This window comes from Aquarana catesbeiana, linkage group LG03, assembly GCF_042186555.1.
Source record: "Aquarana catesbeiana isolate 2022-GZ linkage group LG03, ASM4218655v1, whole genome shotgun sequence".
Classification (NCBI taxonomy): Eukaryota; Metazoa; Chordata; class Amphibia; order Anura; family Ranidae; genus Aquarana; species Aquarana catesbeiana.
The window spans coordinates 619,350,803-619,494,981 of NC_133326.1; the positions used below are offsets into that span (position 1 = coordinate 619,350,803).

Below are 144,179 nucleotides of genomic sequence, written 5' to 3' on the forward strand. Positions count from 1 at the left end.
TCGTCAGGAGCAGGAGAATTTTTTTAAAGTTGTTTTTGGCAGTAGGTTATGGTAATAGGAAGAAAAATGCTAAATTAACTGCTTGCCACCCAACATCATGGACTTTAAGCGGTGATATCTTCTTTTAGAGCCGGCGATTCCCTTAACCATAAGAATGATAACGGCTGTTCAGCTGCTTGATCGTTCTTACAGGCAGTGGGAGGGGACCACCCCCTCCCACCGCCCTCCAGTGCTTCTACCAGCTCGCCCTTGCCATCGGCAAACTGGAGAAGGAACCGACTGGCCCCAGATGTTGACCATAGAGATTTCTGGTGGCCCAGATGGTCTCCGAGTCTTTATGATTGTTCGGAGGCCGGGTGCAATGTTTTTATGATGTCATGCCAGGCCTCTGCATTTAAAAAAATGTCACAGTCTCGACTGGGAAGCCAGAATCTTTTTTTTTTACGATTTTATTTTAGGCTTCCCAGCCTAGAGGTGAGATCTGGGGACTTATTGACCCCAGATCTCACTGTAAAGAGGACCTGTCAAGCACTATTCCTATTAGGCCTCATGTACACTGATGCTGCTAAACGGATGTTTAGGAGCAGTTGGGCATTTTTTTCAACTGCTCCTGAACTCTCCTCTATGTTATCTTATCAGTACATGTACACAGGGTCGTTTACAGTCGTTTCTAGGCAGTTGAGTTTAGAGGCTTTTTTTGGAATGCAAAAAAAAAAATGGGTTAAGAAGCTGAGTTTAGAGGCATTTCAAGCAACAAACGCTGCTAAACGCAGTAACTCACGTTTAGCCGCATTTCGTTTACAGGCGTTTTTCATTTTTGGCTATTTTGGAAAAAAAAAAAAAAGTTTTTTTTTTTTTCTTTAAAACCCTTCTAAAAACGCAAACACTGCAAAACGCAGCAGGTAAACGTGGCAAAATGGAGGTTTTAAATGTGGGTTACTATCTGTCAAGTTAAATCGTTCAGGAGAGGTTGTAAAAATGTCCCGTGTACATGAAGCCTTACAAGGGATGTTTACATTCCTTGTAAAAGGAATAAAACTTATCAAAAAAAAAAAAAAAAGTAAAAAAGCGTCAATAGAAAAGTAAAATTAACAATAAAAAAAATAAAAATAAAATTTAAAGCACCCCTGTCCCCACGTGCTCGCTCGCAGAAGCGAGTGCATACGCAAGTCGCGCCCACATATGTAAACGTAAGGTACCGCCGCAAATGTTAGAGCGAGAGCAATAATTCTAGCACTGGACCCCCTCTAACTCAAAACATGTAACCTGTAAAAAAAATTTAAAGCGTCGCCTATGGGGATTTTTGAGTACTGAAGTTTGGCGCCATTCTACGAGCGTGTGCAATTTTGAAGGGTGACATGTTAGGCATCTATTTACTTGGTGTAACATCATCTTTCACATTATACAAAAAAAAATTGGGCTAGCATGAAAGTTTTTTATTTAAAAAAAAAAATGCATTTGAAAATTGCTGCGCAAATACCGTGTGAGATAAAAGGTTTCAACAACCGCCATCTTATTCTCTAGGGTGTCTGCTAAAAAAAACATATATAATGTTCAATGTTCTGTATAATTTTCTAGCAAAAAAAAATGATGATTTTTACATGTAGGAGAGAAATGTCAGAATTGGCCTGGGTAGCAAGTGGTTACATTTTATTTTATTCCAGTTTTCACTTGAAAAAACAGTAGATATCCATTACCATTTACCACCAAGTAAAAGTCCAATTTGTCCTGGAGAAAAAAAACAAGGTATAATTCACCCGGATACACTAAGTAGTTGCAATAATATGTACAGTTTTACAAACACATTTCAAAGTTGCAACACTGTGTTCAGACATAAAATTTGTTCATATGAAGTAAAACCTGGCGACAATATCATAATTTAAGTAGTAAACAATAAGCACATACTGCAAACATAAAAACACTTTCTTTTTAGGCTTCATGTACACAGGACGTTTTTACAGCCTCTCCTGAACTATTTAACTTGCTGCGTTTACATGCCGCGTTTGCGTTTAGAAGCGCTTAGCAGCAGCAGCAATCATGAGGCCTAAGGAGAGATTGAACCGAGAAAAAAAGAAAAAGCACAGTTTTGCGTTGAAAAAAGTCTGACTCTTTCCAAATATGCAGCGGCTGAAAAAAGCATACATGTGAAAGTGTCCCATAAGAAACCATGTTAAATGAACTGTAGTGCGTTTCTGCAAAAAACACATAGGTGTGAACCAGGCCTAAGATGTTTAGTAGCAGCAGCTTGCTTTTTTTTGTATCACCGGTCATAATGGGGTTAAAAAAAACTAAAATTAGCCCTTTATAGTACAAAATGAGCAGATAATTGCTACTAAAAGGGGGTTCATTTATACTGTGAAACAGTGAAAGCAATAATATATATTACTTATATCATATATAGAATATTAAATACACCCAGAAGTAGGATAAATGGGCATTTTAACTAGGAGTCAGAAGCTATATGAAAGAGGGGAGATCTAAATCTTTTTATATTAAATTATTTTAAAAGATGAGACTTTTTTTCACGGATATGATTTTAAATATATTGCACAATACTGGTAAAAGTTTACTTTAACCACTTGCCACCCAGGCCAATTCTGACATTTCTCTCCTACATGTAAAAATCATTTTTTTTTGCTAGAAAATTACATAGAACCCCCAAACATTATATATTTTTTTTAGCAAAGACCCTAGAGAATACAATGGCGTCTGTTGCAACTTTTTATCTCGCACGGTATTTGCACAGCAATTTTTTTTTTTTTTAACGCTTTTTTTTGGAAAAAAACTGTTTTGTAAACATCCCTTGTAATAGGAATATGGCATGATCGGTCCTCTTTACAGTGAGACCCCACATCTCTCCTCTAGGCTGGGAAGCCTGAAATTAAAAAAAAAAATTTAAAAATAACGATCTCGGCTTCCCAGCCAAAGCTGCGCCGTTTGTTGGAATTCAGAGGCCATACTATTGCGCGCGGCCTCCAAGCAATCATAGATACTCTCTATGCTAAACATCCGGGGCCGGCGGATCCTGACTCCGACTCACTGATGGAAGCGGCGAGTCGGTAGAAGCACCGGAGGTGAGGAGAGCCGATTACCGGCATCTCCATGTTTACATGTGACCGGCTGTGATTGGACACAGCCGATCACATGGTTAAAGACCCGCGGACGTGGCTCTTTACACAGATCGGGGTCGGGCTGTGTCCTAGCAACACAGCGCAGCCACGATCGCCGCGCTGGGCGCCCCTCGCAGGCACGCATGAGCGGCCGTTCTGGGCCGCCGCCCCAGAACAAGAGCTGCACCGCCCCGTCGTCATTTGACAGTGGGCGGGCGGCAACAAGTTAAAGTGTTTTTTTTTTTTAAAACAAACATGTTATAAGTACCTGCTCTGAGTAATGGTTTTGCACAGAGCAGCCCCAATACTCCTTTTCTGGGGTCCCCCACCAATGCTTCTGGCTCCTCCTGCCTTCAAAGTGCCCCAATAGCAAGCAGCAACGCTTACAGTAATATAGAACGCCCATATAGCAAGGCAAAAAAAACCAAAAACTTCTGCCTACCTTAAGAACCACTCACTTCCTGCCCAAGACTACATGTCCCATGAGGCATTGCTCCTCACACTTTCACAAGTTCTCAGGCACTTACTGACATGTATGGATGGTGTATTGAGCTGTATGTGTGATGCACTGTATTTACTGATATGTAAACAAATAACGCATTCTGTATGCAGGCCAACTAATCGGCTGACCAACTAATCAATTATGAAAATAGTTGACAACTATTTTCATAATCAATTAGTTGTCGAATAATTAATTAGTAGTTGTTTCAGCCCTAATAGGTTTATACATTTTCACTCTTTTACTGTTCCAGCAGTGCAATTATACTAGTCAATTTGACAGTAAATCTCCCATTATCACTTTTTCTTTCTGTAAGGAGCTTAGCCTATACTTCCACATTAATACTACAGGGCCTGTAATACACTGCAATAAACGGACGTCTCAGTATACACACCTGCAGGTGACGCCACCCATAATGCATCATCACTCAATTTAGCAAATTTGTTTAGGTGCTCAAACACAGGATGGGCAGGACTGACATCCGTATGAGACACTTCGGAGATCATACAGAACTCAACAACAGGTGCATTTGACCTGCAGTAGACTTACTTCTGACCTGCTTCAAGCTTCTTTTGTATTTGGATAGCAGCAGCTCTGATGCAAACACAATTCTGTCAACATTTGGTCTAAAAACTAAATGCTAAATATTATAACAAGTCCAATTATGGCTGAGGTTCCAGGTCCCATCACCCTGAACTTCATTTCTGCAATAAATAGACTCACAGGAATTTACTGAAAATCTCTGGCAGACTACAAGGACAAAGCTCGCTCGAACAGCAGGGGACTTCAAAGACGTCAGATTAATCAAGTAAAGTCACAAAAGGTAGACAATATTTTTTTTTACACTTTTACACAGAACTCATCGCCTCCACTGAAGTGCTTTTTCTTTTAGAAAAAATAGAAAATATATGTAGATTTATTTTCATACCTTTGTAGGAAAAAAGAAAAAAAAAAAAAAGAAATACAGGTCCTGAGAAATAAACATAATGCCATCTTTTTTTTGGGATAAACTTGCCAATAATGATTGCTCCGGGTTCCAGTGCCTTTGTAAATGTTTAGGCCATCTTCCATTCATGGCTTGTTGGTTCAGAGTGTACTGACAGGTCACATTTTTATAAACATACCAACTTACATGTTGTACAGTCCTTTCACACAATAGTCTGGAACAGTCTGAGTTTTTCAAAAGGATCTAGACTGAACCACAATATAGGTCTGTGTGTGGGCAGATGTAAAGGGACACACACACCTGTTTACATTCTAATCAGTTTATGTCCACAGAAAGAAGAAAAAAAAAAAAAAAAAAAAAAAAAAAAAAAAAAGGATCTGCGTCCTTTTCCACTTCGGTGGATATAAACAGATGAGGTTCATTTACACCCATTTTTATGCAAGAAACAAATTTTATACTTTTGCCACCAATGACTGTTTTCTGCAACAACTACAAAAAATGGACATAGAGAAACAGATTAAGGCCTCATGCACACTGCTGCTGTTAAACTCACGGTTTTGTGAGTTTTTATTTTTAACTGCCCTTAAACTCCCCTCTATGTTATCCTATGTGGCCATGCACACATGGACATTTTTTAACAGTTAATAAGGGAGTTTATGGGCTGTTGTCCCAACGCCCTAAAATCGAGTTCAAGAGCAGTTATTCTGACCACAAAGAAAAGCTCATAAACACACAAACTCTAGGCACATTTAGCACTTCAGCGTTTATTTAATTAGTTCAATGGTCAGAATAAATTAAAGTCTGGCAATGAAATAAACAAACTCCCAAATGCTAATAAACTCGGCTAGACTGTTTTGAAAAAAATGCAGCTTAGGCGAGTTTATTACACTGATTATCTCCTGTCAGGATAAACAGCATTTACAAGAAACCAGTGTGCATGAACCCCTAAACTAAACTGAATCAGTATTCATCAGTTTTTACTTAGCATAAAAATAGGATTTTTATAACAGCTTACCTGTAAAATCCTTTTCTTGGAGTACATCATGGGACACAGAGCCATAGTAATAACTATATGGGTTATAGGCCACCTTTAGGTGAATGGACACTGGTATAACCAAAAAGGAAACAGGAAGTGTCCCTCCCTATATAACCCCTCCAATCCCGAGAGTATCTCAGTTTTTGTAGCAAAGCAATATATATACATATCCCAATAAGAGGGGAGGGACCTCTGTGTCCCATGATGTACTCCAAGAAAAGGATTTTACAGGTAAGCGGTTATAAAAATCCTTTTTTCTTTATCGTACATCACGGGACACTGAGCCATAGTAATAACTATATGGGATGTCCCAAAGCAATGCCACCTGAGGGGAGGGAGACACAAAGCAAATAGCCACCGCCAGGCGTGAGGACCTATACTGCTGCCTACAGCACACTGCACCCGAAGGCGGTGTCCTCCTGCCATCTTACATCCATTTGATAGAATCTTCTGAATCTATGTACTGACGACCAAGTAGCGGCCTTGCAAACCTGAGCCACAGAGGCTTGGTGATGCACTGCCCAGGTAGAGTGCACTTTAATCTTGAAGGGAGGAACCCTTCTTTTCAGGCCATAAGCCTGACTAATCACTTGACAAATCCACTTAGCAACAGTAGATTTCGATGCTGCCTGACCCTTTCTAGGGCCTTCCGGCAACACAAACAAAACATCAGTTTTCCGTATCTGAGCAGTCGCTTTCAGATACTGTAGGCTTTAATTGCTCTCACTACATCGAGAGAATGCAATACATTTTTCTTCTGCGGAACAAGGTTCTGGGAAAAAGGAAGGTATGGAAACATCTTGATTCAGATGAAAACCAGACACTACCTTAAGCAAAAAGGTTGGGTGCGGACGCAGCACAACCTTATCCTTGTGAATGGTTAGCTGTAGCTCTTTACAGGAGAAAGCAGCCAATTCTGATACTCTTCTTGCAGAGGTTATCACAACTAGGAATACCAACTTCCTTGTCAAAAGGAGCAAAGGAATATTCCGTATAGGTTCAAAGGGTTGTCTTTGCAACACTGACAAAACCAGATTCAAATCCCATGGGCACAAGGGTATTCTAACTGGCGGAGTTATCCCTTGTATGAATACCCAGACTAAAGAGTGCGAAGCAAGCGGCCTTTGGAAAAACACTGCCAAGGCCGAAATTTGACCCTTGATTGTATTCAATGCCAGCTTCATTTCTACTCCTAATTGTAGAAAGGCCAGAATTCTTCCTATGACATACCTACGAGGATGCCAACCCTTGGTTTCACACCAAGTGACGTAGGCCTTCCAGACCCTGTAATAAATGGTCCTGGAGGCCGGCTTTCTGGCATCAATCATGGTGGTTACTACCGAACCTGAAAGCCGCCAATTTTTTAGAATGTGGGCTTCAATAGCCACACCATTAAATTTAGCGTTTGTAAGGCAGGATGGAATACCAGTCCCTGTGACAGCAGGTCCAGACAAGTTGGAAGAGTCAAAGACTCCCCTACTACCATTCTCACAATCCCTGCACACCAGGGTCTTCTGGGCCATGCCAGGGCCACTAGGATTACCGGCTTCCCTTCTTCCCTGATCCTGTGAAGCAGCCGTGGTAGCAGCTGAACTGAAGGAAATGCAAAAATCAGTGAAAACTGATTCCATGGGATCACTAACACATCTACTCCGAGTGCTTGTTCTTGCCACAAAGTTGTCCAGCTTCTTGTTGAACCTGGACGGCAATAGATCTACGTCTGGTGTACCCCATCTTTGGCATATGGCCAAAAAGACATCGGGATGTAGAGACCATTCTCGTGGCAACAACTGTCAATGGTTCAGAAAATCTGCCTGCCAATTTTCCACTCCTGGAATGTAAACTGCAGATAGGCAAGGAACATGTTTCCCTGCCCAAGACAGAATATGGTCCACCTCCCTTTGGGCAGCGTGGCTTCTGGTGCCTCCTTAGTGATAGATATAGGCCACTATTGTGGCATTGTTAGATTGTATCCTGACAGGAGCATTCCGCAACATGGACGTCCAGGCTATTAGAGCCAGACGAACAGCCTGAATCTCTAGGATATTGATGGGCAAGGTCTTCTCGGACTCTGACCACTTCCCTTGAACCGGGTCTCTTCTAGAACTGCTCCCCAGCCCCATAGGCTGGCATCCGCAGTTACTACTTTCCAGGAAACTGGAATAAAGTATTCCCCCTTCTGTAAATTCCTGGTTGTCAACCACCAGTTGAGACTCTGGCGTACTTTTGGAGCCAGATTCATTGGATAATCCAAGGCTTGGATCTGTTTGTTCCAAGCAGACAGAATACTGTGTTGTAAAAGTCTTGAATCGAACTGGGCATAGGGAACTGCTTCGAAAGAAGCTACCATCTTCCCTAGTAATCTCATGCAAAGGCGAATGAAAGGACCTTTTTTGTTTTGACTGCCTGGACCAGCTATTTTAGAGCGTTGACCTTTGCCTGAGGCAAGAACACCCTTTCCTGGGTTGTGTCTATGACCAGGCCCAAATACTGCAGCCTTCTTACCGGCTGTAAGAATGATTTCTCTAGATTGTGAATTCAACACAGGTGTCTCAGATAACTGACTGTTCTGGACACCCCTTGATTTACCCTGCTATTGAATGATCTACCAGTAGCAGGTCGACTAGGTATGCTATTACTGCTGTACCCTGGCCCCTTAGTCTTGCTAGTACTGGGGCTAACACTTTTGTAAACAGTCAGGGAGCAGTGGCTAACCTGAAAGGCAAGGCCACAAACTGAAAGTGACGCTGCTCTACCGCAAACCGCAGAAACTTCTGGTGAGCAGGAAATATTGGCACATGTAGATACGCATTATTGATATCTATGGATACTAGAACCTCTCCTCCCCATAGGGTGTCAACAACTGACCGAATCTACTCATTTCGAAAGGAGCAGATGTTTAGGAAGAGATTCAGATTCCCGAGATATAGAATGACATCTCCATTTGGTTTTGGTACCATAAAGAGATTTGAATAAAACCCCAAGTCCCTCTCTTCTGAGGGAACCTCTATTATCACTGCCTGATACAGTAACTGGTCCAGTGCCAGAAACAAGGACTTTATTTACTGGGTCCTTGGGAACGTTTGATCTTATAAAACGCGATGGTAGAAACTCTTGGAACTCTAGTTTGTAGCCTAGGGCTACTACAGAGAACCCCCCTTTTCTTGGATTTCCTCTTGCCAAGTTTCTGAAAACCACCGCAGTCTTCCCCCCACTCAATCAAGCGGGGGCGCCCCTTCACAAGGAAGCCTTGGGATTCTGTTTTTGGACTTCTGACAGGTCCTTTTGTAGCCCTGTGTCTGGATACGAGGCTTATCCTTTTCCCCCGACGTAGAGACCGTCGAGACTGCCTGGAGGCTGTTGCCCCAGACATCTAAGGAGAAGGTTACAACCTTTCTCCATGAAATGGAAACCCAGCCAAGAGCTTCTTGCATGGTAACTCGGCTGACTAGCTGTTTAGCTACAGAATCCTGCGCATATGTATCAACATGAGCGCAAAGCGAGACGCCTGATGGATAAAATCCTTGATAGCATCCACTGCAAAGTATAGGGCCCTAGATAGCTCAGCTAAACTTAGGGCCTCTTCAGTTTGAGCAGGAACTTTTTTTTTCCTAAAAACCTGCTTGAATTCATCCCAAAGGGATTGACAGATGCCCATTGCTGCCACTGCAGGTTGTACTACCGCACCAGCTACAGCAAATGAGGCCTTAAGTAGAGATTCCAACTTCTTATCACTAAATACTTTTACACTGTCCACTTGGACACTTTAAACTCCTGTTCACAGAGGAGATCTACTAAAAACTGCTTATTTGGGTGATCCCAATCAGCATAAATCAGTTGCTCCAGTAACGAGTGCATAGGGTAAGCATGAGAACCCTGTGGGGGTTTTAGCAAAACCAAAGAGGAGAAGGAAACCTCACCCACCTCTGCAGGAGGCAACTTATATCCAGAATGAACCAAGTCTGTAAGGGATTGGATTAGCAATTTCTGCGAACGGAGGATTCAGCATCTGAAGAACCTAAGAGGAGTCATTCTCTCAAAGATACCCCAATATCATCTGCCCATTGTTGCTCCAATACTGGAAGGTCAAGGGCAGGAGAAGGGGTGTCTGCTGCATTTTCTCACCTCCTGGGAGGAAGACGCCAACATCTCGGCTACTTTCCCTTCCAAACCAGCCATAGCCAAATCGTCCTTAGCGACATATGCAGAGGCTTGGACGTTGGAGGTAGCCGCCATGCCTGTGAGACCAAATGGCTCAGATTCGCCAGATGCTCCAGGTCTTTCACGAGAGGATGGAACTGCGGACGTGTGACTAAGAGCCTCAGGCTCTGACCGCAGAGACTTTGCACTCCCTCCTGATGAATTACCCCTCCTGGGGGAAGACATAGTCCTAAGCACAAAAAAGCGCAGAAATACTAAACAAAATGCATCAAATGCTGAGCTTTAGTCTAGCAATTACATAACATGCTGCTATAAATGCTCAGTCTCAATGCTGAGTAAAACGCGCCCCTTAAAAATGCCTTCATCCACACACCCATACAGCTTACATACCACTTGCTCTGTGTCCCTCTGTCAGCCAGACACTTCCAGAGTGTAAAGCTTTTAAGCAGTGAGCCTTTTGCTCCACGTGCACACCGGCGGCGTTTAAGCCACGCCCCGTGTACTTTGAAAAAGAAAAAAAAAAGGATCCCTTTCCCCCACTCTGCACGGAGATAGCCGTCCCTGTAGTGAGGGCGGATCGAGGGGGGGTCTTCAGCAGGGGGAACCTGACCTCTCTGATGGTGGATGGTCCCCCCAAACCCCTGCTGATGGCTGACAGAGCAGGAGAAACAGCAATGCTGCCGCAGGAAGCCTTTGTTGACACTTGAGCACATCACGGGAAGCATGGAATGCTGGAAGCCAGGTATTTAGCTTTTACACCCTCTAGTGGCAAAACACAGGCAAGGCATCGCATGCTCACACCAGAAAGATCAAGTGAGAATATATATATATACACACACACACACACACACACACACACATATATACATATACATATATATATATATATATATATATATATATATATATATATATATATATATATATATATACACACACACACACACATACACAAACACACACATTCCCTGTCTTTCTGACTTACCTGATTTCCAGCAGAACTGCTGGAAATTATCACAGACAGATCCAGCCTTCACCCATCACAGCAGGCCGTGTCATGCCAGACCTTCAAGGACTGTGTCCCCTTTCACGGGTCCACTCCCTTGGACCTGTACAGCACCACTGCCGGAAAATTCTTCGGCTGTATTAACATGACCAAAGTGCCAGATCTCAGGGACCAGCTCTCAAAAGAGAAGCATTACAGGCAAAAACTTTGTTTCTTCTTGTACGAGGCCCGGATACCATCCATTTGGCTTTCAAGCACTTTAGATGGATCCGTTTGCACAGCCCCTTGATCCCGTCAGGGATTACTTAGCGAAGCTCTCTTAGCACTTCAACCGTGACCAACACCTTAGACACTGGCGAAAAAACTGAGATACCTCCGGTATAGGAGGGGTTATATAGGGAGAGGCACTTCCCGTTTCCTTTTTGGTTATACCAGCGTCCACTAACCTAAAGGTGGCCTATAACCCATATAGTTATTACGTTGGCTCGGTGTCCCGTGATGTACGATAAAGAAATGTGATTGAACTGATGAGGTTGTGTTGAAAGGCCCCTCACATTTTAAGTCCCCATGCACACTGGTCGTTTAGCCCCAGTGTATGGGGCTCTGGCATTTAGATGTGGACAGAAAGCACAGATGTCCTGTCCAAACACAATGCAGAGAGCCGGTCAAACTTTATAAACGACTTATGGCAGTGCAGGTATTTGTTCCTGGGTACATATTGCCTATCCAGCTGCAGCATCTGCCTGGCTCTCAGTTTGACAGGCTGCCGGCAGGGGGCTGACCAGTAAACCTGTGCCCTCCACCCACAGCTTAAACGTCAAAGTCCTATGCACCGGGTTTAAATGTCCAGCATGGGGCCTAAGGTGTAAAAGAAGACATACACCAGTAAACATGGAAGGTAACCTGTGCTGAGAAAGATACATGGGCTGTCCGTGCGGAAAACCGACTGAAAATGCTAGTCTGGCCATCATGCAGATCCAAAAGCCTTTGCAACTTCCAGTCTACAAGCCTGGAACAAAGATGAAGCCAGTGACAACACTCCTGACCAGCATAATCGATTTGAGAGATTAGCTATGGCAGTACAGAGAATATCATCATCCCACTCAGACAGGCCTAGGTCGTTGCCAACATGCCAATTTTTTGGAACCATATACATTTGTGCTCATACGTTTACATACCCTGGCAGAATTTATGATTTCTTGGCCATTTTTCAGAGAATATGAATGATAAACTTTTTTCACTCATGGTTAGTGTATGGCTGAAGCCATTTATCATCAATCAACTTTACTCTTTAAATCATAAGGACAACAGAAGCTACCCAAATGACCCTGATCAAAAGTTTACATACCCCAGTTCCTAATACCGTGTATTGCCCCCTTTAACATCATTGACAGCTTTCAGTCTTTTGTGGCATTTGTGGATGAGGCCCTTTATCTTCTCAGATGGTAAAGCTGCCCATTCCTCTTGGCAGCCTCCAGTTCCTGTAAATTCTTGGGCTGTCTTACATGAACTGCACGTTTGAGATCTACCCAGAGTGGCTGAAAGATATTGAGGTCAGGAGACTGAGATGGCCACTCCAGAACCTTCACTTTATTCTGCTGTAGCCAATGACAGGTCGACTTGGCCTTGTGTTTTGGATCATTATGTTGGAATGTCCAAGTATGTCCCATGCGCAGCCTCCTGGCTAATGAATGCAAATGTTCCTCCAGTATTTTTTTTAAAACATACTGCATTCATCTTGCCATCAATTTTGACCAAATGTCCTGTTTCTTTGTAGCTCACACATCCGCAAAACAACAGCGATCCACCTCCGTGTTTCACAGTAGGAATGGTGTACCTTTCATCATAGGTGGACTCCTCTCCAAATGTAGCGTTTATGGTTGTGGCCAAAAAGCTAAATTTTGGTCTCATCATTCCAAATGACTTTGTGCCAGAAGGTTTGAGGTTTGTCTCTGTGCCATTTGGCGTATTGTAAGCGGGATACTTTGTGGTATTTGCGTAGTAATGGCTTTCTACTGGCGACTCGACCATGCATCCCATCTTTCTTCAAGTACCTCCTTATTGTGAATCTTGAAACAGCCACACCACGTTTTCAGAGAGTCTGTATTTTACCTGAAGTTATTTGTGTGGTTTTTTTGGCATCCCGAACAATTTTTGCTGGCAGTTGTGGCTGAAATTTTAGTTAGTCTACCTGATCCTGGTTTGGTTTAAACAGAACCCCTCATTTTCCACTTCTTGATTAGAGTTTGAACACTGCTGATTGGGCATTGTCAATTCCTTGGATATCTTTTTATATCCCTTTCCTGTTTTATACAGTTCAACTATCTTCCCGCAGATCCTTTGACAATTCTTTTGCTTTCCCCCGTGACTCAGAATCCAGAAACGTCAGTGCAGCACTGGATGAAAGATGCAAGGGTCTGTCAGGAGTCCAGAAACTCATTGACCCTTTATACACACACACACACACACCAATTACAAGCAAACAAATCACAGGTGATGATAGTTACCTTTAATAGCCATTCAAACCCCTTTGTGTCAACTTGTGTGCATGTTATCAGGCCAAAATCACCAGGGTATGTAAACTTTTGATTAGGGTCATTTGGGTAGTTTCTGTTGTCATTATGATTTAAAAAGAGTAAACACAGTTGACTGATGATAAATTACTTCAGCCAAACACCAACTATGAAAACTATGAAAGTAAGTTTTTGTTTTATCATTCATATTCTCTGAAAAAATGACCAAGAAATCATAAATTCTGCCAGGGTATGTAAAGTTATGAGCACAACTGTAGAGACGGTATCCCCCAATATACATAAGGGAACTTTTAAGGCATCTAGTATACAGAATATGATAAGTTTTATTTAACACTGTCTAAACAATTGGTGCATACAACACCATGTACCAGTAATCATATTCTGTATACTAGTTGCCTTAAAAGTCCCCTTGTGTATATTGTGGGTTACCTTCCCTATATTATGTCAGTACAGGTTTCCTTTAAAGCTGAACTCCAGTAGTGCACACATAAATCCATGCATGCTTTACATGTTATTCAAATTGCAAGATGAGCAGTGTGACTCATTTCTTAGAACAAGGGTTTGTATTTTACTAGTAAAGCCTTTTCAAAGGTTAAGAAGTTGTTTTACTTTTTTGTATTAACAGAGTCGGGGGAATGCCCTGAGAAAAAAAAAGCTGAGCTCCACATAAACTGCTACAAAACAAAATAAATTAGAATTTGTATACATTAGCCATTTTACCTGCCAAAAGATTTGCCGTCTCCCTTAGTAAGGATGCCGGCACCTGCACCCGGAGCCGAGGGTTGGGTTGGCTTCGGGTGCCGACATTGCAGGCTCCCTGGACAGGTAAGTGTCCTTATATTTAAAGTCAGCAGCTACAGTATTTGTAGCTGCCGACTTAATTTTTCCCCAGGCAAAACTCCGCTTTAAGTCCAGTAGTGACATATAGCAAGGTTCCTAATTTAGCCTTGTCTAAACATTATTTTGGCACCTCCCTGCTCCTGCTCCAGCAGTGTTTTTAATGCATGACTGCCCTGATGTTTTTTTTTCCTGCCTGGCAACTAGCTTTAAATATATCTATTCTTCATCTGCCTGGTGAACTCCAGGCAGATATAAAAGACACAAATTAATGCAGCTCTTTATAAATGAATACATCGTTAAATTTATGTTTAATAAAATAGTTTAAAGCTACATTCACCTTACACCCATATTTAGGTTGTAACGCGCAACAACCTCCAAGTCTCCTCCCCGATCCGCTACCCCTGTGGGGGGGTACCTGTTCCACGCCCACTAACATTTTATAAACGGCGAGGCTGTGTGGGTATCTGTGTATGAAGAGACTTCCACTGCGGCAGATGGCCTGTAGTTCTCAATAAACTGCGAGGGCGCTCATGTGATGAGTGCCAATGTAGTCCATTGACACTTCAAGCTTTGTAATGGTCTGCCTGTACAGAGGTATGGGCAGGAAGGCTGGAGGTAGTGTCTGCAGTAGCCTGACACTCCAGCTGCGATCTGCTGATCACTGGCGCAATGCTCTCCAGGTTCCTTTGAAAAAAATAAATGCACTTTTTTCCTGCAAAAACAGGCGATTATCTTTTTTTTTTTTAAAGGTGAACTTGGCCTTTAAGTACCTGAATTGGACTTGTGGCCTCCTTCAGTTTTGTACAGTAGAGCTCTTTACTTGGATAGGAAGATGCAGCACAGAAAGTCAATTGACTGTTCATTTCAGACTGACAGAGAGATGAGCCCAGCTGTCTGCTTCTTTTCTTTCATGGTCTAGTCATAGACAGGGGATGGGATAAGTCATGTGTTACTGAATCGCAGAAGAGAAAAACAGGTCTCTTGCCCTACCAGACAGGTCTAGGCTGTGTGAACTTACACATCTCAGGACCAGATGAAAACATATACAAATCCTTTGGGAGGTAAAACAGCTCCTGTATATAATTTATTTAATCTTTGTATTTAGCTGTGTGTATGAAGTTCAGCTTAAAGATCTGGCGATTTAAAAGCTCTATACCAATACCAAGTACTTCTACTCTCTGGCACACTCTGTACCATGTGCACATCAGATTTCCCCATTCAAGGCACAGGGAATATCTCATGACAACACTACAAACATTTGAGTGCATGGAGCTGGACTTTCAATAATAATAGAAAACAAAGAAAATTTACATGTCCATCCCCTAAACCTCTTCCACCTAACACCTACATACCTTCACATACTCCTAGCAGCCGTATGTAAAACCACATTGGGTATTCACAGCATTCATAAATAATGAAAACACATTGCAACAAATTTCCAAAATGTCTCAACATAATTTATTTTTTTTACGTTAAAATGTACAGTTTTTTTTTCTGAAAGCACTTACTAGAAAGGAGGAGAGGGGTCTGGGAAATGGGGTGAAAGTCTTATTACATACAAACCAGACGGGGGCAAGTAGAACCCCACAGCGTCAAGAAAAGGCCGGAGGAAATAAAATTAAAAAAATAAAAATAAAATACAATACAATTACAATATGAGCTGAGAGGATAAAACCATTATTTAAACCCTAGAAATGTACGGAAGGAAGGAGATGTCAGTTTGTATAAGCATCTTCGGGACTCTTTACTGCCTGTCTTTAAGGAGTCAAGTGTCAGAAAACAGCTGGTGGTCTGGGGAACCTTCTCATAGCCCACCTAAAGCTACTGAAGACACTTATGTGGCCACAGACAGATTTTGATATCTACCTAGGACAACGCACCTCCATAGAGCGATAAGCAGGATAGAGACTTTGGATCTCTTTTACCATGAGTGCATTTACTGGATGCATTTCATTAAAATTCACCCATGTTTAAAAGAGATGATAATTATCTGCCCTGTTTGGGGTTCCTTGCAACAGGGTATCCAAGAGCTGGAAACACCTTTAAGCACCCATATCCAGCTGACAATCAACTGTTCCATCTAGGAGGAATCTTCTTAAACCGTTCTGTGACAGAACTAGTCATCTATATAAATGGCGAAGGCTACAGTTTCATGGAGTCAAATGCATGTACATTGTACTTGTTATTAAAAACTGGTAACACCACCATTTCCATGTGAAGAATTAACAGCAAGCAAAATAACTGCTCTCCCCAATGCTGGCCATATACATCTGTGCAAGCTATGTGAAAACAGATGACTCCTGAAACCTACCAAAGTTGGCAATGACACCGGATGTCTTCCAGCAAACTGGAATAATTTAACATAATCCAGAGAGAATACAGCACATAAAAAGAAAATACTGCAAGTCATAAAATAGATATTAGAGAAAATTTGGAGTCAATCTGGGCTATTTAAACTTGTCTATGCTGTTTATTTGGCAACAGACAAATTGCATTTGCACACTTTCCCTTCTTTACATGGAAAGTTTACAATAGCAATTGTGTAGTTCTTATAAATTCTGCAAATAAGACAATTTTACATACTTCGGAACAGACACTTGCTGTTTGCAACTGCAAACCTCTCAGCAGCTCAAATTATTATTAGGGCCTGTGTCAATGGGCTTTTGTTTTCTGCAGAATTGCTTCTCTTCCCATACACGTCTATGGGAATACAAAAGCAGCTTAAACAGGTCAACTGCACCTGCAATGAATTCTGAATGACCTCAGAAGTATGTCATGCTGATGTCAAAAAACACACTGAATTTGCGCGCTGAAGCCTGTTGACACAGGTCCTTACAAAATAATGTAATACTTTACATGGCTAGCTTTCGTGAAAGCTGAACTACACAAGAACATCTAATCTGTGTTCTGAAAAGTTTTTTTTTTTTCTTTACAGGATGGGGATCTGTTTTGCAAGTGCCATGAATTGTTCTGTATACAGCAAGACTCTTGTCACAAATTGAGATCTTCTCAGAAATGTAGTTGTTGCAAGCCCTGAACAGATCAGGGTATTGCAGACAATCATATCTTAATAATGGGTGGCAATATCTCTCGACCATGCTATCATAACTCCTATCTGGACAGCTGATGGCCAATTTTACAAAGATCACATGGTTTTCACATAGGCAAAGAACAAGACACTGAAAAGTACTGGAAGCATTCTATGCATTTTCAACTAAATATGGGCCAGACATTGCCGGTCTTTGTCGCTGCTCTGCTATATAACAGAAAGAGGAAAGAAAAGACGGCATTCGCTTAACGTCATATGATGGGAGCAAGGGGCCATTGAGACAATGTGTATGGCGAGGCACTGCTCTTGTGAAGATCTGCCCAGCTGCTGTCATTATCTACATCTACCTCATAGGGCACACAGATTGGCAGGCACACATTATTGCTATGGCAAGGCATCAGCACACTACAGAATATTATTTCCCTTTAATGCTAAACTGGAAAGGAGTCATGAAGACACAAGCCAACCCATCTGAAGAGCAAAAACAGGCCAGGGAGAAAGTGACAATATATAATATATACATAGGGACTCTAAAATATTTAAGAGTAAAACACATTTAAAAGTACTAAAAATATAGATGCAGTTAGTTTGCACTCTTGATGAGTGACTATATAAGACAGTAGTTATAAAATGCCCATCCCTGCACATGGGGGGGGGGGGTTATACACAATGAAATGGGTCTGTTCTTTGCCCAGCGAACTATACCTATTGATCTCTGGCATTGTTCATGGAACCATCATCCCCAAAAGACTCCAAGCAGGGGTTCCAGTGGAAGAATTTATTGTAAAGGCATTCATATAACCATCAATCTGATGACATATACAAACTGTTCCTAGGTACCCCCCTTCCATCTGTGGCAATAAGTGCTTATTATTAGGATGAAAGAAAGGTCAAGTCAGCGCACATGGACAAAGCAGAGGAGCATTAAGTTTAGGGAGGAGTCCCGTGTGTATAATATATTTGCAAAGACCACAAACCACAATTAAAATGTGAATGTAGCGTGAGTGCTTCCAACAATGTGGTCATTTCCTTAAGCTATATACTCAGCAGAAGGCAACAATGCTGTGGTAGAACTCAAAGTCCCAGCATGCCTTGCCAGACAGATGCTTGTAGTTCTGGTCGCTGGAGTGCTAAATGTAAACTTACAATTGCTGTACCACAGCCTTCAAAAACCATCACTAAATGCGGGTCCAAGACCACTACTGAAAACACTTAGTTTTTAAAAAAATCTGTCATGTGACTAGGAATAATTTAATGCTCTTCTGCTCCCAACGTGAGCACTTAAGTGTTGTTCTCCCTTCCAACCACATCCTAGAGATTGAAAACGATGAGCAAAATAAACAGCGGACGCACGGTTAAAGTACACAGTCACCAAGGCTCTATTAGAAGCCTATGGCGGAATAAGGCTACAGGGTTACAATTTTTTTTGTCTTTCTTAAAAGTTTTTTTTCTTTTAAACTTGATTTCTAAAAACAAGAATTGTCTTTTTTTCCTATGACCGTGCGACTTTTACCGTTAACCGTTTGTATCTGCCATTTTTGTGTGTTTTTTTCATTCTGTATACCAAAGAAAAAAAAAAGCATGGAAAAGGATTTAAAAAAAAAATCCGCCGACACTTTTATATAAACTGGAGAGTGAGAGAGAGTAAGAGGATGAAAGAAAGAAAAGAGAAAAAAAAAAAAAAGGAGAGAGAAAAATACCTTTCTACAGAAGAGAAAATAACAGGATAACCCCACAAAAGTATATTTTTGCAAGGGAAATAAAATAACAATAAAAAACATAATATTAAATCTACAGCAAAGGGATATAAGGTAGAGGGGACACAAGTCCTGTCAGTATAAAAGGCCGTATTTATAGTCTGCAAGAGAACATGAGGGGCAGGTGAGCAACTTGCACAGGTTGCACTAGGGCCCCCCTCATCTCCTCATATAAGGGGAGTTGAGAGTTTGTTTGGGGACTGCAGGGGAATTCATATAGGAGTGGTGAGGAGGTGGTGTGTACATCATATTTCCATGGGGATTCGGCTGCATAGGTTGCTGGGTATAGGCCTGGGCACCCATCATGCCCATGCCAACCTGCATGGGGTATTGTGTTGTCTGGTTCATATAGGCTGCGTTGCTATGATAGGAGCTGTTGACCATAGGCTGGGACATGCGGTACCCTCCCATGGCATTGAGTGGGTTCATGGTGTTGACATTGTATGGTCCGGTGGGCATAAGATTGACACCCATGTTCATGCTTCGCTGGACGGTAAGTGCCCTGGTTGAAGGCTGCATACCTGGCGTGCTGCGCCCGTACAACTGTTGCTGGTGAGGGGATGGAGGAGCGGGCAATGGTGCAGATTTGGAGCGGATTGAAATATGCCCCTTGACAGGCATTTGACTCTGAATACGCTGGCTGTGGGGAATGCCAAGGTTGCCCGTTGACATGTTGCACTGGAGTAGGTTCATGGAAGGAGGTGGGGTCATGGTGGCTTGTGCTTGGGATGCCCCTGCCAGTGGATGAGAAGAAGTAAGCTGGGACAGGCCTGGGTTAGAAAGGGACACACTGTTTGCATAGGAGGTGACGGCCTGAGCATGGCTGTAAGGCATAGGATGAGTGTCCATGATAGTGTTGGTAAGCTGCTGCAACTTTGCCAGGCTAAAAGTGGCTGAGGGCTGAGAATAGCCACCAGCCCCAAAATCCCCTGGGTAGATGCTGAGATTGCTGCCATTATTCTGGTCTGGGATCTCCATGATCATTGGTGATGGGCCAAAGCTGTTGTTCATACTGCACTGTGACATTGGGGGCTGCTGTTGTGGGGGAGGTTGAGGCTGCTGAGGGGGCATCGGAGGTGGTGGTGGAGGGGGTGGTGGCTGGTTGTTGCTAGGAGGGCGTTCTGAGGCACAATTCTGTGGTGACTTAATGCTACAAGCTTGTGTTGTTTGCAGCATGTTTGCCATTCCAGCCATTTGTTGGCTCACAACACACCCATTCTGTGCCATGCTAGCAGAAGAGGGCAGCCCCCCAGCTCCACTAGCATTTCCACCACTGGCATATGAACAGCTGCTTTGGGAGGATATGCTGCCACCTCCCATGCTGGAGTCATAACTGCTGGGATTTTCATAGTTTTCAGTCGTGCTTTCAATACTGCCCAAATCACTGAACCCACTATCCACAACCTGTTGTGAATGGTCCGACACGGAGGGCACATCCATCATTGGGCTGGTTGTTTCCAGGTTCTGCATAGATGGAGCAGACAGAGATCCCGCATCAGGGCTGATTTGTGGATAAGCCCCAGTTCCATTACTTTCCAGTGCTGGAGGCACGCTGGGACTGCTTGCTGAGCGCACCGACTGACTGGGGTGAGAATGAACTGAAGATATTGGACTATCATGGGCAGAGGGATGGCATTCATCTGACAAGCCCAACTGTGGGTCCTCCTCCGCTTGTGTAAAACTCTGCAATGTCTGACAGGCTGTCAAGGTCTCATCCTCACAATCCCCATATGTGCCATCATCACGCTCGCTGCCTTCTTCCTGTGTTAATGATTGCACTGCCTGCACAGTCTCCAAGTCTAACTCAGTGTGGGGGATTTCCTCCTCAGCATCATCCTCCTCTTCTTCCTCCTCCTCCTCCTCCTCTTCTTCCTCTTTGGGGTCCTCGTCTACCTTTTCTTGACTCTCCTCTTCCTCTTCTAGACATGAGGGTTGATCAGGCACCTCTGTTGCCTCTTGCTCCTGCTCCCCTTCTGCTTTCTCCTCCTCTTCACTGCTGCTACCAATGCAAGGCTCCTGTGGTTCTGGCTTCTCAGGAACAGGGCCCTGTTCTGTTTCTTCTCCTTCGTCAGCTTCCTTTGCACCTTCATCTTCATCATCTGCATCATGATCTTCTTGGTGATTGGATGCAGGTGCTGTAATTTCCTTTTCCTCCAGCACTTTTTCTTCCTCCTCCTCCTCCTCTTCTTCTGGTTCTTGTTCTTCGGCGACAGGTTGTGGCTTTTCTACAGGCTCCCTTTGCTGTTCTGGAGACTCTGAATGATGTTCTGCTTCCCGGGAGGAACCATCACTACTACTGCTACTACTGCTGCTGCTTTCAGAAGGGGATGCTGGTTGCACAGCAGTGATGACAGTCTCGGGCTCCTCTTCATCATTTGTTTTCTCTACCACCGTTTGTGTCTCTTCCTCCTCTTGTTCCTTTGTCTCAGGGACTTTGTCCTCTACAGGAGGCTCTTCCGCTCGATCGCGTATCCTTGGTTTACGCCCTGGCCGGGCAGGAGGGGGATGCTGTGTAGGTTCTGGGGCAGGAGGTGGTGGATCCCGGTTAAGCTTGAAGCCCGGTTTACGTCCAGGTCGTTTCTTCCAGTGAAGAGGTTTTCTGCTCTTCCCTTTAGGCCAACCTTTCTTCTTTACAGGTGGAGGAGCAGGGGTCTCGGATAGGGCCGGTTTATCTTCTGGAGGGTGCAGATTTGCCACAGGTGGCTGCACTGATGCTGCTGCAATGAAAAAACAAAATTTGAATCAATGTTATGTGTGGCTTTAATGCAAAGCTAAACAAATAAATGTAGTATTCAGGATGTAGTCTGAGCAATCTTGGAGACAAGCCAGGGAATACGTTTCTATTAGCAATAATTCAAAAGGCAAAAATAAAAACCCCCTAATACACATGGGACACACTGGTTGCATAGCTTCTAGGATTTAACCAACTCCCAACAATGTGAACATGAATGGAATGCATACATATGTGGTTCACAATATGAACTGTGCTATAGTCTCACCTTGCAGTTTCTCACTGATTGATCTCCTTTTGCCCAAGGGGCGGTTGCGCCTCAGAAGAGTGTGTGGGGTGAGGTAGGGGAAGTAGCCTGGAGGGAATGGGCCGCCTCTGTCATTTCCCTCCTCTTCTGGCTCCAGTCTTGGCATTGGACGTTCAGAGTCAGAATCATCAAATGGCTCATCTAACACCTGGGTAGTCTCAGATATGGTTTCTGTCACTACGCTGCTGTTGTGGTGGTGCTTACGCCGCCGCACACGCCGTCTTTTATGTGGTCCGGGCTTCTAGAAAAAGAGAAGGCAAGAGTCAAAAACACCACCATATGGAATATCATGGATACTTCCGAGTGTAGTAAAAGAACATTTTTTCCTTTTAGAGTGTGGATTTCACCAAGCTAGAGGGGGAAATCTTCAGAATTGGGGAAAAACAAAAAAACTGACTGACTAATCCAGAAGCAGTTTTAGAGGACAAGTGTACGTTACATACACTTCCATTTCAGACAGGTAACTTTCTGGCATCAACTGTTTCAAGCATTCTTGCCCATCGCTGCTGCAGAGATATTTTAAAAATGTACGCAGAGTCCACCTTAGAAGACTTCAAGAAAAGATTGCATCGAATCTGGCTAGAGTGGGGTAAGGCAAGTATAACACTTGAAAGATATGCTGGGGAGGGTACCCAAGTCTAAAAAAAGAATAAAGCTATAAGTACAAAATTAATTTAAAGGAGTTGGAGCTTTTAATGTGTTGTATATAAATCAAAAGATCATCATTGGTAAATCTAAGCAGTGATTAAAAGGGAATTGGATTTATTTTATATACAGTGGGAAATTAAAAAAATGTACAAGCCTATTTCTATTGCGCATGCTCCCAGCAAAGAACAGTGATGCCAAATAAACACATATCTAGCTGCAGGGTGGTAAAACCCACTGATAAGCTGACAAACTTGCATGTACGGCATGTGGGAAGACGCAAGTAGCGAATACGACATTTTTGCCGCCCAAATCATTGGTTTACACCGGGCAAAATTTCAAATAATCTGTTTTGGTTACTCAGTGGGTTTGCTTTACTAAAATTAAAACTTAAAGTGGAAGTTTAGCCAAAAAAAAAAAAATATCGCTGTACTTATCCATTTTGCAGCCACTCCGGTCCAGTCCCGAGCTGAGCTGTCAGTGGTGGCTTCAGTGTGTAGGAGTGTGAGGGAGAGAGAGCTGACAACAGAGGCACCATTGTAAGTCTACGGGTAAAGTCACTTTCCAGCCATTGTCAGCTGCCTCTCTGCACACAGCAGGGGCTACTGGAGACTGGACCAGATCGACTGCAGAAAAGGTATGTATAGCGATTTTTTCTTTACAGGGTTTGATAGATTAGGTTTAAAATGTGACGGAGAGTAGATTTAGCATTAGATACGTTTTGGCTGATCTTCCACTTTAAAGTAAATGTAAAGTCTTTTTTTTTTCCTATAAAAAAAAAAAAAAAAAAAAACATGTTATACTTACCTGCTCTGTTGCAGTGGTTTTGCAGAGCAGCCTGGTTCCTCCTCTTTTCGGGTCCCTCTTCTGTGCTCCTGGTCCGAAAATAAGACCTAGCGTGATAGTCGGTGATGGCTGCAATATAAGCCCTACCCCCCAAATAAGCCCTACCCTGTTTCCCCGAAAATATGCCCTACAAGGACTTTAACTAGGGCTTATTTTGGGGGGGGGGGGGGGGGGCTTATATTGCAGCCATCACCGACAATCATGCTAGGTCTTATTTTCGGGGAAACAGGGTATGGGGGGCACCTGAGACGAGTAACAGCTCCATGTGTCCATTCAGACACAGAGCCCCGACCTGGACACGCCCCATTTCTCCCCTGACTGATTGAAAGCAGCGGGAGCCAATGGTGCCGCTGCTGTTCCTCAGTCAATCAGGAGGGAGAATCTTGGACAGATGAGACACTTGTGTATAACGCTGGACAGGGAGGGACCTCAGGTAAGTATTAGGGGGGCTGCTGCACACAGAAGGCTTTTTATCTTAATGCATAGAATGCATTAAGATAAAAAACCTTCTGACTTTACAATCCCTTTAATAATACTTTGCATTATTGTTTTTCCATAGCATGCAGAAGAGTACATTGAGCTGAGAACTAAAGACAATGCACAGAATGTTAAATCACTCTTACATAACTACCCACATAAGCAGCAAGCCTTCAGTAAAGTCACCAGTGACATCTGCAGGCTTGAAGCAGGATAGCCCATACTAGGAATCATTTATGAAAATGGGATGAATGAAAACGGTGGCTTCTGCCACAGCAACCAGAGCTCAACCAACAGATTTTCTTTTGAGGCCCCATGCACGCACACAAAAAAAAAAAAAAAAAAAAAAAAAACGTGGCTCCTAGAGGAATGTATCGTTTTGCCTGCAGAGGCAACTAATGTTATCCTGTATGTCCATACACATTAGGTAGTCTAGAGTAATTTTTAAGCTCAGCGTTTAGAGGCAGAAAAAAACAGTTAAGTTTTGCATTTTTAAAAGGAAATGCTAAACGCTCCAAAACACTCAAAATTTGCATTTTTTTTCTGCCAAGAGCACTTGTATTTTTTTTTAAGCTAGTGTGCATACAGCCTAAAAATCATAAACTCAAACCACATGTGTCTTTGTAAGCAGCATCATTTTTGGGACCAAGATTTATTTGAACCCTTCATGTGGTTTCATAATGAAAACGCTAGCTGCCTGGTTGGCTTTAAAGGAGTTGTAAAGGCAGAAGGTTTTTTTATCTTCATGCATTCTATGCGTCCAATGATACTGAATGATACAATTGTCACCCTAGGACAGGAAGTTAGTTAACGGCAGGTGAAATTAAAGATTGGTGCAAAAAAAAGACTAGTGCAGCCACCACACCTAAGGTAAGGTAAGCTGCAACAATGTCAGGTTTTGTTCTTGGACTTAGATATGCTTGAATACATTTATTTTTAAGACAAGCATGAAATGTCCTCAAATTTGGCTTATTGGGTTCTTCCAATCATAACACAACAGAGTTCAGATTTGGGGAAAGAAAATCAGCACAAGGAACCAGTTAGTTGTCCTGCATTGCCTATATGCCAACAAGGAAAAAGCGGATAGGAGGAGAAAGCAGAGTGACTAAGATGACAATCATTCTGCTACTTATCCTTCTACTATCCAGTCACAGGTTGTAGGATAAACAAGACCTGGAAGGCTGGGTTTACAGTACTACTACAATCCTTAACCGCTCTGGCAGCTGTCTGTTGCCGGCTGCAGTTGGGGGAAGTGTGGTGTGCGATACAGTGCATCGAACGGCTCCTTTTTTCTTTTTGCACAAACTTTACTTGAAGTGTACAAAACACACACTTCATTCAGGGCACTGTAAAACAGTGTGATGTGATGAAATGCAGCATGTCTGCATTTTGTTGCAGTGTGAATGGGACACATAAGAAACAATTGTTTCCTGGGTGTCCTTGTGGTGACAGACATTTAATAATGCAGTAAAATGTCTGTCAGCACACCATAAGTGTTTAACTGCAGCAACGGAAAATCAGGTCTCCTGCCCTGTCAGAAAGAGCTGTGCTGTGCTGTGTGACAGAGCTCGGTAAATGTCAGGCAAATACAAATCCTTTGGAAGGCAAAGCAGCTCTATATATACATTTCATCTGTGTATTTAGCCGTTAGCCTGAACCTCAGTTTTACTTTATAGCACCACTACACTATCAATAGGTGTTCTTATTTTATTGATATAGGAAAGTAGTTAGTGGCTTTTCAGATACAGTAGGTCCAACAGCGCCCAGGCCTATCTAAAGAGCAAAAGGCTGCCACCATCTACCATACTAATGTTAGTGTCACATATTTCCCCTTACGGCCTAGGCAAACAAGGACTGCCAGGTAACTAGGGAACGACCTAGTGAATTATTACTGAACCCATGCTTAACTACAGGGTCCTCCTCTGTATAGGTAACATAATTTTACATGACGCAGTTGCCGGGGTTTTCACCTTACCTTGCGTTTGAGCGTTGGTTTGGTAAGAATAGGTGGCGACTCTGAACGCAGACTGCGATTCTCTTCGTCATCTTCATCCTCCTCCTCCTCACTGCTCTCACTAAACCTTCTTAACTGGGAGCGTTCGCTCTCATACCGCTGGGAGAGCCTTTCTTGATGCTCCAAGAAGTCTCTTCTTAGGATAGAGTCTGCCAGTCTCTTCAGTCTCCCTCTCCGAGAGCCAGAACGGCCACGTTCACCATTGCGCCGTGGAGGTCCTGGGGCTTCCCTTGCCAGTAAGCGAAGCAGATCAGCACTTCTGTTGGAAGAGGAGCAGGGAGCCCGTCCACGCCGCCCTCGTCTCCCTCGCCGGCCTCTTCCCGGTGGTGGTTTATTAGCGGGTATGCTGTCCCGCAATAAGTCCTGAAACTGCCGTGGGTTTGGAAAGCAAGGTACTGATGACTTTGGACTGAGAGGCCGCGGAGGTGGACTTTTCTCCTTCTCCAACACAGGGCACATGTCTCTCTCCTTGAAATCTAGAGACATGCTTCTTAACACTGGTGTCTGTAAACAAAGGAAAAAAAAAGGATTTGCTCACTGACAAGGACAAAGATCTAACAAAATTAAAAGGCATATAGACTAAGACGCACTATTTAACAAGTGTCACAGTTCATTAAAAAAAAAAAAAAAAAAAAAAAAAAGGGAGGGATGCACCGTGGATCTATCGTCCACCGAAAATTATCAGCCAAAAATAGGGTTATCAGCATTTTGCCTATAGAAAAGAAAAAGGTGCCGATAATGGCCACCAAAAAAACAAGTGCGATTTTGCCATGATGTTCATAGGTCATGTGACCTAAAAACTACATTGAAAATGCAACATGGGTAGAGGATGCAAACAAGCAAAACACCCCCCTTTGGGTGAAGTTCTGCTTAAATATTAATAGGTTGACATTACATAACCTTTTCTCCTTTATATGGTGTATGCATACATGCAACCTGTGCAATTATTAAGCATAAATAAGGTCAAAACTTTTTTTTTTTTTTTAGTTTGAGTAGAGTGGAATTGCAATCCCTGTAAGTGTTTATAGCTGTCTGTGTCAACGTTGGAGAGATTAACCCTATCTGTCCTGGTGACCATTATCACTGAGAGTGAAATTAAAAGAAAAACCCAAAGTTTTGGATGTCACCAGAACAGGAAGAGAGAGGAAAGCTTCCAATGGGGATGCTAGTACTGGCAACCCTGGTGACAATCAGGGATTCCTCTCACTTCCACGTTTGGCTATGAGACAGAAATTGAAAAAAAATCCTGACAGAGGTTATAACAATTTTACTCTATCCAAAAAAGGAAAGAAAAAAAATGCATTTAGTTCTGCTTTAACTGTAGCTAAGAATAGGTAGGCCTTTAACAGTGAATTTCACTACAGAAAACATACACCACTCTTTGTAAGAAGCCTCTATATTTATACTGGTTAAATGTGTTTATTGCAAGGTAAAAGGCACCCTCTCAAGTGCCAAGATTGTCACAGATGGGCAGCTGCCAACAGCCTCCAGTGGTAAAGAAAGTGTGAGCATGCAAGTATTTCATAAAATGGTCACAAGGGAAAAAAAACATTTCACCTAAAAGCTGACAAACCTTTGTAAAGAGTCACCTAAAGATGGAAGAAAAGGTTTACCAGGACCATGTACAAGCAGATCGTGCATTTCAAGTGGCATGCTCTCCAGTGGCTCAGAATTGCAGCAGCAGCACATCTATCTTGCTTTTCATGGACCACAAATCAGAACCTCAGAGTGTGTCTGGTCCTCTGCAGCCTACTATTGCTACTTACATTGTTTTCCTTAAGGGGCTGCCCTTCTCCCTCCTCGTCTTCAGACTCCACTTCATCATCAGATACGACAGAGTTGGTCACTATGACAGGTGTCCATCTCAGGGCCTCTGGTTCTACTTCCACCTGCCGTGGCCGAGCATGCAGGCGGCTCATGTGGGCCTCGATTTGTTTTTCTCGGCGCACCATCACAATCCTAAATTGAGACAACAGAATGACCATGTAAAAAAAAAAAATACTAAAACCAAAAGAAAGCACTGGATAGGAAATAAAGGAGTTTACTAAAACCGTACCGTTCTCCTCGTAACTCTAGCATGTGCAACTGCTGTAATGTAGCAGCAATGTCCTGGGGACAAATCCCCGTCAGTTTGGTAAGTTTCTTGATACTCAGCTGATGGTCACGGTTATGGTGTAGACACTCCAATACCACGCTCTTCCAATAGGCCATGTAAGACAGGCGGCCAAGGTCTGAGAGCGGCTTTTCCGGAGAACCAGCCTGACCTTCACGCTTAGACAAAAGATAACCTAGAACATAAAAAGACACCAGTGAGGCACCAACAGTCAATGAGATCAAAACTAAAGCTTGGCACATCTTTCATGGGTCATTCTGGAATCTGTGTCAGTTTCATTTAGCAGGACAAGACAGATAGTGTCACTGGACTAGACACTGCCCCCTCCCTCCCGCTGTCTCCTCTCCTTACTGAAGTCTATGAGGAAGCGGCCGTATCCTTTCCTCTGGTATTGGGGAAGGATCATGATGCAGGACACGTTGTACTTCTGCTGGCAATGCTTCTCCTGAGGACAAATGGGACACAGAAAAAAGTGTTACAGCGGAGGACTGGGCCTTCAATTCACATAGCAAGAGGATAAGAGACATTTGTTACAAACTTACACAGACAACCATCATTTATCTCACACAACCGCATAACAAATTCATTTTTTTATATATACCCTAACAGCATAAAGGAAAATATCTGAATTTACAACCCAAAAAAAAAAAAAAAACGCCTGACAAAAAGTTCCTCTATTGCAGATTATGCAAAAACATCACCTAATAAGGCTTGCTGATCTCAAATCCTAGAAGAGACTTCCATGAAAACGAATAGGTGCTGCATTGAAGGAGCTTTTAAAGCTACACTTTCCCCAACGTGTTAATAAGAACATTTTCTACCTAAGGACATTATACCCCCCTCGACCAACACTTAGCTTTTTTTAAAGGCAATATATTGGCAGATACTTAGCCATGATGTCATGTGCTATGCCTTGGTAAAAATCTAGCTCAATTTTTTTTCCTTGTTACCACTTCATTGAAAATGCTCTGTCTATGGCAACATAACTGAATCTTTATTGTTCAGATGCACAGGGATTATTTTAATATCACAATTTCTCGAGTTTACATTCTGCCCTCTAGTGGTCATACAAAAAAAGTCCATGTACATGGCTTTTCTGTGATGGGAGGAGCAAGATATCCTTGCCATTTATGTTCAGATATAACAAGGAATAGCAGATTTCTAGTGCGTGTCATCAGCCTCTGTAATGATCACAATTGGGAACCTCAGAAGGTTATGAGTGAAGATGACAAATTGCAGTTTAGCGATCTGAAACCTGCATTCTATAGAAGATAAATGGACTTTTGCATGCACTGTAAAAAAATGTTTGAGTCCATTGGGGGACACACACACATTTGCTGGCACCTACACTGACAAAAAAATATTATAGCCCACCCCAGGATAACCCCTCCTGCTCCCAGAATGCCTCAGTTGTGCAGTACTAGGGGCACAATCATGAACACATAGGGTTGGGACCTGTGTCCCTCAGTGGACTCCAAGAAAAGGTTAAAGGTGAGTACAATAAAAATATATATTAATTTGAGGGACACAGGAAGTCATACACTGTTGAGCTGTCCAAAAAAGGGGCCAATTGAGGGGTGGGCAACAGCAAACGAAACGCTAACAAGCCCACAAAGCGAGTCAGTTCTTCTCAAGGATGAAGTGGCCTCAAGATAAACTCTCACAAGCCAAAATTACATAAAGGGAATGCAAGGTAATCTCTTTCTGATGAACTGAAACCAGACAAAAAGGGACAGAGCAATATTCTGGCTGAGGTGAAAACCCAAAATACCTTAGACAGGAAGTTCTAGGCCTCATCACCACCTTGTGCAAGACCAGAAAGGAATCTTTACATTATAAGTCTGTTAGCTGAGAAACACCGCTCACGGGAGGTAATGGCGGCAAGAAATGCAAACTTGTGAGTGAACGTGAAAAGGGTAAAATCCCTGATAAGTTAAAAAGACATTTTTTGAAGAAGTGAAGAGAGAACCAAATTCAGATCCCATCTCCCGGTCAACAGGGATTGAACAGGGGTAGCTACATCAGTGATCCTATACTAAGAGGTCCTGATCAAAAAGGATGAGAGCAACGGTCTCTGGAACAAAATATAAAGAGCAGAGATCTGACCCTGGGTGGTGCCAATGACCGAATGATGATCAAGACCCATCTGTAAAATGTAAAGGATTTGTCCTACTGAGAATTTTCTGGGGTTAAAGCCCCCTGCCTCGCCCCAAGCAATGTCTGGAAAGCATCACACATAGAAACCAGAGCCCAAAAGCCACATTCCAGGCTAGTCCCACAACATCCGGGCCAGTGCTGTCCAGGTACGCCGATTGCGAAGTCAGACTGAGGACATGCCAAACAAGATAACTGCCAAGTAGAGACCAGCTCAATCAGATGTTGTAGGAATGTTGATTGAAAAAAATAATTTATATATATATATATATATATATATAGATATATATATATATATATATATATATATATATATCTATATATATAGATAGATATCTATCATATATATATAGATATATATATATATATATATATCTATATCTATATCTATATCTATATCTATATCTAGAGAGAGAGAGAGAGAGAGAGAGAGAGAGAGAGAGAGAGATATATAGAGAGAGAGAGAGATATATATATATATATATATATATATATATATAGATATATATATATATATATATATATATATATATCTTAGCAATAAAGTTTCATAGACATCTCTCCTAAAAAAGTATTATCCCGGGCTGGCTTATAACTATTTTTGTGTGCCAGTGTCCAATACTCCTGTCGGTGGCAGTATAACAGAGTATATGACATCCTGTGTCCCTCAATGGGTGGTTAAGAAAACTATTCCACTGCACTGAATATGAAAAAAAATTTACTAGGAAAAAAAAAAAAAAAATCATAGCTGAAACGGTCTGCAAAATACAAGCCAGTCAGTATTACGGAAAGCAAAAATTCTCTACTTCATGTTTTTAGTGCAGGAAAGGAAGAAAAGGAAAAAAATGGACAGCATTTGGCTGGGGTTCACTTTTCATATTAAAAATATGTTTGAAATAGATTTGTCACTATTACTAGATCATGATTTTAAACCAGAACTACCATTCAAAGAACTTCCTCATTTTTGCATCCACTTGCACATTCTTTCTGGTTTTCACTCGGTATCACCAAGCTGCCAGTATGGTCGTCTGTGTCTTAAATGATCCAGTTATATGAGCAAATTTATCAACAGAAAGTCCATTCCTACTTTGAAAGCAAAGTTTCCCACAAAAATAGTAAATTCACATTAACGAGGACCAAAGTAAGGAGGCCACTTTAGCTTACTGATAGCCACATAAAGCCCTTCTTTTATGCTAATTGAGATGACCTTTTAGACTACAACTGTATTGTGACACTGCAAAAAAAGACCATCTGGTAGTGATTTCTTCTCCTTTAAACCAAACGCTATCCCTCACCACCAGAATATACATATGTTGCTCAGTTGCTCTACAAGAAAATACAACCCTGTGAAAGCTCAAGTTGAATTTCCTGCAAGGGGATACAAACAATGACAGCACCAAGCATCAGTAATGTTACATCTCATGCTTTGCTCCATCCCTGAAAGATACGAGAATTCCACTGAGTCGATGTTTTGACTTTAGCACAGCTGCAATGATCTACTGGAGGCTCATTGATTAGTTTCTTTTGTCTAAAATTGTTCTTTAATTATGCCCAAGTTACTGAATTGGTTTCCCTAGATCTGTTCTACCCTAACATGACCTATACTGATAAATATATTACTTGAGGACAACAGTTGTGAAACACAAAAAAAAAAAAAAAAAAAAAAAAAAAAAAAAAAGCCTCCAAATCTTTAACCTTTGCAGGTTGGATAATGAAAACTACACCTCCTTTATATATAGTACACATATGCAAATATATGGTCCTTAAATAGAAGTTAAAACAGGAAAAGCAGTAAAACTGCAGAGCATAGTTTTCTTGCCTCTAATCCCCTCTTAAACTGTACATAAAGCCAAAACCTTTTTGGACTGAATGTGGAAGGTTTAGAATCTATTGGTTATTAATTGTGGTCTGTTCCCATTCTATTGGGCCTGGTGACCACAGTCTCCAGCACAAAAAACACATTTCTCATTTGTTGCAAAAAAGGGTGAGGAATGACAACGGTCTTCAAGGGGATATCCCTTCGCCTTGGAGAGATCCATTCTTACCTTCTGCTGTGCAAAGGGAAATTCCTGAAGGAACACAGATTTCATTCACCTTTGGGTTTTCCTGTGACTACAGGAGGATCAGACAAAAAAAAAACAAACACACTAAAGGCCATCCCTGGAAAACCCTACCAACTACTACAATACCTATGTCCCTCAATGAACGTTAAAAAAAAAAAAAAGAAACACGCTAAGAGGCCAACTGGGGACTGCCTGCAGTTCAAAGAGCTGCCCCAAAAGGACGTTTCGCTCAAAGCTGGCATCAACAACCACCTAGTAGAACATGTTAACAGAAGACCAGGTGGTACCTTACGAAGCTGCAAAAACAGAGGACCATAAGCTTAGATGATGGTCTGACCTAGAAATGGAAAAATCGAAAAGCTGGTGCACCCTCATACCAACCAACTGGGATGAGAATAAGGGAACCAGTCTTAAGCCCTAAGGTGTAAACCAAGTGAATTATTGTTTTTAATGTCCAATGATAGGAAGTCTACTTCTCACAAGGTCTACATTTTATCAGAGAGGGAATCGCCTATTCAGAGATACCCCTGTCTCTCAGAACTTGGGCTTCAACAGCCATGCCACTAAAGACAGTGACCCTGAATCAGGATGGTTAAATTGGTCGTTGAAACAGAAAATGTGGATGATCACATACAGCCCATGTGATCATCCAACTGGGCCAATCCAATCCTACACCGCTCCTGCCCACTGAAGTGAATGGGCAGCGATTCGGAAGTGCCGCAACATGGGCACTTTTAACCTATTCTTCAGCAACTATCGGGGGTTGACTAGCAGCCGAAAAGTGCAGCTAAAACGGCGGTTAAGCGCCGCTTTACCACTAACGGACCCCCGCCCCAGTGTGAGAGTACCCTTAGGAGTAAGTGTGCCCTTTCATTGTGAAGGCGGCTTTGGAGAAGGCTTGGTGGCCTTTGAGGGCCAAGCCTTGCACCAAAGGGAAGAGCTGAACTCAGATCCAGCCTGGTTTAGCAAATACGTACGAGGGGCCTTTTACAGGCACTGTCCAAGCCTACAACAATAAGATTCTGTATATATGATGAGCAATTCTGGATATTTGCCTCATGACATGTTCCAGGGCATCTACACAAAAAGAAGAACAGAAGGCAATTGTATTTGCTCTAACAGCACAATCCTGAAATACAGGGTCATGTTGGTTATTTATTGTCCTAGTACAGTTAGTGGCAATTTGAAATACAGAAAAAGTAGCAAGAGCTGGTTGATTGAATGGGCCTGCCAGGTTAAAGAGATTTTTAGGAATGTCTCAATTTTTCTATCAGCAGAATCGTTGAAAGAAGAAACAAGTTCATTAGGTACAGTGAGATTTATGTTTAGGACAGAGATGGCAGGATCAACTACAGGAATAGCCCGCTTTCTTGCAAGAACTTTTTACAACTGATAGAGTTCAAAGATTTTTAGTGGAGTAAAAACCCTTTCAGGAGTGACCCAAACATTACACATGGCAAATTCTATCCGTTCATGGATAGGGAATGTTTTGGAAGCTTTTGTAGGTCTCCATGTACAAAAGGGACATGGCGAGACAGTGGAGAGTCAATATGCACAATGCCAAGGCTCTTGCAAACAGATGCAATGATATTTTTAACATTAGCAAGCATGTTGCATGAAGCTCCTCTTTCCATTTAGTGATGATGTGGGGGAAAGAAATCTACTGCAACTTCCACCAACACAGCATTAACATCCTCTTCATTTAAGTATAAGTGAGAGTATTCCTGTGGAGTACTCACAAAGTAGAGTGGGAGATAGAGTAAGAATGTCCGGAAGGAGTACGCAATAACCCAGGCACACAGTCCTGCAATGAATCCTTATGGCAAAAGGAAAGGAGGAAGCCCTTGAGTACCTTTTAATGGCTCTGGGTGGAAGTGGCATTAAAGTGTGCGATCAGAGGTATGATGCAACACTTGGTCATCCATCTAAGGCTGAGCGGCTGAATTTTAGTGCCAAGTTTGAAAAGTTTGCACTGTGAAATCAATACATTCCAAACATAGCCCAGTTTAGAGCAGTAATGGTCAGAGATTCAGGGTACCCACTCTTATCTAGCCACGGCGCTGTAATGCATATACTGTATCCGCCTTTCATGAAAGGCATACTCAAGAAGAGTTTTTTGGGGACTAGGTTCCACTAGGTTTGTAGAGGTTGTATTGACCCAGATATGCTGCTTCTCTGTTGGCATTAGAAGATGGTGTGCATGAAACATTGAAAAATAAAATCATAAAGAAAAAATGAACGCGTTTTTTAAGTCAAGGGTGAGTTTCTCAGTGAAAAAGAAAAGGTCTATTACCTTCAGACACTAGCACAAAAAAAACTGTAGACTCACGGAGTGGGGTAGGTTTATAAGGGAAGGGGTCTAGAGGGCATGTCTCCTAAATCTTTGCAACTGTCCAGTCACCTGAAGGTACAAACCTTTAACCCATGGAATATGAATATTATACTTGTGTCCTTTACTGGATGGTTAAAATACAAAATTTTGGCTTTTCATACTGTAAACACAATACAGTTAGCATTTTTTTTATGTAATAAAGATGGAAAGACTCATGTTGGATTATTTAAAGGTGGGACATCTGCGAGTACTGCAACCAGATCAACCATTAAATTCTACAAGAAGCGTGCAAAGGCCTCTACTAAATCACAGAAACACAGTGGTAGGTGTGGTTTACTACACAATAGACTATACTGATAAAGTTTAAGGTCATTGTGACTCCAGCACATTTTCATGAGTGTTCATAAATCTCCCTAGTCAGCCCTTCCATCTGTATTCAGCTGGTGAGAAAGCAATTTTGTGTAACCCTTTTTCTGGGGAGCACCTGAATTAGAGGTGCTTCTTCCCAGTGAAATGAAAAAAATGTACAGCTGCCAGTACCATAAGCTCACCTTGGAGAAATAGCCAACCAAATGACAACCCTTTGCATCGTTTTGTGTGAGCACGTAGAAGAGGAAGGGTTCTACATCATAATACAAGGTCTTGTGGTCGAGGAAGAGCTTGGCCAGAAGGCAGAGGTTTTGGCAGTAGATCGTGCTGACCTTTCCATCCACCTAGAGAAGAGATTAAAGAAGAGTGTAAAATCAGCTTGTCTTTATTAGAGAAAACTGCAAAAAAAAAAAAAATGCTCAGCATACATAAAACTCTCTTGGTGAAGATCCTTGTTAAACGGTGGTACTATAAGCAATTTCCAGTAGGGTGTTAATACACATAACATTTTCCTATAGCTCTTTGGGGCATCGGGGAAATTACGTCCCAGTAGACTTTCAGGCTATTTGACAAGACCATCACAAAGCCAAAAACAAAAAAATTCTCACATAGGTCCAAGAATTCTCCAGAACATAAAAAAGTTACAAAAGTTGGAGAATTCAGAGGCAAAAAAGCAATGCATTATTACTCCTTTGAGAGCAGTGATAGACACTGAAGATTCTGCAAAAAAAAAAAAAAAAATCTTACTGTTTAAGCCTCTGGGAGATATGCATGATGAATGATTTCAATCAACCATTCAACTTCTAAAGCAAACCTTTACTTCTCCTCTACTCCCTGGCTGCACATTTGAGCACCTGGAGTCAAAACAGACACCTGGTAAATCTAGGTATGAAGGAGCATGCTACTCACTATGTGATAGCACTGGGCTCCGTCACACGAGGAGTCCAATACCCTTTGTAAGCTACTAATGCAGCGACTACTAGCTTCCACAGGGCTTTCCATTTGCTTCCTGTGGCTGAAAGGAATTGCCATGTCAGTAGAAGGAAGGTAAGAATGTGCTGCTGGGAAGGTCTGCATTCAAAAGGAAAAAGGGAACCTATTGCTTTGCCCTGCATGAGCAAAACAAAAATCACATGAAGATTTAGAAGGCAAGTTTATGTCTAGCTCATACTATACAAATACCGCATCTCTCCGATCGAAGCTGCCAGATGAACAGCAAACTAGCTAATATGAAATCTACTTCATAGCAGCTTTAAGTTATCACAACAGATGGCAATTGCATTAAACAGCAGAGAATAGGGCAGCAATGCAAAAAGTTAGCCCATTTCCTGGAAATCTGGGTTTTCCTGACTGGTGGTGATTAAAAGAGGAATTACAGTCTGCTCACATAATTTGTAATAAAAACATCTTTGCCATTCTGAAGCTTCCCTCCAACCACTTTGCATATTTTTTTTTTTATATATATACTGCGATTCTGTACTTGCCAAATATGTTGCAGAAATCTCCCTCCACTGAGTCTGGCTGCAACCATTGTAGCCTCCCTGGTGGTTTTGCCGAGTGTGGCTCGGGGTTAAATTTCAGCACCATTAGCGGTAACCCCGAGCCACACTCGGGATTACATCTCAGAATCCTGGTGCGGTATACTTACCTTGTCCCCAGGATCCTGCGATGTCCCCCTGCTGTGTCCGCAGGCTCTGTCCTGCTCCCGAAGCCTCTCTGTGCCAGGCTCTGTTCCCTGCTAGCATCGCAACGCACGAGGGCGGAGCCTGGTGGCAAATTCAAAAAAATTAAAATTCATAACACATACAGTACACTGTAATCTTACAGATTACAGTACTGTGTGAAATCATTTCACATCCCTTTTGTCCCCAGTGCTTTGTCCAGTGCCCTGCATGCAGTTTTATATGATATATACTGTTCTTTCTGCCTGTTAACTGGAGATTGTCCATAGCAACCAAAAAGTGTCCCTTTACGTCAAAAGTGGTTTTAGACCAGCTAGAAAACAGCGACAGTAAATTAGAACATTTGCAGAATTGAGCGATAGTGAATCGTGGGGAAATTTATTTTATTATTATTATATTATTTTTTAGATTTATATTTATTATAATTTATGATTTTGTGTTTCAAACTTCATCATACCCGGGATATCTACTAGACCAGGGATCTCAAACTGGTGGCCCTCCAGCTGTTGCGGAACTACAAGGCGCATCATGCCTCTGCTTGAGGGAGTCATGCTTGTAACAGTCAGCCTTGCAATGCCTCATGGGACTTGTAGTTTTGCAACAGCTGGAGGGCCGCCAGTTTGAGACCCCTGTACTAGACTCTTGGTGGAGAGATTTAAGGGTGTTATTGAGAAGAATTACAGGCCTACAATATAAAATGCCAAATTTCTATGCAAAATAATTGTACCGCTTTGAGACGCAAAAATCTCAAATAATCATACCGCCAGGCAGGTTAACTGTGGGCAGCTGAAGCTGCTGCCTGTTCACTTCCTGGATTTACACAGAGGCACACCACCAACTCTGCAGCTCTCATTGGCCCTCTTCAGCCCCCCTCCCTTCCTGGCAAACTCTCAGGAGAGAGAGAGAGGAAGAGAGAGCTGTGCATGATGTCATAAGCCTAGGCTTTTTACCAGAAAAGAAACAGGAAGTGGGCTGAATAATGTATTTACTGGCAGAAAAAAGGTTTTTACTATCCAAAGTTAAAACAAGGGCAGAGGATTAATTAGATGGAAAGATGAAAAAAATGACTGAAGTTCCGCTTTAAAACCTGCCTTGTAAAATGTCTGAGTTTTGATGAGAATTCTCTTTTCCTGCTGGTGGTTTTCCATGTTTGGAGTTGGCAAGTGTGCTGTAGAGGAATGGACAATCCAATTATCTCCATTACTGTGAACAGCAAGCACAAATTACTGCTTACTTTATGTGTAGTAGTGCCTACAGTATGTGTAGCCATTGGCTTAAAGCAGACCCTACATTAAAACGCAAAGTTTTTTACTTTTGTATCCAAATACTTAATAGAACCAGCAAGATTTGCCAAGGCACTTTATATAGCAGCATGGTCAGACCGTTCCACTGCCACAGTCCTCTCATCTACTCACCTCAAAGACTGAAAGGTTGTCCTTCCTATATATCTCATTGGCAGGCGGGTGAAACCAGCCGCATTTTTTCATGTGCTGCTGTAGCATGGTTTGACTTTTCATATAACGGAGACAGAATTCACAAAGGTACAACTTAGGGAGTCTAAGCAAAATGAAGTAAAATAAAAATAAAATTAGAAAGGTGACACTATCATAAGAACCAGATGATTATTTCTGCATGCGATATAAACATGACAACTGTGATGTAATCTTGTGTCATTCACCACTCTAACATATGGAACTACACACAGTGCAAATGCAAATCAGCAGCTGCATCACTATGCAGGGCAGAACAAATTCACAACAGGGAAAAAAAAAAAAAAGGAAGAGTCAGATGGGACAACAGGTGCTTACATAATGGAAAAAGCAAAAAGGCATCCACATCAACCACAATCCATAGTGATCTGGTTTTGACTCTGAATTTCTGAGGGCTACTACACTTTGCCCAATTAACATGGTTTATCAAATATGCTAAAATGTGTCAAGTTAACCTAAGACTATATGGAGCAAACTAATGAAACGATAGAGATAAGTGCAACTACTGCTGATAGCAACCAGATTATCTTTGTGGAAAGAGGTACAGTATCTCACATTTATGCTATCTTTTCATGTGACAACACTGAAGAAATGACACTTTTCTACAAAGTAGTGAGTGTACAGCTTGTATAACAGTGTAAATTTGCTGTCCCCTCAAAATAACTCAACACAGCCATTAATGTCTAAACCGCTGGAAACAAATGTGAGTACACCCCTAAGTGAAAATGTCCAAATTGGGACCAAAGTGTCAATATTTTATGTGGCCACCATTATTTTCCAGCACTGCCTTGGCCATGGAGATCGCCAGAGCTTCACAGGTTGCCACTGGAGTCTTCTTCCACTCCTCCATGACGACATCACGGAGCTGGTGGATGTTAGAGACCTTGCTCTCTTCCACCTTCTGTTTGAGGATGCCCCACATATGCTCAATAGGGTTTAGGTCTGGAGACATGCTTGGCCAGTCCATCACCTTTACCCTCACAGCTTCTTTAGCAAGGCAGTGGTTGTCTTAGAGGTGTGTTTGGGGTCGTTATGTTGGAATACTGCCCTTCAGCCCAGTCTCCGAACGGAGGGGATCATGCTCTGCTTCAGTATGTCACAGTACATGCTGGCATTTATGGTTCCCTCGAACTGTAGCTCCCCAGTGCCGGCAGCACTCATGCAAGACCAAGACACTCCCACCACCATGCTTGACTGTAGGCAAGACACACTTGTCTTTGTACTCCTCACCTGGCTTCCACCACACACACTTGACACCATCTGAACCAAATAAGTTTATCTTGGTCTCATCAGACCACAGGACATGGTTCCAGTAATCCATGTCCTTAGTCTGCTTGTCTTCAGCAAACTGTAGGCTTTCTTGTGCATCATCTTTAGAAGAGGCTTCCTTCTGGGACGACAGACATGTAGACCAATTTCATCCAGCGTGCGACATATGGCCTGAGCACTGACAGGCTGACCCCCCACCCCTTCAACCTCTGCAGCAATGCTGGCAGCACTCATACATCTATTTCCCAAAGACAACCTCTGGATATGATGTGGAGCATGTGCACTTAACCTATTTGGTCGACCATGGTGTGGCCTGTTCTGAGTGGAACCTGTCCTGTTAAACCGCTGTATGGTCTTGGCCACCGTGCTGCAGCTCAGTTTCAGGCTCTTGGCAATCTTCTTTACGTAGAGCAACAATTCTTTTTTTCAGATTCTCAGAGAGTTCTTTGCCACAAGGTGCCATGTTGAACTTCCAGTGACCAGTATGAGAGAGAGTGAGAGCGATAACACCAAATTTAACACACCTGCTCCCCCATCTACACCTGAGACCTTGTAACACTAACGAGTCACATGACACCGAGGAGGGAAAACGGCTAATTGGGCACAATTTGGACATTTTCAGTTACGGGTATACTCACTTTTGTTGCCAGCGGTTTAGACATTAATGGCTGTGTGTTGAGTTATTTTGAGGGGAAAGCAAATTTACACTGTTATACAAGCTGTACACTCACTACTTTACATTGTAGCAAAGTGTCATTTCTTCAGTGTTATCACATGAAAACATATAAAATATTAACAAAAATGTGAGGGGTGTACTCACTTTTGTGAGATACCGTATGTGCTTCAGATGCTGTTAACTACCATCTCCCCCCCTCATACCCTTCTGGTCACTGGCATTATGGGACTTTTAGTCCTACAAGAAACCATTACAAGTTCCTTGAGACTGATAGAGACCATCACTACAACTTTGCATAAGAGACACAGACATGAGCTCCAGAAATATTTAAAATAAGTGAAAGAAGAGCCCGGGGGTCAAGCCACTAAATCGTTATTTCTATCATGCCATGTGGAACTAAAGAATATTCTTACCTTGTGTACTCCTGTGGGTATGGAGAGGAGTACCACGTCTGAATTTCGTACTTTCCAAATTCTATGACAGATGGGCAGCGGACTTGTGGGTCAGGGGGACCGCTGACACCCACTTTCTGCAATGGAAAGACAGAGTGGTCACATCACACATCAGCAAACTGTCTCTATATTGAACACAGCTAGCCATTTTCAATATGTATCAAGTTGGTTCACAGTAATTCCGGTTGCTTATTTATTCTTGCCAAGTCCCACATAAAACTTGTAAGTCATGAAACACGAGCCTGAAGCAGAAGGTTTTGCATACAAGCATTACAGAAAGAGCAAACTAACCTGTGCAGTGTGTGCCTCGTCTCTCCTTTTCCTCCCCACACCTTCCTCCAGCTGAATGCCCAGGGTCAGAGTGGTCCCAGGACTCCAGTACAGCTGCTTACACATGGCTTCCTAGTATGTGAGCGGGGGTCGAGGGCACCAGAGGAGCTTTTCTCACCCCTCCCCTTTTTAATCCTTCTATCCTGGCTCTTGTTTGTCTCTTGCTTCCCCTGGGCTCTCTCCTCCCCACTCCCTCCCCCTCCAACCCGTGCCTAGGTGACTGCAGCACGTAACGCTCCTGTGGGAATAATCACAGCAGTGAACAGCCACAAGAACACGCTAATTAACCAACTGGATACCAGAAGAGAAATGACCAGGAAGCCAGGTGGTGGTAATATGGTTATAGATATGCTATGTGCCTGGAAGGCAGAAGCCTACTCATGGAAAACAAAGAACAAAAAACATGCTAAACTTTGTGCTCCAAAGTAAAAGCACACACAGTATGAACATCAGCAAAGTCTTGCTGAATCTGCCAAAATACACTCCATAAGTGGCCCTGTTGGAACCACCTAGCTTAACCAGACCATTTAAAAATTATCTGAACTGGGTGAAAAACGAATTAGCTGTCTGAACACAAAAGCTTTCAGTGGAGATTCCTCCATCTATGCCGTTTAGTGTGAATGGGGAAAAAAAAAAATGATTTCTGTCAGTTTGCAGGCATGAATGACAGAAATCTACACTTGTATGGCTAGTTTAAAGTGATATGAAAGACTTTTCTTTTTCTAAACAAACATGTTATACTTACCTGCTCTGTACTGTGGTTTTGCACAAGTAGCCCAGATCCTCTTCTTGTATCCCCTGCCAGCATTCTTAGCCCCTCCCTCCTGCCAGGTGCCCCCAGAGCAAGCAGCTTGCAATGGAGGGCACCCAAGCAGGCTCGTTCCTAAACCACGGCTCTGCATGTCCATTCACACACAGAGCCATGACTTGGCCCCACCCCCCCTCTCTCTCCTCATTAGCTTACTGGCCGTGATTGCCATTGGCTCCCGCTGCTGTCTCAGCCAATGAGGAGGGAGAGTCACCAGAGAGCCGAGGCTGCCGTAAACATCGCTGGATAAAGATGGAGCTCATGTAAGTATCTGCAGTAAGGCTGCTGCAGAGGGGTTTTTTTTTAAATTTTTTTCCCTTTTTCACATAGAATGCATGAAGGTAAAAAATCTTGAGCCTTTAGAACCACTTTAACTAATGTCACCTTTGAGCCGTATGTTCACATCTTGAAACAGAACTAACCTTTTTTTGTTTTTTTTTCTCAACCACATTTCTGGCCAAACAGGCTACACATCTCCAGCTTAGAGCGGCCAACTACTAGGCACAGTGTGCAATGAGATAAAAGTACCATCTCACCCACTTGCCCAGTGTGGATGCTCAACACTTTATGGGCAGATATTTACCAAGGTACAAAGCAAAAATATATAGACACCCAGATTCGGCACCAATACAGGGCCAAACAAGTGTAATGAAGAGTTTAACCACTTGCCCACTGGGCACTTAAACCCCCTTCCTAACCAGGCCAATTTTTAGCTTTCAGTATTCTCACATTTTGAAAGACAATTACTCAGTCACACAACACTGTACCCATGTGAAATTCCTGTCCTTTTTTTCATAAAAATAGAGCTTTCTTTTGGTGGTATTTAATCACCACTGGGTTTTTTTTACGTTTTTGTGCTAAAAAAAGTTATAAAAGACCGAAAATTTTGTAAAAAAAAAAAAAAAAAAAAAAAAAAAAAAAAAAAAGCCTTTCGTTTGTTATAAAATTTTTCTTCATAAATTTTGGGCAAAATTTATACTGCTACAAATCTTTGGTAAAAATAACCAAAATCAGTGTATATTATTTGGTCTTTGTGAAAGTTATATTGTCTACAAGCTATGGGGCTAATCACTGAAAATTGATGACACCAGATGTACTGACAGTCTTTCTCATTTCTTGAGACCCCAACAAGCCAGGGAAGTACAAATACCCTCCCAAATGACCCCTTTTTGGAAAGTAGACATCCCAAGGTATTTAGTAAGAGGCATGGTGAGTTTTTTGAAGTTGTAATATTCTCCTTGCAAAAAGAAGATTATATATATATATTTTTTTTTTTTTTTTTTTACAAAATTGTCATATTAACAGTTCTCTCACACAGCATATGCATACTTGCAACTACACCCCAAAACACATTCTACTACTCCTCCAGAGTATGGCGATACCACATGTGTGAGACTTTTATACAGCCTGGCCACAGAGAGGTCCAACATGCAGGAAGCACCCACCATCAGGTGTTCTAGGGACATGAATTACACATTTCATTTCCTAATTACCTCTTACAGTTTTGAAGGCTCTGGAGCACCAGAACAATGGAAACACCCAACAAAAATTACCCTATTTTGGAAAGTAAACACCCCAACGTATAATCTAGGAGGCATAATGAGTCTTTTGAACATGTCATTTTTTCCCCACGTGTTTTTGGAATATGTGAAAAGAAAATAATACATAGCACATACATAGCAAAAATTACACCCCAAAATATATTCTGCTACTCCTGAGTATATGAGCATTGATGTGGCATGTTTGACAAATGGATGGGCACAGATCAGCGCTGTGGGCACTTCAGATCCAGCCCAAAAGCGCTGCTGCACCAGCCCCCTCCTCTCCTCACATGCTGTACCGATCAGTGCGAGGAGAGGGGAGGAGCTGAATATGACACCACCAAGGGACAGCTCACCGCTGGAGCATAGAGGATCGCCATCTACCATGGGAGCAGAGGATCAGGTAATTAAAACCATTTATCCTCTTCCCTAGCCAAAATGAGCCATTAATCCTTGGCAGAGAGGACACAGCCCCACTGCAAGAGATCATTTTTTTAGTTGCCAGAAGTTAGGCTTGTGTTAGGCTTAAGTTATGTTTCTACCTTCTGAACAGGAAAACATCACCAGCATTAGCCACATCCTGCTGTGCTTGAAGATTTTGTGCTCTTTAAACAAGTGAATAATAAAAGAAAGATTAAAGTCACCATTCCTGCTCAAACAGCACAGAAATGCAGACTATGTTAAAGAGACCCTGTCGCCAGACCATTCATTAAACCAATAACCTTCCTTTAAAATATGTGCATATAACATATTTTAAGCATGTTCCGTACCTGTACAAACCTCCAAAAGGCTTGAGACTGCTGCTGAGTGCCACCATTTTGGATGTGATTCATCGGCCTCAAAGCTGTCACTCAAGTGGCAATCTATAGCCCTGGTGCCCAACCTGTGGCCCATTGACATTTTTATGCGGTCCTCTGAGTATCAGAAGACACTAATCTGTTCTACCCTATAGTCCCATTAAAGCTGTGATTTCTGAACATGCGTAAAGAGGTAAAGATAAAATAGCTCATAGTGTTTTTCAAAAATGATTTTGCAAATCAGCTAAAAAAAAAAAATGCAACTAAAATATCACATGTGCTATTTCTTGAAGTGATGCAGTATTTTAGCAGTGAAAACTTGTGTTATTTTAATGCTGGCACTCGCCAGCACCCTTAAAGCGGAGTTATGATTTTTAAAAATCTACCTATCAATGCTCATTACATTTCAGCCATCTGTCCAACACGGCTAAAACCCAAACAAGGTCAGTGTGTGGACGCGGCAGGGTCATCCTCCCGTTTGGGGGCCTTTGCGGAGCCATTCCCGAATCCAGGGGAAAAACCACCACGCCCGCCATTTGGCTAATTGGTGGTCGTTGTTATTTTATCGAATCACTCCGTTTTCTTCTCATCAAAAGTCTGCTCCTCTGTATATTTCATGCACTCTATCCTCGTTTTGAGGACTGGATCCTGAATGTGTCTTCTATATATATAATTTCTCTCTGCAATACGCCTCTGAAGAAGGGACATCGTCCTGAAACATGTCAGGCCTACATAATGATCAATATGAAAGAAAATTTACTGCTTAAGCACTTTTGTAGAGATTTATGTTCAGTCTGTCTCTTTTTTATGCTTTTTTTTTCCTAATAAATAATAATTTTATTGAAACGTAATCATTTTTGTTCGCCTACAAAGTCCCACAGTACTGAGGGGTACATAAGTTCCCTATTTTTTAGGGTTCTTATTTTTTTTTTGCAAAACAAAATGAAAAGGTCAGCAGCTACAAATACAGCAGCTGCTGACTTTAAATATAAGGACACCTACCTGTCCAGGGAGCCCTCGATGTCCTTACCCGAAGCCGACCCCCCCCCTCGGCTAAGGGAAACAGGAAGATAAGCCTTGCGGCTTCACTAGTTTCCTACTGTGCATGCACGAGTCCTGCTGTGCGATCTGAATGGTGTCTCCCAGAAGACAGCGGGGGGGCTGTGGTGTTTGGAGGGAGGAGGGGCCAGACATTGCGTAGTTCGCCACACAAATTGCGGTGCGCTATGCCCGGAAGTGAGAGTAGATACCTGGATTTGACAGGTATCTACTCCTCTCCTCCCCCCTTTCCCTTTACATTCTGCTTGAAGCAGGGAGTCCTAGTAAGTACACGGTGGGTGCCAGCTCCCTAACAACCAGTGGAAAGTTCATACATTGTTTAAATTTCCATGCCTATACCACTACTTATTTAACCCATGCATTTTGAAAAATTTATTTTCTAGAGTGAAATCGATTGTAATATGTGGTATTTACCAAGCGTTTTTGCTTTTTGAGGTGAATACCGCATAAAGGGATAGTTAATTACCTATCGCATGCAACATTTGGGGAAAATGTGTCATATGGCCCAAATACTGCATGCGATACACTTTAATAAATTGAGCCCAGTGTCCCTTTAAAGTTGTGTGTTTCATACTATTATCAAACTAGTGACTGCTACATGCAGGTTGCAGTTTACTACCATTAAGGAAAGAAAGGTAAGCTTTATATGTATAGGTTCACTTCACATTGGCTTGTAATGTTGTATGTTATGTTACTGTCCAATAGCTAGTCCTACTGACTTAACAGTATATGGGTTATATTTATTCAATGGCATTACAAACCTGGTGCCATAGGAATCTGACAAGGTGGCACAGTTCACTCTGACGATAGCACTACCTTCCAGAAGCAGGTCCTCAGCAAGATCAGTAATCAAATAAGATGGAGATATTTACAATATCAGCATTTCTTCAACTTAATCAAATGGAACATTTCACCAGGTATTTCATGAGTTGAGTTGTCAGAAACCAAGAACTCTAGCTGTTGCTAAACTACATTCATTGTCCTGCAGGAAGTAGTATCTTAACAGGATATGTAATCCAGTAACATTTTCAAATGGATTGATGCACAGCATGCACCTCTCAAGGAAGGTAAAAAAGCACTTACACTCAAAGTTAATACCGTATATACTCGAGTATAAGTCGTTCCAAGTATAAGTCGAGGCCCTAATTTACCACAAAAAAAAAAAAAAAAAATGGGAAAAACTTATTGACCCGAGTATAAGACGAGGGTGAGAAATGCACAGCTACTGTAAGTGGAAAAGAGGGTCAACAATGCCCATTTGCAGCCTCACTGTGCTCATTTGCAGCCATAGGTCCCCTGAACTTCAAACTCGGTAGTTAAGGGTTCCTAGATGCCCCCTAGCTGCAGCCAAAATTTGGGGTTTCTGAACCCAAAGGGTCCCGAAATGACATTGCTGCGGATGGACACAGTTGACCGAATTTGGGGCCCCATATCTCAGGGCCACTTAGTGCTAAGAACCCCAAATTTGGTGTAAATTTTGAGCAAACCCAGTGGAACTAGCACCATAAAATTTCCAAAGCTGGGGTTTCTAGCACCAAGTGGCCCCGAGATAACAGGGCCCCAAAAATCAGTTCAGAAAATGTCAAGCACTTTTCTGCAGCAGAGAATGACATTTTCCGAACCGATTTTGGGGCCCCGTATCTCGGGGCCACTTAGTGCTTGGAACTTGGATATGTTGTGGTACCAGTTCCACTGGGTTTGCACACCAAATTTGGGGTTCCTAGCACCAAGTGGCCCTGAGATACGGGGCCCCAAATTTGGTTCGGAAAATGAAATTTTTTGCTGCAGAAAAGTGCTTGACTCGAGTATAAGTCGAGGGGGGGCACTTTCAGCACAAAAAAAATGTGCTGAAAAACTCGACTTATACTCGAGTATATACGGTAATTACCCACCGCTTTCTCAGCACAGTAGTAGAAAAAGGCGTGGCATCCTCCACATTTAAGCAGACTGAAAGCCACAATTATTTATTTGCCATAGATTAGTGTATAGTTGCGATACCCGTCAGCTTTTTCTTTGCCATCTACAGTGGATATAATAAGTCTACACGGGCTATAACAGGAATAAAGGGGAAATCTACTAAAGTGGACACCGGTCAGTCACAACCCAGAGGGATTTGCCCTCCCTTTGGAGAGATTTCTCTTATCACTTATGTCTACAAGTCAGGAAGTAAGGGTAAATCTCCCCAAGGGGACATACCATGGACATACAATGGATATAGAAAAAAATTTTTAAAAAATGAGACAAAGATAAATCATTACAGAACTTTCTCCACCTTTTTAATGTTAAATCTTTGTCTCATTTTTTTACATCACAGAAACCTGACATTTTAAAAAGGGGTGTGTAAACTTTTTATATCCATTGTTTGTCCACTTGGGGAGATTTACCTTTACTTCCTGTCTTGTGGACACAAGTGATAAGAGAAATCTAGGGCCGAAACTAAAGGATTAAATCGACAACTAATCGATTATGAAATTAATCGGCCAGTAACATAATGTGGTTAAAAAACTAAAATCAGCCCTTTATAGTACAAAAATAGCAAATAATTGCTACTGTAAATATAACTTTCACTGTTCCACAGTAAAAAAAAAAAAAAAAATCCCTTACAGTAGCGATTATTTGCTCTTTTTGTACTATGAAGGGCTAATTTTAGTTTTTTAACCACATTATGTTACTAAACGTCTTAGACCTGGGTTCACATCTATGCTTTTTTTGGTGCTTTTTGCAGAAATGAACTACAGTTCATTTAACATGGTTTCCTATGGGACACGTTCACATTGAGACTTTTTTCAGCTGCTGCATATTTGGAAAGGGTCAAGGCCTTTTTTCAATGCAAAATAGTGCTTTTTTGGTTCAATATACTTCAATAAAGAAGCTGCAGAAAGCATGTAATGCGTTTTTGTAGCAATTTGTGTTTTTTAATCTGCCCAACAAAAAATTGAGCAAAAAAAAAAGCATTAAAAAAAATGAAAAAATACAAATCGCAGCAAAAAATCACGTGCGCAAAAATCTAAATGCACAGCAAAAAGCACTGCAGAAAAAGATCAAAAGCAAACTGTATAGGTGTGTACCGAGCCTTATGCTGGCCACACCAATCAATTTTCAGACGAGAATATTCAGGCGAAAAATCTTTGTACATTCGCTGAATGAAAGAATGTTGTTTGAAATTTTCACTTGTTTTTAACATTTCGTTTTAAAATGAATGTCATTTCTCAACGAAAACCACATACACTGTCTGAAAATTCCCTTGACCAAGAAGTTTTGTATTATTTCTACATTTTCCCTTCACTGTGGTTGAAAATGAACGTCGATTTGACCCCACTAACGATTAGAAAATCGAACGTTCTTAAAATTACATTTGTATGGCCAGCATAGAATATATTACAGTTCTGTTTGAAAATATGCAAAACAGTCTTTAACTTTTTGTTTCTTTAAATAAAAAAATTTAATCTCTGAGTATGATGATATTTACCAGATTCAACCTCCTATAGTATATACAGCATAGCTCTCCTCTAATAGTATATACATTATATCTCCTCTGTCTGTTATTCTCAGAGTGGATTAGATATTTTGCTCCCTAACCATATAGTTGGTTATTTATATTTACCACTGCATATAAATATTTAAGAATAAATTGCCTTTTTTAAAACTTTACATATTAACTAAATTAAAAACAACACTTTTTTTTTAAGGTTATTAACCGATCAAAACAATAATCGGCCAACTAATCGATTATGAAAATAATCATTAGTTGCTGCCCTATAGAAATCTCTCCTAAGGGAGGGCAAATCCCTCTTGGTTGTGATAGGTGTCCACATTAGTAGATTTTCCCTTAATTCCTGTTATACCCCGTGTAGACTTATTATATCCACTTATTATATCCACTGTAGACGGCAAAGAAAAAGCTGACAGGTATCACAACTATTTTTGGTTGTGATAGGTGTCCACATTTCCCCTTTATTCCTGTTTTGATGACAAAAAAATGGATTTTCTTTCCCTGTTTGGACAAATATGTACACCAGGACAAGTAATGATAGCAAGTCTCCCCACGGACAGCTATAAAAATAAAAACCAGGGGTTATAACCCCTCACCATCCAATATAAAAAATTCATCTTCAGATATACTTTATTGATGGGGTATTGACAGTACCAAAAACAAGGCCCTTACCTGCAGTGCCTGCTGCTGAATGTCTTCAAAAAGTTCAATTTCTTTTTCAGAGACCATTCCTAGTCGGTCGTCCATATCGGTTTTGCAGTCCCAACCATCTCGATTGTCTGTATTAGAGAAGTCATAATTGCTTCAGTCACTGGAGCTTTAAATGAACATTTGTCTACAAAGTAAGACGCTTTGCACTAAGTTGATGTAAATTATTTAGCACCCACTCCTAAAGTACTCCAAGTTTTATGGACTTATATTTTCTTGGGGATTCCCCAACAGATTTTCACCATGTGATATACTTGATTTAATAGAAATGCAATCATACACTATATTGTCAAAAGTATTGTGACGCCTGCCTTAACACGCAGATGAACTTTAATGGCATCCCAGTCTTAGTCCGTAGGGTTCAATATTGAGTTGGCCCACCCTTTGAAGCTATAACAGCTTCAACTCTTCTGGGAAGGCTGTCCATGTCTTTATGGACCTTGTTTGTGCATGGGTACGCAGTCATGTTGGAACAGGAGGGGACCACCCCCAAACTGTTCCCACAAAGTTGGGAGCATGAAATTGTCCAAAATGTCTTGGTATTCTGATGCCTCAAGAGTTTCCTTTACTGGAACTAAGGGGCCATACCAACCCCTGAAAAAACAACCCCACACGATAATCCCTCCACCAAATGATTTGGACCAGTGCACAAAGCAAGGTCAATAAAGACATGGATGAGAGAGTTTGTGGTGGAGTAAGTTGACTGGCCTGCACAGAGTCCTGACCTCAACACAATAGAACACTTTTGGGATGAATTAGAGTCAAGACTGCAAGACAGGCCTTCTCGTCCAACATCAGTGTCTGACCTCAAATGCATTTCCAGAAGAAAGGTCAAACATCCCCATAGACACACTCCTAAACCTTGTGGACAGCCTTCCCAGAAGAGTTGAAGCCGTTATAGCTGCAAAGGGTGAGCCAACTCAATATTGAACCCTACAGACTTAGACTGGGATGCCATTAAACAGGCGTCCCAATACTTTTGACAATATAGTGTAGGTCCCACAGATTTCAGAGTTTCAGCAGATAAATCAAAATTTTACTTTTCTACCAGGACCAGGCCAAGGGACACAAACAAGGATTTAGGAACATGAAAGCAAGTTAAATGCCAACTCCAGCTTTTGCCAAAAAAAAAAGCCCCACTATTTCTTTTGTAAATAACTAACATGCTTTGTACCAAAAAATTAAATTTTAATGTTGCAGTAAGAAAAACAAGCAGCAGAATAAAATGGAAATGCCTTCCCCACAGTAATGGTACTTGTGTTCAAAATATTACTGATCACTTTAAAATGCATAAAAAAATTAAACAAATTCTCAGAGGACCTTAGGATCGAAAAAAATATATATGCAATTTCTGTATCATAAGTACCGTATTTGTCGGTGTATAACATGCACAGGCATAAAAACACGCACCCCAATTTTAGGAGGGAAGTTTAAGGAAAAAAAAAAACGTACATTTTAAATAAGGAACTTTGAAGCAAAATTAGGGTCACAGCTCATCAATGCACCCTGCTCAGTGCCCATCTGCAGCCATTAAATTGACCAACAATGCAGCCTGTTCAGTGCCCATCTGCAGCCTCATCTTTCCCATTATTGCAGCCTCGCCAGTGTTGGATTCCTGCTGTCTCTGAGGGAATAGGAGGAGCGATCTCCTGTGTACCCATCGCTCCGTCACTCACAGCCATGCCTCCTGGCCCTGCTCATATGATAGACAGAACAGTGGCCCAATGCGGGGCCAGGAGGCATGGTTGTGAGTGACGGAGCGCCGGGCACACAGGAGATCGCAGCTCTATGCAATTCAGCAGCGCTCGATCCTCTTCCCTCAGAGACAGCAGGGATCAGTGTATAACACGCACCCTGATTTTAAGGGGAAACCGTGCGTGTTATACGCCGTTAAAATACGGTAATTACCAAATTATGTACTCATGAATGGACACATAGCCGAAATGTGAAAATATGGTCTTGTCCATAGGGGGTAAACAGGTGTGAGAGCCGAAGTGGTTAAGGATAGGCAAAAGCATTGAGACCTTTACAGGTCATTACTATAAAATGCATTAAGGTGGAAACTACAAAAGTGGGCCTTGCAATATAATCTGACAGGTTAAAGAGGTTCACAGTACTGTAGCAGTTGACTTTTAATAAAAGGACACTTACCTGTCCAGGGATTCAGCACTGTCCTCACTCGGGCTAGTTCTTCACTAGCCTAAGTTCCCAGCGCTGGCATCATAACTGTGGACAGCCGGCTGTACTGCTTGAGGTTTCATAGCCAGCTGCCCACTGCACATGTGCAAGCCGCTGTGCGTTTTGTGCATTGCCCCGCAGGTCTTCTGGGACCTGTGTAATGTCCCAGAAGCCCATGGGGAAAGAGGGGGAGTGGAAGTAGGAGCCGGTTCCAGTCAAAACTATGTACCCGTCAACCCCCCACAAAAAAAAAAAAAAAAAAAAATGACATGCCAAATGTGGCAGGGGAGGACTACTTAAAGCGGAACTTCCCATTTTGGGTGGACTTCCAATTTAAATTGTAGGAGCTTATGTTTCAGTTCCAAGAACAAAAAACCTAGCGGTAGGTTGGTAAAAACAATAGTAGATACTGAAAGGAAACCTGCACTGAGAATAACAGGGCGGCTGAAAATGCTGACCACCTTTTGTAAATACTAGTTACCTGGCTATCCCTGGCTTTAATACTTATCAGTCACTGTCCTGGAACAGAAAATGGCAGAAAATGGCAAACTCAGAAGTCCAGATCTCCATATTTGTCTACAATAAGTGACTTTAGAAATTATTCAGAATCAACATGAAAGCCAAGCAACTAGCATGTTCAGAAGGAGCTTAGCAACAACAGCCTCTATGTTTTTCTCTCTAACTATTTTATTCAATCTGTTCATGTACCTTGGGTAAGACACATGTCACAGACCAAGGATAAGGCCCTGGCTCTTCTAGTAAAGTTCCCTTACCCCAGTCCGCCTGTCCGGACTTGCGTGGCCCTCTCTTACGTGAACGCTGCAGGGAATAGTCCAATGCTTCCGCTCGTGCCTTGCGTCCATCAGGAGAAGGAGTGAAGAACTTGGTCAAGCCATCAATAAGACCTTTTGTCTTCTTGTTAAAGGGAACAGCGCCACCGCAGGCATGTGAGGGATCAGAGTTCCTGCCATCCTCCTCGGATGAAGATGTACACGTCGATAACTTGCGCTTCCTCCCTCTCCCTTGGCCACCACGACCTTTACCAAATGGAGCTTTAGACCTACAAAACAGAAAAAAACAGTCAAATGAGTTTTAAAATTGTTTAGAAAAAGAAAATGGAGTCACACTTACAGGAAACCTGCCAATATATGTGGCTGGTGCCTTATTTCACTTCCTTTAACACCTTACTGTTGCCCATTATGGTGATCAGCGCCACCATTGGTCAATTAAGGATGGCTAGGAGGGGAAAGGCAAAGCTTTGGCCTCCTAGTTAGTGTCAGTGTTTGCGTAGTACAGAGTACTCTAGAGTGTGGTACTACATAATGAAATTCTCCACAGTCCCACTTACGATCCACTCTGCTTCTTTAAACGATTCTTAGGTCTTCCAATGGGGTTAGTGTAACGTTTGCGGATCTGTGCTGCCTTCTTGTGCAGTAATTTTCTGCCTTTCTTCCGTGGTCGACAGATCTGACATATCCACATGCCTAGAAAACATGATTAGGGCGAAGATGAATACTGGTAACAAAATAACAGGAATCACTGCCTGCAGACAGCGATGTACCATGGGATATGTAGTCCTTAGAAATGGGAAGTAAACAGCAGAGAAGCTACAAAGCATACAGGGAATCAGGGGGGTTAGGGAAAGACATGGCCAGCAGACAAGCAGAACTCCCAACATGAAAGAAATTTTTCAAGTATTTGTCAAAAATAACCATTGTTCATTTTGCTATTACATTGCTGATGTTAAAAATTAAAGTGTATGCTGTGATCATAGAACTCCTTCAATATCTGTCTACCGTTCACTCTGTAACCCTCTTTTTAGATGAATCTGCATTTACTCTATGTACAGTAATAGATTACAATTACAGTCTGATTTTATGCAGCTGATGACATGGTAAAGGGCCTCTGTGATTGGCTTTTTATTTATCCTGATCTGTGGTCAGCTGTTTACTTGGCTGACAGCTCTGAAAACAGACTGATAAAATCCAAGTCGATTTTAGCTTCATTCATTACAGACAAAATGAGGTGATGTTCCTCCATCAACTCTATGGGCAGCCAACTTGACTGCTTACAGCAGTCCTGGGTTCACTGGTGGAATAGAAGAGCAGGCAGAGGGAGTGGGGTAAGGGCTTCCAGTGCTGTAAAAGTGACTGAGCGGCTGTAGAGCCACCAAGATCACTTTTATAAGAAAGCTGCTTGCCAGCTGAGAGGAAAAAAAAACAAAAAACAAAAAAAAAAAACAAACACACACACACACACTATATCAGGTTCATGGCTACGAACCCTCAAATTCTGGTATAACCACTTGCTGTCCAGAAGTTATATATACTGGATGGCAAGTGGTTAAACATGATTAAAGTAATAGTCATTTAGGCCTATGTTCACAAGGGGCATACTACAGTGTATGTCTGTGTAAGGCTGTGTTTACCCACATGGGGATGCGCAGGTCTTCCTGTATAGGCAGTTATTGATGTCAATTGGGACACAGCGGCTGCAGAGACATACAGTACTTCACAAAAGTGAGTACACCCCTCACATTTTTGTAAATATTTTATTATATCTTTTCATGTGACAACACTGAAGAAATGATACTTTGCTACAATGTAAAGTAGTGAGTGTACAGCTTGTATAACAGTGAAAATTTGCTTTCCCCTCAAAATAACTCAACACAGCCATTAATGTCTAAACCGTGGCCAAGAAAAGTGTGTACACCCCTATATGAAAATGTCCAAATTGGACTCAATTAGCCATTTTCACTCCCCAGTGTCATGTGACTAATTAGTGTTACAAGGTCTCAGGTGTGAATGGGGAGGTGTGTTAAATTTGCCTGGTTTCTCCACAAATAGTACTCTTGCCGTACATAAAATTATTGGTCTTCTCCCTCCTCTCTGAGATATGATGTACTGCTCATTTATATAGGTTTCAATGTGATTGGTATACCTGTACCATGTCTATGCAGGCTTGCATACGTATACTGATTTTGTCACATTGATTATGTCACATTGTTTGTTATACCAAATGCGTACCTTCCCATATGTACATCTATACATTGATCATTTTTATGAATAAAGTGAATTATATTTAAAAAAAAAAAAAAAGTAATTGTGACAAAAATCTACACTGGTCTGGACTATTCTTGACCAGGGCCAGTAATAAGGTGAACACCACACACAAAGACTGAACATAACACATCCCAAGGCTCTCACCTTTTGGCATTCGTGTAAGGGGTGGTTCGCAGCACTCCATGTGAAACCCACGGTCACACGAATCACAAAATAACATATTGTCCTGAAATGAAGGGTATAACATCAGAACACAGCAGTATGAAGGACCACTACAGAGTTATTCATTTCATTTTGCAGAGGTGAGAAAACTGTTGCCAGATTTTTCTAGAGGTTCACGTTTTCCTAAATTCTTTAGAGCAGCCAGGAGAATACAAGCTAAAGTCACCATGGTTGTGCAGGACACTGGAAATCAGAGGACCCACCCACACTTAAAAAACTGGCTACAATGTAGAGCTGCACAATTAATCGTCAAGAATCGTTATCACGATCTTGACTAAAGTGTTTCACAATTCTTTCTATGCAAAGAATTCTCTCTGCTCTTTTTCTGAAGCCACAGTCTTCAAAAGAAGGGAAGAGAAAAACTGGGTAATCAAAACATTATTTATCAGTTGAATTTAAGTATAAACACTGTAACAATTTGACAATGGAATAGACTTTGTGTGTAAGATAAAAAAAGTTTAACCACTTGAACCTTTTTCTGACATTTGTTGGTTTTAAGTTCATAATTTTTTTTTTGCTAGAAAAGGACTTGGAACCCCCAAAGATTATATATATTATTTTAGAAGACACCCTAGAGAATAAAATGGTGGTTGTTGCAATATTTTTTTGTCACACTGTATTTGCGCAGTGGTCTTTCAAATGCAATTCTTTTTTAAAAAATTACTTGAATTAAAAAAAAAAAAAAACAGTAAAGTTGGCCCTTTTTTTTTTGGTATAATGTGAAAGATTTTACGTTGCGAGAATCGTGAGAGAATTGTGATCTTTTTATTCTAAGCAAAAAATTGTGATTCTTATTTTGGCCAGAATCGTGCAGCTCTACTACAATGTATGGGTGACACACGCAGAATGGAAACAAACATCAACACAGAGGCTGAACCAACATATCTGAAAAGACTGTGGGCCCCCTGGTTGGCTACCCCAGGTTTAAGACCCATTGATTTAGTGGCTGAAAGGATACTACATGGTTAATGTACAACTAGATGTATTGCACAGCATTGTGGTTTAGGGACTGGTTCAGCAGGACCTAAAGTGGTAATAAACGCAGAATTTTTATTTTAACCAACATGTAATCTTATAATAAAGCTTACCTTTATGTTAAATGAATATCTCCTGAACGTGCATGGTCTAGAAGATTTTCTAGGGAGCAGCAGCCGCTGATGTCACTGATGCATGCGCTCTGAAGGAACCCTGTACCCGTGCCATTCCTTCAGAGCAGTGCCGTAAAACAGTGACTCACACGTGAGTGACATCATCGCAGCTCAGCCATTCAAATGGCCGCAGTCCGCAAACCCGGAAGGAAGACTAGGTGAAGATGGAAGCCTCTGCAGCAGTGACAGCACGCCGCTAAAGGCCTGTGTTTCAAGGTAAGTCTTTCATAATGTGCTAGTATGCACTTTATGCCTTTATCTTGCAGGGTTTTTTGTAACCTTTACTACTGCTTTAAAGGTCTTTGACCCTGCTGGCTATATTGCACTACTATTAAGATGCTTGATACTTTAAACATGTGATCCTAATGTATACCTCTACGTGGAGTGTAACAGAACTGGCTAGGCTTGTGTATTTTGATTTAAGCACCTGTTCTGGAATGGTTTATTTCACGTTTTATTGCATTTTTAATAAAGCTTTTATTTAAAAATAAATAATAAATTAAAAAAAAAAAAAAAAAAAAATCGATCTGAAGCAGATTATCTGATTTTACAAAACTGAAAACTTACAGCATTCTTGCCCTGGTCACGGCACGAACTGCAGGTTTTACACTCTATACATTGCCAGCGGAGGGCTTTAACTCGTACTGTGAGTTCAGGAGAGAACTTAAGACAGGACGGGTGACCTAAAGGCAGAGAAAAAGTGAGAAATTAGCAACATGACAAAACAAGCCACAGCTGGTAAGACCTTAAGCCCCAAATTGGGTTTACAACAGAACAACCTAAGGCTCGGTTCACACAGGGGCAACACGATTTCAGCGTGACTTTGTACGGCGACTTCAACGCGACTTCAAGCAAACTACAACGCGACTTCAAGTCGCCTCCAGGACAGGCGACTTTGGCTGTGGCCAATCACAGGATAATCAGCTCTCTGGGAGGGAGGGGTTTGCCTGGGCAAACTAAATTTTTTCCCTGCAAAGTCGCTTGACTGTAGAGAGAGATCCGACTTGGAGGCGACTTCCATTGATTTCTATGGTACAGGTCGCCTACCAAGTCGGATCCAAGTAGTACAGGGAGTACGCTCTGAAGTCGGAGCGACTTCAGTAGTGTCTATTAAGACGCTCCCATTCACTGTAATGCGAATCTCTTTCTGGGGCGACTTGGGGCGACTTGAGGGCTTACAAGTCGGATCCCAAGTCGTCCTAGTGTGAACCGAGCCTAACAAGAAGTGTTAATCACCCTAATATAAGTAACAAAAAGATTCTGTGAAAGGAAACATTGTCTGAACCAGGTGAAAGAAAAAATCACTTTAAAAAGCACCTGGTGGTGGCATGACCATTTTTTGGCCCAAAAAAAAAAAAAATATGTGAAACAAAAAAAAAAAAAAACACGCATGTGAAACCCCAGACTGAACATGGAGACTGCTGCTTAAACCAAGCTGTACTTCTTACATTATATCAGTGGTAGCTTTCCAAAAAGCCTGAAAAAAACTGTTTGGACCATTGGGGGAAGTACAGAACAAATGCTTTATCATAAAAATGGGAAGGACAAGAAGCCATGCTGCCTCCACTAAAGACTGTTAGCTTGGCTCATGGTGTCCAGTGTGCTTTTGTGCGTAATACATTTATATTATGCTATGCCAAACAGCAGATGGTAAACCAGGAGCTCCAGAGAGTGAACAACCTGCAAGGCAGCAGGGGACAGGACAGAGCAGCCAGGAACAAGGGAAAACCTCATCATATTTATGAATCTGCTGCATTTACAACACCAAGGTATTACAAAGCACTTTTTATTTTTACGCAAAAAACACAAAATTGCATCAGTTCTTGCAACAAAGAAACTCAGCTAAGGATGCACACATACACCACTGTGTATACTAATGATCACCGAGATTATTACTATTCATTTATTAAAGTGGATCTGAAAGTAGAATGTTTCCTACCTGCATTAAGGTAAAAAAAAAAATGTGCATGTAGCGCCCCCCCCCCCCCCCCTTTAGACTTACCTAGGCCTGCTCTTAATCTAGTCCTGTGCCCGAGAACAGAGTCCCTCTCCACTCCCCTCACTGGACAGAGAGGCAGCAGTGGGAGCCATTGGCTCCTGCTGCTGTCAATCACAGCCTGGGAGGAGAAAAAAAATGGGGGAGAAAAAAAAGGAGCGTCCGCAGGAGACCCCAGAAGAGGATCGGGGCTGCTCTCTGCAAAACCATTGCACAATGTATAATATGTGCGTTATTAAAAAATTGGTTTACCATCACTTTAAGCACCATAACATGTAGGACTTTAATGAAGAATGTATAAATGCTTGACAGTGAACTGTATGATATGTCGAATAGCATGTATTTTTATATAAAAATCAATTGTTATGGTTTTGCATTGGAATACTGGGAGAAAACTTGTATAAAAGCGTGGAAAACAGACAAATGCTTTGAATATAGCTGTCAGCATAACTGTGCTTTTATGATTCACTCTCCATAATATTAAAATTTCTTATTCAAAACAGAGCCATGCCCTTTATCAGACTTGCAGACATACAGTGCTGTTGAAGTGTTTTTCCCTTCCTAGACTGCCACCAAGTGGTGAGAACAGAATATTAAACTGTTCAGTAAGGAAGCCAACAGATTCAGGGTTCATTCGCAGCACATGTGGTGGGCAGCCATTCCAGCACTGTCCCACTGCATGACAAGGAAAAATACCATGTATCCATATCGACCTGGTTCACACCACTGCATTGCGGCGGCGTGTGCTGAAAAAAGTATTGCATTTAATACTTTGTTTTAGTGTAGAGCAGAACAATCTGCTGCCTCACACCACGTGTCCAGCAATTGGATTTTTATGTGTAACATCTAAACAAAGTTTGTTTAAAAGACTAGGGGAACCGTGCGATGCACCGATATTGTTGCATCATCACTGCGCTGATCTCGGCCGAATGCAGTGCTGCCTGGCGTGAAGGAGTCTTAACGTTGTATTCACACCTTGGAAACCCGGTGCAGTGCAAAAAAAAAAACAAAAAAAAAGCAGCCCTCAAATATGAATGATAGGATAACACACCAAAATGTCCAAAAAAATTAAATAAAAATGTATATTAAAAAACCCCAGATATACACCATTTCTGGCAAAGCAGCACACGGTAGGGCATTACCATGCGTTATGGTGTATGTATGCAAAAGCATGTGGTTTGGAGCTGCACTGTCTTGAAAATAAATGGCACCACAACAAACTAATGCGTGTTAACCGGTTCCCGACCGGCTCACGTCTTTTTACGGGGGCAGAATGGCTCCCCTGCGCGAAACCCCGTACAGGTATGGGGGGTTCCTTTAAGAGCCGCCAGAGGGTAAACACACAAATCCCTGTGCTGTCAGAGGAGAAGAGACATGTCGTTTGTGCCTACTAAGTAGGAACCGTGAAATGTCTCCTGTCCTACTCAGTCCTCTCCCCATACAGTTAGAACACACTGAGGGAACACACAATTGACCCCTTGATCGCCCCCTAGTGTTAACCCCTTCCCTACCAGTGTCATTTACACAGTAATCAGTGCATTTTTATAGCACTGATCCCTGTATAAATGTCAATGGTGTCAAAAAATGTGTCAAAAGTGTCCTATCTGTCCACTACCACTAAAAATCACAGATCACTGACATTACTAGGAAAAAAAAAAAAAAAAAAAAAAAAAGACATAAATCCTTCCCATAGTTTGTAGACACTATAACTTTTGCCCAAACCAATCAATATACGCTTTATTGCGTTTTTTTACCAAAAATATGTTTTATATACATACACATACATTTTTTATTTATTTTTTTTTATTTGGGGGATATTATAGCAAAAAATTAAAAATATTGTTTTTTTTAAAATTGTCGCTCTTTTTTGTTTACAGTGCAAAAAATAAAAAACCGCAGAGGTGATCAAATACCACCAAAAGAAAGCTCTATTTATGGGAAAAAAAGGACGCAAATTTTTGTTTGGTTACAGCGTCAAACGACCGCACAATTGTCAGTTAAAGCGACGCAGTGCCAAATTGTAAAAAGTGCTCTGGTCAGGAAGGGGGTAAAATCTTCTGGGGCTGAAGCAGTTAAGGTAAAGTACACACTACAGCAAAAGCACTGTGGCAGTGTTTTACAGCCTTCAGGCCCCTTTCACACTATCGGACCGTTCAGGTCTGCCTGTCAGTTTTGTCGGCGGACCTGAACGGGCGCTCCATGCTAGTCTATGGAGTGACGGATGTCAGTGGTGACATACCCACTGACATCCGATCTGGTCCGATCTGCTAAAATCAGACGGATGCCCCTACATTTGCATCCGTCCCTGGCGGATGGGATGAGATCAGATGAAAACGGACATGCTGTCCGTTTTTATCTGATCTCTCCATAGTAACCAGCGGCGATCGACAAGCCCCTCCGCGCTCAGTGAGCAGAGAGGGACCTGTCATCCGCCGGCTCAGCGGAGATCAACGGAGAGACCTCCCGCTGAGCTGGCAGACAGAGGCGGACTCCGTGGCAGTGGATCAGCCTCGTGAGAATGAAGCCTTATACTTCTCAGATTTGCCAACATTTTTTTTTTTTTTCTTTTCACAATTTCCCCAAAATACCCATGACCAGAGATGGTACCTACCGCTATTTCCACAGTCTGCGCATGATATGAGCTCTTCTGGTTTCTTCTCTCGGTTATGCTCCTTGGTTCCCAGACAAAAACTGCATATGGGGATAGGCTCAGCGACTGGCTGCAGAAGACAAAAACCACAAAAAGGCAGGTAAATGAGTTGTGTATTGGATATATAGTATAACCAGCTGGCTGAATGGGGGGGGGGGGAGGGAAAAACCCGACAGATTCTTCTATCCTCACAAATGGATTACATCCATCCATGAACTGTTTCATGACAGGACACTGAATTTCAACAGTGGGACCCAGCAAAGTCAAAATACAATGATCATTGGCTGCAGCCGCTGATTGACAAGAGTCTTACAACTTGTCCATTTAACAGAAGTTGATCTGACGATCGATTTCCGGTCGAACAAGTACAGCCACAAATTGATTGGAACTTGGCCAGTCCCCGCCGAACCATCTGTCTATAGCCAGCTTTAGAATAAAAACATGTCAGGAAGGTGTGGCAGGTAAAGACTCACAGTCCTAATTACAATAAAATGAAGCAGCAATAACCATATCACACTACATGATCACCTACAATTACAGATAACATGAGACTAGGATACTTATATATGTAAATATTGTACCCAATATAGATTTACTTTTACTGGAGGTCTAATGAACCCCTCATTGTTCACACCAAGTAGATATTTAGTCAAGTGTAAGCTTGTATTAGCAAATCTCAGTACTTCTGGAAGGGCAGTCCAGAATGGTCATTACAGAGACTGGAATCAGAAGACAAACCAATTTATTCTCTTGAGCTAAATTTTCACATTCCTTTCACTTTTTGGTGAACTGGCACTAAAGCAAGTATGCTCAGCATTAAATGTTGCATTAGGTTCAATTAAACCGAAAACAAGAAACAAAAATGTGAATACCATATAGCCCTAGGTCAACCACAGAAGTGCAAATAACTGATTCAAAACTTTTGTCTCTCTGTCACTTCCAGGACAGCCACAAATAGAAATGGTTACTGTGAGGCAATGCAAACAGTTATCTGATGAAAAAAAAAGGGCATCCAAATTTGTACCCAAGTGTCAACTTTTCCCCCTTGTGAGGGCTCCATTTTGTTAAATACATAAAAAAAAAGATTCACATTGGCAATAGCCTGCGCATGTGCAGTGGCGCTCTGCATTCCAGGGCAACCAGTATGCCTTAGAATGCAGAGCGCCGTGGCTTGAGTGTGCATGACGTCATCGCGGCTCTGTCCATTCAAACGTCTGCAGCCAGCAAACCCAGCAAGAAGACTGGGTGAAGATTGGATTCTAAAAAGGGCCTCCATTTCCAAATCCCAAGCAAACAGGTAGGAGCAATGGCGCCCAACACACCAGTGCTCTAGAAAAGAGCTGACATAAATGAGTGCACCCAATCACCATGCACCGACCTCTGGAAGAGAGGAAGACTCCTAATCTTGCATACAAAACATGCATTTAGTAGTTGAACACAGAGCTCATTAACACCTATGTCCCTGTACCAGACTTTAACCTCTGTGATATTCAGCACTGGAGATCACATATAAAGCATTAATCGTGATTGTATTCCATATGTGGTTATGAAAGGGACTCCGACTATACCTCCAGTTCAATATCTCTAGCACACACCTGTGCTTTTTCCTCGCAGTGGAAAGTAACAGGTTCCCTTTGAATCCTTTTGCTGCTGCTAGCAATGGAAATACCCTTTACAACAAGGTATGGGGAAGCATGTGACAGCACTTATGCTTAGTATTTGGTCTACAGCTGCACCTTGGGGAGGGGAAGGCGGTTCCATTCTGGGTAAGCTCCAACTTGGAATTCAAATCTAAAGAGTTAGTAAACCAGTAAAGTAAACCAGTAAAGTAAACCACTCCCCAAAGAAAAAATAAATTGGGCCCCCTGCAGTGTTATATCATGCTGTGCCTGTATACACCGCATACAAGCGCATTATGACAGGTTTACCTGCAAATGGAGCCCTCATGTGCAGCGCTGTCACAGCTCCCCCGGTGCTTCCATCTTCTCCGGTCTTACTTCTGGGTTCGCTGGCTTCAGCCGTTTGAATGGGCAGAGCTGTGATGATGTCACTACCGTGAAAGCACATGGGAGTCACAGCCACAGCGCTCTGCATTCTACTGTATACTGTATGTCCTGGAATGCAGAACGTCCCTGCACATGCTATTGCCAGTGTGAATATCCCCTAAACGGTGTATGTTTAGGAGATATTCATTGTACCTACAAGGTAAGCATGATTGTAAGTGAGGGCCTTTACTACCACTTTAAGCTGACACAAGGTTGTTTTTCTTCATGCTCTGCGGCTGAATGGAGCAGCAAAGCCAGAGATGCAAGCAATTATATTCTGCTGGGGACAGAAATAAAGTGAGACCAGCATGGGCAAAGCACAGGTTTACTTTAAAACTAAACATGAAATCTGGCTTCTTGCCCATACCCAGTTAGCAGATTAGGTATAATAAAGGCAACTTAGAGTTTAGTGTTTTGTCAGTAAGGGCAGCACTTCTATAAACCTTCTCTCCTCTTAAGGGGGATAAAATTGGAAGTCAAAGAAAACATTTTTCTCCATCCATAGCAAACCTCACCCCCATCAATCTGCCTTATGTTCAGCATGCTGGTGTCCACTGACATCAGCAAACCTCCTTTTTCTCATAGACTCGCTCTGTTCTGACATTGCTTGATGACACTTATGTGTGGGACCCTGCTTCTTCTAAGGCTGGTCAAACACAGTTCGATACTTGGCCGATTAAATAGGAACCGGACAAGATTCAAACCATGTATGTGCAGATTGAATGTACCAAGTTCATTGAATCAATCAACTTGGGTACAACCAGCCTGCTGGATTTTACTTGCCATTATCACTAGCGGATCCTATAGCTGCTAGCAAAAAATGACTGCCTTCACAGAAGCCGTCCCCGCAGGAAGAATACGATGGCCTGACAGGAGGGATTCCCCCATCAACGTGTTGATGGGAAAATCGAGACAATTTTCTGCAACCCGTGGTTGCTGGAAAGAAATCTGCTTAGTTTATGGCCGGCTTAAAGGAGAAGTTTAGTTTTTAAACAAAAAATCAGTTAGCCCTCTCTACCTATCCTTCCGATATAATCTAGCACCCCCTTGTCAGAGATGTGTACTTACCTCTTCATAACAGTGACAGTCACTAACAAGATAATCACCCTCTGGTACCTGAAATAATTTTCAGGCATGCATGTGCTACCCGCAGACTTCAATGGGGCCGTATCTTTGAGTCTTGGATAGGAATAATGGGTTTCCATTAAAACGTAACTTTACACAGAGATGCTTTTATACACGAGATCGCTCAACAAGCAGTTGCATAGTTTGTAGTTGAGAAGGAGAAAAATAAATAAAACCAATACAAGGGGCTACTCATTCCCTGCCAAAGCACAGATCCTCCTGTGTGTGGTTGCTTTTAGCACCCATTATCTACTTGGTGTTCCTGGTATTTGTTCAAACCTGGGTATTTATTATCTATAACGGGGGGGGGGGGATAAAAAAAAACACACACATCCAACAACCCCTTACGATTTGTAGACTCAAGTGCCAAGTCACACCAATGAAGGGGACTGAGAAAGAACATGGAGTCATCCAGCTTATCTAAAACAAGAGATGGATAACTATACAAGGAGAAAGCAACCCCCTCCCCTTATGTATGAGGAATTCAGACATGCACGAAGTGTACAGACACTGATGGTTATGTCCCTCGGAAACAATTCCCCTTTAAGGACTGGCTAGGCTCCCAGCTGTCCCCCGCTCCCTGGTTAAGTGTCACTGCTAGCAGCAGATGTCCTCCATCTGCACACAGAGGAGAGCTGAGAACCTGAGCCAGGACTACAGCAATACGAGATGCTTGTTTATCAGCTGAGAGATCCCGCGGCCGGAGACATCACACGCTGATACTTGTATACACGTTTCACTGTCAATGTATATATACACACACACACACACATTACGGGGGGGGGGGGGGGGGGTACACCGCTGAAAACAAAACACTGTCTGATAGTATGAGCAGGATGACAGCGCAAGGAAAAAAACAATGTGCTGGGAACGGTTTACAATCCAACCCCATTCCCTATACTGTATGTTAAAAAATAAACTGTTATTTTGTATAACACAAAAAAAGGGAGGTTGCATTTGTACCAAACACCTCAATAATGATTGTAACAAACTTTCTGACTGCATGTATATAAATTTTATTGTGGGTGTGAGATTAGAGCTGCATTTCCCTTCTCTGAATAGCAGAGGAAAAACGAGTATTGTCTGAGCAAACCCTTACTGACTCAGGGTAGAGCTCCAGCCAAACCTTTGTTCTTTTCCAAAAGTAGATCTATAGCCAAAACCTGTTTTTTTCTATTTTGGATAGAGTGGGGAAGGATTAAAACTCCTGTCAGGTTATACCACATACAGAGGTTCTGTTGGACAAATTCCTTCAGCCTGATTGGATACAAATTGATTTTATAGATTAGGTAGGTCCTCAGTTTTTGTTGATTGTACAGCCAGATTGCAATGTGTAAGGTGACCCTAAGGCTGACCATAGAAACCTCCTTTTTTTTCACGATCAGCCCACAAATGCAAAATGGATGGAGGAATCCTGTGCCATTGTATTCTGAGAGCAGGACTCCTCCGTCCTTCAATTATACTAATTAGTGGCTGAAGCCACGTGATTAAGAAATTTTCCAACTGTCCCATTCAACGGAAGTTGATTATTAGGTTAACTTCTGTTGAGCGAGGACAGCCAAAGAAGGATCGTAATTGAGCCGGTCCCTACTGAACTAGCCAAATTTTGTCCCATCTATGGGCAGCGTAATAGCAACACAGACAAGAAATGAAAATGCTATAAAGTGGAACTTCACCCAAAAGGGGGCGTTCCTCTTGTTTGTCTCCCCTAAAGCCACCCCCAGCCACATTTGGCACTTAGTTTAATTTTGGGGGGAGCAGGTACCTGGTTTTGAACACATCGCTCCGAACAGAAGTTAACCTACCACCTACCCCCTTCGCCTGCAGCCTTCTGGGACACATTACAGGTTCCCAGAAGACTGGGGGACCATTCACAAAGTGCAGTGGGGATCACATATGTGCAGTGGGAAGCTGTATGCTGGTTAGCCTTTGTTAAGATAACAGCACCTGGACCTGAAGCCCACTGAAGAATCGGCTCGGGTGAGGACAGTGCTGGATCCCTGGACAGGTAAATATATTAAAAGTCAGCAGCTATAATATTTGTAGTGTTTTTTTCTTTGAGGGGGGGGGGGGGGTGGAGACTGGAGCACTTCTGCAAGTTAACACAGAGGTCCAGCTAAAACAAGATACAAATGAACAGCACATTAAAAGGTTAAAAAAAAAAAAAAAAAAACAGTTAGTGCTGAAAATTTCAGCATCAAGCCAGAGATTTTCTTGGCAATACTTTTTCTACCATTGAATGTCCTCAGTCTATAGCCATAATCCAACTCATTTCCAGGTCATCCAGGACTTGCTTCAGCAAGTGACTGGACAGTGAAAGGAGAAGCAGCACAGGGATCAGCGCATCTCTGTCACTCTGTTCTCACTTCCTATCAGCATGCTTTTTGTCATTACGAATCGATTGGCTACTTGTGCTGCTTCACCCTCTCAAACCCCAGATCTGCCACATTTAGGAACTTTAAACAATTAAAAAAAAAAAAAAAGTATGTACAGTTTTACACCCAACATTTCATACTCCTGATATGTGCATTCTGTACCATGTACTTGTATGAAAAGGTATCCCTGAAATCCCTGGTGTTCCTGCCAGTCCCTCTGCTTTCCTATTAAAAACTGGCACCGGTTACCACAGAGCTTGGCAAGGACCAGATGGTCCCCAGCTATCTCTATGACCCTGGGAGGCCGGAACTGACATGACGTCACGTCCGGCTCTGGCAGATGTAAACACTACCAAATTTTTTTTACCTAGAAAGCAGAGATCAATTTTTTTTTGTTTTTTTATCTCATGCTTTTAAGGGTAGGAGGAGATATCTGGGGTTTTATAGAACCCAAATCTCTCCATAAAGAGGACCTGTCATGCCTTATTTCTACCACAAGGGATGTTTGCATTTCTTCTGATAGGAGTGATAAAAATAATAATAATAATAAAAAAATAAATAAATAAAAAATGATTACTCCTGTCTTCCACTACATGACGGAAGCATCCCACTTTAAGGGTTTTATCTCCAGATCTCATTCCATGCTAATGTCCATATTTTAAAACCGCTTCCCAACCAGAGTAATCAACAGCTGGGAGAGCGATGTGGGTACGTTTGAGGAGGACCAATGGGAGGAGGTACTACGCACCATACAATTGTGCTCTCCTAATACAGCACAATGTCTGTCTCAGCTCTTTATTGTCTTGCGGGTACATTTTACACCTGCCAGACTGGGCATATGAGAACATTCAGACTGTACTAGGTGCTCTAAAGACCATGGAGATCTTATCCACTTACTATGGCGTTGCCCAAAACTGAATCTCTATTGGAAGGAAGTTATTTCAACCATTAATCAGGTATTTCAGGTCAGTGTTCCACTAGACCCCCAAACAGTGCATTCTAGGTATCTTAGATGACCTCCCAATTGAAGACAACCCTAAGCAGGCAATTATGAGTGATCTTTTCCAAGCCCGCAAACTAATCCTCAGAGGCTGGAAGGCAACCGAGCCTCCTACTCTGAAGGAGTGAATAACGCAAATAGGAGTTACATTGAGACTAGGAAAATACATTTTCCAGCACCATGGCCGCCCGGGAAAATTTGACTTGATTTGGTCCCCATGGCTGAACACACCTGGCCTAACCCCAGCTGACCTTATTCTGGACAGAATACTCCTTTAAATTCCACTGCAGGGAAAGATGGGGGGGAGCAAGCTACGTCTAAAGGAGGATAAATATTTCGGGGTTGGGGAGACGGAGGAGGGAGAAGATTTACTGAGTGATGCAATCTGAGGAGGTGGTAATTTTGTATAAATATGCATAAGATATCATTTTCACTGGAACCTGTACTGTTTGTATACTTCCTATGTGTATTTTTCTCAAAAAAAAAAAAACAACTTTTTTTTAATCAAAAACGAACATTACATTAAAAAATAATTTTTTTTTTAAAAAGCACACCCATAGGTCGCACTCACATATGTAAATTGTGTTCGCACCACACATGTGAGGTATCGCCGTGAATGTCAGAGCAAGAGCAATAATTCTAGCACTAGACCTCCTCTAACTCTAAACTGGTAACCTGGTAAGTTTGTTCTGCACTCGTGACCAGTTTTCAGCAGAGAGCGGACGTCACAGAGTCGGTCCAGGCTCCGCGTCATCACGACCACGGAGTCAGGATCCACCTAGATCCCAGGACCGACACCCAGCTCAGCCTCTCAGCCAGCCGCTTCCACCCCCTCCACAGCCCAGCGCTCCAGTGAGGGGCAGAGCAGAGAGCTGTGACCAGGGTGGATAATAACATAAAAAATTCATTTTTTTCACTTTTATCTTATTTATTTTAATAAAATGCTTTTGAAGTAAAAATCTGAAGTTAGTTTTCTATTTAAGATACATTAATAATTTAGTTTATCCAGCATGAAATGGAGCTTAGTTATGTAGCATGAGGCTGTATATTCTGCAATATTTACCATTTTTTTTTATAGTTACATAGTAGGGGAGGTTGAAAAAAAGTCCATCAAGTCCAACCTATGTGTGTGATTATATGTCAGTATTACATTGTATATACCTGTACTGTTGCTCAGATGCTTATCTAATCCTTGCCGCTCTTACAGTAAAGACCCCGCTATGTAGTTTAACCTCCCTGGCGGTTTTCCCGAGTGCAGCTCGGGGTTAAATTTCAGCACCATTAGCGGTAACCCCGAGCCACACTCGGGATTACATCTCAGGATCCTGGTGCAGGTTACTTACCTTGTCCCCAGTATCCTGCGATGTCCCCCGGCTGTGTCTGCGGGCTCTGTCCTCCGCCCGATGCCTCTGTGTGCCGGGCTCCGTTCCCTGCAAACGTTGCAACGCACGGGGTCGGAGAATTCAAAAAAGTGAAAATTCATAACACATGCAGTACACTGTAATCTTACAGATTACATTACTGTATGAAATCATTTCACATCCCTTTTGTCCCCAGTGCTTTGTCCAATGCCCTGCATGCAGTTTTATATATGATATATACTTTTCTTTCTGCCTGGAAACTGGAGATTATCCATAGCAACCAAAAAGTGTCCCTTTACGTCAAAAGTGGTTTTAGACCAGCTAGAAAACAGCCATAATAAATTAGAACACTTGCAGAATTGAGCGATAGTGAATCGTGGGGAAATTTTATTATTAATCTTATATTAGTTTTTATAATTATTTATATTTATTTTTTATATTGTGTTTCAAACTTAATCATACACGGGATATCTACTAGACTCTTGGTGGACCGACTTAAGTGAGTTATTGCTAAGAATTACAGACCTACAATATAAAACGCCAAATTTCTATGCAAAATAACTGTACTGCTTTGAGACGCAAAAATCTAAAATCATCATACAGCCAGGGAGGTTAAGGTTAAACCTCTTTTCTTCCAATTTTAGTGAGCGGTCACGTGTCTTATTAAACTCCCTTCCGCAAAAAAGATTTATCCCTATTGTGGGATCACCAGTACGGTATTTGTACATTGAAATCATATCCCCTCTCAAGCGTCTCTTCTCCAGAGAGAATAGGTTCAGTGCTTGCAACCTTTCCTCATAACTAATATCCTCCAGACCCTTTATTAGCTTTGTTGCCCTTCTTTATACTCTATTTCCAGTACATCCTTCCTGAGGACTGGTGCCCAGAACTGGACAACATACTCCAGGTGCTGGAGATCCATTTTTGGTAAACTCATTCAATGAATCCAAGCTCTGCAAGCTGAGATGACATGCACTGCATTGATGCATTCACACAATTTCACAGTAACCATTAGATAAAACAAAGTTCAGGAATATTCCTTTATCCCATTGTTTTGCAAATTTATTGACACTGCAAACTGTATGATTGTTTGAAGAGAAATGCTTCTGTACTCCACTCTAATGCCCTGTACACACGGTCGGATTTTACGACGGAAAATGTGCTATCAGAGCATGTTGTCGGAAATTCCGACCGTGTGCGGGCTCCATCGGACATTTTCCATCGGATTTTCAGACACAAAGTTTGAGAGCAGGCTATAAAATTTTCTGACAACAAAATCCGTTGTTGGATATTCCGATCGTGTGTACACAAATCTGACGCACAAAGTGCCACGCATGCTCAGAATAAATAAAGAGATGAAAGCTATTGCCTACTGCCCCGTTTATAGTCCCGACGTACGTGTTTTACGTCATAGCGTTCAGAACGATCGGATTTTCCGACAACTTTGTGTGACCGTGTGTATGCAAGACAAGTTTGAGCCAACATCCGTCGGAAAAAATCCATGGATTGTGTTGTCGGAATGTCCGACTGTGTACAGGGCATAAGTGTGAGGAGGAAGGGCAAGCAGTGAAAATGAAAGTAAAAACCTGCTAAGCAGCTTATAAACCTTGTGCACATATCTTGAAGTGCTTTATGCCTCCCTTAAGAAGCAAAATGGCAGCCGGCCATGAAAAAGACCCAGTTTAGGAATATTTACTAACCTGACAGCTTATTATTCTAAATAGGAATCCTTCATTTTATTTGCAAATTTTAAAGATTCTAACTACCAGCAAGAATGAGTCCTTACATTTAAAGAGCACCTGTCATTTCAGATCCCGCTGTTAGCGGGCGTCCACTCACCTACTGCGGCCACATCCCTCACCTTGTTGGGTCACTGCCGCATTACTAGCCTTCCTATTAAAGTGAATGGGACTGTTGGTGAGTCAACAGCGGATCAGAGGAGGAGCTGCTGCAGGACAGAGATGACAGGTGCTCTTTAAATATATTATGATTTAAATCAAGCCTTTTTACTAGTGATTTAAAATCATGATTTAAATCCAATACACCCTGGCTGTGACAGACACAGCTGTGACTATTTGGGGAGCCGTGAGAACCGAGCAATCGGCAGTGTTCGATCGCTTGGTTCTCAGTGTAGAGGCGCCGGGGGGCCGATGCTGCATCCTCCTAAGTATAATAAATCTGCAATGACCCCGATTCCCATACTTCTCTTTTAAATGCAGCTGAAATTATAGAACCTTGCTCAGTCTTTTATGGTACGATTCTGTTCGCCTGTTATAATTTTTCACCACACTTCCTGTGTAATAAACTTGTAATAAAGCATTTTTGATGCAGCAATTAAATCTTGACTGCAGTAAAGCTTTATTATTATACACGATCTATATAGCATTCAACAGTTTGCACAGGGCTTAACAATATAAACAGAGACAATACAGTTATAATACAGCAAAGTTAAGAGGGCCCTTTAACCACCAATGTTGTATGCCTTATGTCAGTGGCAGGTCACTTGTCAGAGGCATTTGACAGGTGGTGATACATTGCCTACTCACTGCCTGTTTTAACCAGTGCGGCTGGTGCTCAAAATTTTTTGGGGGGGGCGCAATCAAACTGAAAAAAAAAAAACTCATCAACGCAGACACTGTGCCCCAATTGATGCTGCCAGAGTGCCTATCAATTGCCGCTAATGTGCCCCATCAGATGCTGCCAGTGTGCCCATCAATTGCCGCTACTCTACTGTGCCCCATCAGATGCTGTTAGTGTGTCCCAACAAATGCCGCCAGTGAGCCCCATCAGATGCCGTCAGGAACTTACCCGTCTCGGAGCGGGTCAGCGGCAGTCTCCTGCATGTCCTCCATGTCTTCTTCCGTCCTCTCTCATCCAACGTTTCAGCCAGTCAGGTGACCGATAACAGACCCGGCAACCTGATTGGGTGAGAGGCGGATTCAGTGTTAGCAAAGCGAATTCCTTCGCTTTGCTAACACACAGCTGAGTAAACAGCGAAAGCACAGCATTGCGCCCGCTGTTCACATTTTTGGGTGCCTATTAGAGCCTATGGCTCTAATCAGGTGCTTCCAAAAAACACCCCCGCCGGTGTAATTCAGATGCCCGAAAATGGGCCGTGCACCTGAATAGGGGTGTCAGCAGCGACCATAGATAGATTCATGTAATGCATGAATCTATCTATGGGGATTAGAGCAGTGCAGGCGAGAGGGGGTGGTGTTCCTGCGCCCTTTATGGACACACCGCCACTGGTTTTAACCCTGTTAATGGTACACCATTGTGCTATTCACATGGATGGTTTTATTCTCACATGATAGAGTGCATCAATTTTTCTGCGGCTGCATTCAGGGGGCAGCAAAGCCACCAAATGCAACCTATTTGAGTGAACAGGGACGAGCCAAAAAATTGCAGCACAATATTTACAAAGATGATTCTTTTTCGGCTGTCAAAGAAAAACCACACAGACATTCACCTTCAGTATATTGCAAAGGCCGTTTTTTTTTTTTTCTTTTACATGTGACCAGCAGAGGACTAGAAGCTCCTCCTGCTTAGGTTCCCCCCAGACAGGCTGGGAAAGATCTGGGTCATGTGACAGCTGTATATCACTTAAGAAAAAAGTACTTAGATGTTTTTTGCATTTTATTATTAAAAGAATTACAGTGCCATCATCCACATACAGAAAAAGATGGGGCAACGTAAGTTAACCCTTTCATGATTAAGCCTATTTTTGAAATTTGGTGTTTACAAGTTAAAATCCGTATTTTTTGCTAGAAAATTACTTGGAACCCCCAAACATTATGTATATTTAAATTTTTGGAAAAGGGACACTTTCATGAATTTTAAGAAATCCAAACAGTAAAGTTACCCCAATTTTTTTGTATAATGTGAAAGATGATGTTACACCGAGTAAATAGATACCAAACATGTCACGCTTTATAATTGCACGCACTCGTGGAATGGCGACAAACTACGGTACCTAAGAATTTCCATATGCGACGCTTTAAATTTTTTTTACGGTTACCAGGTTAGAGTTACAGAGGAGGTCTAGTGCTAGAATTATTGCTCTCACTCTGACGATCGCTGTGATAGCTCACATGTGCGATTTGAACACCGTTTACATATGCGTGCGCGACTTCCATATGCGTTTTCTTTGCTGCGCGAGCTCGCTGGGACAGGGGCGCTTTAAAAAAAATTTTTTTTTTTTTCTTATTTATTTTACTTTTAAATTCATAAATTGTGTTTTAAAAAAAATGTTTTGATGACTTTTATTGCTGTCACAAGGAATGTAAACATCCCTTGTGACAGTAATAGGTGGTGACAGGTACTCTTTATGGAGAGATCGGGAGTCCCTCCTTTACACTTCAAAGCATTCAGATCACCGAAAACGGCGATTCTGAATACTGTGTACTTTTTTAAAACCGGCGACATTGGCAGCCGAGTAAACGGGAAGTGATGTCATGACGTCGCTTCCGCGTTTACAAATTGAAGGCTGGAACGAAGCCTCCCACAGCTTCGTTCCAGCCCGCCCCCAGAGGCATCGGATTGGTCACCGAGCCTCCGGATCGACCGGGGGGCCCGGTAAGAGCGGCGGGAGGGGGGGACGTCCCCTCCTGCTGCTCCGATATAACAGCCGAGCGGCTTTTAGCCACATCGGTTGTTATACACGGATAGCCAATCGCCCGCTGTAAACAACGGTACCGGGATGATGCCTGCAGCTGCGGGAATCATCCCGGTATAACCCCCGAAAGCCGAGTACGCACATCTGCGTACGGTCGGCGGGAAGGGGTTAAACAGTGTGCGTTTAGGATCACTAAAGTACCACTTGCCGCCCACCATATAGCAAAATGACGTCGGCAAAGTGGTTGTGATATCCTGACGGACGCATCCTAACTCGCATCTGACAAACGCGAGTAGAGGAGAGCCGATCAGCTGCTCTCCTGACAGGGGGGGGGGGGGGGGTGCCCTGTGCTGATTGTTTATCCAATCAGTGCTAGTGAAAGATGCCTACCAGTGCCACCCATCAGTGAAATCCAGTGCCACCAATAAGTACCGATCAGTGCAGCCTTTCAGTGCCCAGTGTCGCCTATCAGTGCCCACCAGTGCCACCTATGAGTGCCCATCAGTGCTGCCTATCAATGCCCAGTGCCACCTCATCAGTGAAGGAGAAAACTTACTTATTTACAAAATTTTATAATAAAAACAAAGAAAAAAAAAAAAAAATTTCCATCTTTTTTTTTTTCGTTTAGCAAAAAATAAAAAGCGCAGAGGTGATCCTATACCACCAAAAGAAAGCTCTATTTGTGGGAACAAAATTATAAAAATGTATTTTGGGTACAGTGTAGCATGACCGTGCAATTGTCATTTAAAAAGCGACAGCGATGAAAGCTAAAATTTGGCTTGGGCAGGAAGGTGCAACAGTGCCCTGTATTGAAGTGGTTAAGTCAATATGGCCTTAGTAAGTTAAACAAGCAAAAATGCATCCAGAGCCACATGCCAAGTTTTAGCATTTATCTTCAAATTTTACTACATACTACAGAACAAACCATAAAAAAAAAAGAATGCAACTGCCCACATACATTACTAATTTTACTTGCTAAGAAAGTGTGCAGACAAGTTTGTAATCATCATTCTAAAGCGGACAATTATATGACGGCTGAAGGACTGCTCTCCTGATTTATGAAAGTACTACACAAAGGCACAGCCAGAGCTACAGACACCAAGACAAAGAATCTGAGACTCATTGACAATGTGATCTGACGTGAAAGAGTCAGGAGGATGGCAGCTGGGAAGAGGTCATCTCCTTGTCTCTGGAAGGACACATGTGTCTGCCTGTACAGATTAGCACAGTCGCAGATGCGGAAAACAGGAAATGTTTCTCACTGCTCTCTAGGACACCTGTAAACACAACAAGCCAACTATATAAATAACCCAGGTATACTCCTTCCAGCTGACACCACATGACTGGAAAGTCCAAGGTACCTTCCCTGATCTGTACACACCTTTCACATTCCACCAGCCTTCTAGAACTCCACTAGCAGATGTGGGAAGACCTGACCACCCACAAGTTATAATGGCAGCCATGCTGCTACAGAAACCATCAGCAACCAATCTATACTTTACCAAATGAAAGGGCATACAAGTTAAAAAGGAAAAAAAAAAAAAAAATATAGCATGAGTAATTTGACCTCAGAAGCCAATAAGAGGTTTATTTGCTAATCTAAACTATAAAGTCACATCACAATTCAGCTACTATGAGAAGTACCTTCAATTCATACCCCTCTGCCAATCAGCAGTTCTGCATGCAAATGTGCTGACAAGGTACATACTAATAGAAGCCTGAGCCATGTGGGTAGGATCACCTTAAAGCGGGGGTCCACCTATCTAATTTTTTTTTTTTTTTTAGTTCATTCACAAACTTTTCTTCTCAGCATTACATACTCACATATTGTGTGTAATATGTCCGCCAGTGTCAGATTTCGTCGGAAAGAATAACTTATATTATTCACTGCAGGCGGTTTCCATCTTCATTGTGGGCATTTGAAGCCCACAAGCATTTATTTCCTGGATGTGGGGAATGCTGTGCTCCCAGCATTCACCGCTCATTCCCGCACATGCTCAGTGGCATCCTGGAAGCCTGAGACTAGCTCCCAGGAGTCTGGGAGAGGCTAGAAACACGCCTACTCCCACGGGAGGAGAACCAGGAAGCGCAAAGAAGAATAGAAAAATAAAAGGTAATTATGGCGATTTAAATTTTTTTAAACGGCATGTCAGCATCTAGGCAAGGAAGAGAATACATACAGATATTGTTCAAAATTTGGGTGGAACTCCGCTTTAAAGCGGTTGTAAATGTGCAAAAACAAAACAAAAACAAAAACCTGTAAGGCAATGGCATAATGTGCTAGTATGCATCGCATACTGGCACATTATGAAATACTCCCCTTGGAACGAAGCCCTCCAGCGCTGTAAAGTCACCGGTGAGGGCCGACATGTCCCCCCCCCCCCCCCCAAGTCTTTCTTGCATGTTCGCAAGCCCTGGCTATGCGATAGGCCTGAGCCACGATGACGTCACTCCCACGCATGCATGGTATGCCGGACTTTCAGTGTGCATGCCCCAGTGAAGTCACTGGCCGTATGCAGTCTGAATACCTCCTAAACGGTGCACATTTAGGAGATATTAATATTACCTACAGGTAAGCCTTATTATAGGCTTACCTATACGTAAAAATAACCAAGCGGGGTTTACAACACCAAAAACGCATGAGATTTAGCCACCATTTTACTGTGCTTATGGTGTGCTTTTCATAGGTCACGTGACTCAAAAACCGCATCAAAAAAAATGTAACATGGGTGGGTTATTAATGCGTTCTTGCTGAATTTTCAATGCATTTCAATGGGGAGGCGAGTTTTTGGGGCTTTTCTTTAACCACTTCCCATCCAGACCAATTCTGGCACATCGCTCCTAGAGTGCCTTGCAAAAGTATTCAAGGTAATTGGTTGCACCAGAGCTTTTTATGGGCTACATAACAAAGGGGGTGAATACATATACACATGCCAAGTATCAGTTTTTAATTTCTGAAAAATAGTTTTATGTATATATTTTTCTAATTTTACTTCACCAACTTAGACTATTGTGTTCTGATCCATCACATATAATTCAGATTAAAAAAAAACATTAAACTAAAGTCTGTAATGTAACAAAATAGGTAAAAAGCCAAGGAGGGTGAATATTTTTCCAAGGCACTGTAGGACATTGAACCGTTAAAAGCACCAAAAATTACCGTATTTATCGGCGTATAACACGCACAGGTGTATAACACGCACATTAATTTTAAGAGGGAAGTTTCAGGGAAAAAAAATTAAATTTTAAATAAGGAACTTTGAAGCAAAATAAGGGTCAGTGCCCATCTGCAGTCTCACCATTGCCACCAATCCAGCCCCATCAATGCCCATCTGCAGTCTCACAAGTGCCATCAATGCAGCAGCCTCACCATTGCCATCAGTGCAGCAGCCTCACCATTGCCATCAGTGCAGCAGCCTCACCATTGCCATCAGTGCAGCAGCCTCACCATTGCCATCAGTGCAGCAGCCTCACCATTGCCATCAGTGCAGCAGCCTCACCATTGCCATCAGTGCAGCAGCCTCACCATTGCCATCAGTGCAGCAGCCTCACCATTGCCATCAGTGCAGCAGCCTCACCATTGCCATCAGTGCAGCAGCCTCACCATTGCCATCAGTGCAGCAGCCTCACCATTGCCATCAGTGCAGCAGCCTCACCATTGCCATCAGTGCAGCAGCCCCACCATTGCCATCAGTGCAGCAGCCCCACCATTGCCATCAGTGCAGCAGCCCCACCATTGCCATCAGTGCAGCAGCCCCACCATTGCCATCAGTGCAGCAGCCCCACCATTGCCATCAGTGCAGCAGCCCCACCATTGCCATCAGTGCAGCAGCCCCACCATTGCCATCAGTGCAGCAGCCCCACCATTGCCATCAGTGCAGCAGCCTCACCATTGCCATCAGTGCAGCAGCCTCACCATTGCCATCAGTGCAGCAGCCTCACCATTGCCATCAGTGCAGCAGCCTCACCATTGCCATCAGTGCAGCAGCCTCACCATTGCCATCAGTGCAGCAGCCTCACCATTGCCATCAGTGCAGCAGCCTCACCATTGCCATCAGTGCAGCAGCCTCACCATTGCCATCAGTGCAGCAGCCTCACCATTGCCATCAGTGCAGCCTGATCGATGCCCATTTGCAGCCTAGAGGGGACAGGGAGGGGGCGGGATGAGCGCCGAAAGATTATATACAGTGAGAATCTCCTATGATAGACAGAACAGTGGTCCAATGGCGGCCCAGGAGACGGGACTTCCTATTACATAGGCCGCCAAGTAAACAGGAGATTCTCACTGTATGTAATCTGACAGCGCTCATCCCGCCCCCCTCCCTGTCCCCTCCGAGGCATCTAAAATTGAAGTATTGGTGTATAACACGCACGTGCTATTTGCACCCAATTTTTAGGGTGAAAAGGTGAGTGTTATACGCCAATAAATACAGTATATAAAAGCCTCATGCACACCGAGCTTAAAAAAACTGCACTGAACAAGTATTTCATTTTTTCCTTTTTTTTTGCAGCCTGCATTAGAAGGAGCGTTTAGAAGCTTGGAGAGAAAATGCCCTCCATCTCAATCCTGCAGTAGACAAAGAAGGAGTTTCAGGGGAGGAAAGAGGATCTCTGTAGGTGGAGACAAACCTGTCCTGTTTGTTGCAGAACCTGGGGGTCAACATCTGTCGGCCCCCACCTGTGACAGACAATGGAAACCCTCTGTGTGCAAGAACCATTTGCTAGGGATCCAGGTACTGCTGACTGAGGTCTGCCTGACAACTTTTCAGGTCTGGAATGTAAATGCTGAACAAGGCAGGTACGCAAGGTTCTGGCAGGGACAGGGACTTACCATCTGAGGCCCTCCCTGTTCAATGGGTCAAAAAAGGACAAGGCCGTCAACTTAGCTCACCTCCCTGAGGTAATGGCAAACAGATATGCAATCTTGCGAGTGAGAGTGGAAAGGCGAACATCTACAATAAGTTCAAAAGGCAGATACTGAAATGGCGAGAACCAAATTTAGATCATCAAGCACACACAGGAGGAAACAAGAGATACAACCTGTACAAAAATATTAAAAAGTTGAAAGCTAGGGGGTCTTTGGAACACGATCTCAAGTGCCGAGATCAGCCCTGTGATGTTCATCGAGGCCCAACTGCAGAAAGGCTAGTACTCCTCCCATGAAAAACGTTAATACCAATTGGGAGATGCCCCTATCCATGCTGTTAAAGCCAGCGGTTGTGAAACTGGGTGGTAACCGGTTTTTCAGGCATGAGAGTTGGACAATCTGGAAAAGCCAGGAGTCTGATCAGGTTGTAGAACCACATCTGCCTGGGCTAATCCAGAGCCATGGGGATCTCGGAAAATGCCCTCCATCTCAATCCTGCAGTAGACAAAGGAGGAGTTTCAGGGGAGGAAAGAGGATCTCTGTAGGTGGAGACGAACCTGTCCAGTTTGTTGCAGAACCTGGGGGTCAACATCTGTCGGCCCCCACCTGTGACAGACAATGGAAACCCTCTGTGTGCAAGAAAAGGGGGGAGGAAAGCTGTGTAAGGAAAGAAAGAAAGGAAGGGGTGGGGAGGGGGGGGGGGGAAGGAGGGAGTAAGGGAATAGTGAGGAAAAGAGGGGGGGGGGGGGGGGGGGAGGAGAAATGGTGTTATTCCCTTACTCCCTCCTTTTCCCTTCCCCCCCTCCCCACCCCTTCCTTCCTTTCTTTCCTTACACAGCTTTCCTCCCCCTTTTTCTTCCTTTCCCCCCTCCCCCCCTGTTGTGTTTTGTTTTTTTGTTTCCCCCCCCCCCCCGACACGCCACACTCCCTGCATAGGCATGGACCCACCTATAAACCACCACTCACACTGGTTTGGTTTGTGTAATCTGCCACTTGCTTTAACTACTTTGGTATCATCTAATTTGTTCTGCTTTGGCTTCCAATTAGCATTAATGTTATTTTACACCATAGGTGCGGCACATGCGCATTCCCTTTCCCTCCCCCGGTTGTTTGGGGATAATTTGTGTGTGATCCTTTGCAAGGCAGCTCTGTTCGATACCTGCCCTCTGGGGGGTTGGCCCACCGTCTGGGAAGTAGAGGAGAAAGGGGAGGGAACTACCTCATTACATCCTGGTCATCTGTAGCTACTGGAAGCAACTTAACTGGTAATTATACAAAAGACGAATATGTTCATGTATACATATAATTGACTCCATATAATTGGTGCTTTTTTTGAAAGATTGTGATACATGCTTACATCTTTACAGCCGATAGTCACCTGTCCTCTGAAGAAGACCCACCGGGGTCGAAACGCGTCAGTACTTCAATACTAACTTATTATGATCCTGTTGCCGTGGATATATTGTAGTGCATGAGATACTGGATTGTATACTGCTGTATACCGGATTGTATACTGTTGCCGGTTCCCCTTTAACAATTTTTGTACCACAGATCATGTCTTGACTTTTAATGTCTGAAACTATCAATATGTTTTACAACCTTTGTACCAATAGAAATTATATTTGACCTATCACTGGTTAAGTGTACATCACTGGCTGCATTAAAGCCCCGTTAAGGGGGTTCCGTGTTTTTCTTAGGTACAAATGCCAACACTGGGTTTGGAGACTGTTAACAGGTTAGAGTAGAGTCCCTGGAATCATTCTTCTGCAAGTACTGAGGCCATTACCTCTTGGAAATCCAGGGATTAGGTGCAGACTGATAGCAAAGCCTGTGCTGGTTTTAGAGTTTGAAGCTTGGAAGTAATGAAAGAAACCCTTCTTGGCCTCCAAAGAGGGGTGAGGCTTCCAAGGCTGAGCCATATGCCTTCTTTGTTGGAGCAGATGGGTACTCTTGTCCCCATTGGCATCTTTGATGAGGGTGTCCGAAGAAATATCTGAAGAAACACTGTCCTTTGAAGGACATTCAAAGCAGGTGCTTCCTACATGTCAGTTCTGCAGCACAAAATTTGAGCCAATGAGCTCTTCTCATGTTCACGGAAGGAAAACCCATATGAGAAAGGAGATGAAAAACCTCTATCACACACAGTCCAAGGACAAGAGCTCCAGATACCCCGAAATTAAAAGTTCAGATTTAATGGAAGTCAGATCCATTCCAATGGCTTAAAGTGTTACTAAACCCAGTAAAATGAAAATAGTTCATCTGCCCACCCACAGTGCCCACAGCTTATAAATGATCTTTTTTTACATTAAAATACAGCCACTATATACCTTTTTGGCTGATCTGTATATCACAGTCACACGATAAACTGCAGAGTTTGTCCAGAGCTGTGTGTTCAGGTGGATTTCCGCTATAGCCTGTATACACGCCCACACGTGTGATGTCAATATGTGACCTGGCTAGCTGTGAGAATAAGGAAATGTTCTCTCCAGCATAAAAAGACAACTGAGTATGTGCAGGTTGGCTACTCTGCCTGTGTGTTAGCTGGCCTTCCCCAATTAGAAGGTGCAGGAGGGAAGAATCTGTGCATACAGGATTAAAGAGCCTTTCTACACAATGCAGAGGATTAACCCCTTAAGTTCCACAGTGAGTATAACAAGCATGCTATTCTGCATATACAGACTGACTTTACTGTTGTGGGTTTAGTAACACGTTAAGCTCAATCAGTTAAAACAATAGCAAACTCTGCATTTTGATTTTTACCTACAGGAAAGCTTATAATAAAGCTTACCTGTAGTTAATATGAATATCTCCCAAACATGCACAGCTTAGGAGATATTCTAGTAAGCAGCAGGTGACGTCACTGGCGCATGCACTCTGAAGGAACGGCATACTTGTGCCATTCCTTCAGAATTGTGTGCCGTGGCCGAGATATTAAAGTTGCCGCCCGGGCAGATTGCAAGGTGGGGCCCTCCAGAGTGAACATGGTTTGAGATGTCCTTTAATCGCTTGTAAATATGACCCTTGGACACAGGTGTGAAACCACAGGGATGGCTAAAGCCTTAAGTGGGGAAAGAGTTGGATCCGTAGAAGGGGCAGTCCACTTCTTAAAGCAGGACTGCACACAAAAGGGGGAAGTTCCATTTTCAGAGGTGGAGGCACCTGGAGAAGAAGTGGGACTGTTCCCCATTTGTCTATGACCCGACATTGTGCATTTTAAGGCAGATGGCAACGTAGCTTGGTGTACAGGGTACTCAGGAACTGCCTTGCTGGCAGGAGAGAATTCAGATGGCCAAACTTGACCAAGCCATTGTACGCAGACAGCAGAGACAAATGAAGGATAGATCCACTTGTGACTTGCAGGAGGAGCGACAAAAAAATGGTTCCTCTACACTGAATAGCAGAAAAACGCACAGAGCAGACGCAAACCACCACCCAGTAAATGACGTTTGTGCTTGGCTCCTTAGCATCACCCCTTTACATGGCAAACTGACTGAATTGGGAATAACCAATTCCTCCAACAGTCCTAATAATGAGGAACTTCTAGTGCTCAGCCCACACAGCCTACTCTCAGAACGTGTGTGTAGAGACAGTGACAGACCTGGATCTATGCCACGGATCTGCACCCGGAAAACGCTCCGCAAGTAAACTAACCGGTACACTTAGGTCAGGAAAGCACAAAACACAGGGCACAGTCCCTGATGGTCACATTCCAGGCTAGCCCAAGAACATTTTTTTAATTTTTACAAGAACTGGTTGGAATTTGTATAGAAGAGCACATCAGGTTCAAAGAACTTTCAAAAGGAAAGTGTATGTAAATTTAAGTGTAAGCAATCTACTGATTCAACCCATTTAATAACTTTCTGTGCAAAACAAGTGCATTTTAAAGAGGAAGTAAACCCTGGTGGGTTTTACTTCCTCTTTTGCTCCCTGCAAAGCCTGCAAATGAAAAGCATAATGGGCTAGTATACATAGCATACTAGCCCACTATATGACACTCACCTGCAAACGAATCCATCACTGTCCCCTGTGCAGGCTGCGTCCATCTTTGCCCCTCTTCCTTCCGGGGGCCGTGGACTCCAGCTCTGTGACTGGCCGGAGCCATGTGATGTCACTCCCGCACACGGGAACCATCAGTAACGGCACAGAGGTCCGTTTCTTCACAGTGCATGCTCTGCTTACATCATCGGTGCACTATAAGTGAAAACTCTCCTAAACGGCGCACGTTTAGGAGATATTTCAACTACCTATAGGTAAGCCTTATTCTAGGCTTACCTTTAGTTAAAAGTTAGGAGGGAGGGTTTACAACTACTTGAAAGCAAACCTGTCACTACAGGTAACCTGTAGGAATCAGCTTAGAATCGAAAACTAGCACTGACGTTTGTTATGATCAAGCAGCTGCCTTCATCAATGCTAAAGCATATATACCGCCACTCTTTCACTTTGTTAGGCTGAGTTCACACCTGAGTGTAGTGGGAACCTGCGTTCCTGCTCACAGTTTGAGTTTTTTTTAGAGTCTCTGTTTGTCGTGCATAGAGTAGCCCATTCACTTGAATGGACTGTTCTACGCACAACAAACACTCCAAAACAATTTCGGAGCACAGTGTGGTGCATTTATTTTTCATCGAGCACCAACAATTTTTGGCCCTGCAAGTGCAAGGCGTGCTTAAGGCCCAGTTCACACTGGTGAGACATATGCTCAGACATGTCGCATGACGTGTACAAAATGAGCATGTGGTTTCCTGGTTCCCTGTGAGAGCCGTCTTAACTGGTAAGACACAAGTTGGTCCAACTTTATAAAAGGTTCCTGCACTACTTAGGTCTGTTTTCAGCCCATTCAATATCATTGAAGTCAAATCCTTGTCAATATCATTGAAGTTGGATCCTGTTGCCTTGCGACATCGGTCCTGCTTGGTCCTACTTCCATCCGACTTGTGACATCCAACATGGTGATTACAGCAGCAAGAAAAGGAATTTATGTCACACTGGGATTGTTTTGATTGGTCAAAGGACAAGTCGGAGCAAAATCGTACCCTGTTCATTCAAGTAGGATGGAAGCAGGACCGATGTTGCAGGGCAAAGTAGGATAACAGTCGCGTTGAGGCCGGGTTCACACTGGTAAGACACAACTGTACCACTGTCTTCCTATTTTGCCCTGCGACAGCAGTTCTACTTCCATTCGACTTGGATACAATTTTGCTCCCACTTAAGAGACAGTCTGATTTCTCCTTTGACCAATCAAAACAATCCCAGTGTGACAAATTCCTTTTCCTGCTGCTGTAATCACCATGTCGGATGTCACAAGTCAGATGGTTAGGACGAGGATCCAACCTCTATTATACTGAATAGGTGGAAAACGGACCAAAGTAGTGCAGGAACCTTTTCTAAAGGTCGGACTTGTGTCGAACCATTTAAGACGGCTCTCATGGGGAACCATTGATTTGTACTCGTCATACACTCCCAAAAGTCGAAGCGTATGTCGCACCAGTGTGAACAGGGCCTGGGGCCCCTTTCACACATGTGCGACTTGTCCTGTGACTTACCCCATGATTTCCAATGAGTACCATTTATATCTGTGCAACTTCAAGGTAGTCCCTGTACTACTTTGGTCCGACTGATGCCAGTTGAGGTCCACAGACCTAAAGTTTACACTGGCATTCCCTGAAACGGCGGCAAAATCGTCCGACTTTGAAGTCAGGGTATTGTGAAAGGGGCATTAATCACATTTCTGAAATGTGTGGCAAATAAGCACGTTTTCTGTGCATTTTGTTGCGTGTTCCAGTCCAGAAACAACAAGTGTGAATATAGCGTCAGTCAGTATGTTGGTATGCACAGATAGCGTTAAGTAGTAGAAACCACAATCCGGCTCTTGCCTTCTCTCTAATACAATTCATATAAGCCATTTCCTAATTTATATATATATATATATATATATATATATATATATATACACATACATACATACATATATATACACACATTACATTACATAATAAACACATGGAACTAATCAAGCTACTCCCAAACCTCAGCTGCAGATGTGAAGTACTGACAAAGCGGTCCTTGTAAGTACATCTCAGTGCTAGGAAAGTGTCGTTTTACTACAGGTTACCTACCCTTAAGCTTCAGTATCTAGCAAAACAGGTGTGAACCAACAAATGCATTAGCATATTGCAACAGCACATCAAAACCAATGGCACGGGAGAATCTGCTAAGTCTATACACACACTTGCTGTCAGTAGGTGACACTTGAAGTTCAATCCCTCGGAGTGTAACGTAATTTACACCTGCCTCATTACACGTGCATTCATTTAATTAGGAGGAACATATGCTACCATACACATGCTAGGCTTGCTGAAGGCCTCTGAGCACTGTTATGCCCCGTACACACGGTCGGACTTTGTTCGGACATTCCGACAACAAAATCCTAGGATTTTTTCTGACGGATGTTGGCTCAAACTTGTCTTGCATACACACGGTCACACAAAGTTGTTGGAAAATCCGATCGTTCTGAACGTGGTGACGTAAAACACGTACGTCGGGACTATAAATGGGGCAGTAGCCAATAGCTTTCATCTCTTTATTTATTCTGAGCATGCGTGGCACTTTGTCCGTCGGATTTGTGTATACACGATCGGAATTTCCGACAACGGATTTTGTTGTCGGAAAATTTTATCTCCTGCTCTCCAACTTTGTGTGTCGGAAAATCTGATGGAAAATGTCCGATGGAGCCCACACACGGTCGGAATTTCCGACAACACGCTCCGATCGGACATTTTCCTTAGAAAACATAAAGCTATTCTTGCCAATTCAAAAAGGAAAAAGTTCAGGAAATCTGAAATCCGATTTTGTTTCAAAGACACACCCAGTTCACTTTATTCTATGTCACTACCACAAGCGAGAAGGAAGCACTCCAAAGCTAATACCAAGGTACAAGGCCATGTTTACTGTCAATAACACTGACCCAAGTAATTTCACTTCAAAGCCTGATCAGCAACAGAAATAGATTTATTTTTTTCTGTACATGAGGACTACTAACAGTCCTATATAGTACCTTAAAGTGAATCTGTCACTTTGCACATTCAGGTCACTTAAAGTGTAACTAAAAAGGCAAATCTTTATTTTTACGTTTTGGATGGAATGGAGACGGATTAGAACACCCGTCAGGTTTTTATTGCTCCCTGTTAGGGAGAATCACTCTATTTGTCCAGTTTACCATCTTCCAATTGGGACACTAAATTTGGTGATCCTGGTGACACACTGGGATTACCTTACTTTGGGAGGGATTTCTCCTCGCTTACCGTTTTGGCTGGGAAACAGGAAATCTCACCAATTAGACAAAGATTGGTTAAAAAAAAAAAAAAAAAAATCAGGAATCCGAAGAGCGTGATATGGATTTTTAGGGGGGAGACCACAAATTGTATTAGGTTTTTTTTTGATATGGGATCCCCTTCAAAATCCAGCTCTTCCGTTTACATCAACTCTGGCAGGTGGGGCTCCAGTAACTCTTCGCTGCTGACTGACAGCAGGAATGAGTCCCAGCGGTAAAATATGCATTAAAAATGTATCAAAAACCGCAGCTGCACTACAAAAACTGCACTGAAATCAAAATTGCACTGCATCAGTTTGAACCTAGCTCATCTCATGGTTTCTTTTCTAAGTATATTCATATATTTGAGTGGCCATATTTAATGCTCATTACATACACAAGTTGAGCCATCTCTTAAATACAGAGAACGTGTGTTACTGTTCCACCCAACACCATTCAGTGACTGAATGCACAAGGATAATCTATGAGAACAACTGATTTGCATGTTTTTAGCAAGAATGTTGAACACTTCCCTGTCCCAGGATAAGATGGCCTCTAAAATAGGATATAAATTTCCCTTTAAGGTAAATTCTTCTCTCATATTACATATAATAATAATAATAAACCAGTAATGGAGAGGAGCGACCCAAGTTGCTGTTGCCGTGGTAACAAAAGACACAGCATTTAATGGTAGATACATTTAGAAGAAAAAGCAGCCATCTGGGTATTTTGGCCAGATAAATTTATGTTGATTCACATTAAAGCCCAAACATATTTAGTTCCAATGAGTGCAGCAGGAAACAACTGGAAAATACACTTGGCAAAAAGCACACAGTCTGCACACAGTACAGACAATATGGAAAGTTGTGTAAAGTTTGGCAAATGCTCAAAATATCATTTGATGCTAAATTAGTGTACCCAGTTCTTTAGGGATTTAGGAGTGCTAGGACTATTTAAATGAAGTCCTCCAACGTAAACTTTAGAACAGAAGTTTTTCAGCTCTGGAAGAACGCCAGTCACTCTAATTCCCCGTACACACGGTCGGATTTTCCGATGGAAAATGTCCGATCGGAGCGTGTTGTCGGAAATTCCGACTGTGTGTGGGCTCCATCGGACATTTTCCATCGGATTTTCCGACACACAAAGTTTGAGAGCAGGAGATAAAATTTTCCGACAACAAAATCCGTTGTCGGAAATTCCGATCGTGTGTACACAAATCCGACGGATAAAGTGCCACGCATGCTCAGAATAAATAAAGAGATGAAAGCTATTGGCCACTGCCCCGTTTATAGTCCCGACGTACGTGTTTTACGTCACCGCGTTTAGAACGATCGGATTTTCCGACAACTTTGTGTGACCGTGTGTATGCAAGACAAGTTTGAGCAAACATCCGTCGGAAAAAATCCTAGGATTTTGTTGTCGGAATGTCCGAACAAAGTCCGACCGTGTGTACGCCCTATAAGGGCACATTAGAAAACAACTGTGCTCTATGTGCCCCATTCACACTACAATACAGTGAGAGGAAATGCAGACATGCTGCATATTAAAGTGGAGTTCCACCCACTTTTACAACTCTTCAGCATCCCTCACTAAACGGTGCACTGTAAACAAATTGGATATATATTTTTTTTTCTCAGCACTTACTGTATATCTGCTGTATTCATTTTTCACTTCCTTCTCCCTGGCCATGGCCCATCGCATCATTTCCTGTTTGCAATGCCTTCTGGGAAGGAGCGGCAACTTCCTCTGACACTGCCGTTGCTATGGAAACCTGAGCTGAAACCTATTACACTGCTTGTGCTGCAATGAGCATGTGCGAGATCTGCAAGGATGAGATCCAGGAAGAAATACAGTCTGGCTTCAGATGCCCACACTTAAGATGGCCTGCTGTAAGTTTATAAAATAAACTACTGCTATAAACTAACAAAACAGACCTTAGTTTACAGACTAACTTTACTAGAATACATTAAGCTTGTGTATTATAGGGGTATTTTTCTTTACAAAGTATAATTTTGCCCGGAATACCACTTTAATGCACCTCAATGGATAGCATTGCATACCACTGCATGATATGCGCAGCCACACCGACATGAATTAAATTGGTTGTAAAGGTACAAGCTTTTTTTTTAATCTTCATGCATTCTATGCATGAAGGTAAAAACCTCTCTGTGAGCAGCAGCCTCCCCAGACCCCCCCTATTACTTACCTGAACCCCCTCTCGATCCAGTGATGTCCATGGGAGCCTTGCCTCTCTGGGGACTCACACTTCTGATTGGCTTTTAGCAGCAACAGGAGATGCTGTCAATCAATCACAGCCAGAGAAAACCAATCAGGAGACAGAGGGATCGGGACCTGCTTGGGTGCCCCGACAGCAAGCACCTCACTGCAGGGCATCCGGCAGGGAGGGAGGAGACAGGAGCGCTGGCTTGAGACCCGAGGAGGATCCAGGCTGCTCTGTGCAAAACCAACTACACAGAACAGGTAAGAATAACATGTTTTGTTTTTTTTTTTGCTCTAAAAACAAAGACTTTAGTATCACTTATTACACTTCAACTAAAGTTCCTGAAATAGGTCTAAGGCCAGCGCATGCATCTTCTGCCTGGCTTTGCCCATCTTGACTGGCTAGTGTAGGATGATGTCACTCCTGCGCAGGAGTCATTCATACTGGCACGGTTCTGGAAATGGAGCTACGCTTGCACACCTGTGTACATTCCTCTGAGGATTGTGTATAGGCACACAAGTGCATTTTATTGCAACAGAGACAATGGGGGCAATTCAATAAAGCTGCTGCACCACTTTTCTGGTGTTAATCCCTCGTTAATGTATTGCACCAAATTCATGAAGCATTTGCCAGACTTTTGGTTCTGACAGCAACATGCACCAAATTCAGGTAGTTCTACAATGCACCACTTTTACATTGTGGTGCAATGACTGCGCCAAATTCAAAACAACATACTTACAGTCTTACAAATGTGGAGCCAAGACCAACTTCTTCATTGATGTACAGAGAGAAACTGGTGCCCACAGATTTTGGCAAAATGTCTCGCAAGCATTCTAAAAGTGGTGCAGCATTTAGGCTACTTTCACACTGGGGCGTCGGCGGTAAAGCGCAGTTATATTTAGCAGCGATTTACTGTAATTTTTGCGGCCCTTTTCGGCTGCTAGCGGGATGCTTTTAATCCCCGCTAATGGCCGAAAAAAGGTTAAAGAGCCCACAAAGCGCATTTTCAATGGGCAGGGGCGCTTCAGGAGCAGTGCATACACTGCTCCTACAGCGCCTCAAAGATGTGGTTGCAGGACTTTCTTGGTGTCCTGCCAGCGCACTGCTCCAATGTGAAAGCACTCGGGCTTTCACACTGAAGTGAGAGGAGAGGCTCTGTACAAGCGCTATAGCGCCTGTAAAACGTTTCAGTGTGAAAGCAGCCTTACCAAATTCCAATATAAGTTCTAGGCAGGTCCGTGAATTTGGCGCATGCCAACTTTTAGAACATGAAATACTTTTGCAAAATCTGTCCCAGACAGTCTTTATGCATTCCAGGGAATGTATGTCTCTTCTGTAATAAAAGGTCTGCCTGTTCACAAGGTTTGATTTTGTACACTCAGTTCTGCTTTACGCCTGGATAGTGGTTAGGAGTGCTGTCTGTTTTGCAGGATTCCATGTCAAGGGGTTTCCCTATAATATAAATAATCCAAAGATTCTAACACCTGCCAAGGTCCCCCGTCCTGTTTTTTTAAATGCTTGGTGAGCTGAAGCTTATACACGCAGACTTGATAATTTTATTCTCCCTGACCCAAACCTTTTACCAGAATCACATACCATAACACTAATAGTATAGCCCATGCCCACATTTTTTAACTCTAACCAAAAAGATAAGTCCAAATAATCAGTTCAGATAATAGCAAGTAGAATCACCCACTGATTACATTAGTAAAGTTACACAATAACCTATGTTTTAAAAAGGCACATTTACATTTGTGTGGTGCAATAATGCACGTTGAATAACTTGTTAAAGTAAAGTTTACTTTTCAACTTGTACCTACAGGTAAGCCCATAATAAGGCTTATCTATTAGGTACAGAGAATATCTCCTAAACTTGCACTGTTTAGGAGATATTTACACTGACGGTATACCAGTGTCATACTCTCAGAGCTCTGTGCCAGGGCTCCCCGCACATGCGCAGGAGTGACGTCATCGCAGCCCTGGCCATTCATACAGCCAGAGCCCGCGAACCCGGAAGGAAGACAGAGTGAAGATGAAAGCGTCAGGGAGCCGTGACAGCGTTGCGCTGGAAGGCTCCGTGTGCAGGTAAGTCTATCATACCGTGATATATGGGGTACATACTGGCACATTATGGCATCGTTGCAGGGGGACAGATTGTTTATTTTCTTGGAGCAGTTTACTACTGCTTTAAAGTGTGTTGCATTAATGCAGCCCATTGAAGTCAATAGACTTACAACAAAAAGTCCTAATTAAGCATTATGCACACGCATTTATCCCTGATACATGAGATTGCAACAATTTGGTGCAGGCAGACAGCACTGGTGCAGCATCCAGCCCCACTGCCGGCAGCTTGTAAAACACTGAGAGGCTGACAGCTTCTGTGGCTGGTGGGTGCACTGAGCGGTACTAACATTTAGGGCAGTATGCACCCAGGGTTGACAGCATGGACTCAGGACACAGGCTGCTTGCATTCTAGGCATTTGTCCCTGGAAGCATACTGCCCTAAAAGCGATTGTAAGGGCTCTTTCACACAGAGGATCCGTATGTCCGTTTTTCATCCTTCCGTTTTCGGATGAAAAATGGACATACATGTATCCCTATGGAGCGTTGGATGTCAGCGGTGACATGTCCGCTGACATCCGAACCACTTCGATCTGAAAAGTGTAACGGAGGAAAACCCTACCTTTCCATCCGTTATCGGATCGGGTGACGACGGACTCTACGGTCCGTCATCATCCGATCCCCCATAGGGGAGAGCGGCGCTCTGACAGGTCCGTCGCTGTTGTGTGCAGTGACGGACCTGTCATCTTCCTGCTCAGCGGGGATCGGCAGAGCGATGCCCGCTGAGCAAGCGGGTGTTCACGGGGCGGATCATCACTGATCCGCCCCTTGTGAAAGAGCCCTAAAGGCTATTTTTTTCTTTTTCCCCTAAATAAACTAAAAACAAATGTTATACTTTTGCACAGAGCAGACCCTAACTTCTCTCCGTTGGAGTCGCACCAACTTAAAAGTAGTTCCTGCACTACTTTTTGCAAGTTCAGGTGCGACTTACATATACATCTGTGCATGGAGTCGCAGAGATGTCTTTCAAGTGGCACTTGAATTAGCACGATTTCAATGTTGCGCTCGTTGTGACCGGGGATGTAAATGTTAGTACCACTGCACTGTCCAGAATCAGCAGCTTTTAGCCTGTTTACGCTTTTCAGGCTGCAGGCAGAAGGGCTGTACGCTGCACTAGTGTCTTCCACTCACACCAAAACACCGGAGTCGTCTCTTGCATCGGGGCTACACACCCAGCATGGATAAGGACTTATCCGACGTGTCACAAACGTTCTGGTGTGCTGTCATGCCTTGCAACACATGTACGCCATCTTAGCCTAGGTTCAGATCCACTTCATACTATATTTCACAACAATGGAAATCACATTATTCTCTATGGTGCCATTTACATCAATGCAACATGGTGCATTTTTTTGGAAACTATGTAAGTGCTTTTGGTGAATAGTGTATTTTTGGCCTCATAGACTTCAATGGGAGCACAAACACATGTGCGTGAGTTTTTGGTGCATTTTGGCAGGGTTTTGTGTTCAATAGCCAGCCTCCTGAACTACAAAAATGCAATGCAAAACACATGACTATGCAGCAGCACTAGTGTGAACCTAGGCTTAAGTGCATTGGGGTGCTACTCAAAATGAATGGCACTGCAGTGCTTTAACCAGTTAAGGACCAGCCACCACAGTTATACTGTGGCAATGTGGCTGCTTCCCGCGAATCGCCGTCATTGTAAGTCAGCCCATACATGGCGATTTGTGGGCGCACATGCCCACTGGCCAGCAGGGGAGCCAATCAGTGGGTGGGGCAGACTCGATGCGATTGTTCCCCGCAGTGACAGAATCGGGATCTGCCTGTATAAACAGGCAGATCTCTGTTCTGACAGGGGAGATCACAAAGATCCTGTCTTTCTGCTATGCAGGAAGATGGATCTGTGCATTTCCCCAAGTCACACAGTCCCCCATACAGTTAGTAAACACACCGAGGAAATACATTTAATCCCTTGATTGCCCCTGATGTTAACCCCTTCCCTGTCAGTGTCATTAGTACAATAACAGTGCATATTTTTAGCACTGATAACTGTAATCACTGGTTCCCAAAAAGTGTCAAAAACGTCAGTTAGGTGTCCGATCTGTCTGCCGTAATGTCACAGTCCTGCTAAAAATCCCTGATCGCCGCCATTACTAGTAAAAAAAAAGCTGAGTTAGACTTACCAGTAACTCCTTTTCTGAGAGTCTTACAGGACAGCCCATGAGACCTAGGGCTCCTCCTACCTGGACAGGAAACACGGTAACCCACACCAGGTAAAAAGGGCGGTCCTCCAGGCCCCATGTTAGTATTCTCGAGAAACGTAGGACGTCCCTGTAAAACATATGCATAATAAAACATAACTTCAAGACAAAACCCGGTGGGAATCCGGCTGTCCTGGAAGACTCTCAGAAAAGGAGTTACTGGTAAGTCTAACTCGGCTTTTCTCTAAGCGTCTTCCAGGACAGCCAATGAGATGATGAGCCAGAACTTACCAGTCTAGGGAGGGACAACTGCCTGAAGGACTTTACGACCAAACGCCTGCTCCTGAGCAGATAGAAGATACAGGCGATAATGTTTAATGAAGGTCGAAAAACTGGACCATGTGGCAGCCCTGCAAATTTGTTCCGGTGTGGCTCCAGCCCCCTCAGCCCAAGATGCAGACAAGGCTCTTGTTGAATGCGCAGTGAATTTTCTAAGTTTCAGAAAAAGTTTGTTTTATCCATTTAGCCAAGGTGGCTTTAGATGCACTCTTTCCCTTGTGTGCTCCTGAAAAGAGGACAAACAAGCCGTCTGTTTTTCTAAAGGTCTTGGTGACCTCAAGGTAGACGAGAAGAATCCTTCTCATCTCTAAAAAACTAAATTTTCTTTCTTGGTCGCCCTTTGGCGAACTACAAAAGGTTGGCATTACAATGTCCTGGGATCTGTGGAATGTACTGGCCACTTTAGGCAGAAATTCTGGATCAGTTTTCAAAACAACCCGATCCTCAAAAATTGTGAGGAAAGGCTCCCTCACTGATAAGGCCTGTAACTCACTTACCTTATGAGCTGAGGTAATTGCCACAAGAAAAATTGTTTTTGAGGCAAGTAACTTAAAAGGAGGAGTTCCACCCAGGGGCCGGTTAAAAAAAATAAATAAATGAATAAAAGTCAGCAGCTACAAATACTGCAGCTGCTGACTTTTAATTGGACACTTACCTGTCCCTGGGTCCAGCGATGCGGGGGATCGAAGCCCCACTCGTCTCCCCCTCCGTTCAGCGGCGCCAGCGTTGCAACTGTGGGCGCCGGGCTGTGGCTTCACAGCCTGGCACCCACTGCGCATGCACGAGCGGCGCCACGCGCCATGATTGGCCTCAGTCACCTGGGAACTGTAATGGGTCCCAGATGATTGACAGGAGGGAGGGAGCAGAGCTGAGCCCTTCCTGTGCCGAGGGGGAAGTGATGTCACCAGCCCAGGCAGTGGAAGGGGCAGACTACGAGGGACCCCCTAGCAACAGGCATTTTTTATGTGTTTTTGTTTTTTTGGGTGGAACCCCACTTTAACCTGAAATATCCTCTAGGGGCTCAAAAGGGAATTCTACCAGAGTTTGAAGCACCAGGGACAGGTCCAGGTTGGACAACTTCTAACCACTACTGGCCTGGACCTAGAAATTGATTTGAAGAATCTAGCTATAGTGGGATTTTCCAAGAGAGAAAATTGGAGAAAAACACTGATAGCTCCCGCTTGTACCTTTAAGGTATTAACTGAAAGACCTTTGTCGACACCCTCTTGAAAAAAATCCAAAATTGAAGGAACATCATGAGTTAATCTTAGATTTTACAGATAACCACAAGTTAAATTTCTTCCAAACCTTGGAATATATGGCTCTAGTGACTGGTTTTCTGCAATTTACAAGGGTCTTGACAACTTTGTCAGAGAACCCCTGGGTGCTTAGTATCTTTTATTCATATACCAGGCCGTCAAGCTTAAGGAAACCACCTCTGGGTGCGACACTGGACCCTGCGATAATAAGTCTTCTCTCTTCTGAAGACTCAGTGGAGGCTCTGAGACCAGAGTCTAACAGGGAAAACCATGGCCTCTTGGGCCAGAAAGGGGCTATTAGGATAAGATCTGTTTCTTTTAGAAGAAACTTCCGGAGGACTTCCAGAATTAGCCTGATCGGCGGGAAGGCATAACAGAGGCCAAATGGCCACGGATTTGCCAGAGCATCGATCCCCAATGATCGATCCACTGGGTTCAGAGAAAGAACTTCTGTCTTGTGATTGTTCTGATCTGCGAACAGGTCTGCTTCGGGACATCACCATCTGTCGGTGAGACCCGCAAAGATTTTCAGGATGAAGGGACCGATTGTCTCAACATACCCGGTAGCAGCTGAGATAATCTGCCAGACAGTTTTTTGTCCCCTTCAGGTGCACTGCTGTAATTGAGGCTAGATTCCCTTCTGCCCATGATAAAATCTCCTGGGCAATAAAACGAAGTATCCGACTCCTCGTACCTCCCCGTTTGTTAAGGTACACAACCGTAGCGATATTGTTCTTATAGAATATGGAGACTGTGACCCCTGATTTCTGTCTGAAATGCCTGCAAGGCTCTCTGATTCGATGAAGCTCTTGCTTCCCTTGAGGACCATTCTCCCTGTGCCATTGTGTTGCTGAGGTGGGCGAGCTTCCCATCCCCAGAAACTCGCATACGTTGTGATCCTCTGGGTTATAGGAATGGACCATGGTAGACCTCGTTAGGTGCAGGTGTGTCCTCCACCGCCACAAGCTTCTTTTTACTCTGGAGCATAACAAGACTCTTGATTCCAGGGAACTTATGTCTCCATCCCAGTTCCTTAGTAGAAACAGCTGTAATGGGCGTCGATGAAATCTTGCCCATGGCACTGCGGGAAAGCAAGAGGTCAGACCCACTGCTCTTGAAACCTCTCTCAGCGAGACCAACTGATTGTTCTGTAAGGCTGACATTGTTTGCATCATTTTTTAGATCTTTTCCTATGGGAGAAAAACTTTTTGGTCTACTGAGCAAAATTCGTATCCCAGATATGTCACTTTCTGGGCTGGAATTAAGAAAGACTGCTCTTTTTTTTATTAACCAGCGTAGGAGATTGAAGGAAGTCCTGTCTGGAGATCAGCTAATAACTTTTGGTACGACTCCGCCACCACTAGGAGGTCATCCTGGTAAGGGATAATAGTTATCGCCTTTAACCTTAGCTGAGCCAGCCTTCCCCCAACACCTTTGTAAAAATGCGTGGGGCTGAGGAGAGACTTAAGAGGAGGGCTTGAAATTGAAAGTGCCGAATATCTGTTCCCATCCTGACCGCTAGTCTCAAGAATCTTCGTCTCCATACGAAAATACGAAAGTGCTTGTACCTGATCGAATGGTTTAGAGACTGGAGGCTCAGGATAAGCCAATATTTTCCTGATGGCTCTCTGATGACAAATATATGGGAATAAAATAACTTGCCCTGATCCAACCAGGGAACCTGGGATCAGGACCTTTTGATCTAAAAGTCTTTAATTTGGAGACCCAGGGCCCTCGCTTTTACCCGATCTTGGGGAAGGAAGGTGACCAATAATCGCTCTGGGGGCTGGCAAGAAAATTCCAGCCTGTAACCATTGGTCACTAGGTCCAGGATGAATGGACTTGAGGTGACTGCTGCCCACTGTGGAAGAAAAGCCCTCAATCTTCCTCCAACTGGGAGACACGAGTCACTGTGGCTTGGCGGGTTGTTGAGGAGGGCTAAACAAGACGCCCCCTCTACCTCTGCCCTTGTGCCCTGACCAATGTTTTTTGGGCCTATTGTCCCTTTCTCTAGGACCTTGCTGCCTACTTTGGCCATGAAAAGAACTTTCTGGTTGTCGTTTTTTACTTATTCTCGGGAAAGGCCTTTTTTCTATTGGCCGTGCGTTCCAGCGCCTCTTGCAGACCTGGGCTAAAAAGATGATCGTCTGTAAAGGGAAGACCACATAGGCGCAACTTTGAGGCAGCGTCGCCTGACCAGGTTTTAAGCCATAGGCTTCTGGCCGAATTTACTAAGGCCGAGGTCCTAGCTGTCATTCTTACCGACTGTAGAAGAATCAGCCCAAACCCCCACTGCACGAAAAAGGAGAGGGAGAGATTTCAGAATCTTCTCTCTAGGAGGTACCTGCCAACAAGTGTGTTTGTATTTGTGTCAACCATACTTCTAAATTTCTGGCTACACAAGTGGAGGCTAGAGCTGGTTTAAGATTCCCAATGGCTGAGTCCCAGGCTCTGTGAAGAAGGGTATCACCTCTTCTATCCATCGGATCCCTAAGCGTGCCCATATAGTCAAACGCTAGGTCCGAGTTTTTTGAAACTTTTGAAAGAGGTGCGTCTAACTTAGGATTTTTGTTCTATGGCTGCGCTGTGTCCTCTTCAAATGAAAACATTCTTTTAAGGTTAGCAGAAAAGGTTTTCTCTCTGGATTTTCCCACTCCAGCTTGATAGTATCAAGAAGGGAACTATGCACGGGAAAAACTCTAGCCTTTTTCTTATGCAAACCTTTGTACATAAGGTCACGTTTAGACAATTGTACCTTCTCTTCTATATCAAGTGTCGTATAGATAGCCTTTAAGAAGTCATCTACATCTTCCAACGATAACTTATACCTCGAGCCCCTTGCGGATTTTCTATCCCTGGGTGCTGTATCTGACCCCGATTCTTCCGGAGAAGAATGGGCAGATCCGGCTTCAGCCTCAGAGTCTTTGCTCTCCGCTAGGATCGGCTGAAGTCCTAACTGGACATGGACCCTCTGAGGGGACTTAATTCTTGTCAATTAGAGTTTTAAACAAGCTAAACATAGACGTAAGCTCATCTCTAACAGAAGTCAGCATTATCTGACAGGAGACAACCGGGTTATCTTTAACTTTGAGGAGCTCACTTGTCCTGATTCATATATATATATATATATATATATATATATATATATATATATATATATATATATATATATATATATATATATGAGAGAGCGCGAGAACTGTATATATTATACTAAACTAACTAAAACCAAGAGATGTATTGCCACCGTGACCAGGCTGCCAGCTGTCTAGCCAGGGCAGTTTACAAGTAAAAGCCAACAACTGAAACCTTTTTGTCACAACTTTGTCATTACGTTTCTTCAATATCCCAACCAGTGCCACTGTAAGCCAGAACAGGGAATGGTACTAAGGGGACAAGCTCTGTTATGGAATTCAGTAACTCCAGGCAGCTATAAAAGACACAAATGAATACAGATCTGTATTCATTATGAGAATGAATAAATGCAAGTACCTGAACCTGACTAGGATTTAACCTCCCGCAGTGTCTGTACACAAGAGTTGACACTAGGAGCAGAAGCAGCACAAAGTGGCAGGGGTGTGTTGCAGTGCCCAGGTGTCAACGCAGAATATTCCGTCAGCTGGTTTTTCCTTCCTTTGTCCAGTGACAGAGTGGGGGCAGGACAAGACCTTTGTTACATGACTGCAGCAGACAAAAAGCAGGTCTCCTGCTCTGCCAGACAGGGTAGTGCTGTGTAGCAGAGCTGTGTAACCCTTGGGACTGGATTGCTTGCTTCGCTTTAACCAATGCGTCTCAAATATCAAAATGAAACAATGACGAAAAGTAAGGTCATGGCTAAAAACGCGTTTTGGCTAAGATCAAAGTGGCTGTAAAGGCACAAGGTTTTTTATCTTCATGCATGAAGGTAAAAAATCTTGTGAGCAGCAGCCCCTCTCGATCCATCCATGTCAATGAGAGCCTTGCCTCTCTGGGGACTTGCACTCCTGATTGGCCTTTGGCAGCAGCAGGAGCCATTGGCCATCACAGGCAGGAGACAGAGGGGGCGGGGCTGAATCATGGCTCCATGTGTGAAGAGTAAGGATGAGCTCTGGCGTGCTCACACACTCCACGTGCAGAGCCCGCCAGAAAGTCGGCACTGTGCTGCGCTAATCACAGGCAGTGAGGCATTGTCCCGACGCTTGGCTGCAGAGATCGGGAAATGTCTCACTGCCTGTGATTAGTGCAGCACAGTGCTGACTTCTTGGTGGGCTCTGCACATGGAGTGTGCGAACACGCCGGAGCTCATCCTTAGTGAAGAGACACACAGAGCCGCATGGGGCATGAGTGCGGCTGCTTGGGTGGCCCCAGAGCAAGCTGCTTGCTGTGGGGGCACTCGGAAGGAAGGAGCCAGGAGCACCGGCATGGGACCTAAGAGGAGGATCTGGACTGCTCTGTGCCAAACCACTGCACAGAGCAGGTAGGAATAACATGTTTGTTATTTAAAAAAAAAAAAAAAAAAAGGCTTTAATATCACTTTAAGGCTATTCGCCACAATGCGTTTCTTTTAATATCACTACCATGTAGCCAATAAAGACTTCAACAGGAATATCAGAGTTGCTGGCTCTCTTTATCATTTTATATTGACTACAAGTCGGTGGAGGACACTGAGCCAGAGCACCGGTTATCGGATTCCATGCCTGGACATATTGTATCTGTTCCCTGCACCTGTTTCTTTTACAAGGCTAAAATGGTTAGGAGCTAGTGTGTTTTGTTGTCCTGGCTGTCTGTCTCCTATGATGTTTCCATGCACAGCAGAGATTGACAGCTGGTCACCATGAGAAAAGGCACAGCGAACAGAGTGATATACAAACCAACAAGGTAGGTTGTAAAACCACAGTAAAAGTTCTATTTTCTATTTACACACGCACAATCTTTTGTGCAAATTTAACTCAAACTTGGAACAAAGAACCAAAACATAAATATGCTTTACAAGCCATTATGGACTTCCCCCTCACCAGTATAAAAACCTTTACACGGTCAATGGACCAAATGGCTTCAAGGACTCCTGTTTTATGCATTATTCCTATAATAAGTCTATTTTTCCACTAATAACAAGGTCATACACAGGCCGCATACTCACCTTGTCTTTCTCATGAGGCAGTAGACAAACTGGAGGGAGGGAAGCTAATGATTCCAATCCCTGCTTGCCCTCTGTTGCCTTGGCATTCAGCTTATAGAGGGACCCTTCCTTCATGATTCTTCCATGACCCAGTGCCCGCTTAACTGCAAGCCTTAGCTGCTGGTGGAAAGCAGAAGCTGCACCTGTATTGCCACCGAAGGATGACCCCACATCACGCTGACTCCACAGAAAGCGTTCAATGCTCTTCAGAGTAGAACCCCCTGGCTCAGCGAGCCACTCTAATGCTCGTCTCAAGAGCCTATGCCAGTCCAAACCTTCTGGCCGCCCCGGGCCTCTGCCAGTCTTAGGTAGTGCCAAGCGACCAGGGTTATCGGGGTCTTTGTAGGAGTTTTGCCCCTTGTTGGAAACCTTAAGGACCGTTCCATCCTTAACACTGAGTTCCAACTGTTCCAAGACAGTGTGGCGATCAAGGCCGTGCGACGTTGACACAGCATTGCAAACACGCTCCTCGGACGGGCGCTGTTTCTGCTTCTTCACCTTCCTGATGGCCTCCAGGATCCATTGCGTATATAAAGGATTTGCCAGCTTCACCATGATGACTGTATATCCATAGAGGTTTAGCCCTGGTCCTGGAGGGAGGAAAGGAGGCTGGCACTGCCCGGAGGCTGGCTCACCATAGCACACACCAAACTCTCTTCACGCAATCCAGCCAAAGTCCAGGAGTCTTGTTATAGAGGCAAAGGTCCACACAAATGCAAGAGACGACTACGATTTCTCCAAAATACTGAAACAAGTAACCAGAAGTGACAGAGCTTCAAATCTGTGAAAACAAACAAAAAAAAAAAGGTACAATGTTACATAAAATATTAACAAGAATAACCAGGAAATACTGAAATATATTATACAAAGTTGCTTTCGTTTACTGCAAACAGATAAGCAGACTACTTCTTCTAAGGTACACCTGTGCTGAGAGAACTATAGAGGCTGCCACTGATAAACATTCACTGCTAAATTTTGGTTTGGCTGTCACTGGTTTCTACGCTTTCTGAGCCAGATTTGGCACAGGCTGCCAACAACTGCGGTGAAAATTGTCACCTGAACCATGGCTGCATCCAATCAGATGCAGTCCCTGTTCGGCCGCCACCATCGGTCTCCAGGATACAATAATAGCCCAGCATGGTAGATTCTGGCAAGCTGAACAAAAAAAAAAAAATGTCAGCTTTACTGTTTTCTAAGCTTCGCTTACTGATGTCAAGGAAGTAAATGTCCAATCTGACGTGCTTCCCAGGTCCAAGACTGGATTGTCATGCTTCCAAATTCTAGATGATACTGTCTGCTTCCAGATAAAATAAGCGCCACATTACCAAATGCGAGTTAGGTGGCACCTACAAACTGAATGCCAGCTTTCAGCAGATGACACGTATCTGTTCTCGCACAGTATTATTGGACAGATTATGCTGTAGCCTCAGTAAATACAAAAAACTTGGCAAGTATAAAAGTCCAGTACTTGGAGTTTACATAAAAACAGGGATCCACCTACCACACACACACAAAAGCTATAAAAAGATCAGCACAAGTTCTGGCTTACACCAAAATACAAAACCACATACAGCTTCAAATAAATAGTTATATTATTGTGGTAAGGAGTCCACCAAAACAAAATCTTCAATCAGAACATAGAGGTAATGGAAGTTATAAGAACTAGTGGAGTGAAAGGTGTCAAGACTGGCCAAACATGTTACAATCATCTTATACTATCTCCTCCTGAGACTATACTGTTAAAGCCCTATCCAAAAAAAAAAAAGGAATTAAAATCTTTTTTTTTTTTTTTTTTGAAGTTCTGACAAACAGGCATCATGCCGTGCAGAACTGAGGTGTTTATATGCCCTGTACAGCATTAAAGTATAACTAAAGTTAAAACTATTTTTAGTTTTGGATAGAGTGGAGAGGGATCAGAACATCTGTCAATTGTTATTGCCGTCTGCGTCCCCATTAGAGAGATTCACCTTCTCTATTTGTCCTGTTTACCAGTGAAAGAAAAGCCCAAATTTTGGGTTGTCTCCAGAAATGTAAGAGGGAAATCTTCCAATGGGGACACCAATTCTAATGACCTGCCCCCCCCCCCGCCCCCCCCAGAGATTCCCCTTAGTTTGTAGAGATTTCCTCTCACTTCCTGTTTTGGCTATGTACAGGAAGTGAAGGAAAATCTCCCCAATTGGACACTGCTGTCAAAAAATAAACCAACAAGGGTAATAACTCTCCCTTACTCTATCCAAACTGAAAAAAAGTTTTGCCCCTAGTTCTACTTTCTCCTGGTTACTATACCATCATTAGAGTCCCATCATATAAATCCCTGACAAAAAGGGGCTTCGCCTGTTCCACGAAACAGGTTGGCTATTTTGTCATTTGTTTTGCCATGAACCAATTTTAGCATAAAAGATTTTGGACTGATTATTTGTTCTGGTGCTCTCCACTGGATGCTTTATTTGTGTATTCCCAACTCTGGGTAATGCCCATACCCAAAAGGGTACCCAGATTTGTCGAGAGCTTCCCCGCAAGAGCTATTGTGCTCAGTGATAATTTACGTCATCTGCTGAAAATCTGTACGTCACCTGCTGTAAGGTAGAGATTTTATAACAGAATAGGCTGTGCATGGATCTTCTGTCAGAGAAGTTTCTCCTTGCCTGTCAGTTTTTGTTTTTCTCCAAGGTGTACATTGAGCCATGTATGCGCAGCTTAGCGTACAGTCTCGGCATGTTTCTGTGCCAGCACAAAGTAATTGGCATGCACAGGAGTTATGTCATCCAGACCTGGCCAATCAACAGGCCGAAGACTGGATAAAGATCAGAAGATGGATCGGGTGGTGACAGAGGAAAGTGCTGACACTGCAGAACTGAGAGGATCGCTTTGCCATGCAAGTCCCCATTATGTGCAAATATGCTTCATACACTAAAGCTGGCCATAGAGGCGGGCTGAGGAAAAAAATAAACAAAAGCGAGGTGGATGGAGGAATCCTTCCCGCTGAAATATTGTATTCTTATAGTGGGGACTCCTCTACTGTCAGAAACACTGATTAGTGGCTGCAGCCGCTAACAGAGATATTTTCCAACATCCCTTTCGACAGCAGTTGATCGTTGAGCAGAAATACGACCATAGACGGATCAGAATTCAGCTATATTTCGATCCATCTATGGGCTGCTCAACACAATATGGCAAGAACCTCCCGGGGGCCATACATTTTTCTTTTGCTGTGACTGCTTACTTCTGCGTTCACGTTTGTTGTCCGTTTGAGGTCGGGTACCCTCTAATGATACAATGACTTGTTCACACCAGCCCACATGCTCAAACACGTGAGGGGTAGCATCCTTTCTGTAGGGACTGTGTGATTGGTTGTTACAAAGCAAGGTACTGTTTACTTTTTTTTTTAACTTTATTGTAGTGTCACAAAGATGACACTATGCGAGTCTATGCACCGCAACACGCTGAGGTGAGGTGAATTGCGCTGCATTTTTATACAGCGCACCACACCTTAGGGCAGCGTTGTGATGTGAACAAGTGACAAAGAACAATTGTTTTGTATGTGCCCTATGCATGGATCTACGCAGCTCAACAGATCGTGTGAACCAACCTCAAGTCTGACCATACAATGCAATTGATTGTACGACCTCTTAAAGTGGAGGCTCGCTGAAAAAAAAATATTAAAAGCCAGCAGATACAAATACTGCAGCTGCTGACTTTTAATACATGGCCACTTACCGGTCCAGGGAGCCCGCAATGTCAGCAGCCGAAGCTGACCCTTCCTTCATCTCTCAGCTGGTGGTGCCGCCGCCGCCATCCTCGGTAAGGGAATAAGGAAGTGAAGCCATGCGGCTTCACTTCCTGGTTCCCTACTGCGCGTGCGTAAGTCGCGCTGTGCATCCTCTCTGGTCCCCACTGTGTTCTGTGTCTCACAGAATACAGCGGTCGAGGAGAGTGTAGGCGCCGGAAGTGGCGTAGGTCACTGCGAGCGCTGCGGTGATCTATGCCAGGAAGTGGGAGCAAATACCTGTATTAGACAGGTATCTGCTCCCTCCTCCCCCTGAAAGGTGCCAAATGTGACACCGGAGGGGGGGAGGAATCCAAAAAGTGGAAGTTCCATTTTTCGGTGGAACTCCACTTTAAGCTGACCATACATTCTCCTCTAGGCTGGTCACACACTGTACAATCTCCTTTAGACTTACCAAATTCATATAATGGGAGGACAAACCTAGACAATGCTTTACTGAAGAAAAAACACATGAACTGAATTCATATCAAATCAAGGAGGTGCTTGCACTACATAGTTGCTGGTAGATTGAAAATAAACTGAACAATATCTCTACCATCAGGCAGATGGTGCAATGGCCATTCTGATTTTGATGCCAATTGAATGGTTTAGGTTTATCCTCATATTACATAGTTTTGGTAAAGCTAGGGCAGGTTGTACAACTACACTGTATAGTGTACGTGCAATTGAGGTTGTACAATCAGCTTTAAAAGGTACCATACACTATGCAATCCGATGTCTTTAGATCTACCACCAACTATGTAGTGCAAGCGCCTACCGGATTTGTTACAAATGCTACTAATTGTTTAGGTTTGTCCTCATATTGCATTGTTTTGTTAAGTCTAAAGCAGCCACACACAATACAACCTGATTATACAATCTGCTTTAGATTTACCAAAACTATGTCATACAATGACACACCTAGACAACCCATGCAATGTGCATCAGGCAGGCCGCGCACTGCATAGGTGATGGTAGATCTAAAGAAGACTGCCCAATGAATGGTCCCCTTAAACAAACCATTTTACTGCAGAAGAGACTCACTATATCTCTTCTGCAGTAAGGCACACTTACCTGCCTGTTTTCAGTCTTCTATTGAATGTACACCGAGCTGTGCATGTGAAGCTTATTCCCAACACACTACCCAATTTAAAAAGTGAACTAAACTCATGTTTAAGAAAACAGTAAGCAAGAACGCTCTTTACCGCAGAAGAGACATTGAGGGGGGAGACTTACTAAAACTGGTGCACACAGAATCTGGTGCAGCTCTGTATAGTACCCAATCATCTTCCAGGTTTTAGTGCCAAAGCTCAATTAAACAAGCTGAGGTTAGAAGCTGATTGGTTATAATGCACTGCTGCACCAGTTTTAGTAATTATCCCCCATTGCATACTAGGCCTCATTCACACGAGGCGGACTCTGTTTCCATCTCTCCGTGGATCTCCGCTGAGCCGGCGGATGACAGGTCCCTCTCTGCTCACTGAGCGGGGAGGGGCTTGTCAGGCGCCGCTGTTGCCTATGGAGGGATCGGATGAAAACGGACAGCATGTCCGTTTTCGTCAGATCTCACCCGATCCGATCGCGACGGATCCGGACGTAGGGCCATGCGTCTGCTTTTAGCGGATCGGAAGTCAGCGGATATGTTTCAGCTGACCTCCCGCGCTCCATAGGCTAACATGGAGCGCCCGTTCACGTCCGCCGTCAAAACTGACAGGCGGACCTAAACGGTCCGATCGTGTGAAAGGGGCCTTATACACTTACCTGACTGCCACCAGTTTTCTACTGAATGTACACTGAGCCGTGCATGCGCAGCTCAGCATGCATTCCTGGCACACTGCAACTGTGCCAGAACGACTGGCTCCTGTGTGAATGCTCCTGATGACGTCGCGCCCCCCGCCGGCCAATAAAAGAGCTAAAAAAAAAATCAGCATCTGGGGAGAAGATGACAGTAGCTGACGAGGAAAGTAACCGCCGCATTGCTAGAGGTGGTGAGTATAGTGGGGAGTTAAGTTTTGTTTTAGGCTGGGTTCACACTGCAGCACAGAGTGGCTCACAGCAGGGGTCCGGTGTGTCCCTGTTTCCCGTTTCAGGTCCGATTTCAGTCCAAATATTTGGCTGAATTCAAACCTGAAACTGACCAGAAGACGCACAGGACTCTTCTGCAATTCGCACCAGAGCCACAGAGAGCCGTTCACTATCTTCCGACATGCAAATTGGATGCGGGGAAACCCACATCCAATTGGCTATAGTGTGAACCTTCTGCACAGGAGAATGTCACCCCCCCACCACCAGGTCAACCAAGAGACTGAAAGGAATGTAACCGCTGCATTGCTAGAAGGCGGAGGTGTTTTGTGAAATTTTATTTCCACTTTAATGGAGATTGTATAGCATATGGTCATCTGAGATTGTACATGTGTATGTTCACCCGACAGAAGACTGTACAATCAGATTGTATAGTGTATGTTCAGCTCTACACATGCAAAACCTCAAATAATAAAACCCAATAACCGATACAAGTCTCGGTGTACCATCAATTTTGATTGGATCCTGCTGATTCTTTGATTCGAAAAGGCAGCAAAGGACCCATCACTGACTTCTACACACCGGGACACTGACGTGGGTGACAGTGACTAATCCTCAGTGCTGGTTGATCCCAGTATAGGAGCTGTACCAGCACGGTAATGAAGCGGTGCACCAGCCTGAGCAGTCCCATGTACAGTGACTATGCCTGATCCTCAATGCTGGTTGATCCTGGTGGAGGAGGAGCTGGGCCAGCACAGTAAGGAAGCAGTGCACCTACTGTAGAGCCCCATGTGCAGAAGCTATGCCTGATTCTCAGTGCTAGTTAGGAAGTGTTGCACCTGCCCATGAAGCCCCATGTACAGTGGATGTACCTGATCCTCAGTGCTGGTTTATCCTGTTGGAGGAGCTGTGCCAGCACGGTAAGAATTTGGTGCACCTGCCTGTGGAACCCCATGTACAGCGGATGTGCCTGATCCTCAGTGCTGGTTGATCCCGGTGGAGGAGCTGTGCCAGCACAGTGATTAAGCGAAGCACCTGCCCATGGAGCCCCATGTACAGTGGTGGGACTGTAAGTCCGCGGCGCGGAGGGGGGCGCCTGGCGTAGGGCCCCGGCGTGGAAGGGGGCGCCTGGCGTACGGCCCCGGTGTGGAGGGCCCCCCTATAACAGTAGAGGGGTCTCAGTCCCCCAGCACACAGCTCTATGTCCTGCCTGTACACACGGAGGCTCAGGCCGGCTCCTTCTCATCAGAAATGCCGCTCAGTATCTCCATAGGGTCAGATAGATGTCACGTATGTCATGGGTGGTCCCCTGGAACTGACCGCTCCCCAGGTTCTATAGGCCGGGTGAGGGCAGTACGCGAGTCCCCGGCTCAGTCAGGCGGCGTAGGCCTCAGGCCGGGGCCTGGCGAGAGGTGGGAAGGCGGCCCAGGGTGGAGCCTGGCGGTGAGGGAGAAAGCCGCCGTGTCACCGGGAGAAGCAGCGGACAGCGAGAGGCAGAGAAAGAGCGCCAGAAGGCTCAGCACTTACCGGGAGTCCCAGGAGGCAGCAGCGGCGGAGCGCGGAGACACCCCGGGCTGATGCAGCGGCCATCTTGAAAACTGAAACCCAGGGAGGTAAGGCGAAAGCTGGGAAGAGCGCGGCGGGCGGAGGGAGAGCTACGCGACACAGCGCGGGGGGAGGACAGGCAGTTGAACCGAAGAGCGCGGAGGGAATAGCGCGCGGAAGACGGAACAGCGGAGGGGAACGCAGAGGGAGACGCGCGGAACAGCCGGAACAAGGGGCGGGGTTGTTGTGTTGTGGGTCACGTTATGGGCGGGCCTCCAGGTCGTGGAAAACGGGGCGGGGGTGGAGTCGCGAGAAGATTAAGGCTGGATAGGAAACCAGTTGGAGTACGCCAGCCGGGGTCCCGTCCTGATTGGTCGGTGACGTCAATCCCCGGGCGGGGCTGTGAGGTTGTTGTTGGAGGGATTCAGCGAGTCGGGGAGGGAGGGGCGAACGTGAGTGGAATAGCGCACGGTTAAGGCTGGCAAAGAGCGGTCGGGGTAAAGGCGCTTGGGGTAGCGGGCTGGAGCACGTGACTGAGAAAGGGCAGGGCGACCGCGGTCTCCATCTTAGTTTCGGGCAAAACAAAAGGCGTCCATCTTATTAACCCGTTCTGCGCCCGTTACCTTGAACTGTTACCCGACATAACCCCTCCCTTTCATGCATATGCAAGATGTTATTAATATTGGAATGTAAATGAGGTGTATTTGCATATCAGTATGTAGAAAGATAAGGGATCGGGGTGTGCTGTACATAGAAAAGCTGTGCGTGAAATGGAGGCGATGGAGGGACGTACACATCATTAAAATCAGATGATCACGGAGGACATCGATGACCTCCAACAATATGCAGCCATTCTACACACACAAAACAGCCCAGGGTTGCCCATAGCAACCATATTTACAAAGTGATGCTGAAGAGAAATGAAAGCAAACATCTGATTGGTTGTTATGGGAGACAGCATCAACAACATTCCAAAACATATTAGATCTCAGATGTCCTCATAGCTTGTGTTCATGAGGTTTAAAGCTGAACTCAACTAAAAAAAAACCTCATCTCCTTATTCCAGTGATGCTGCGATTAAATCGCTCACTGGCCGCTGTCATCTTCTCCCCGGATACTTCCATGTGCCAGGCTTTGATTGGCCAGTCAGGAAATGACCTCATCCCACGCATGTGCACACGAGTCCATGTTACGGCACAGCTGGAGTGCGTCCATAGCGCCGAACTGTCCCTGATTACGAGGGACTGTCCCTGATTTGGAGGGACTGTCCCTGATTACAAGGGACTGTCCCTGATTTGGAGCAATGTCCCTCTTTCCCCCTCATTTTGGTCTGATCTATATAGTTATATATAAAATGCACTTTTTATCTCTCAAAAAGAGTTTCCCGGTGCTAAACCTTTCATCCAATGTCTAAATTTCTGCATTTGTACATTCTAAAAGCCAATATAAAGGAATAGTATTGGTAAAAAAAAAGTCCTTGTGGATTTAATTAACCTTTATTTATTTATTTATTTATTCATTTATTTATTGGATAATTCTCCTTTAAGGGGGCGTGGCAGGGGGTGTGTCCTATAGCTACATACATTTGTTAGTAGGTGTCCCTCATTCCTATCTCAGAATGGTGGGAGGTATGGGTGTCTGGAATGTACACCGACACGCACATGTGCAAAACCGTGTGCATTCAAAAGAAGACTGTGAGCAGGCAGGTTAAGTGTTTGTTTTTGCACTACGATAAAGAGCTCCCAGTTCTGTATTGGTTATGTTTTGTTCTCTTTCAGGCTGGGTTCACACTGGTGCAATGTCAGAAATCGCATGTGATTCGCACCGCTGTGCAGAAAGTAAAAAAATATTGTTTTGTTTTGTTTTTTTTTGTTTTTCAAAATTGTCGGCTTTTTTTTGTTTCTAGCGCAAAAAATAAAAACTTATTGGGATTTATTTTACCAAAAATATGTAGAAGAATACATATGGGCCTAAATTGATGAAAAAACTTTTTTTTTTTTTAATTTTATTTTGTATATGTATTATAAGAAAAAGTTACAAATAGTTGTTCTTTTCAAAATTTTTGCTCTTTTTTTTGTTTATAGCTCAAGCAATAAAAACCACAGAGGTGATCAAATACCACCAAAAGAAAGCTCTATTTGTGGGGAAAAAAGGACACATTTTCTTTGGGTACAGTGTAGCATGACAGTGCAATTGTCAGTTAAAGTAACGCAGTGCCATATCGCAAAAAATGGCCTGGTCATGAAGGGGGGTAAATCTTCCAGAGGGCAAGTGGATACATTCATTTCATGTGAGGCAGCTGTCAACATAGGGTTAAACATTGTGCTTTTAGATGACACTAAATTCTGGTTTATAAAGAAAAAAGTATGTGTTCTTATCTCAAAAAAAGCTCCTTCTATTGCTCTCATCCTCCTCCAAATCCCTTTTTTTTTTTTTTTTTTGCTACTGTGATGGTATTTCCTGTTAGAGGGTAATTCCACTCGTTCTCCATGGTCCCACTGTATGTAGGAACATAGCCAGCCTCTCTTGCTTACTCCTAAAATGGATTATGGGCTGTGTAGTATGCGTAGGGCTGTGCACATAACCACAGCTAAAGTGTAATGCTCATTTCAAACAAATGGAAATGAGAGGGAAAGTGGGTGGATCGGGAGCTCAACGGGGAATGTTACAAGGAAGCAGAAAAACACAAGAAGAAGCCATTTTTTAACCACTTCCCGACCGGCTCCTATACATATACAGCGGCAGGTTGGCAGCCCTGCTCAAATGGCCGTATATGTACAGTGGCTCCTTTAAGAGCCATAGCAGGCGCGCGCACCCTGCTGCACGTGGCCAGCGGGCACGAGAGCCAGAACGGGGATTTGTGTGTTTAGACACACAAATCCCTGCTCTGACAGGAGAGGAGAGACAGATCTGCTGTTCCTACTAAGTAAGAACAGCGATCTGGCTCCTCCTCTAGTCAGTCCCATCCCCTCAGAGTTAGAAACACACATAGGGAACACACTTAACCCATTGATCGCCTCCTAGTGTTAACCCCTTTTCTGCCGGTGACATTAACACAGTAATCAGTGCATTTTTCTAGCACTGATCGCTGTTTAAATGTTAGTGGTCCCAAAAAAGTGTCAAAAGAGTTTTGCGCAAACCAATCAATATACGCTTACTGCGTGTTGTTTTTTTTGTTTTTTTTTTTAACAAAAATATGTAGATGAATATATATCGGCCTAAACTATTGAAGAAATTTGTTTTGTTTTTTTTACATTTTTTGGGGATATTTATTATAGCAAAAAGTACAAAATATTGGGGTTTTTTTGTTTTTTTTTTTCAAAATTTGTTTTTTTTTTTGTTTATAGCCCAAAAAAATAAAAACAGCAGAGATGAACAAATACCACCAAAAGAAAGCTCTATTTGTGGGAGAAAAGGGACATTAATTTTGTTTGGGTACAACGTCGTACAACTGCGCAATTGTCAAAGCGACGCAGTGCCATATCTCAAAAAATGGCTTGGTCATGAAGGGGGGAAATCCTTCCGGGGCTGAAGTGGTTAAGTAGTGCACGTGTATGATTTATTTTTAACCCCTTCACACCTAAGGGTAACACAAATCTTAATGCCGAAGCACAATATTGCCACTTTAACATGTGTTAGTAAAACCGTACATATCATCAAAACTACTTTGTGCATCCAGGTGGGTTATACCTTGTTTTTTTTTTTTTTTAGGACAAATTGGGCTTTCATTTGGTGGTCAATGGTAATGAATATCTCCTGATTTATTTTAGTTTTTATTATTTTTTTAAAATAGTAAAAAATAATTTTTTTTTTGTTTTTAATTTAGCTGTATATTTCTTGTTACTATCATAACCTACCACCAAAGAACAACCCAAAATTAATTCTCCTTCTCCTGATGGTCGCAGCGATACCACATATGTGTATGTTAGTTGTGGTTTGTAGCCGTAGCATAGCTCCCAACTGTCCCTGATTTCGAGGGACTGTCCCTGATTTCGAGGGACTGTCCCTGATTTGGAGCAATGTCCCTATTTCCTCTTCATATGTCCATCATTTTGGTCTGGTCTATATAGATGTATATAAAAATGCACTTTTTATCTATCATAAAGTGTTTTCCAGTGCTAAACCTTTCATCTGATTTCTAAATTGCCGCATTTGTAAATTCCAAAAGCCAATATAAAGGAATAGTTGTGGTAAAAACAGCACTTGTGGGTTTAACCAATCTTGTTTTTTTGTACAATTCTCCTTTAAGGGGAGTTGCAGGGGGTGTGCCCTATGCCTGCATACTTTTTCTGATAGGTGTCCCTCATTCCCCTCTCAAAAAGTTGGGAGGTATGTTCGTAGTACAGCCCAGAAACAATAGTTTTTTTGTCCTACTTAAAACACACTGATACTGATCTTAATTTAAAAAAATCCTGGCCAAAATATACTGACCCTGACTTTGACCCTGACTAACCCTTGCACTAATCTAGCTCAAACCTTGATCTAGGTTTTTTTTTTTTCTTTATTTTTTCTTTATTTATTTTTTACACACACTTATTTTTTCGTCCTCTGCAATGAAAAAAAAATACAATGTATATTTCCTACCCATTCACCGAGAGAGAGAAACACAGGGGTGGGCTTCACAGTGGCTGATCACTGTGGTAGCCAATGAGAGGCTACCACAGCGATCAGGTGACTTGGAATCGGGGAGTTCTGGGTCCCAATCGTTAATACAGGGCCCGGAGCCCTTGGTGAGACCCCGGTCTTTGTCCTGGGAGCGCGCTGTGCGGCACACTCCCAGCACAAAGGGAGATACTCATATATGTGGCCCCACAGCTAAAAAGCCCAGTACATGTGTTACTTCAGAGGGAAGGGGTTAACTACCCACCGTTGTTATACGGCAGCTCTTTAAAGTGGAATACCGTTGGTATGGCAGCAGATTGCTGGCATAACCTCAGTATCCACTTCTTCAGCGGGCGGTCCGCTTTAAGATTAAAGTGGTCTCAGCGGCGGATTCGCCACAAGATCACTTTTATCGGTGGCGGCAGAGGGCCCCCCTCCCGTCGCGCTCCGGAGCTGTCGGCAGCGGCAGAGGCGGCCGGATCCTGTCCCCTGCTTGGCATGGAGCTGAGTGAGGGGAAGATGGCCCCCACCCGTCTCTATACCATTGCAGGGCGGAAGCGACGTGAAAACGTCACTTGCGCCCATAGCTCTTAAAGGGCCATTATTTTTTCAAACTACATTTTTTTTTTTTATATTGAATTTTAGTGTAAATATGAGATGTGAGGTCTTTTTGACCCCAGGTCTCACATTTAAGAGGTCCTGTCATGCTTTTCTTCTATTACAAGGGTTGTTTACATGCCTTGTAATAGGAATAAAAGTGACACAATTTTGTTTTTGTTAAAAGAACAGTGTAAAAATAAAATAAAACAAATAAGAAAAAAAAATAAAAAATTTTAACGCACCCCATCCCACCGAGCTCACGTGCAGAAGCGAATGCATACATGAGTAGCGCCTGCATATGTAAACTGTGTTCAAACCACACATGTGAGGTATCGCCATGATCGGTAGAGTGAGAGCAATAATTCTAGCCCTAGACCTCCTCTGTAACTCAAAACATGCAACCTGTAGAATTTTTTAAACGTCGCCTATGGAGATTTTTAAGGGTAAAAGTTTGTCGCCATTCCACGAGCGGGCACAATTTTGAAGCAAGACATGTTGGGTATTAATTTACCCGGCATAACATTATCTTTCAATTTATAAAACAAATTGGGCTAACTTTACTGTTGTCTTATATTTTAATTTAAAAAATTTTATTTTTCCCCCAAAAAAAGTGCGCTTGTAAGACTGCTATGCAAATATGGTGTGACAGAAAGTATTGCACTGACCGCCATTCTATTCTCTAGGGTGTTAGAAAAAATATATATAACGTTTGGGGGTTCTAAGTAATTTTCTAGCAACAAAAAATAATATTTTAACTTGTAAACAACAAGTTTGAAAAATAGGCCTGGCCCTTAAGTGGTTAAAGAATAACGGAATTGTTTAGTGTCACTTTAGGAGTTCTGTGGTCACAGCATACACTTTCATTTTTTAACATCAGCATTGTAATAACACTACAGGCAATAATTATATTTGACAATCCAATTCTGTCATTTTTTTATCTTTCCGTCTATTAAACCCTCTGTCCTTGTTGTTTTAACTTTGGATAGTAAAATATTTTTCTGCCAGTAAATACCATATACAGCCCACTTCCTGTTTCTTGTATGGTCATTAGCCTAGGCTTATGACATCAAGCACAGCTCTCCCTCTCTCACCCTTGTGAGAGTTTGCCAGGAAGGGAGGGGAGATGAGTCATAAGAGGGCCAATGAGAGCTGCAGAGCTGAAGGTGTGCCTCTGTGTGTCTGTGTAAATCCAGGAAGTGAACAGGCATCAGCTGCAGCTGCCCACAGTTAAAATGGCTGCAGCCACACTCAGTGGGAGGAGATTTCTGCAGCATATTTGGCAAGTACAGAATCACAGTATATATAAAATAATATGCAAAGTGGTTGGAGGAAAGCTTCAGAGTGGCAAATATGTTTTTATTACAAATTATGTGATGCAGACTGCAGTTCCTCTTAAAGCTTACTAAAAAAAAAAAAACTTCTTTCACGCTGGGAGATCTGTCTGTCTGCTGTTCTTCAACTTGCTGAATTCCCTGCAAGCTTTGCAGCTCCTCCTCTGCTGTTTACATCCCCTTTCTAAGGACTATATATCCCATGGTACCTTGCTGCCTGCAAGCATTGATTCCTGTACTGACTCCGCCTCCTGAAGCTCCTCCTCCCATCACCTCTGTAGGTCAGAAGGCAGGCTCTGTGAAATGTGTGACACAGCAGTGCCTATTCACAGGACATAGTGACTATGTGGTACAGAATTCAAGGAAGTAAAAGTGTGGCCCTGTGGCCCTATATATATATATATATATATATATATATATATATATATATATATATATATATATATATATATACAGGGCTTTTTTTCAGCGGGAACGCAGTTCCGGCACCTCCTGCACTGAGTGTATGTAATGGCAAAGGGTGCTGGGGTGTGCTGGGGGCTGGGAGATCTATTGTTGATGAGAGGAATCTACTGTTGAGGGAAGGGTCTATTGTTGGCTGCTGGAGGGTCTATTGATGCTGGCTGCTGGGGGATCTATCATTGCTGGGGGCCAATTGTTGCTGGGAGGGATCTACAGATGAGAGAGGGTTTATTTTTGCTGGCTGCTGGAGGGTCTATTGATGCTGGCTACTGGGAGATCTCTTGTTGCTGACAGGGGTCTATTGTTGCTGGGGTGGATCTGTTGTTACTATGGTGGATCTTTTGTTACTGGAGGGTCATTTTGTTGCGGGGGGTCTATTGTTGAAAGGGAGGATCTATTGTTGAAATAAGGGTGTATATCTTAATTCTAATTAATAAAGTTCCTGAACCTATTCTCAGAGAAAAAAAGCCCTGTATATATATATATCCAGTTTAGCTATATCTGACTGCAGGCCGTTCCTGGTGTACTTTTTCTAATATACTTCTGGCAGGCAGGTCATTCAGTTAGCTGCAGTGTATTTAATATATATATATATATATATATATATATATATATATACAGACAGTGTTGTGTGTGTGTGTGTGTGTGTATATATATATATATATACCCGTATTTATTGGCGTATAACACGCACAGGCGTATAACACGCACATTCATTTTAGGAGTAAATTTTCAGGAAAAAAACCTTAAATTTTAAATAAGGGACTTTAAAGCAAAATAAGGGTCAGTGCCCATCTGCAGCCTCACTATTGCCATCAATGCAGCCTCATCAGTCCATATCAATGCAGCCTCACCATTGCCATCAATGCAGCAGCCTCACCATTGCCATCAATGCAGCAGCCTCACCATTGCCTTCAATGCAGCAGCCTCACCATTGCCTTCAATGCAGCAGCCTCACTATTGCCTTCAATGCAGCAGCCTCGCTATTGCCATCAGTACAGCCTCATCAGTCCACATCAGTGCAGCCTCACCATTGCAATCAATGCAGCAGCCTCACCATTGCCATCAATGCAGCAGCCTCACCACTGCCATCAGTGCAGCCTGAACGATGCCCATCTGCAGCCTAGAAGGGACAGGGAGGGGGGCGGGACGAGCGCCGACAGATTACATACAGTGAGAATCTCCTATGATAGACAGAGCATCCAATGGTGGCCCAGGAGACGGGACTTCCTATTACAGAGGCTTCCAAGTAAACAGGAGATTCTCACTGTATGTAATCTGACGGTGCTCGTCCCGCCCCCCCTCCCTGTCCCCTCCAAGGCAGCTAAAATTGAAGTATTGGCGTATAACACGCACACGCTATTTCCAATAAATACAGTATATATATATATATATATATATATATATATATATATATATATATATATTAGGGCTGTTACTGATTAAAATTTTCGTGTTCGAATAATACATTTTTATTAATCGACTAATTTAGAATAATTATAACGCACATACAGATCCAACTATTTTTAGCTGATCTCCTTGCATTGCAACTCTGCATTAGTCAGTGGTAAATGTGGTATACACCATATACAATCACCCGACACTAGTCAGTGGGGCGGGGCTACGGCGTCACCCTACAGTCTATTTAAATAGCACCGTTGTTATGGCAACGGCTGAAGCCGGACATAGCGGGGCATAGCTAGGACATCACATGTCAATCAAAAGCAAGCGCCGCCATCATGGCAACAGCAAAAGCCGATCCACACGGCAAAAATATCACAGCTTATCAGCCTCTAAGGACAACAATGTTAAAAACGGAGGTTATCAAATTTGCCTACACTTAACTCACTGAATGATCCCAGTTAATCACATCCATATTTACCATCGCTGTCCGGTAACATCACGGACATCAACGTCACTGGACTCCTCCCCCCTTCCTTTCATTAGCAGACGGAGGCACTTGGGGAAGGGGGAGGAGTTCTCCGACGGAACTCCCTGAAGACCCGGAAGCCGGCGGAGAGGTGAGTACCGATCAAAAGAATTTTGATCGATCAAAAAAATTAACGATTAATCGAGGAATTAATCGTTAATTTCCGCAGCCCTAGTTTAGCTATATCTGACTGCAGGCCGTTCCTGGTGTACTTTTTCTAATATACTTTAGGCGGTGTACACAGTACACAGTACCGTGCACCCCTAGTGCAGTAGCTTCTACTTTTCTGGTGGTGTACACAATACAGTGCACCCATAGTTGTTATTACACTTTTGTTGGTGTACACAGTACCATGCACCCCTAGTGCAGTTGCTACTACTTTTCTGGTTGTGTACACAATACAGTACACCCATAGTTGTTACTACACCTCTGTTGGTGTACACAATACCGTGCACCCATAGTGCAGTTGCTAAAACTTTTCTGGTGGTGTACACAGTACACAATACAAACAGTGCACCCATAGTTGCTATTAGACTTCTGTTGGTGTACACAGTACCGTGCACCCCTAGTGCAGTTGCTACTACTTTTCTGGTGGTGTACACAATACAGTACACCCATAGTTGTTATTACACTTCTGTTGGTGTACACAGTACCGTGCACCCATAGTGCAGTTGCTACTACTTTTCTGGTGGTGTACATATTACACAATACAGTGTAGTGTGGTGTTGCAAAACATAATCCCCATCATGTCCAGAAGGCCAAGGAGAGGCAGACGCTCACAGGCCACTAAAAGAGGGCAAGCAGGCTCTGTGTCTACAGTCCACAGTGCTGGTCATGGACATGGTGCATGGGCCTTTAGTGGTGGTGGTGCCACAACACTGTAACCCCTCACAGATACTCTTGTTGGGCGCAGGAACGGGCCCTGCTGTGAAATATTAGATCAAAAATTGTAATTACATGCCCCTGTTAAACAGGGACAGAAAAATTGGGCCTTAGGCAGTGGTGGTGGTGCCCCAAACCAAAAATATTGTTGGAAGCTAGCTTTATCAAGATTGTGGAGGAAAAGCATAGTCACTCAGCATAGGCAGTCTTTAAGGGATCCCACATCCATAGAAATATCAATCAGTTACATCAGCATCAGGTGCTTGATAGCTGCTGCTGATCCAAGACTGATTGATTTTTTTATGAATGTGAGCCTATCAACCGAGTCTGTGAACAGGTGCACTCTATGATCCATTACAAACCCTCCAGCAGCACTGAATGTGCGTTCAGAAAGAACGCTGGATGCAGGACAGGCCAGAAGCTCAATTGTATATTGAGCTAGTTCTGGCCAGCCGTCCATCCTCAATACCCAGTAACCCAGTGGATGCTCTGTTGGAAAGGTCTCCAAGTCTGCTCTTGCCCCTAGATATTCCTGCACCATGTAATGCAGACGCTCGTGATGGTTGCTTGAACCGATCAGACCTTAGCGCTGAGGACTGAAAAATTGTCTAAAGGCATCGGTCAGCCGGCCACCTTCTCCATTGCTCTTCCTCTGACTGAACGAAGCCTGAGCAACACGTTGTCCAGCACCAGGAAATTGTAACCTCACAGGGTCTGGAAATGCATTGCACAAATCTTTCTTCAAGGCCTCCTGAAGATGTTTCATCCTCTGCTCCCTCTGCGAAGGCAGGATGAGTTCTGAAACCCTACCCTTGTAACGTGGATCAAGAAGGGTTGCCAGCCAGTAATGATCCCTCTCTTTGATACCACGAATCCTAGGTCCTTACGCTGCATGGCCTCCCTGATTCTGCAAAACCTGCGAAAGTTTGCAGAGGCATTCGATTCTGAGTCCTCTGGGTCACTAAGGATCACATGATCCGTAACAACCTCCTCCCAGCCACGTTCAACTCCTTGGGTTTCTGGGGACTGAAAACCATCCCTTGAAGACAGCTGCTGAGTGTTATCCTCCATGTCCATGCTGACACAATCCTCCTCCTCCTCTTCTTCCTGTGTGTTTGGCGGGCCTGCAGTAATAATATCTGGATTAAGGGGACCTTGAGAGGTAAGGAAGTCCTCCTTTTCCTCCCGCTGTTCTGCCTTAAGTGCCCTATCCATTATTACATGAAGCGTGTGCTCCAACAGGAAGACAGGAGGGACGGTATCACTGATGCATGCATTGTTGCTGCTCACCATCCTCGTGGCCTCATCAAATGGTGACAGGACAGTGCATGCATCCTTGATCAGTAGCCACTGGCGTGGCGAAAGGAAGCCAAGCTCCCCTGACCCTGTCCTGGTGCCATACTCACACAGGTACTCATTGATGGCCCTCTGCTGCGTGTGTAGCCGCTGCAGCATTGCCAACGTTGAGTGGACATGTCACAAATGAGGCGGTTGGTGGGCAGGTTGCATTCCCTGTCAGCCAGCCGAGCACTCGCATTGTATGACCGACGGAAATGACCGCAGACTATTCTGGCCTACCTCAGGAGATCTTGTAAGCCTGGGTACCTGCTCAAGAACCGCTGCACCACCAAATTCAGGATGGGTGCCAAACAAGTGTCCCTGTCGGAGGGCGGAGAGAAGGTTGGTGCCATTGTCAAATCCATTCACAATCATTCCTGGCTGAAGCTGGCGTGGCATCAACCACCTCTGAGACTGCCCCTGCAGAGCTGACAGAATCTTTGCCCCAGTGTGGCTCCTGTCCCCTAAGCAGTGGTTTAACCTTAAACTACGTAGAGGGTTCTTTACTGTAAGAGCGGCAAGGATGTGGAATTCCCTTCCACAGGCGGTGGTCTCAACGGGGGGCATCGATAGTTTCAAGAAACTATTAGATAAGCACCTAAACGACCGCAACATATATACATTGTAATACTGACATATAATCACAAATATAGGTTGGACTTGATGGACTTGTGTCTTTTTTCAACCTCACCTACTATGTAACTATGTAACTCATGCACCGCATGGCATCTTTTTGCCTGAGTGCTTGCGTAGCCCCTTGAACGCTTACGGAGCACCGCTGGTTCAGAGAACAAATCTGCAGAAGAGGCCATAGAGGAAGAAGAAGAGGAGGGGGTGGAGGAGAGAGCTGTGGCAGAATCACAGCTAGCATTTTGGAGGCATGGTGGCGGAACAGGCTCCAACAATACTGAACCCTGTCCTGCATCCTATCCAGCTGCCAGCAGAGTTACCCAGTGTGCTGTGAAGGAAAGGTAACATCTCTGCCCATGCCTGCTAGACCATGAGTCTGCGGTAATATACACCTTACTGCTGACCGCCCTGTCCAACAAGACAAAAACATTGCCTTCCACATGCCGGTAGAGAGCTGGAATGGCCTTCCGTGAAAAGAAATGGCATTTTGGAACCTGCAACTGAGGTACAGCACATTTCACAAATTCACGAAAGGGCAGAGTCTACCAGCTGAAAAGGCAGTAGTTGCAGAGCTAGCAATTTGGCCATGCTAGCATTCAGATGCTGAGCATGTGGATGGCTGGGACCGAATTTCTTTTTACAGTTTAGCAACTGGGGTAGGGAAATTTGAATGCTAAAATCAGATGGTCGTGTACTGCTAGCATATTGGCTGCAAGTACTTGGAACACCTATTGCTATACCTTCATTCCTCTCATTGCAGGTTTTCGAGAGGACTGGAGGTATAGTAGGGTTGGAGATCCCAGATGAGGAGCAAGGAGAAGTCTGCCTTTTTCTTTGATGTGGGTCTTTCAAGTGCTGTTGCCAACGGATTTGTTGCCTTTATGAGTTTATGTTAAATCTACATTAATAGCTGTAAAATATTGGAATTATGAATATATTATATTTAGCTTTTATCTATGTAGGGCAGAAGATATTATCTTCACAGAAATCTCTGGTAGACCAGACAAGTGAGTGCCTAGGCTTGTGTATACAAACAATGGGATCCAAACCACATTGTTTTACACATACTCACTTCAAAGGATCCCATGCTGGGATATGCAATGAAGGGAGTCCAACACGTAATCAATACTTAACTTCCCGGGAAAATTCAAGTTAAGCTCCTGCTCAGAATAGTCACAAGGATTTGCATTAAAGGGGGCTGACTTATGCAAAGTATAGGGATTGGAGATGTAACCAGGCCTTAACCAGGAATAGGGAAGCTCACCAATCAGAGCCACGCTATGCCAACCAACGAGGCATCAGCATGTAATAGTATACACAGACTAGATGGGAGGGAAACACATACTTTTATGGGAGAGCAACCATCAGAATGGAACCTTGGTGCAAAGGGTAATTATGGGAAAGGTCTGCATTTTACTTGTAACTAAATATGTTTGCAGATGAATGATTTCAGGAATATACTCTGTATTCCTTCATGTAATTCTCTTATTTTAACCTAATATTTTCTTCCTTCGTGTAGACTATAGATAGATGGTTGCGTATTAGATAGAATTTCAACTACTCACCAATAAATGTTGTTATTGTGTTAAAACTTTCACTCATGGCCAAAGAACCCTCATTTAACCCAAATCATATCTGAGAGATATTAAATCTCAAATATAGTATACGGGAAAAAGACTGCATGGGAGGTCGTCATATGTCTGGTCAAACATGTGGTGCCCAAGCGGCTGCTTGATCCGTAGACATAGGTTGCAAACAGCAACAGTGCGATCTGCTGCACAGTGTCCAAAAAAGGCGTACGCCAAGGAACTTTTCAAAATCAGCAGGGAGTCAGCAGCGGAGCTCTGCGGTGTGATGCAGTAGGGTGGCTGCCCTTAAGCTGCCCCCTAGAGGACATCCTGCCTCAAAGAAGTTGTGCCTCCTCCTCAGCCTCTATTCTATCAGGCACCCAAGTAGAGTCAGTGACCTCATCATCCCCTCTCTCCTCGTCACTGGAGCAAACTTGGCACTATGCTGCAGCTGGGGGAACATGACTGACAGTTTCTTGTCCTTCTTGGGCACCCCCTCTCTCTAGGCTCACGTTACTCCCTTCCTCAACCTGGGAACCAACATCGGAGCCTTCAAATTGCTGCGCATCCTCCAGCAGCATGTATCCGACACTGTGGTCGAATAGTTCGGGGGACTCCTCCGTGCATGATGGTGGGGCTACAGAAGGAGTGACTGTGGACAAGGAGCCGGTGGAATAGGCCGCTTTGACAGCTGCATAGGAAAGAAAACTACTCTGAGCCTGGGTAACAGAGGATGAGGAGGATGAGGACGGCTTTGTTATCCACTCCACCAACTCTTCTACATGTTCTTGCTCAATAACACGGCCAGCAGCAGAAAAAAAGGACAAGTGTGCCCCACTGTAATATTGTGTATTGTGTATGTGTAATATTTCACAGCAGGGCCCGTTCCAGCACCCACCAAGAGTAACTGTGAGGGCTTACTATGAGGGCTTACAGTGTTCTGGTACCACCAACACCCAATTTTCCGCAGAGTGTATAGGGCAGGCCATATAGTATATACAGGCGATCCCCTATTTTCAAGCATCCAATTTACAAACGGCTCCTACTTAGAAACGGAGGGAGACAACAGGAAGTGAGAGGAAATCTACCCCTAGGAAGGGAAATTCTCTCCTTTTATGCCCCATACACACGAGCGGAAATTCCGCCAGCAAAAGTCAGATGTGAGCTTTTGGTCCGAAAATGCGACCGTGTGTATGCTCCATCTGACTTTTGCTGGTGGAATTCCAGCCAGCAAAAGATTGAGAGCATGTTCTCAATTTTTCAGTTGGAAAATGTTCCTATCTGAAATTCCGATCGTCTGGACCAATTCCGACACGCAAAATTCCTACGCATGCTCGGAAACAATTCGACGCATGCTCGGAAGCATTGAACTTCATTTTCTCGGCTCGTCGTAGTGTTGTACGTCACCGCGTTCTTGACGGTCGAAAGTTGAGCGAACTTTTGTGTGGCTGTGTATATGTAAGCCAAGCTTGAGCGGAATTCCATCCAAGATTTTTCCGATGGGGCATGAGAGTTCATATGAGAAAAACGTGTCTCCTCTCCACTGATGCTTTATCACCAATCCTTGTTTCCCTAATAACCCCAAATTTTCAAAATTCAATTGCCATTGGGACAGAAAGTGAGGTGAAATCTTCTGAACAGGGGCACAGACAGCAAAGCAAATGTTACAGGGGTGATAACCCTTCCCTATATTATCCAAAAAGCTTAAAAATAGATTTTTGGGCTGGAGCTACACTTAAAAATGTACCTGTTCCAAATTACAAACAGATTCTTAACAAACCTACAGTCCCTATCTTGTTTGTAACCTGGGGACTGCCTGTATACTGCTGTTCAGAGTATATAGGGCCTTTTTTTTTTTTTTTTTTTAGGTGCGGGGTTCCCCTTAATATCAATACCAGATCCAAAGGGCCCGGTAATGAGCTGGGGGGCAACATTACATTACAGCCGCAAGCAGTTTTAAATGACTTTTTATCCTTTAGAAATGTCATTTTGTGCAGGGACTGTTCTAAGCACGGGAAAAATGCGCCACTTTACAGGCATACTATAGACACCCCCCAGGCACAATATTTAAAGGAATATTACATTTTTATTGTTTCACTTTAAGCATTCATAAAATCACTGCTCCCGAAAAAACAGCCGTCTTTAAAACTTTTTTTTGCATTGACACATGTCCCCTGGGGCAGGACCCGGGTCCCCAAACACTTTTTATGACAATAACTTGCATATTAGCGTTTAAAATTAGCACTTTTGATTTTTCACGTTCGAGTCCCATAGACTTTAACGGTGTTCGCGTGTTGGCCCCCCCCCCCGTGAACCGAACCGGGGGGTGTTCGGCTCATCCCTACTCCCAACCTTTTGAGATGGGAACGTGGCACACCTATTGGCAAAAGTATGTAGGAATAGGAAACACTCCTTGCCACGCCCCCTTAACTAGTTGCCATCCGCCCACCGTCAAATGACGGCGGGGTGGTGCGGCTCTTGTTCTGGGTCAACGTCATATGATGGCATCCCAGAACGGCCGCTCTCACGCGCCCGTGGGGGGGTAGGGGTTGCTAGGACATGGCGTGACCCTGATCTCTGTAAAGAGCCACATCCGCGGATCTTTAACCATGTGATCAGCTGTGTCCAATCACAGCTGGTCACATGTAAACATGGGGAGATGCTGGTAATCGGCGCTCCTTGCCTCACACTGACAGAGTGTGAGGAGAGGAGTGCCAATCATCGGTATCTCCTCACAGGGGACAGCTAGGTATGTAATCAGGGCACTGATCATCAGTGCCCTGATTACAATGAAGTGCCCACCAGTGTCACCAATCAGTGCCCACCATTGCCCACCAGTGGCATCAACCAGTGCCCACCAATGCCCACAAGTGCCACCAATCAGTGCCCATTAGCGATGCCAGTCAGTGCTGGCTATCAGTGCTGCCCATCAATGCCCATCACTGCTGTCGATCAATGCCCATCAGTGCCCATCAGTACCGCCTACCAGTGCCACCTATTAGTGCCGCCTATCAGTGCCCATCAGTGTTGCCTATCAGTGCTTATCAGTGCCCATAAGTGCGACGTATTAGTGCCTCCTCATCAGTGCCACCTAATCAGTGCCCATAAGTGCCCCTCATCAATGCCCACCAGTTCAGCCTATCAGTGCCCACCAGTGCCGCCTCATCAGCGCACATCAGTGAAGGAGAAAAATTACTTAGTTACAAAATTTACTGACAGAAACTAAGTAAAAAAAAAAAAGTATTTTTAAAAATTTTTGGTCTTTTTTTTTTGTAAAAAATAAAAAACCCAGCAGTGAATAAATACTACCAAAAGAAAGTTCTATTTGTGTGAAGAAAATGATAAAAAATTTGTTTGGGTACAGTGTAGCATGACCACGCAATTGTCATTTAAAGTGCGACAGCACTGAAAGCTGAAAAATGGCCTAGGCAGGAAGGGGGTGCAAGTGCCCTGTAGGCAAGTGGTTAAAGGAGAATTATACAAAAAAATTATTAGTTAACCCCACAAGTGTTTTTTTTTTTTACCACTACTATTTTATTTTGGATGAAAGGTTTAGCACTGGGAAACACTTTTTTTTTTAAATTGTATTTTTATTTAAGGATTTCAAAGGAAATACAACAAAGAGTTAACGTCAAACAATTGACAGTACAAAATGAGTACAATCATTCAAAAAGTATAAAACGGAAATTTTTCCAGAGCAAGATTACAGTAATACCAGTGTCGCAGGTTAACAAAATGACAAGTATATAAATCATAGGAGAAAAGTGTAAATAGGAATCAAGGTGGGAGGGGACCCAGGGAGGGGTCGTTCTGGATATATTAGTAGTTCACATCATAAGAATTGTCCTTCCCTGGATTGAGGATTAGCGGGTTGCCAGGAGCGCCTATACCAGACAGAGGCGCTCCATGGGGTTCCCACAAAGGAAAAAAGGGGGGGGGGGAAATCGGGATGCACCGTGGAATCTCCAAGGGAATTGGTAAATGGGTCAGGAAGGACAGGCATTTACCCTACGTTGTTTAAGAGAGTATAATGCTATTAGATGGTGAAGGAATAGTCCCGGGGTTGAGTGCTGTGTGGTCCCATAGGTCCCAAATCTTTGTAAATTGAGGGAGTGTATCATGAATAATAGCAGTGAGGTGTTCCATTCTGCGTATTTGTTCCAATATTTGTAGGACTTGTGGGAGGGTGGGTGGAGATGAGGATGACCATCTCGAGGGTATGGCTCGTTTAGCTGCTAGAAGGGGAAACACTTTTTTAAGATAAATACCTGTAGTGCATTTTATATACAACTATATATTGTAGATCAGACCAAAATGAGGGACAAATGATGAGGGAAGAGGGACTTCCAAATTAAAGCGGAGTTCCACCCTAAAGTGGAACTTCCGCTCATCGGATTCCCCCCCCCCTCCGGTGTCACAATTGGCACCTTTCAGGGGGGAGGGGGGTGCAGATACCTGTATAATACAGGTATCTGCACCCACTTCCGGGTATAGCTAGCCGCAGCTAGCCGCAAACTCCCCGCCCACCCCTGTTGTGTTGTGGGAAATACACAGTTCCCACAACACAACGGGGACCAGTGTAGAAGCGCAGCGCGACTCGCACATGCGCAGTAGGGAACCGGGCAATGAAGCCGCAACGCTTCACTTCCTGATTCCCTCAGTGAGAATGGCGGAGGCAGCACCCGAGGATCGAGGGATGGTTCGGTCTCGGGTGCCGACATCGCTGGACCCCGGACAGGTAAGTGTCCTTATTTTAAAAGTCAGCAGCTGCAGTATTTGCAGCTGCTGACATCTAAAAAAAAATTTTTCGCGAAACTCCGCTTTAAGGATAGTCCCTGAAAATTAGGGACAGTTTGGAGCTATGGTTACATTTTTTCAGCTTAGACCAATGTACGTATGTCCTATACCTGTGGGATCCCTGTGGAAGCTGGAAATCAGTGTAGTAGGCACCGCGACTACATTGGTCTCCAGTAGCTTCTGAGTCCTGTGCCAAGTGGCTGCACGGGTCCTGTGCCGAGCAACTGCCCTGCTGCTTACTGAACACAGGAGGTCCCTTGCTTGACATGGATGCCATTCAGAGAACACCTTGTATTTTCCTAATGAATGCAAAGGGGTATTTGATTGGATGAGGTGAGGATTTGGATGTCACTGACCCTGTCTCTCTACCTAGTCTAAGCAGAGTATGCTTTCCATTAAATGACAAAATGCAAATCTGCAAGCGCACTGCAAAACACATAGGTGTGAGCCTAGCCTTAACCACTTCCCTGCCCACCCATAGACATATGACGTCCACAGACGGGATCTCCCATCCTGGGCGGGCGTCATATGACGTACTCGGCTTCCCGGTGTTATTGGGGGCATGCGCCGACGAGCCGATCGCTTGTTACTTAGCAGGGCCGTGGATCTGTGTGTTTTTTTCAAACTTGTCGCTCTTCTTTTGTTTATTGCGCAAAAAATAAAAACCGCAGAGATGATCAAATAGCACCAAAAGAAAGCTCTATTTGTGGGGAAAAAAAATTATAAAAATATGAGTACAGTATTGCATGACCGTGTAATTGTCATTCAAAATGATATTTGAAATTCACTGCAATTCATACAGTGCTGAAAACTGAAAATTGGCCTGGGCAGGAAGGGGGTGAAAATGGCCAGTATTGAAGTAGTTAAAGCAGAAATTACCTGAAAACTGTAAAAATTCGAGCAGGCAGGCTCTTTATAGCAGAAGAGACATTCTATGAATAATTTGCTGTGCACATGCGTGGAAATTAAGTCATTCCAGCTCAGCCAATCAAAATGATGCAAGATCCCGAACTTGGAAGAAGAATGGGTGAGGATATTGTTGTGGCCAAGGGAGCAAGGGGAGGCGAGTTTAGTTCCACTTTCAGTTTACTTGCTTCCTCCAAGCCTGATACTTTTGCCTAAAGAAGTTCTTCACCTTGGGGAAAAAAATGAAAAGCCAGCAGCTACAAATAAAAGGACACTTACCTGTCCAGGGATTCAGCGCTATCCTCACCCAGGCTAATTCTTCACTAGCCTTCGGAACTGACATCTTAACTGTGCTTTGTGACTGGTCCCACAGTCCTATGAGACTTTTGGTGGTATTTAACCTCTTCTGAACTGCCCCTTGCAGATATATTGCAGCAGGTATGTGATTTCTAGTTCCGGGTCTGGGGCACGCACGCACGCTGCCGACAACCCTCTCTCGCTGTAATTGGACAGCGGCAGACTAGATGTTCGCCAGCACCCCGCGATCATTCCAGAGAGAGCGACCTGCCGCTGTAAACAAGGCAGATCACCGTTCTGTGAGAGGGGAAGATGGAGATCTTGTGTTTCTGCTAAGCAGGAACACGGATCTCTGTCTTCCCCCAGTCAAAGCACATCCCCACACAGTTAGAAAGCACTTCCAGGGAACACATTTAACCTTTTTATCGCCCCGATGTTAACCCCTTCCCTTCCAGTGTCATTAGTACAGTAACAATGCATATTTTTTAGCACTGATCACTGTAATAATGTCACTGGTCCCCAAAAAGTGTCAAAAGTGTCAGTTAGGTGTCCGATTTGTCCACCGCAATGTCGCAGTCCCGCTATAAGTCGTTGATTGCCGCCATTACTAGTAAAAAAAAAGTGAAGAAAAATATCCCATAGTTTGTAGACCCTATAACTTTTGCGTTTTAATTTTTACCAAAAATATATAGCAGAATACAAATTGGCCTAAATTGATGTAGAAATTAGATTTTTTACCAGTGGCAACCCGTCCATTAGGGGTGCACGGGAGCCACCACCCCTATCCATGCATAGATTCCAATGGGAGGGGGTTACTTTTGAAGCATGTGATTAGAGCAAGAGGCTCTAATAGGCTTCAAAAAAAGTTGAGCTCTGAGCCCACCCAGTTGTGTGACAGTATCGATTATTCTCACACTGATCCTCCTCCCGAAAAATCACAAATCGAGTCCTGAGACCCATCACCCGATTGGCTGAAAGGACAGGCGATCCTATTGGACTATAAAAGAAAAGTGTTGCACTGTCTAAATATAAAAATTACATATGGTCAATTAAAGTGAATAAACCAATAAATAGTGACACCAAAGTCCATATATTGTGCAAAAGTCCATTTAACCACTATAGCCCCGGAAGAATTTACCCCCTTCCTGACCAGAGCACTCTTTGCGATACAGCACTGTGTCGCTTTAACTGACAATTGCCCGTTTGTGCGACGTTGCACCCAAACAAAATTGACGTCCTTTTTTCCCACAAATAAAGCTTTCTTTTGGTGGTATTTGATCACCTCTGCGGTTTTAATTCTATGCACTATAAACAAAAAAAAGCGACAATTTTGAAAAAAAAGCAATATTTTTTACTTTTTGCTATAATAAATATCCCCAAAAAATATTAAAAAAACACATTTCTTTCTCAGTTTAGACCGGTATGTATTCTTCTACATATTTTTGGTTAAAAAAATGGCAATAAGCGTATATTGATTGGTTTCGCAAAAGTTATAGCGTCTACAAAATAGGGGATAGATTTATGTCATTTTTATTATCATTTTTTTTTATTAGTAATTTCGGCAATCTGCGTTTTTTATCGTGACTGCGACATTGCGGCGAACATATTGGACAATTTTGACACTATTTTGGGACCAGTGACATTTAAACAGCAATCAGTGCTATAAAAATGCCCTGATTACTGTGTAAATGACACTGGCAGGGAAGAGGTTAAACACTAGGGGGCGATCAAGGGGTTAAGTGTGTCCTAGGGAGTGGGGGGGGGGGGGATGGGCTCACTACAACATGACAGAGATCACTGCTCCCGATGACAGGGAGCAGTAGATCCCTGTCATGTTGCTAGGCAGAACAGGGAAATACCTTGTTTACATAGGCATCTCCCCGTTCTGCTGCTCTGTGATACGATCGCGGGCCCCGCGGCCACGGTCACAAAGTATGCGGCGGGCGTACGCGCCCACAATGCCGCGTCTCAAAGGGGATGTACAGGTACGCACATTTGCGCAGCCGTGCCATTGTGCCGGCGTACATCGTCGTGCGCTGGTCAGCAAGCAGTTAATTTAGTGCATCACCCAGTGTCTGAAGAGGTCAGGAAAAAATATCTTCTTACCAGATTCAAAGACCTATCAAGGTCTATAATCGCATCTGTGAGCTTTTTAACCCCTCACATTAGGTGCAGAACATCCATATGGAACCGCTGGTGAAAGCAAGCCGATGGTAAAACCTCAGGGTATCCACAGCAGCCAATCCGACCATTGGTTATACAAGAAAAGGAAAACTCATTGCGCAGCATTCAAATTAAAAACGGGCAATTTATTAAAGATTCTACTTACAACAGATAAGTGACCACAGGCATTAGGAATGTAAATCATCCAAATACTCTTACAAGCGGGATGACGTCACCGCTATTCCTGCCCTGCTGACGTACATTTCGTCTGAATAGACGTTTTTTGTGAGGCTGAGCAATGAGTTTTTCCTTTCTTGTATAACCAATGGTCGGATTGGCTGCTGTGGATACCTTGAGATTTTACCATGGGCTTGCTTTCACCAGCGGTTTCACTTGAGCTCAGGAAGGAGCCATTATGACCAGGCAATTTTTTGCTATATGGCACTGTGTTACTTTAACTGACAATTATAAAACATATCCAATAAAAAAATGTAAAAAAAATCTAATTTCTTCATCAATTTAGGCCAATATGTACTCTGCTACATATTTTTGGTAAAAAAAATCCCAATAAACGTATATTGATTGGTTTGCGCAAAAGTTATAGCGTCTACAAACTATGGGATAGATTTACTGAATAATTTTATTTTATTTTTTTTACTAGTATTGGCGGCAATCAGCGACTTATAGCGGGACTGCGACATTGCAGCCGACAAACTGGACACTAAGTGACACTTTTTTGGGGACCAGTGACACCAATACAGTGATCAGTGCTAAAAATATGCACTGTCACTGTACTAATGACACTGACAGGAAAGGGGTTAATATCAGGGGCGATCAAAGGGTTAAATGTGTGCCTAGGCAGTGATTACTAACTGTGGGGGATGTGATTTTACTGTGAGAAGGAAGAGATCTGTGTTCCTGCTTAGCAGAAACACAGAATCAATACCTCCCCTTTTTCACTTGTTTACATTGGCAAACCGCCATTCTGTCCCTCTCTGAAAAGATTGGCAGGTCCCAGCAGACATCGCCTTCGCCGGACCTGCTGATTGGCTCCCGCTGTGTCCACAGCGGGACTGGGTTGCTGGTGGCACCCGTGAGTGCCCCAGAAGTGGAGATTTACGTAGAGGTATGTGATTCTGCATAGGGAAGCCAACTTGTCACCGTATATATACAGTCGGCAAGCGGTTAATCACCATGTAAATATGCAAATAAAAAACATAGTAGTACTCATACATAAAAGATCGATACTCTCAAAGTACAACACTAGTTAAACGTGTTCAACCATTTATTACATGCATTGTAAAGCACTGCGTGAACTGTTGGCACCATATAAATCATTAATAATAACAATAATAATAATAATATTAAACACATAATGCACTCTCATTCACTTTTACTAAAACCACAATCTCTCACCACACTGCTCAGAAGTGGCATCACTGGCTCCGCCCAACGCGTTGCGTCACTGGTCACGTGACTTCCTTGGGGGTAGCGGAACCGGTGACATCACTTCCGGACACGAAACTGGAAGTGTGGTGAGAGAATGCTGTTTTACTAAGAGAAACACTTCTCATTGTTTTTACGTGAATGTGAGTGCATTATTTGTTTAATAAATAGTTGAACACGTTCAAATTGTGTTGCACTATGAGAGTATCCATTTTCTATGTTTGAGTACTACTGCGATTGGAGGCAGTAAGGTACAGCCCTTTAAAGGGACCTAGCACATGAAGTGGGCACTAACAGCCAGGAGGTGGATCCGCAAGGATTTATACCATCAGGAAGTGGGGTAAAAAGAGGGATCAGAGCAAGGACCTCTCCAATAATGTCCTGCCTCTTTTACAAAAACAACGGACTATTGCGGTACCATGAAAAAAGACTTGAATTAAAAAGCATAAATTTATTTCAAAACATGATAAAAAAGTCCCACAAGGGACATCAATTGTACATATTCATAACATGACATGCATAGACAATGATAATTGTTTTACAGCATTGTTGATACTAGGTTGGTATGGCTAATGCCCACACAGATATATGGACAGAAATTGTATGGTGTGATACTTGCAGACGTGACCTCTACGTTTCGCGGTCACAGCCGCTTCTTCAGGAGGCGTCTAACGGTATATAGTCTATGAAGGTGAAGAACAATACAGTATCAACATAATAAGAAACATACATGATTTTACAAAGAGTACATGGTTAATATTGGAGAACATATTTGAAATTTTAGGGGGGGGGGGGAGGGAGAAGGAAAGGGAAAAGGAAAAGGGACGGAAAGAGGAAGGATGGGGAAGAGGGAAGGGGGAGGCAGGAGGGAACGAGGGAAGGGGAGAAAAGGGGAAGGGAGAAAGGAGGGAAGAAAGGAAAAGAAAGGGATGGGGAAGGGAAAGGGAAAAGGGGGGGGGGGGAAGAAGGGAAAGAAGGGGGGGGGGTTTTTGGAAGGGGAAAGGGAGCGAGGGTGTGGAATGCAGCAAATGCAGCAAGTATCCCAATTGTACCTGGTTGAGCAACACACAGAAATATCAGGGGAAGAGTTAAAGGTAGTAAAGAAATTTTTACCTATCATTGTTATAATAAGACCCAGACCTAAAGCACGTCCTTAAAAAATACATCAAACCCACCCCTGACCTGGTCTTCAAAAGGGCCACCTCCTTAAGGGATAGACTAACACATAGTCATTACAGGATTCCTTCCCCTGGTCCATCGGAACCCAGAGGCACATACAAATGTGGCAACTGTCCACATTGCCCCTGGATCCAAGAAGGACAACACTTTTTACTTCCCAATGGTGAAATGTTTGTCCCCAAACACTCGGCCCATTGTGGCACACGTGGAGTCATTTATCTTATGACTTGCGCGTGTAGCGCCTTTTATGTGGGGAAAACAATTAGAGAGCTACGGCAGAGACTGGGGGATCACCTATACGCCTCTACGAATGGCAAGCTTACCACCGTAGGCCGCCATATTGGCATCTACCCCTGTTTCAATCTGGACTATATCCGGTTTACAGTATTAGACGTTGTCCCGGAAGACCCCCGCGGGGGCAACTGGGACAGCGAAATCTTAAAACGTGAATCCCTGTGGATTGAGCGACTTAATGCATGTGTCCCTCCTGGCATTAATGAGACACATTCATATAAATATTTCCTTGAATAATCTAGTCATAATTTGTTTTTTCTTTTTCCCCAACCCCTGCCGTGACCCAACCACATATATACAAGGGATCCCCATAAATAATAAATAAAAATAAAAAATCGTTTGTGTGTATATATATATAACAAATTACATCAATTATCACATTCAGAAAAGCCCTTTGAACTTTATCAGACTTCAGGTTTTTTCCTTAGGACTGTATACCAGTGGACTCTTTATATATATAGTTAATGTTTTTTTTAATGTTTTTTTTTTAATGTTTCTTTTTGTGGCTGACTTCATTATTCCAGTAGACGACTTGCTGTTTAAGTTAAAGTTATGTATATTCAGATTGCAATTGCTGTACACTGCCCTGGGACGGGCTGCGATGCACGCCTCCGCAGCTGTGGGCGTTCCCGCTGCTGGAGACCATGCACCGCTCCCCCCTTCCAGTTTACTGCTTTGAAACACTATGTGCACTCAAATGATCATTCAATTGCACCTGCCACTCTGCTCTGAGGGGATGTGAGGAGTTAATTCTCCCCCTGTGGCGGGCTTGCGTTCCTCCGGCGGTGGCCTGGGCTATTCTGAGCTCAGCTGCCGCTTCGTTTCGACCAGTGCCTATGCACTGGTCAATGTTGAGCTATGCGCCTGCGCCGGACGCATTGCCCGCGCTTGCGCAATAGTGGAGGATCGAACCCGGAAGTATATGCGACGGTCCTTTCCGCCGTTTAACTTCCGGGTTGGAGGCATTTAAGATGCCCAGACTCAGCTGCTTACAGCTTCTGATGGACACCCAGCACCGCACCAACGCTACCTGGAAACCCTGCAAGTACTTACGGTACATTCTCCATGCAGGACGGGATTACCCATCACTTCTGTGTGGCATCCCCCCCTCCTGCTAAACACGAAAAAGAGTCTACCATGTGTGTCTACCCTCATCATCAGTTGTCAACATTTCCTCTATTGATTCATATCCCTTACAGTGATTCCTCGCGACGGTACGGTGTGGCGTTTTGGCCACTCACGTTAATCTGGGTGTCAGCAGCCTTTAGGTCTGGGTCTTATTATAACAATGATAGGTAAAAATTTCTTTACTACCTTTAACTCTTCCCTGATAATTCTGTGTGTTGCTCAACCAGGTACAATTGGGATACTTGCTGCATTCCACACCCCTCACTCCCTTTCCCCTTCCAAAACCCCCCCCCTTCTTTCCCTTCTTTCCCCCCCCCCCTTTTCCCTTTCCCTTCCCCATCCCTTTCTTTTCCTTTCTTCCCTCCTTTCTCCCTTCCCCTTTTCTCCCCTTCCCTCGTTCCCTCCTGCCTCCCCCTTCCCTCTTCCCCATCCTTCCTCTTTCCGTCCCTTTTCCTTTTCCCTTTCCTTCTCCCTCCCTTTCCCCCCCCCCTCTTTTTCCCCCTCCCCCTTCTCCCCTTTCCCTTTACTCCTCCTCTGCCCTTCCCCTTTTCCCCCCCCTTTCCCTGCTTCTTCCTCCCCCCCTCCCTCCCTCTCCCTCTCCCTCTCCCCACTCCCATTACCATCCCTGTCCCTCCCCCCTCATCCCCTTTTCCTTTCTTCCCCCTTTCCCCCCCCCCCATCCTCCTCTTTCCTTTTCCTTCTCCTTTCCCCTTCTGTCCCTCCCCCCCCCCAAAACCCCCCACCCCCACCCCCTTTTTGTTTTCCTTTTCCCCCTTTTCCCCCCTTTTCCCCATCCTCCTCCCCCTTTCTTTCCAGCCATTTTCCTTGGCACTGCTTCCATCCCTTCACCCCCACCTCAACACTCCCGGGTGCCCTTCATTCAGACATACCATTTGATTGTTTAAAACCTTATTCCATTGAATTTCTCACAATAGCATTACCCTAATTTGCCTCCCTGGCCCGCCCCCGGGGGAACGCCTCGTGAGGGCGTCTCACAAATACCGCCCCAGAGAACCGTTATGGTTATAGTGTGGTGAGTGCAATTTTTAAACTTTAAATTTCAAATATGTTCTCCAATATTAACCATGTACTCTTTGTAAAATCATGTATGTTTCTTATTATGTTGATACTGTATTGTTCTTCACCTTCATAGACTATATACTGTTAGACGCCTCCTGAAGAAGCGGCTGTGACCGCGAAACGTAGAGGTCACGTCTGCAAGTATCACACCATACAATTTCTGTCCATATATCTGTGTGGGCATTAGCCATACCAACCTAGTATCAACAATGCTGTAAAACAATTATCATTGTCTATGCATGTCATGTTATGAATATGTACAATTGATGTCCCTTGTGGGACTTTTTTATCATGTTTTGAAATAAATTTATGCTTTTTAATTCAAGTCTTTTTTCATGGTACCGCAATAGTCCGTTGTTTTTGTAAAAGAGGCAGGACATTATTGGAGAGGTCCTTGCTCTGATCCCTCTTTTTACCCCACTTCCTGATCTTAGTCATATTTAGGATGATGGTACCCATTAATGTATGTTTACCCCCTTTGTAAACCATGTGGCATACCCATAAATTCTAGGATTTATACCATATAATTTCTGACCTATAGTTTTATAAGTCAACTAACTGAGGTGAGCGAGTATTGCACCTAGAGGTGGAATGGTGGTGCAATGGAGTATTTGGCACTGAAGCACATCATTATGTATTTGATCACTGTAATAGATTTATGCACTTTATGCCACAAAGTGAACACTCATCTGTTATGGATATTTGATCTTTGTTAAAAGACCTTTATTTATTTCTCATGGCATGGAGCACCCAGCACAATCATATGTGTTTTTTATTTGCATAATTATATAGTGATTTAATGCACGATCACAGTGGATGATTTATATGTTCGCTTTATTCACAAATGTTGTTTGTTTAGGAGGGGGGATACATACAGTGTTGTTGATTCACATTTAAAGAAGGCAACGCACCACTTTAGTACATGTTAATCATATAAAGTGTATTAGTGTGTGAGTACACTTTTGGTGGTTGCAGCAGTTCCATTCCACGTACTTATTGTATAGTTCATCTCTGTCAGCGCATGAATCTACCTTGACACAATATTTGAAAATTGATCAATCCTGGCGTACTCGCCTATTTCATTTCTTGAGACCCTTAAATGGCAGGGCAGTACAAATACCCCACAAATGGCCCTTTTTTGGAAAGTAGATATGAGATATTTAGTAAGAAGCATGCTGAGTTTTTTGAAGTTGCAATTTTTTTGACAACATTTTTAGTCATTTTTTTTTTTTACATATCGTCACCAGAGCAGTCCAGTGTTACCATATGACTGGTGTGGCCATGATCAGGTACAAAATATGTTTTTTTAATCTCTTTAACTTTTTTTTCAATTTCTTTTTCTTTTTGTACATTTTTTTTAAAATACTGTCACCAGAGCAGTACAGTGTCAATATGATTGCTTATTACAGTAACCCTTTCATGACTAAGCCTATTTTTGACATTTGGTGTTTACAAGTTAAAATCCGTATTTGCTAGAAAATTACTTAGAGCCCCCAAACATATATATATATATATATTTTTAGCAGAGAATCTAGAGAATAAAATGGTGATTGTTACAATATTTTTTATCACACAGTATTTGTGCAGCAGTGTTTTAAACTCAACTTTTTGGGAAAAGGGACACTTTCATGAATTTAAAAAAAAACAAACCGTAAAGTTACCCCAATTTTTTTGTATAATGTGAAAGATGATGTTACGCCGAGTAAATAGATACCAAACATGTCACGCTTTATAATTGCACGCACTCGTGGAATGCGACAAACTACGGTACCTAAAAATCTCCATAGATGACAATTTAAATTTTTTTTTTACGGTTACGGTGCTAGAATTATTGCTCTCACTCTGACGATCACGGCGATACCTCACATGTGTGATTTGAACACCGTTTACATATGCAGGCGCGACTTCCGTATGCGTTTTCTTTGCTGCGTGAGCTCACGGGGACGGGGGAACTTTAAAATTTTAATTTTTTTTCTTATTTATTTTATTTATTTTTATATTTAGAAATTGTGTTTAAAAAAAAAAAAAAAAAATGTGATCACTTTTATTGCTGTCACAAGGAATGTAAACATCCCTTGTGACAGTAATAGGTGGTGACAGGTACTCTTTATGGAGGGATTGGGGGTCTTTGCACTTCACAGTATTCAGATCGCCATTTTTGGTGATTCTGAATACTGTATATTTTTTTAAAACCGGCGCCATTGGCAGCCAAGTAAACGAGTCATGACGTCGCTTCCGCGTTTACAATTAAAAGGCTGGAACAAAGCCGCTCCAGACTGTCAGGAGCTGCCGGAGGTGGCGGATTGGTGATCGGGCCTCCCTGTGGATCGGGAGGCCCGGTAAGAGTGGCAGGAGGCGGCGGGAGGGGGGTATCCCCTTCCTCTCCTCCGGTATAACAGCCGAGCGGCTTTTAGCCGCATCGGTTGTTATACTTGGATAGCTGATCGCCCGCTCTACAAAACGGTACCAGGATGATGCCTGCAGCTGCGGGCATCATCCCGGTATAACCCCCGAAAGCCGAGTACGCACATCTGTGTAAGCTCAGCGGGAAGGGGATAAACAATAATTTTTACACTATGAAACTGTGAATGGCATCTATTCATGTGCCATTGTGTACAATTGTGATAGCTGTGATTGGCCACAGCTATTAGACATGTGCGGTTCGTTCCATTCTGTATGACAATTTGGACAAATCTTTTGTTATTCGGAGTTCAGAATTACAACGAATTAGTGACGAATTTAAACAAAATTAAGCCGAAATTCAAATTCCAAATTAAATTTGAAACATAATTTGAAAACAAGAATAGAATAAAATAGAATACAAAATAAAATAATAGAATACAAAATAATAGAATAGAATAAAACAAAACAGAACCAAATATAAAATAAAAGAATAGAATATGAAATAAAAGAATAGAAAAGAATAGCGTATAACAGAATAGAATAGAAATAAAAGAATAGAGTAAAACAAAACAAAATATAAAATAAAAGAATAGAATAAATTAGAATAGAATAAAAATGAATAGGACAGAAAAGAATAGATTAGCAAATAAAAGAATAGAACTGAATAGAAAAAAATTGAATATAAAATAATTGAATAGCATAAAAAAGAATAGAGTAAAACAGAACAAAATATAATAGAAAATAAAAGACTAGAATAGGAAAAAAAATAGAATAAAATAGAATATAAACGTCTTCCGAATATTGAATTTCAAATAGAATAAATTTGAATAGAATAGAAAAGAATAGAATAGAAAAAATAATAGCATAGAATCAATAGAATAAAATAGAATAGAATAAAATAGAATATAACTATCTTCCGAAATTCAAATTTCAAATAGATTAAATTTGAATAGAATGAAATAAAAAAGAATAGAATGGAAAATAGAATAGAAAAGAATAGAACAAAACAATGGACTAGAATAGAATGGAATATAACCGCCTTCTTAAATTAGAATTTCGAATAGAAAAGAATAGAATATAAAATAAGAGAATAGAAAAGAATAGAATAGACAATAGAATAGAATATAACTGTCTCCCGAAATTCAAATTTTCAAATAGAATAGATAAGAATAGAAAAGTATAGAATATAAAATACGAGAATAGAATAGACAAAAGAATAGAATAAAAAAAGAATATAACCTTCTTCCGAAATTCGAATTTCGAAAAGAATTTGAAAACCAATAAATTAAATGCTATTGACCCTGTACCATGTGATCACTGTGACCAATCGGAGAGTCAAATAGTACACAATGGCTATGAATGACAGCCATTGTTTACAGCTGACATGCAATCCCTGGGATTGGTGACAGCCATCACATGGTACCAGGGCCGTGCACAGTGGCCTGTAGAACAATTTTTGTCAACAAGACACAGGGAGTCACAGATTGCACCGCTGCGCAGCTCCCAGGGTGCGCATGAGGTGTGTGAGCGGGAGGACATCATATCACGATCACCCAGGATAGCAAAGCCGGGCGGGAAGAGGTTACAAAAAGTCTTGGCTAAAACAGGCTTTTCCCTTTTTCTGTGCCATTGACAGTCTCAAATATCTTGGAATTCAACTGGCTCCCACCTCAGATCTTCTGTTTGATGCAAACTTAAGTCCCTTCTTAGCTAAGATATATCTTGATGTCCAGAAATGGAGGACCCTAAACTTGACTTGGTTTGGATGTTGCAACGCATTTAAGATTACCACACGACCTCAGATTTTGTTTTTAATTCAGGTGCTTCCCATCTGGTTACCCCCTGTCTTTTTTGCCCAGCTGAAATTGTTACTACTCAAATTTATTTGGGGGAAAACATCCCCAGGTGCAAATCTTGTGTCTTACCCATCCTAAGGGGAGAGGTGGAGTGGGTTTGCCAGATGTCTTATCATATTGTAGAGCTCTCCACTTATAAGTTGATGCATTCAGGCAAGCCTTAAAATGTGGGTCACGATTAAACAGGATTTTTTTCCGGTTCCAATGTCTTGCCTTCTGTGGCTCCCTACATTTAGCCCCATCTTCCTGCTGCCCTTCTCTGGTAGACATTCAGCATTCCTTGGACCCGCTTTGGATACTTGGTCTGCATACCAGATTTATCACGTTTTGAAGTCTTCTCTAACCAAATCGGGGGCATTACGTGACCCCACCCCATTCAAATACTTGTGACTAGCTACCTCATACGTTCCCCACCTCTTATCTCAAGTATATAAACTGTTGGTTGTTCCACCAGTAGGTTTTGTTATGCCTTACATAGGTACATGGGAGAAGGACCTGCAGTTGACCTTCACTCTAGTCCAGGTGGAGCAAGCGATCCTGTTTGACCACAAGTCTTCCATTGCCATAAAAGTTCCAAGAGCAGGGCTACAAGATTCTATGCCAATGGTATAGTGTCCCCACCACTTTACACAAGATCTTCTTGCATAAATCTAAACTTTGCTGGAGATGTGGGCGGGAGGAAGACTCTTACTTACTTCTGGTACTGTGCAAAAATCCACTTCCACCTATGTTTCGGGACCAAGTACATGAGTTGATACTAAAACTCACAGCAGTGGACCTAGGGACTCACCCCATAAGTTACGTACTTCATCTCAATAGTGACAAAATACAGGAAATCGCCCCAAGACTTTAAATGAGGTGAATGCGGTTAGCCAACAATTGACAGAGTAAATACGTGGCATTGATAAGCACTGATTGGCTGCACTAATGGGCACTGATAAGCTGCACTGATGGGCAACAATGAGGCTACACTGATTATCACTGTAAATGTGCCCTGACAGTGCGTGAGGAAAGGGGTGCCGATAACCAGAAAATTTGTTTACATGTGATCAGCTGTAATTGGACACAGCTGATCACATGGTAAAGGGCCGCTGTGATTGGCCCTTTACCTCAACCTGTGATCCAAAGGATACTGCGGCCTGATGTGCACCCCAGGGGCCTGTGGGAGGTGTGTTTTGGGACGACGTCCATGGACACCCTCCCAGAAGAAGAGAGCCGCGCTGTGGCCATCTTTTAGCTATTGCGTGGTACTGAGGTGGTTAAAGTCCACCCTGTTCATGTGGGCACAACACCACTGTACAATTTTACTGCAAGATGAGCAATGTTTTTACCCTATTAAAAAGGAAAAACCGACTGATCTACTAGAAGGATTATCAGGTAATAAGATATCTTACAGGGACGACTCAGAACTTTTTGCTGTGACAGTTTTACTGACAATTACTTATTTGAGGCAAGCTGAACTTTCTTTTGGTGGTATTTAATAAGCAGTAGGTTTTATATTTTTTACTATAAAACTTATAACAGGACAGTAGGAACATCCTTGAAATGATCCTCTTGAAAAGTTGTTGTCATCCCAGGGTGGTTGCATTTTTGCCACAATTTTTTTGGGAAATGAAGAAATATTCTGGTATTGTGGATTTTAAAACATGAAGCTTGTTAATGCCCCCCCCCCTCGAAAAAATAGTGAGCAGGCTGTCAGGTGACTTAGCAGGTTGGTGAGTGACTCGGCCGGCAGGGTGCTGAGCGGGCCGGCGCCGCAGGTGAGTGGGCAGGCTGATGGGTGACTCGGCGGGCCGGCAGGTGAGGGAGCAGGCTGGCAGGTGGGCAGGCTACTGAGTGGGCCGGTGCCGTGGGTGAGTGAGCAGGCTGACGGGCGGGTCAGTGAGCAGGCTGGTGGGTGACTCGGTGGGCCGACTGCTGAGTGGGTGGGCGAGCAGAGATATGACATCACCTCTAACCGCCCCCCGCATCACCGCAGTTCTGCGTCTAAAAGAAGACTGCCATTACTGTGCAGGCGCGGACAGCAGAGAGATTACATCATCTCTCACTGCCCGCCCTCACTCTGAGACAACAGGGAAACTGTCACTGGCCACTGGCAAGTGACAATCTGCATCTGGTGGCAGGCGATGGTGGCAAGTGACAAGCTACATCTGATGACAGGCGACGTGGCAAGTGACAATCCGCATCTGATGACAGGCGACGTGGCAATTGACAATCGGCATCTGGTGGCAGACAACAGTGGCAAGTGACAAGTTATGATATGCATTTCTCTTTCAGCCAATCAGTAGGAGATTCAGGCAACTGAGCATGCTGGGGGAGAGTATATATTTGTAGGAAGTCAGGTGATTGAGGTCCTCCCACCCAGACCTTGGTTTGGAGTGGATGTGTGAGGAACAGCCGCATTGGGTGATGAAGTACCAGAGGTTACTCTTCATGAGCCGGGGACTGTGGAGAGGCTGGGAAAGTGTCAAGAGGGACCTTTCCAAGGAAACCCTGCATGGTGATGTGAGTTTTTCTTGTTGCTATAGGAGACAGCTGTTGCTAAGTACAGAACATTGGGTGCAGGCCTAAGGCTCTTGTCCTGTATTGCTTTCTACTTGGCTGTTTTGTTTTTGGAGTCTGCTGATCTGTCTGCATATTGTCCTAGGGTGTCCAGTGCCCTAACCCTCTCCCCCCACATTTTATCGTTGTGAGGAATAAACTCACTTTTGTTCATCCTAAAAGTGACTGGCACCCATATTTTCTGCAAACATACATGCTGAAGAACCAGCACCCTGAGGTAAAATGTCAGTTCTTCCTGATGCTGGGGGTCAGAGGGGCGCTACACTCCTTCTTTCATTGTGAAAGAAAGGGGAGGGCTCTCGTATGTAAAAACAGGCAGTGTTTACATTTGTAATGACTATGATTGGCCATTACAAGGCACAGATCCACTCTGATGGGCTCAATGCATGATATGCGCTCTCTTTCCAAACACAGGTAACCGCAGGTAGTGTGAATGGGCGCTTACACAAAACCAGGTGGGAGGACAAATGGGGGGGCGGGGGAATCATGAAGGCCACCCCACAGGGCATGAGTTGCAAATGGAGGACCAACAATGGAATTAAATTTGATAGTGTAAACTTTATTGTACAAAAATTACCAAAAGATTGGCAGGCACAATGGCCCTCCCCTCCAAACACCAATTAAAAAGGACAACCTTGTCACTAATACTAAGCACAACAGGACACCACTCAGATATGCATGCATACAACAATTAACCTACATAGACTTCCTAGTATCTAAGCCTTAGAGGTCTAGGTAGGGGGTCATTTGGTGCCAAGCAATACTTGCCCTTAGCAGGTCTGGTTGTAGGCTACTGGCACCACTGACTCCTCTGTTGCCTTTGACAGTTCCGTGGAATCATGGCTCTCGGCTTAATGATACATCGTAGGAAGAAAATCCCAGTGTATTATGCGGTTCATATGCTGCAGCCTAGCATGAAACCTATAGCGCTAATTAGTGTCTCCAGAAAGTCCCAGGTATACCCCATAGGGGGTTGATGTGAAGATAAACACGGAGTATGGAATATATTCAGAGATGTATGTCAAGCCAAGTCGGGGTGATATTGTGAATTCAATCCCCGAATCACATGTAAATGATACTCATAGTCCTATATCAGGTATTCCAAAAAATTCCCAGAGTATTGGAACATATACTGAGGATGTGAATGTCATTTGATAGCCATTCCTTGTGACAGGCTGAAAGTGGCAGCACATCTAAATGACTCCATGCTAATTAGGAACCGGTAGATAGCTAGACTGAAACTAGCTTCAGGGAGATGAACTGTCACATAAGCAGCTTCAAGTGTGAACCACTTTCTCATATGGAGAGACCCAGCACAGGCGTCACGTTGACAGCAAACTTTACTGTGTGTCAGTTTGTACTGCATATGCCACCCCGGTGGAAGATGGATAGGGAAGGAAACAAAGCAACTGCCCGGAGGCTCTCACCACTCCGTGGTGCTGGTATCTTTTATCCAACTAGTCCTCCTATCATTCCCTGACTGGCGGTAGTGTTGCTTTAATGACTGGGATTTCTCCAGAGAGGCCTGACTGATTACCAGCTGCCTCGTAGTTGACACTGTGTGATGTGTACAGTCCCTCCTGGTGACCGCATGCAGCAGTTGTGGTAAGCTAGGACCGCGTGTCAAACGGTGCTGGTCTGATGGAAAGCATAGTGAGGCTTGGCATCCTGTTGCGCTGGTTATGTCATGATTGGGTGCTTAGACTGCCAGGCAAGAGTCTTTAGTTGTGCTTCAGGATGTAGCATAGTTTTATTGGAAAGAAGAAATAAATGGCTGCACATCTTGTGCTTAATCATTGGTAATGATTAAGCACAAGATGTATGTGTGAAACGCGTCTATGTGACCACAGTTTGGTGTCTCTGGTGTTATCTTTATGAAGTAAAATAAAAGGCAATTGGAAGTTCTGTATGTGCAGCCATTTCTTTCTTCTTTCCAAGTTTCCCACGAAGGCGGGTCGGGGATAGCACGCTGCAAGATACTCCAATCAGCCTTATCTTTATACACCCGGAGCAGAGGTTCTTTTTCTTGTATACTAGCATAGTTTTATTGCCTGTTCATCTTTACAGTAGATTATATTTCTACTTCACTTAGGATGACAATGTTGTTCCTTCTGCAATTAAATCACACAACAGTGTTGTCACTCTCTGGACAGGGTAGTTTACATGGGTATGCCGTTTTGGATGGTCTTTAAAGCAGTATTAAACTCACAATCCAACATTTATTATACTGCAGCTTACAAATTCTTAGATGTGATGGCTGCATTAGTTTACTTTTATCTCGTGATCCAGCTAGCAACTCTGTTGTTTTTCAAAAGCTCTCCAGCAGAATGTATCAGTTTACATGTGTAGTACACCCCAGAAGAAGCTGCTAGTTTGACAATCCCTCTGGAGTTATTCTACTTTCTACTGAATTCTGCTGAATTTCACTGAATTGAGTGGTGTAATACCTTGAGCACTCTGACAAACCCTTCCAAGGGTAGGTAACCTTACAGAGGTGGAGATCTACCTGAACAACATGGGAGAAGTCAAAAGATCACCGGGCACAATGTCACCTCCTCACCTGATTTAAATCTCTAATTGCCATACTACCGTGCTGTGTTACAATCGCTTGCATTGCATGGCAATCATAGGTTTAAATCAGCTGGTGAGGAGGCAACAAATCGCCTCCTCACCACCCGTCAAACACACTCGGATCACTTTTCAGAGGAGCAGAAGTTTCTGCTGCACTTGTGAATGAGCCCTCTGTTGCATTCGGCAGCAGCACCCTTAGGGCTCGTTCACACGTAAAGTTAGGGGGGGTGGAACCTTGCGGTTGAGTCACGGTTTTACTCCCCCTCCACCCTTCCTACCCCTTTTGGCAGCGGCCAAAAGTTGTACACATTTCACTGCAAGAATGAAACCCCCTGTTGCTTTTGGTGGATGCTACCGCCTGCCAATTGTGACCCATTCCAGTAAATGGGGCCACTCTGCAAGTGCCCTGCAACTGCATGCTTCTGTGGGGTCCAAGGGGTTAAAGCAGGTGGTGAGAAAGCAGCACAACGCTGCCTGCTTTAACCCCTTGCATATGGCTGCAGGGCACTTGCAGAGCATCCTCATTCACCTGAATGTGTCATGCTTGGCAGGTGCTACACCAACCAACCATGACAGGGCATATACAGTGCATCCGGAAAGTATTCACAGCGCTTCACTTTTTCCACATTTTGTTATGCTACAGCCTTATTCCAAAATGGATTAAATTCATTATTTTCCTCAAAATTCTTACAAACAATACCCCATAATGACAACATGAAAGAAGTTTGTTTGAAATCTTTGTAAATTTATTAAAAATAAAAAAGGAAAACAAATCCCATGTACATAAGTATTCACAGCCTTTGCTCAATACTTTGTTGAAGCACCTTTGGCACCAATTCCAGCCTCAAGTCTTTTTGAATATGATACTACGAGCTATTTTTGGCCAGTTTCTCCCATTCTTCTTTGCAGGACCTTTCAAGCTCCGTCAGGTTGGATGGTGAGCATCAGTGCACAACACTTTCAGATCTTTCCAAAGTTGTTCAATCGGGTTCAAGTCTTGGCTTTGGCTGGGCCACTCAAGGACATTCACAGAGTTGTCCTTAAAAGTGTAAATAAACGAATTCGCAAACCAGTGTGGTGTGTATTCAATGAGTAGCTGCCAACAGGAGATACGTGTTCCCACACAGTGACAATGTATAAAACAAATGATGTGGCGCTTCCTCAATACAATAAAGTGCATACATTTCAATAAATAAATAAATATTTATGTAAACAATATATTGCAAATTCAAATAAAGTGTCTGTTTTCTGCATACACCATTCCAATTAAATATAAAAAGTGCTCCGTGCAAAAAAACTTCAGTGCAAACATGAATGTTCATATAGTGATGTCACCATCCAAAGTGCACACATAAGTAATGTTCAAATTCTTTCAAAGTGAAGAACTTCCACAATCCATGATCATAGTGTGCCCCAGCCTCTCACCTCAAGGAAAGACCCCTACAGGTCTAGTCGCACTTCTGGTATCACTCTATAGGTGTCAGCAGCCGCAGGCTCCTTCTCCTTGAAACACTCAGCAACCATAAGCTTCTCAGTATATACAGGAAATTCAAATGGATACTTAATATCTCATCACCTCCACGCTCCTCCGTAGTAAGCTTACATGGAATAGAAATGAATCTCCATGTGCAGAATCCCAATAAAAGTATTTTATTAAAAGCATCAACTTACATATAAAATAACACCTTTCAGCTTCACAAATATCAGGTACTTCCAGTCTCGGCCACGACCAGAAGTGACGTCACCCAGCTCCTCCCTGCATTGCGTCACTGATCAGGTGACTTCATCAAACCCTTGATGAATAAGGTTGTAACATAACAAAATGTGAATACTTTCCGGATGCACTGTATGTACTAGGGTGAGATAGAAAAACAAAAAAACGCTATGTTATAGCTAAGTATATCTAAACCCAAGAACAAAAATTTAAAATGATTTCAAAGTCAAAATATTTTTTACCTTAATGCATTCCCTACATTAAGGAAAAAAAACTTCCCTCTACCTTTTCTAAACCCTCCCCTATCCCTTTACACTACCCTGCCTCCTCTGACTATTCCAGAGCTGCTCTCACTTCAGCACCACTCCTCTACTTCCTGCTCTCACTGCAGCACTGCTCCTCTACTTCCTGCTCTCACTGCAGCACCGCTCCTCTACTTCCTGCTCTCACTGCAGCACTGCTCCTCTACTTCCTGCTCTCACTGCAGCACCGCTCCTCTACTTCCTGCTCTCACTGCAGTACCACTCCTCTACTTTCTGCTCTCACTGCAGCACCGCTCCTCTACTTCCTGCTCTCACTGCAGCAACGTCCTCTACTTCCTGC

At 43.4% G+C, this 144,179-nt stretch overlaps 1 protein-coding gene across 2 annotated transcripts; it reads right to left on the reverse strand.

The window, feature by feature from the left end:
• Positions 1 to 15,567: 15,567 nt before the first annotated feature.
• Positions 15,568 to 105,952, reverse strand: KAT6A (lysine acetyltransferase 6A). 2 transcript variants are annotated; one of them, XM_073622318.1, is made up of 17 exons: positions 105,820 to 105,952; positions 98,466 to 99,285; positions 60,512 to 60,620; positions 56,472 to 56,587; positions 54,679 to 54,760; positions 52,821 to 52,956; positions 52,285 to 52,532; positions 49,259 to 49,365; positions 40,520 to 40,635; positions 38,087 to 38,228; positions 35,172 to 35,333; positions 28,423 to 28,516; positions 28,015 to 28,246; positions 27,725 to 27,917; positions 25,920 to 26,462; positions 21,938 to 22,217; positions 15,568 to 21,655 (listed from the first exon to the last, which is right to left on the reverse strand). In XM_073622318.1, the coding sequence occupies exons 2-17, from the start codon at positions 99,057 to 99,059 to the stop codon at positions 19,098 to 19,100; spliced, it is 5,712 nt and encodes a 1,903-aa protein (XP_073478419.1). In that variant the 5' UTR covers positions 99,060 to 99,285; positions 105,820 to 105,952; the 3' UTR covers positions 15,568 to 19,097. The 2 variants fall into 2 exon arrangements, with proteins under 2 accessions (XP_073478419.1, XP_073478418.1); XM_073622317.1 differs by having other exon boundaries at positions 52,246 to 52,532.
• Between the last annotated feature and the right edge of the window lie 38,227 nt (positions 105,953 to 144,179).

Excerpts from the sequence above, each read along its gene's own strand:
- KAT6A (XM_073622317.1), bottom strand. The coding sequence starts at position 99,059 with ATGGTGAAGCTGGCAAATCCTTTATATACGCAATGGATCCTGGAGGCC. Across the intron at positions 38,229-40,519 it reads TACCCACAGGAGTACACAAG|ACTCCCTAAGTTGTACCTTT; the intron begins GTAAGAATATTC and ends CATTTTGCTTAG. Across the intron at positions 21,656-21,937 it reads AATCAGTGAGAAACTGCAAG|CAGCATCAGTGCAGCCACCT; the intron begins GTGAGACTATAG and ends TTTTCATTGCAG.